Consider the following 130,773-nt stretch of genomic DNA (forward strand, 5'->3'; position numbering starts at 1 on the left):
AACGGCAACACGAATGTCTTTACGTAGCTGAAAATGAATTATTTTACGATTTTCACTTTACGGACATTATTCGCAGGGTTTTAACACCTAAACTGATTCCGGCTCTTCAAAGTTTTCTCAGTCTGCACGGCTTCCAGCCTCTGGACACTGAGATTCTGTTCACCATGGCTGTGACGCAGCTGCACGGATTCAGGGCTGTGATGCCCATTCACAAAGACATTTTTCCGGTGTACGATCGCCTGTCCAAAGCTGACCTGGACGCGCTGTCCGGGGTGGTGATGGAGTGAGCGAGCTGCGGAGGGTCTCTTCTACAACTTTATTATTATATTTGACGACAGTATGATTAGATTTTAGTTCTGACTAGTGTTTAGATTAGACTGTGTGATTTTATTCATTATATTTGATGACTGCTGTTTTTACAGTATGTTTAGACTGTGTGATTATATTTGATGACTGCTGTTTTTTACAGTATGATTAGATTGTGTGATTAGATTGTGTGTACAATTTATGAAATAAAAAGAACTAATGAAAACAAATGTGCATCATTTTTGCCAACCATTCATCAGAGATGGAGGAGGTAATGAAAAAGGTTTATTTTACACCAGAACATCAGGGTAATTACGGTGGTGTGGAAAGGTTTAGAACCGGTTTACAACAAGATATTGGGGAGAAAGTTTCATCGGATAAGGCTCGCGATTTTCTCTCAGAACAAGACGCCTATACACTTCACAAACCTGCAAGAGTTCATTTTCCGAGAAATAAGGTTTTTGTCTCAGGGCCGCTAAAACAGTTTCAAGCTGACTTATGCGACATGCAGGCCTTGTCAAAATCAAACGACGGCTTTAATTACCTATTAACCGTCATAGATGTATTTTCAAAGAAAGCCTATGTACGAGCCCTGAAAAACAAATCGGGGAAAGATGTTACAGAAGCTTTTGCTTCAGTTTTGAAAGACAGCGGTGTCCCTAAAAAATTGCAAACGGATTCCGGTAAAGAATTTTTTAATAAGAAATTTGAAGCCCTCATGAAGAAACACGAAATTGTGCATTTTGCCACAGCCAGCAGCGTAAAGGCCAGCGTTGTGGAGAGATTTAACAGGACTCTAAAAGGTAGAATGTGGAGATATTTCACAGCCAAAAACACCCATCGCTACATAGATGTGATTCAAGATTTGGTGAAAGGTTATAATCATAGCTACCACACTTCTATCAAAATGGCCCCCTTTGAAGTTAACACGGAAAATCAATGGCAAGTGTTTTGCAACCTTTACGGGACCACCGCACCGAAGCCTGCAAAGAAAATGAAGTTTAACAGGGGTGACGTTGTGAGAATTTCCAAACTCAGAGGTGTTTTTGATAAAAAATATGAGCAGAGTTTCACGCACGAGCTGTTCACAGTGGACCAGTGTCTTCATCGAGCACCGCCGGTTTATAAACTCAAAGATTTTGATGGGGAAAAAATTGAAGGGTCATTTTATGAACCCGAATTGCAGAAAGTAAACTTATCGACCGAACGATCCTTCCACGTTGAAAAAATTTTAAAGCGCAGAACTTACAGAGGCCAGAAGCAAGTTTTTGTTAAATGGCTTGGCTGGCCTCAAAAATTTTCCAGTTGGATTAAAGCCTCAGACCTGCACGACGTTTAAAAAAACAGATACAATAAAAAAATGGATCTGAGACAAGAGGAGGGTTTTTATATCACATTGCCCTCTAACGCCAGTAACGAAGTGTTTAAAAATAACACGATTGCCAGTTACAGAACCGATCTAGCCCGTCACATCAATCTCAATGGCAGGTGGCAAGTGGGACTGTCTGAAATCACTTACGTGCACTCGTGGTTTAATTTACCGAACGATCGTGCGTTTGTTGAATGGCGACGAGTGAAAGAACCTAAGAAAATCAACAGAGCTCCGATTACTCCCGGATATTATAAAGCTATCCAAACACTTAGAATGGAATGTGAGACTGCTATGAGAAAGATTGATCCTGATTTCTATCTCATTCACAGATTCCCCGACCCCATTCTCAAATATCAGATCGGTGATGAAATAGAATTTAGATTTTTAGCGCCTCTGGCCTATCTGTTAGGTTTCAACGCGGGTGAGTGGTTGACGCCTGAAGGTACTTCAGGCCTCGATGAACCGATCAAATCGGCGCCTCACCCACCCGATTTAACAGGCGGTCTATATCAGTTTTACTGCTACACGGATGTCGTGACCGAGCAGTTGGTCGGGGACGTCTTTGCGCCTTTATTACGTACGGTGAAAGTTGAAGGGACCTTCGGTCACACGGTCACTCATGTGTTTAATCCTGTGGATTACATCAGCGTTTCTACGAATCATATAGAAAGCATTCATATCGAAATAAAATCTGATCAGAATGAGCCGATTCACTTCTTATACGGAAAAACAACGGTGAGGCTTCATTTCAGGCCCGCACATCAGAGAAATACAATAATATAACGCTCGTGAAACAGGGTGAGAGAGTCAGTTACGCTCGTACGTCTTGCAGACATGATTTATCACCTGCAGAGAAACGATCCCAACCGTTTTATCAATTATTACGTCACTCAGGCCGGTCATGGTTTACCAGGTTTTAGCGGTGTTCCTTATATGTACGGACGTGGCTTTGGATCGATATTTTCAAGACTGTTTCGATTCATATCACCTTTTGTTAAAAAAGGATTTGCTCTGGCTAAACCGCATCTCAAAAAGGCCGCTACAGGAATCGTGTCAGATGTGTTGACGAGAGCCGTCGGTAAAATCAATGACCCTAATGCCCAAGAGGGGTCAGGCCTCATGGTTCTGTCGAGGCGTGTTCGCAAAAGACCCCCCGGCAGGCGTTTAAAGACATCTACATCACGAAGCGACCGACGCATCAAAGCTCCAGTTACAAAACGCAAGCAAAAGAGGAAGAAGTCTCGTCAGACAGGCTCTGATATTTTTTAATCATGTCACTGCTCCACAGCAAATCGTCAGAATGTACGCTGAGTGAACTGAATCTCTTCACCGTACCCATGACGCAGTTGTCTATCGAAGATAAGATCTACAGCGAAATTTTACCCATAGCGGCCCTGACGGACGGCGGGCCTGTAGAATTTTTTGTCCCCGGAGATGGAGAAAAATATTTGGATTTAAACGACACTCTTCTATTTTTGCGGGTGAAAATTACAAACGATGACAGCAGCCCGCTAAATGATGGTGCTGCCACCGGTCTGATTAATTACCCGATAAACACGATTTTCTCACAATGTGACGTGGTTCTCGGCGATCGTCTGATTTCACAATCCAGCGCCACGCACCCCTACAGAGCGATCATCGAAACCCTGCTGAACTTTTCTGAAGCGAGTTTGAATTCTCAATTCAGCGCGGGATTGTTCTTCAAAGACACCGCAGGCGCGCACGATTCCACCGTTGTAATTAACGGACGCAATTTAGGCCTTAATCAACGAGCGACTTTTACAGAAAACTCCAGAGAAGTGGATCTGATAGGACCCCTGCATTCTGATATATTTTTCTGTGAAAGACTTCTTTTAAATTCCGTCGATCTCAGAATTAAACTGACACGCGCGTGTGATGCTTTTTGCCTGATGGGGGCGCGTGATTCCACCTACAAGCTGAAACTGCTAGGTGCATCGCTTTTTGTGAAGAAAGTTAATATTTCACCCGCCGTACGTTTGGGTCACGAGTCTGCTTTACTAAAAGCAAACGCCATGTACCCGCTCTCACGCGTGACCGTCAAAACTTATTCCATTCCACAAAATTCGAGGATATGTAATCTGGAGAACCTCTTTCTCGGCGCCATTCCTAAATATATCGTCTTAGGATTAGTGGATCACGAAGCTTACACAGGACGTCGAGATCTTTCGCCTTTTAATTTTCGCCACATGAATGTGGAATATCTGGCGTTGTCCAGAGACGGAAAACAGATTCCATCGAAAGCCTTCCAACCTACTTTTTACCAGGGAACATCGGTCAGAGAATTTTATAATCTGTTTACAGCCACTTCAAGACAATTGAAAGATTTGCCTCTATCGATTAATAGGTTGGAATATCAACAGGGGTATACACTCTTTGCCTTTAATCTGAACACAGCGGATGACTCGGAGGCGCTTTCAACCGTTTCCACCGGCAACCTGAGGATGGAGATGCGCTTTGGAGAACCTCTGAGAGCCACGGCTACACTCATTGTGTATGCGTGTTACGACTCCATTCTGGAGATAAACTCAAAGAGAGAGGTATTGGTGGATTATTATTAATGGATAATCACGAATTGGACGGCATATTATCGAACCTGCTGGGAGATTATTTTGGTGGCGTGTACGCGTCTGATCAGCTGTCTACCGTCCCAAAAAACATTCGACTACCGGCCTACTTTGTGGTAAACACTCATCCTGTCCATTTACCCGGTGAACACTGGTTGGCGCTAGCTGTGGAACAAAATGGCCTCGGAACATTTTTTGACTCTTACGGTCTATCGCCTGAATTTAAATATTACCCTGAAAACATCCTGAATTTTCTAACAGAACGTTGTTCAAGAATACAATATCAGGATCGTCAGCTACAGAGTTTTGCATCCGACCGTTGTGGCCAGCATTGTGTTTTTTTCCTGTGTCATAAGGCTTGTGGACTTTCTCTGAAACAAATTCTGTCTAAATATCATAAAAATGTAGATAAAAATGATGCTATGGTTTATCATTTTGTTAAAAAATTTTCAAATTGCATCAAACGTCATGATGTATACTTCACACAGGTGAATTGTACTCTTGAAATGTTTAAAGAATGTCACGGACTGTGAAATTTGTTTTGAATAAAGTTTTATTGAACAAACAAGAGAGTTAAGGTGTAAAGCTGATCCATTTCTTCAAAGTGGGGACATCGCTCCAGCTTGGTGATAAAATGATATTTCTCCTCGGTTTTTTCTTTTTCTTCTTCAAAACACCGTCTTCAGAATCCGGAAGCACAATCCCTCCGTTCCTGAGTTGCGTAATCTGACGTTTCGCTAGCGGATTGGACACGATAGATAAGGGCACATTTTTTTCTACTAGAGTTTTTAGGAAAGGAGTCCAACCCGTCGGTTCTGATTGCGGATGTTTTTTTAACGGGTTGCTGATGCTTTTAATCAAGTCAAGGATGTGCGATCCTTTCTGCACATCGCCTTTATATTTAAATTCCCCCGTCGGAGTCCAGTTTAATCGTGTCATTTTCAGCAGGTACTCGGCGTTTTTTCTTCCGCGTACAGGAAGATTCTGTAGCGTTTCATTAATGAGTGTGTCAGCCGCTGTTTCTACAGCTGACGTAGGCTCAGCCGTCACAGTGGGCGGTTCAGTGGGAGGTGCGCTTTCGTGTAATCCGCTTCTCATCAACTTTAAATAACGCTGAAGCAGCGCATTGTATTTTTTAATTTTCTCATACGGCGTTAATCCCGTCTCCTGCATAATTAATTTCATTTCAGAGTCAAGATTCTCTTCAGCCACGTCCCGTATCGTAGGTTTAACAAGCTGACGTAATTGTTGGGGGGTCACCATAAACATTTTTTGAGAAGCCATCGTTTATTTCCTTATTAAGCCACCTATCAGTTCGCCGATCAGAGGCGCAGCGGCTGCTAAGAGTATGGGTAGAAATCCGCCTTTCTGGCCGACTAAAAGCTTCTTTTTTTTAAAAAGGCTAGTTTTGTTATGAGTCAACTGTCTGAGCACCGTTCTGCTTTTAGACAACTTTTGAAATTGACGCGGCGACAGACGTATATTTCCTTTGATCACGTTTAAAGCTATCTCGCACAAAGCCTTCAGAACGTCCTCGGAGCACCCTTTTAAAAACTCCCGACGTTGGCGAGGCTTCATACGTGACAAAGCACGTAGAATCTTGGCGTTGCGTTTTATCCGGGCTGACATGGCTCTGTTTTAGACAAATACACAGCAGTGAGCTGATCCGGAAGTAAACCCGTACGGAGACGGAAAGATTCTGGCGTTTCCACTTTTAAATCCACAATTAAATAACCGTACGGTTCTGACGTAGCGTCTTGAAAACTCTCCATGAAATATCTTTTTTGGGTAGGATATATTTGATTTGCTAAAACATTGATTTGCAATTTGTCTCGAGGGTTTTTAAACAAAATCAAATAATTGGTGTTTAAGCTGATGGAACGACTATGTTTTCCTTGATGAAAAACATTTTGAGTGATTAAAATGACGCTCATATTTCTGTGATGTCTCAGCTGCGTAAATAATTTTAGCACTCCAGGATGGCTGGACGTTTGAGACATCATGTCATCCAAGATCACCAAGTGATTATGACCCGATGGAAATAAATCATCATCCTCGAATGAAAGCGGGAGACCTTGAACGAATCGAATACTTTTATTACAAAGATCATCATACATAGGTTGATAAGATGTAAAAAACCACACGATGTTTTCAGGCATTTCAGTTAAACATTGCATACAATTTTCCAAAATACTTTTTACAAAAAAGGTTTTTCCACAGCCTGACGGACCAGCAATTTGTACACTGAATGGAAATTTTAGTCTAGCGTCAAAATCAGTTTCCATTTTTAATACCCAAATGGTTCTGTACTGCCGTCAGCAAATAACCTCCGCTTATCAAAAATCACACGAAACCTTTTCACAAATGAAACATTTGAGAGAGTGAGACCTTTTTTATCCCTCTTGACGATCTCCTGCCGAGTTTGCAAAAATCTTCCCCTTTCTCCAGACACGTACCCCTCAACCAGCAGCGCTAAGCTGTCAAAATTGATGTGATCAGATGAAATGAATGACTGTGTGATACCCTTAGCCTTTAGCACCACCTGCTGGCGGTCCCGGGTTTTGTAAGCATACGTTTTTGGACCGGCTGATGCAAATTCCGTGATGGAATCGCCGTGCAGTTCATCGGTTAAATCCCCCAGCAGCGGTCCTGTTGGTAAAACACACTCATTCTCTTTGACAGAATAAATTATAGAATCTGTATCGTAATAAATGACGCGATTTCCCAGTTTGTTCAACGCATTTAATAATTTCAATCTGGCATAAGTTGTGGTGAATGCGGCGATAAAAATGTTGTTGCTTCTGCCAGGAGTCGTTAGGCATTTTTCTGCCAAACTGTGTTGCACCAGAACGGCTCCTGAAGTGAGAAAACTGAAGAATTTAACATTGTATCTCCCTGAAAACAGAATGTCAAAAAATTCATCAGGTTTTTGAACAAATGTGGTTTGTACAAGATCATCTCTTTGACCAAACTTTCCCCAGAGTGAATTGAGACATAATTTTGAAATGGCACGCTTAGCAGGATTGTGCTGAATCTTAGACGCATCTAATAGTATTCCCTGACGAAGTTGGTAGTCCTGAATGTATTTTCTTTTCGACTCATCGTCAATCAATCCTTCAGGAAAACCAGACGCTTGTTGTTTCTGCTTCAAAAACGTGTTAATGTAACCTGCGAACACATCTTTACTGCTTTTCTCAAAATCCCAGACTTCAATCATTTTCACCAGACTGTAACCTGAATCCAAAGCGTAATTGAACTCTACACTCACCCAAACGCCCGTCAAAGCACGTTGAGACGCGCTGTGTGAACAAGAATCAGATTGATTATTCATTTCAGCGCATGTGCGACACAGTGTAAAAACGAGTTTACCTTTGGATGTTTTAAAAGGCAGAACAGGGAAAAACAGTTTTCTGGGTGGCAAAACGACAGCTTTAATCAAACCAAAATAGTGACTCGGATCTCTGAAATTTTTAACATGAATTTTGGGATGGCCTATGGGGTAAGTCTGTGTGGCGTTTACATAAGGGTACAGGCTCGTAAAATCCACATAGTGGATTTTTTCACTGCTCTGAGCAGAATGCCTCAGCCGAACCGGACAAGTTCTGCCTCCATACAGGGCTTCATGAGGTAAAAGAGGAGCCGGCGGTGGATCAAATCTTGAGACAAACTGTTTCACGTCCGGATCAGTTTTTACCATCTCCTGCCAATCATGTTCCCAAATGACATTCATTTTTAATCGATGCACAGTTTCCAACGACTGAAGCTTTTCGACGGTTTTGTCATAAATTTCACCAAAAGTGATTTTTCTCAGAGGACATATGGATGACTGTAAGAAACATTTTGGACAGCCGTGGAAAAAACAACCCATATACTCAAACCCTTGCTCGACGCCTGAAATCACAGCATATCCGTCGAGATAAAAATCTCCCACTTTATACTCCCCCAAAGGCGTTAAAGCGTGTTGAATGTCTACATTTTGACTGCGTGAAACCCATTCCAACCACACGATGCTTGAACTTGAAAATGGTTTTTGTTGCGGTCGATAGCCGAGCGGACAAGGAATGGCCAATGTGTCTGGTTTTAGGAATTTTGATCTAAACACACGCATGCAAGCTGAAGCGATCATGACAGATTTCAGCGGGTCGATACCTGTTTCATTAAAAAACTCCTCTCTGAAAATACCGCATGCTTTACGCAGAATTTCCACATCGTTTCTACAATAAAACACGGCCTCCTTTCTGAAATCAAACAGCTGCTGTTTAGACACATCGGTGTACCATTCTAAAAATATTTTTTTATGCTCCGGAGACATTTGTTCAAACCCATAATGGCTGACATCTGGGTAAGGTCCTTTATAATTCAGATGTTCAAGCGATGAAAATCTGTGAGGAAAATAACCTTTAGTTTTATCTGTAAAGCCCAAAGCAGCTGGAAGGTTGGCTAATTTCATCATGAGGAAACTTAAGGAATCAATGAATCTCAGCCCAAAGTCTGGATCGTGAAAACTCAGTATTTTACAGCCTTGCATGAGTATATTTTTGGGAACAATTTTTAATTGACACATAGCGCTCAAAATTATATAAGCATCAAATCCACGCGCATTGTGTGCAACAAATGTATAATTGCTGAATTTAGGACGACGCATCTGCATAATAAAATCTTTAATGCAATCTAAACCAAATTTCTCCCAAACGTCGCCTGAATCGGATTTTGCACAGATTAAAAAAGGTGTATGCACACCATTCTGATCCGTAAACGTTTCAGTGTCGTAATAAATAACCTTTTCCGTTAAACCGTCATCTTTTTTTTCAAGCTGAATAAAACAGCGATGATCATCCGTGACCACCGACTGTTTGCAAACGATGCATTTGGTCGCTGAGCAAACGTGCTGTGAACCATTTCCACCCATGGCGATGTAATAAGTTTGTTTACAAATGGTGCATTTTTTAAACATTTCGCAAGGAGAAACTAACCTGTTTGCTTGAGGCCTTAAAACAGGTGTTTTGTGAGTTTGAAAACATATTACATTTTGGCATATTCGATTACAATCAGAACATGTGATGAGAGACGTTTCTGTTCGTTTGCATAAATCGGTATTACATACGCGACAGAACCATTTACAATGATGTCCGTTCATGTTATTATAAGCGGAAAAGCACCATGAACAAAAATATTTGGCTCCTAAGAAACCTTTAATATTTTTTATGCCGTAATAATGTTGATTCAGTAGCAAAATGAACAACGGATTTGACCGATCGCTAAAATCTGTTTCAAATTTAGAAATGATTCTGTCGGATCTGTAAAAAATGATTATTTTTCTTTGAACAATATTTTCAAATCGAATCACGTCGCTAAATGAAACGGTTGATTGCTCCTGAAGCCCTGCCTGTTGATGAATATTTTTAGCCACATTCAATAATTCTATATCTCTCGCTGAGGGATTTAACAGTCCGGCTATGCTTAGCGCAAAACACAACGGCTGATTGGCCTCTGGAGGGCAAATGAGATGGTTTCGTTTTTTATTGACTAATTCGTGATCCAGAATGGTTTCGATTTTTCGTTTTCCACCGCCGGACGGATTATTTATCACTTGCAGTCTGAAATTAAATTCGTTGTCGGCCTCTAATGCTTCATTTGATTGGACTAACAGATCCAGTAAATACTGAAGCTGATTTAACATATTTGATCCGTCATAATTAAAATTAACGTGGTGCGTCGTGTGCAAAGTATTAATTTCAAACTGGACTCTATCGTTGGGACGCGCGATCTGGCTTCCTCTTTCAGCAAACCTGTTTAATATTTCCATCAGATTAATATAAAACTCGGCTGGGTCGTTGATTGCTTGAAAAGACACTCTCTCTCTAATTTCACGCTGGTTAAAAGCTGCGTTTACGCTCCCTCCGATCTGTCGGTGTTCTATTTGTCTCAAAATTTCATCTACAGCTTGTGGAGATGGGTCATCTGAATTTGCTAGTATTTGATCGATCTCGTTTACGCGCTGCTGGTGTTCTATTTGTCTCAAAATTTCGTTTATTGCTTCTGATGAAGGCTCATCTGAATTTGCTAGTATTTGATCGACCTCGTTTGAAACGGCTTGGGATGCTAAAATATCGTCTAAGATCTCACTATCTGAAGCTAATTCATCTACTTCACTCAGTCCGCTTAAATCAAACCAGTCAGTTAACACCAAATTATCGGCCTCCTCCACTGAGGGATTTTGGCTGGCTAAAATTCTATCTAACATTTCATCATCAACTACGTTTAATTCATCATCAACTACGTTTAATTCATCATCTACTTCAAACAAATCTGAAAGGTCATCAAACCAATTTTCACTCATGATACAAAAGACATTAAAAACCTACTAAAAATGAAGAAAAAAATCTGCGTCGTCCTTTTACAGAGCCAGAACTTGTTGCATCACATCGACCAGGCCAGAATTGACTTGCAGGAGCAAGTACCCAAGCTTCATCCTGTTTAATCTCTGCAATGGCGTAAATCTGCCCCGCTTCTTCTTCTTCAACCGTTTTTCTGATGAAAAAATAAATAAAAATAAATAAAATGAACGAGCTTTTAATAAATTATATATATAAATTTAACTTACCCCCAAATTCCACTAACTCCGCTCCGCTGCGCTCCGCTCCGACACGAACGCCGGAGCAAAATCGGTCCCGTTCTAGTCAATCAGAGCAATTCCACTACTGCGGCCGTGCTCCGGCAGTGCGGCGCCGTGCGGCGCCCTCTGTTCCGGCGTCCGGCAAAAATAGAATCGATCCTATTTTTGCCGGACGCCGGAGCACCTCCGCAGTAAATGGACAGAAATCACAACGGCCCAACAGGAAAAGGAGCAAGCACATCTTCCGTTTTTCACAATAAATCGCTAAACAAAAGGCGTTTTTTGTTTCATATGCACAGGTTTAACAACTTTTAACAACTATCAATGGCGGCTGAAGTTTAAATGCACAAAAATAAGCCATAAATACAGTTGCCACTATCAAAGTAGTCACACTTTGTTGATCCAAACACTGCTGATCTCTCAACACAATGATGGGCAGATTAAACAGCTCATTTCCGATGCTTCTCCCACACAACCGGTGTTTGGATCTAACTTCCGCGTTTATTGCTCGGACTGTATCGCAAGATCTCGAAAATCCCGCGCATGCTTGTTTGCCCCCCTCAGGTCTCCGCACCGGAGCGGAGCCGTTGTAGAGCGGGTACCAGTAAATTGAGTTCGGAAGCGAGCGGCTGCGGAAGGCGGGGGCGGACCGGAGCGGAGCGGAGCGGAGGTAGTGGAATTTGGGGGTTACTCTGTACAGGTGCAGGAGGTGGGGCGTTCTCTTCGTCGGTCGTGGGTTGTTCTGAAAGGATAAAAAACATCATCTTTTTTACTTCAAAAATTAAATATACTATGCAGAGCGGTTTTGTGAAACAGCTTACCGGCTGGCTGCTCAGGAGCACGTTCAGCGGTTTCAGAGTTGCTGTCGGATTGTTCTGAAAGAATAAAAACAAGGAAAAATATGAACGAATCATCTTTGAAGTAAATAACCACCTTTTTATAAATCTCTTACCCTGTGCTGGAGAAGGGGGAGGAGGAGGAGGTGTGGGCGGATATATTGAAGCGGCTGTCGGATGTTGTTCTGAAAGGATAAAAAACAACGGTAAATGTGAACGAGTCATCTTTGACTTATTAATCAGTTGTTTTTTTATCGTTACCATCCGTCTGCGCATGAGAAGGGGTTGGAGGTGGTGGGGGCTGAGATATTGGGGGTGCGTAGGCCGTCGGCCGTTGCTCTGGAGAATAAAAACGATAAATATGAACGACACATCTCTGACTTATTAATCGCTATTTTGTAATCACTTACCAGCTTCGAGGATCGTCTGTGGCGTGATGGTCCTGTAACGAACAGCTTTCATGTTCGCATTCGTGTGTGATCTGACGGTATGGCTGGGCTGATACGGATGTAAGACGGTTCGGCTGGTGGATGGAGGCGTGGTTGGGTAAAAGTTATCACTTCCGGGGTAAGGTTGAACCCCCTCCTTTTCTGTAAAATGAGATATTTCTCAGCTGAAGAAAAGAACGTTACGTATATATTTATAAAATCCACTCACTCAGATTCTCGACCGCACGATTAATTTTAGACAAATCATCGAGAGGGATCGGTGTTTTACAAGTTAATTCCTCAATAGGAATTTCTTCCCACTCGCCGTCCGATATGACAATAGCGTCTGAAAATAAAGATGTTAAACCAGAAAGAGAAAAAAAGATTTGCGTCTTAAGTTAAAAACTTACCCGTCATCTTAGCTCGTTACACCTCAAATCACGACTCCGAAAATGCGGTTTTACATTTTATACAGCTGTTTAAAAAAATCTTGAATAGAAAACGGTTGCGATTGGTCGAAAAAAAAATGTTTATAAACAATACATAGTCATTTAGATGACAAAACTTTCTGTGTGTTGAATTTAGGTGAGGAACATATCTGAGAGGTAAGACATTCCTCTTCCTCGTGGCTTGGTGCTTCATTCAGCTCCTCGTGGTTCATCATTTTTTCTTAGAGCTCGGCTTTTCACCATTCGGACAGATCTGAGCTTTTAAAGAGTTATACACAATAGGATTACACTCAGAAGGGAGGGGGCTGTGGGAACCGATGGGCTATCACAAAAAGAAACTTCACACGCCATTACACACATTAGCCTATGACGTGGGGATCATGGACATCTGGACACGTTCAACAATACGCCATTGATGATGCGGCGTGGGGGGTCTAGGCCATCTGGACGATCAACAATACACATGTCCATTTGATTAATGATACGGAAGGGGGGGCAAAGATTGAACAATACACCTGTCCATTTGATTAATGATAGGAAAGGGGGGCAAGGTCAAGGGTCAAATGAACAATAGGACTGAAAGGTCAAAAAGGTCAAAGAACAATAGACCTGTCAAAAAGTTTGACGAAAGGTGTCTTATAATTCTCTCTCGCCTCCATCAGAGCACCCCAGGGCAGCTGTGGCTACATTGTAGCTCATCCCCATCAGTGTGTGAATGTATGTGTGAATGGGTGAATGACTGATTGTGTTGTGATGCACCTTGGAGGGTTGTAGAACCCAAAGAAGGCACTGTACAAATGCAGACCATTCGCCATTCTTATTAGTGAATTGTCAAAGTTATACACTCCAACCTGAGCCCTCTGGTCCACTAATCAATATCTGCCAGACCAGACTCTTTCTAGTCTGTTGCACCTCAGTTGTGGAATGAACTTCCTTTGCTTTTTAATGTGTTACTGACTTTCTAGACCAGCATCTAAAGACTCCCCGATTTAAACTTAATTTTACTTTATTTAAATATTGTTGTGAATTGTCTTTTATTTCCTTTGTTTTTGGTGTTTTGGCTTTTGTGTCATATCAGTGATGCAGTTTTTGTTGCTGTTTTTAAGAAGCATTTTGTGATTTTATCTTACATAAAGTTTACATAAACGTCATTCATTTTTAACAGGAGAGAACAGCTAACGTTGCAACAAAACTGCTTTGAATATAGGTTAATGGATCAATTTGCACAAGTCCTGAGCAGGAAGCCCAACAACAGCTTAATGTTTGAGAGCCTGTGTGATAAAGGCTTCAGGACTTATCTCTGAATGCTGGTGCATGCCAGCACCTTTTGATCTGAATTATGTTATTAGCTGTGCAGCAATAAAAGCCAAGAACCTCCTTCTCCTTGAGGATGTCATTCCTGCTGTGCAGAGATGGATGCAGCACCACATGTGGAGATATTTTTATTGTTTTTGCATAGCACACCTACCAATCTGAATGGTTTTTTAATCATTGAGGAGCACAGACTGTACCACGCAGCGAAGTCCAACTGAGAAATGTTAACTGTTTTTGTTAAGAAAACTGATGGCGCTGGACGATGATTTTCTTCACCAGATACTGTGTTGAAACTCCAGATTTTTAAACCTGCTACCCACCGTGTTCTCCACACTCAACTATTGCTCATACAGAACTCTAATGTGAGGAAACATTTCAATCTGTGTGAACAGAATTGGGTTTGTGAAAGTGTGAATGAATGTGCAAAGACATCTCTACATGTGTTTTCTCAGCCCCTATGTGTGTGATGAGATTGTTGATTGTGCAAAGGTAAACGCTGCTGTGTTCAGATTCACAAGTGTGTTGACATCTGGGAATGTGCCACTCTGTAGCACATACGTACATTAATGTTATCATGCTAAAAATACATAACTGTCATCAGGCTCAACTTCACTGTTATTTCACTTTTTTCTTCTCCTCCAAGGCACATGTGCAAATGTGTGTGTGTGGATTTGCAAATGTGTGAGGAGAGAATTTGTCTGTAACTAAAGGGTGGTGCCCACCCAGAGCCTGGCTCACAGGCAGTACGCTGTCAGGTTGTACATTACTCTACCTGTTCTGCCTCTCAGCAGCCTCCAGCCAACATTTCCCTCTGTGGTAGCCTCCACTGATTTTCAGCATGACATTGCCAGGGTGGGAAGTGGTTATGGATGCAGCTGTGCAAAAGAAAGGCAAATTATGCTGGAAGGTTGTGGTGGAATCTTGCCTTCTGGGCTTTTTGGTTGAAAACCCTGGTTTGCAAAGGTTTAGTGCTCAATGTTGGAGAAGATGGGATGAAACATGGGACTTTCACAGGTGAGGCTGAGTTTCACCTTTTGTACAAATTCCAGATAAAGTTTTATTTTTGTGATTACAATATTGCTTTATATTGTTGTCCTTCAGTTTTCTCGCCCATGTGGTGTCATCGGGTGAAGTAATGGTCAGATTGAGCAGATATATTTATTGTTATGTACAAAACTTTCTTTCAGGTACTTTCTTGTTTTTTTTCCTCAAAACTTTTGTGTATTGTCGTCAACAATGTGATACAACTGGAAGTGTTTGATAACGACTTTGTACCAAAATCCAACATAAAGATCTAGTCTAACTATTTTCTACTGATATAAATAAATACCAATACAACCACCTCCACTTCTTCTCCCATGATGGAAATTTTTAGAAGGATTAATTAACCCAACTGCTTTTTAAATGCCTCTAGTACTTTTGTTTTAAATCACTGTGTCCTGCTGGATGTGCTTTTTAACTTATCAGGCTTTAACTCCCAGTTTGAATTCATAATTTCTTTTCATGTTGTGAAGAAAAGGATGCTCGGCCCAAATGAGGAAGCTCTGATCTAGTCCTTTCTCTACCTGTTGCATTGACTTCTTGTTCTTCTCATGTCCCAGTCCTCTCAGCCCTTTTAAATGGAATCTACATCACTTCTGAGTGAGAAGAGTATCAGCGACATGTCTGAACTCGTCTCTCCTGATGAGAGCATCTAAACTCGGCACAGCAGGGAGCTTAATGAATGCGGTCAGTAACAAGATGGTGCCTGTGCTTGGCTTAGCCGCAGTCACTGGCCACTTTTTCAAACTTTTCTCCACTAACCTCCTCTTTTCCACCTTGCTCCTGCCTGCGATCCTCTTCAGTAGTGTCCCTCCTATGATCGCCAGACTCTTTTGTCTTTACGTTTATTCACGATAGCCCAAGATGCACCGAGGACGTACCTCCCTGTTTGTTTATCTGAGTGGCGCACTGGCCTGGAGCCAAACGACTATTCCAACCAGGGCGCCCCCAGCGATCTTTATCCGGTCCCGGGAAAACATCGTAGGAAAAGAGGTAAACGAGCAGGAATCCAGGTGAGAATAAGACTTCTCTTAAAGCGTGGTTTTATCTAGTAAACATCGGCGTGATATTCTAGTTTCTGTTCCTTTGTTTGGCAACTTGAGCGCCTCTTCTGCGTTTCCACCGGGCCGCATTGCGGCGCGGTTTCTCCGTCCAAGTTTTTTTAAGGTCGGTTTATCCTCATTCCTCAGTGGTTTCTCCTCCTGTTCCCTCCATAAGTGGTTTTTATAAACACCGTGGATCTAATCCTGCTAATTTACGTCCACTAACTACCGCTGTTTCTGTAGTTTCTGATTCCTCCACCTCACTCAGCATGGCTCTATTAAATACCCACTCTGTTAACAATAAGTCCTTCCTACTCAATGATTTAATTCTCTCTAAAAACCTGGATTTTCTGTTTCTGACTGAAGTTTGGCAGCAAACATCTGATTATTCTGCTCTGATTGAACTTTGCCCGAGTGGTTATTCTTTTCTTAGCCAGCCCCGGGTTTCTGGTCATGGTGGAGGCCTAGCTGTTGTTTTCAGAGACCATCATCCATGTAGCTCTACAACCTCTGGTCACTTTGCTTCCTTTGAACTGCAGCTGATTAAAGTCGGGCGTAAGAACCCGTTCTGCTGTGCTGTGGTCTGTCGTCCACCTGGTCCAAACAGTTCTTTCCTTCAGGAGTTTAGTGACTTTCTATCCTCCACTGTGAAGCTGTCCAGACTGGTGATCGTTGGTGACTTTAACATCCACGTTGATGATCCCTCTGATCTCTTTGCCATGAATTTCTCCAGCCTTATGGACACCTTCGGCTTTACCCATTATGTTTCTGGCCCCACACACACCAGGGGGCACACTCTAGACCTTTTTTTTTACCCTGAGTCTAAATGCTGACAGTGTTTGTCCTGAGGACATTTATATTCAGGATCACCATTGCATTTTCTTTAACTTGTCAGTTTCTGCATCCCCACCTCCTGCTCGCCGTATGGTTAGTTCTCGTTTTCTTAATGAGAGCACAGCTAGCAATTTTTCTGCTGCTTTTGATCCACCCTGTTCTTCTGATAACGATCCAGATTCATTAACTCCTCAGTTCAACAAGCACTGCCTCTCCATTCTGGACAACATCTGTCCTGTCAGAACCAGATCAGTTCCTGCAGTGAACCCTACTCCCTGGTTTAATGACAACCTTTGCAGCCTAAAGCGCCAATGCAGAAAAATTGAGCGCTTGTGGAAGAAAACCCATCTCCACGTCCATCTGCTGCACCTGAAGGATCTTCTGACATCCTTTAACTCTGCAGTCAGAGATGCTAGGGTTTCCTATTTCTCCAACCTGGTGTCCCAGGGCAAAGGGAACCCCAAGGTGCTGTTTAACACCATCAGCAGCATTGTGTCTCCTGCCTCTCCTACAGCCTCCATCCACTCTGTTGCAGACTGTGAGAACTTTCTGTCTTTCTTTGTGGACAAAGTCAATAAGGTTAGATCTAGCATCTCTTCTTCAGCCTATCGCCGCCTCTCCCGACTCCAACCAGGCCCATCATCCTAGATAGCTTTGCTCCTGTTTCTTTGCCTGAGTTAACCAAACTAGTTAACTCTATGAAGACCTCTGCATGCCCCCTCGACATCTTACCCTCATCTTTGTTTAAAAGTGCTTTTCAGTCCATCGGTCCCAGCGTGCTCTCCATAATTAATGCTTCTCTAGTTTCTGGTCAGGTCCCTGCTTACTTTAAGAACGTTGTAATCCACCCGCTTCTTAAATAACCGAGTCTTGACCCCTCTCTCCATAGCAGCTTCAGACCCATCTCTAAACTTCCGTTCACCTCCAAGATCTTGGAAAAGGCTGTGGCTAAACAACTCACAGCTGCTCTCGATGAACATAACATCTATGATAGCTTCCAGTCAGGTTTTCGTAGAGCTCATTCTACTGAAACAGCTCTTCTTAGGGTCTCTAATGTAACGTGAGGAAATATGGGTTTTCTATCACAAAGGTGGTGTTGGACTCAGCTGTGTCAAAGCTGGGTCGCTGAGAACTTTCACCCACAGATTAAGACCTGAACGCCAGCGAGTCTGGGAGGAAACCATAACATCTGCCACCTGCAGTCTACCAGAAGATGTGTTTACATGAGTTGTACCCAGACCAAGTCAAAACATAAAGTTTAAACTTCTTTTTCTTGATTTTAATGTTAAAATAACCATTATCATTTTGCTCATTATAAATGTGTTTAATCAAATGAATGGTTCTTATGCTTTGGGGTAATTATAATGGATTAATGAATCCACACTTAAGTAGATAATGTTGAATGTGTGGTACTGACCTTCACACTCAAGCACACAAACATTCACACACACCCACACACATCTTGCCCACAGTAAACTCCAGACACATTTGATGACGCACGTTTGCTTTGAGAAGAGAAAGGTTTTGGTAAGTTTCAGTCTTTTGTAGTCAGTTCGTGTTGGACAACGAGAGAGAACAGACCTGAAAACCAAAGGGGGGGCAGAGCCTGTTGGCTCGTTCTTCCCCCCTTCTCTCACGCTGTTTCTGCCACGCCAGGCAGAATAGCTGAACCGCAACTTCTAACGCAGACTCATTACCGAGTCTTTTGATTTCTGAGTGAATTAACTTAAGAAAGCGCGTCGACAAAACGCTTTACCATCAACGTGTACCGAGGGGCAACTCTGGACCTGGTCGCAGCGCATCTTTGTCTTCTTTGCCAGCCAAGGTGACCTGGATGAAACATCCTAAGGTGACGTCCCGGGTCCAACAGAGGGTCCGATTTTCGGTGAGGCAAAACACGACAGATAGCGTTTTGATGCATCTTTTCCACTAAACCTAAGTTTATTCAAACCATCACTTCACTCAGACACCTGTTTCTTCCTGAAGCAACATCAGATGCACACATGCATTCATCTCATCTCATGTTCAATTCTCACTACACTTGGCACCCACACGCATCCATAATCACATCATATCACTCTCAATCTTCATTCACCTACAGAAGGTCTATTTGAGCATTAACAGCATATCAACTGTTAAAAAGATTGTCCCACAAAGTTATCAATGTTGATTGTATTTCCTGTTTGTCAATTTCAAAATCATTAGTTTAATTTGAAGAATTAAAACTTTTAAACGTCAAACTGGTTTCCTCATTGAACTGAAACACAGACACTCAGATATTATCGGCAGTTTATGGATGAAAACAACCTTTGAGTCTTCTGAACAATATAACATTTGGTTATTGATTTATTAAAATTAATATTCCGAATTAATACGTAGCATGGTTTCTCTTCAATAAAAGAGCATAAATCCATAACGCTACACTAATGACCTTCTGACTCACAGTGATGCAGGGGACTGTTCTGTTCTGGTCCTGCTGGACCTGACTGCAGCCTTTGACACTGTTGACCATCACCTGCTACTGGAGAGGCTCAGAGACTGGGTAGGCCTATCAGGATCTGCTCTGGAGTGGTTCTCCTCTTATCTCTCTGAGCATTCCTTTTCTGTGGCCGTCTCCAAGTTTAGGTCCTCCACCACCTCTCTTACCCATGGTGTCCCACAAGGTTCTGTGCTGGGTTCCTCTGCTCTTCCTCCTCCATCTGCTTCCTCTTCAGCACATCCTGAGCTCCTTCAAAGGAATCTCCTACCATCTTTATGCAGATGACATCCAACTGTACATCTCCTTTAGGCCCCATGAGATGTCTAAGCTGCAGCTGTTACACACCTGCTTAGACTCTATCAAAACCTGGATGGCTGGGAGCTTTCTTCAGCTGAATGAAGATAAGACTGAGATCCTCATCTGTGCCCCAGACAAGCTGGTTCCCAAAGTCAGAGACTCTCTTGGTCAGCTTGCTTCTCACACCAAACCTTCCGTCAGGAATCTTGGCGTGACCTTTGACCCAGCTCTCACCCTGGATTCTCATGTCAGTTCTCTTGTTCGCTCTTCCTTCTTCCATCTCAGGAACATTGCTAAGCTGAGTCCCATTCTGTCTCGCTCTGAACTTGAGACAGTTATCCACACCTTCATCTCCTCACACTTAGACTACTTTAACTCTCCTTTCACGTGTCTGAGCAGAGCCTCCCTGAACCGTCTACAGGTGGTTCAGAATTCCTGTGCTCAGCTTCTGACCAAGTCCTCCAAATACACCCACATCACCCCGCTTCTCCTCCAGCTTCACTGGCTGCCAGTCAACTTCAGGGTTCATTTCAAGATCCTGGTTCTGGTCTATAGGGCCTTACATGGACAAGCACCATCTTACATTGGTGATCTTCTTAGTCCCTACACCCCCAGTAGGTCCCTGAGGTCCAGTGATCAAAGCCTACTGGTTGTGCAGCGCACCAGGCTAAAGACCAAAGGTGACAGATCATTTGCTGCTGTGGCCCCCAGACTCTGGAACTCTCTCCCCCTGAGCCTGAGATCAGTGGACTCCTTCAAAAAGCAGTTGAAGACTCACTTGTTCAAGCTGGCTTTTGTATGACCTTGTTCACCACTCTCTCTTTATTCTGCTCTCCCCACCTAATCCACCTTCCTCAGGATCCACTGATTTCCCTCTTTCCTATTCACTCTCTCTTTCTTAACATTTTTCTTTTAAATCTCAATTGCTTATTCTTGCTCATTTTGAATATATTTTTAAACATTTTCTAAGTGCTTTTTTATATTTTTACAATTTTTTATATTTTTTGTTTTTGTGAAGCGCCTCGTGATTTTTATCTTGAGAGGCGCTATAGAAATGATATTTTCTTCTTCTTCTTCTTCTTCTTCTTCTTCTTCTTCTTCTTCTTCTTCTGCAGTGATCAAAGCCTACTGGTTGTGCAGCGCACCAGCCTTAAGACCAAAGGTGATAGATCATTTGCTGCTGTGGCCCCCAGACTCTAGAACTCTCTCCCCCTGAGACTGAGTTCAGTGGACTCAGTGGACTCCTTTAAAAAACAGCTGAAGACTCACTTGCTCAAAGTGGCTTTTGTATGACCTTCTTCACCACTCTCTCTTTATTCTGCTCTCCCCACCTATTCCACCTTCCTCCGGGTCCACTGATTTCCCTCTTTCCTATTCAGTCTCTCTCTTTCTTAACATTTTTTAATCACAATTCTCTATTTTTTTTGCTCATTTTAGATATATTTTTAACTATATTCTAAATTCTTTTTTATATTTTTACATTTTTTGTTTTTGTGAAGTGTCTCGTGATTTTTATCTTGAGAGGTGCTATAGAAATGATATTTTCTTCTTCTTAAATACGTGGAGGAAAAAACTGAGGATTCTAGGATTGTTATGGAGCCTTTTCCATATTAAGGAATAACAGCAGCAGTTGGGAGAAGACAACGGCTGTGTGCAGTAGAGCTGAGGTGAACAAGCCAGTGTTGAGCTGAACATTTGAGAAATTGACTAAAAGCAGTCCTACAGCTTAAAGAATGTTTACAAGTGTGGAGTCGTAGTTTTTAGATGTGAGCGCACAAACTGAACTCTATCATCTATCATTCTAAGACTTTTTCTAGCAGCAGTTTGATAGTTTGACCTCTTCTTTTGTCTACGAAGGCTGTCGTGCAGAATCTGGTCAGGTCAGGCTCAATCTGTCTGAGTGGATTTAGATTTTTTTCCTGTCTGTTTGACTGCACATATCTGTCTCACTGTGTCTCGTTTTGTGCTCGTTCACGTCTGCATTCACTGATTTCTGTCTCTGCTTATGAAGGTCAAAGATAACGCACGTCTATAGGAGGGCTCTAGCAAGAGAAAAAATTACATGCATATCCTCATTTTCTGTTTTCTAGCACCTCAACTGAATATATATCCAAACGTTGAATTGAAATCATGTAGTTACAGAACAGTGTTTCCTGAACACTCGTTAAAATCAATTTACTGTTTTATTGCTTATATTTGAAAAGCAGCTTTAAGTTATTTAACCTATGTGCAGATGAGTTCCTTTGCAACAAGGTGTGAATAGATTGGAAGCATCAGAATAAACATAATCTGAATCTTAAACAGTTTGCTCATTTCTCGGAGTGTCATTTGATGTGAAGCCGGCAGAGCTGCAAGATTGCTGCAATTGTCAAAACCCAGAAAATCTTGACACAGCCTGAAGTTTTACTGGCTGAAGATCAATAGAAAGACTTCTCTCTTATTTTCTGCTTTTAAATTAGCTCCATCTTCGTTAGTTTAAGCAATTTCACTACATTTTTTGTGTGTGTGTCATGCCAGTGCTGATATTGTTGAAACACACCTTCACATTTTAAGGCAGGCATCACCTTGTCAAGTATTTTCATCCTTATGATCAAAAGATGAGTGGTTTCCTGGAGAAGGGGAAATGCCATTGTTCAAAAAGAGTTTGTTGTAGCAGTGGGATAATAACGCAGTAGCAAAGTAGGTTATTTAACCTGCGAACATTGCCTGTGTAACAGGCTAATTGGGTTCCAAATCTAATTTCAATGAAGGATATTTTGATTTGCACCAATGCATTTATGTGATGCTGGTTGATGTTTGGATCTGCAATGAAAAAACAATTATAGCATTTCAAAGTCTGAAAAAATAAAGTGCAGTAGATTTTTTTGCCCATAGATATTCATTAAGGAGAAGGGTGTACAGTGGAGCAATTGGTTGCACCTAGGCTAGTCTTGGATTCAGTTCGTGTTTCCTTTTTAAAGCCACAGTCTAATACCTATTTACTCTCAAATTCTGTGTTTACAAACTTGTGCTTTTTCATTAATTTTCTCACCAAGATTAATTCTAAAAATTCCTCTCAGCTTGAAATTTTACATTTTTAATACATAAACTGTGGTCGACGCTCCATGGTCATGCACCATTATGAAGTACAGTAGCTATTTAGGGACATACAAGTTCTGTGTTTTGCATTTGCACTTTGACTAAATGTAACCTGAAAGAAACAGCGGAGGGCAGCAGTATGCTCTGGAAGCATGTAGTCTTCCAATTCGATTAAGAAGAATATAGATACAGCATTGCTGTACTCGGTTAGGTTGAATAACAAACAATGAAATGGAAAGACACGTCAAATCTGTCATGTCGTCATCATGACCAACACTCTGCAGACGCATATGATGAGATCACTGCCCACCAATAGCTGGACACCTTCCTGCAAGCGTGTCCCTTACTGCATAACTCACCTCAGGTGGCTCATTCATCTTTTCTTCATACCAGGGCTCCCAAACCGGTCCCAGCATACCCGTTCTACAGTCCTTATTGAAGATGCCTCACGAAGCTCCTTCTATTCAAGACTCTTCTCCTCCCACAGCCTGTCGTTTCTCTCCCAAAATACTCTATTACTCATCTGCTAGCTGGTGGCTAAGTTAGTATCATTTACTTCATCTCCACAACGAATCCCTGGCTCACGCCAGCTTTTCGTCGCTAACCGGCGGCTAACATGCAGCCATTGTAGTCGTCTCTTTCTCCACAGTATTTACCCAGCTCATGGCAGAGTTCATCCATTAGCTGGCTGCAGGGTTTCCAACTTTGGAAGAACTTTTCCATGAATTTCCTGAGTCCCCTCATCCTCCTGAGTTTCCTGAGTACCCTCATTCATCAGAGTTTCCTGAGTCCCCTCATTCACCAGAGTTTCCTGTGTCCCTGTCTCCAGAGTTCCCTGTGTTCCCACCTTCAGAGTCCCTTTCTCGTCCTCCTCCTCCAGAGTCTCTTCCTCGTCCTCCTCCTCCTCCAGAGTCCCTTCCTTGTCCTCCTCCTCTAGAGTCCCTTCCTCGTCCTCCTCCTCCAGAGTCCCCTCTTCGTCCTCCTCCTCCAGAGTCCCCAATCCCTAGGCTTCCCTGCTCCCGGCTCCTGACTCCCCGTCGCCGGCTCCCCAGACTTGCCTGCTCCCGGCTCCTTACTCCCCGTCGCCGGCCCCCCAGGCTCCCCTGTTCCCTGGTCCCCTTATCTGTTTGTCCTCTGTCTTGTGGGCGTCTGGTATCCGCCCCTCGGGGGGGTGGTGGTGGTGGTGGGGGTGGTGGTGGGGGGGGGTGTCATGGTCTGCGTCTCCCTCATGTGTCTCCTTGTGTGCTCCATCCCCCTCTAATGATACCCTTATGTCTCGTGGCACCTCCGATGGGCCAAGCTTCCACACCCTCACCTGTTTCTGACTGCGCTGCCTCATCCTCTCCAGTGGGCCGTCACTCCTCCTCTGTTTTTACCGGCGCCATCCCGCTCCTTCGATGAACCTTCCTCGTTGCTGGCGTCACAACCGTCGTCAGGTCCAGCCTGTTCAAGAGGCTCCGGTCCAGCCTGTCCAAGAGGCTCCGGTCCAGCCCGTCCACGAGGCTCCAGTCCAGCCCGTCCACGAGGCTCCGGTCCAGCCCGTACAAGAGGCTCCGGTCCAGCCTGTCCACAAGACTTTGTCCCCTTCGTCTGCAGAGACTTTGTCCCCTCCGCCTGCAGAGACTTTGTCCCCTTTGCCTGCAGAGACTTTGTCTCCTTTGCCTGCCGAGACTTTCTCCCCTTCGCCTGTAGCGACTTTGTCCCCTTCGCCTGCAGAGACCTCATCCCCTCATCATCCTGCAGAGACTTTGTCTCCTCATCATCCTGCAGAGACGTTGTCCCCTCATCATCCTGCAGAGACTTCGTCCCCTCATCATCCTGCAGAGACTTCGTCCCCTTCGACTGCAGAGACTTCATCCCCTTCGACTGCAGAGACTTTGTCCCCTTCGACTGCATAGACTTCGTCCCATCGTCATCCTGCAGAGACTTTGTCCCCTCGTCATCCTGCAGAAACTTTGTCCCCTCGTCATCCCGCAGAGACTTCATCCCCTCGTCATCCTGCAGAGTCTTCGTCCCCTCATCTCCCTGCAGAGACTTCGTCCTCTCGTCATCCTGCAGAGACTTTGTCCCCTCGTCATCCTGCAGAGACTTATTCCCCTCATCCTCCTGAGTTTCCTGAGTCCCCTCATCCTCCTGATTTTCCTGAGTCCCCATCACCATAGTTTCCTGAGTCCCCGTCACCAGAGTTTCCTGAGTCCCCGTCTCCAGAGTTCCCTGTGTTCCCGCCTTCAGAGTCCCTTCCTCGTCCTTCTCCTCCAGAGTCCCTTCCTCGTCCTCCTCCTCCAGAGTCCCCTCTTCGTCCTCCTCCTCCAGAGTCCCCAATCCCTAGGCTTCCTTGCTCCCGGCTCCTGACTCCCCGTCGTCGACCCCCCAGACTCCCCTGTTCCCGGCTCCTGGTTCCTCATCACCAGCCCCCTAGGCTCCCCTGGTCCCTGGTCCCCTTATCTGTTTGTCCTCTGTCATGTGGGCGTCTGGTATCCGCCCCACAATACTAGCATCAGCAGCTACCTTGTTGTACATGCTGGAGTGATGTATGCAAAACACAGTTCTTCACTGTCTGGAGGAGAGGATTTGGATTTGATGTAATGATTCATGACAAAAGTCCTTAACAAAATAAAAAACTGAACCCAGTACATGTCCCCTAGATGGTAAAATGAAGTTATTTTGCATTTCTACAATTTTAATGCCAAGCCAATACCTTTAACCCTTCACTACTGAAATCAGTTTAAATTTCCCACGTGTGGGACTAATAAAGGTATTATCTATCTATCTATCTTTTAGAGGTGGAAAGAGTACTAATCTGACTAGTAGAGACTCTGGAGGAGGAGGTACAAGTACTTGCCTAAATTTTTACTCAAGTAAAAAGTATCATAAATAAAATGTACTCAAAGTAAAAGTTACTTAGTTACATTTTTGTCAGCATAAAGATGGTTACATCAGTGCAAAACCACAACACCAGTTCACAAGACGCTCGTGTGTGCACGCACACACATGGACACACACAGTTTGATGGAAGGATTTCTATCCAATCAGTGAGAACAGGACGTGCACATTGATTGGACGAGTTTTTTCTAGGATTGTACGTTTCAATTATGAATAAAATTATTCTTTATTTTGAAAAAAACGTTAATTTTTAGATGCCATCAGCATGTGAGGCATCTCAATGTTCTCGACAAAACTTTAACATGAGACTGTGCTCTAATCTGTCACATAACAAGCTAACTGAAAGTCAAACATTTCAAATGGACCGTATGACAGCTGTTAATGTTGGCCCTGCCCTACTTTACCTCTACATTACAGTTCCTTTATCCATGTCCATCCTAGAGCTCCTCTCTGATCTTCATACTCATTAGAGCAGCTGATTTTTAAAGTTAGCAGAGGTGTGTGAGCATGCGCTGACGGCCGATCACCGGATACACGGCAGCGTTTGAAGCTGATGGCAGCTTGTTAACAAACATTCACAAACAATTAAGACACATTTTCGCCTAATTTATTTACTGACAACGCAAAAAATAATCTGGTAAGTATAACTCACTCAATCTGGAGGTAAGTGAAGAAAATTCAGAAAGTTTACTAAATTATATTGACGAAGTTTTTGAGTTATTCGTCATGGGTCCGAAGAAATCAGCAGCTGAGGCTGAAACACCTGCTGGGACCAAGAGGAGCCGTCCTCAGGACTCGCCTGAGGCCTCATCTCCCCGTAAGGACATATTAGAATTATTAGATTCTATTGATAAACGGCTTCTGGGATTTGAGGGGCGACTTCATCTGCTCGAGGTTCTTCACCAGGAGTTTCAGAACCTCCGAACATCTCTGGAGTTCAGTCAGGAGCAGGTTGAACGGCTCGCTGCTGAGAACGCGTCTCTGCGGGGGTCCGTTTCTTCCCTGGAAGAGGGAATGACGCGGATCACCCAGGACAACAAGACTCTGAAGGAGACGGTTTTGGACCTTCAGGCCCGCAGCATGAGGGATAATCTGGTGTTCGCAGATCTGCCGGAGCAGATGGGAGGGGCGGAGAACTACGAACATACAATCAAGAACTTTCTCCAGACAGAAATGAAGATTCCAGAAGAAACGATAAAAAACATCACATTTCACCGGGTACATCGCCTTGGAGCTAGACGAGTGGACAGCAGAAGACCTCGTCCCATCGTGGCTAAATTTGAACATTTTAAGCAGAAGGATCTTGTAAAAAGTCACGGAAGAGAGCTCAAAGGAAAAGATTTCAGCGTGAATGATCAGTTCCCGAAGGAGATTCTGGATCGACGCCGGGTTCTCTTTCCGCTGCGTAAAAAGTATATCCAGGATGGGAAGAGAGCTGTCATCGCGGTGGATAAGCTTTATGTGGACAATAAACTTTACAAGGAGCGAGGAGTGACTGACTGGCTGTATTAGCCCAACATCAGGTCAGACATTTATTATTCTTATCAGGATTCACTTGGTTTGATCACGTCAGGATTAAACAGCTGCTAAATCCGTTTTCTAGATGATAAGATCACCTGTTCTTCACCACTTCACACCCCATCACCCATTCTTTTTAGTTCTTTCTTCTTTTCTAACCTGTGTCTATACTTTCCCTTCCTCTTTACTTGGTTCTGTTCCTGTACACCTGTATGGCACAACCACACAACTTTCCAACACTGCGTCAGACTCGACACACACACACACACACACACACACACACACACACACACACACACACACACACACACACACACGCACACACACAGCACACACACACACATGCACACACGCACACACGCACACACACACACACGCACACACACACACAGATATATTAAATTCATAGCACAATATCATAATTTATGCGTCAAATAATACAACCACAAACACTGTTGGATCTTTATTATTATTATTATTATTATTATTATTATTATTATTATTTACTTTTTTGTTATTTATTAACATACTATTTATACATTTATATACTTATTCCATCCTATTCACATGAAGGCACTAAGGTTTGTCTCATGGAACGTACATGGGACTGGCTCTAGAGAGAAGAGATTAAAAATTTTTGATCAGTTAAAGAGAGTGCAAGCAGACGTAATATTGTTACAAGAGACTCATAGATCTGCCACATCCGCAGATGAACTTAAGACACCTGAGTTTCCCAGCATGTTCTGTGCCTGCTATAACTCTAGGCAAAGAGGTGTAGCTATTTTAATACACAAAAACATCAATTTCACAGTATTGGACACAGTTTCTGATCCAGAGGGTAGATTTATAATGTTAAAATTATCTGTACAGAACCAACGCTTATGTATCGTCAGCATATACTGTCCAAATATTGATGACCCTCCATTCTTTCATAATTTTTTCTCTGTACTCTCCGAACACTTGGACTGTCCACTTATACTTGGAGGTGATTTTAATTTTTGGATGAATTCCTTAACAGACAGGCTCAGTACAGCTGGGACTCAGCGCAATTGGCAATCCACTAACATAGTTAAACAGTACATGAGTGATTATGGGCTTTGTGATGCATGGCGATCTCTTCATCCTAACCGTAGAGAGTATACTTTTTTTTCGCACGTCCATCACTCTCACTCACGTTTGGATTATTTTCTAGTCAGTAGCTCATTGTTGGCTGACATTTCAGACACTGAGATACACCCCATAGTTGTCAGCGACCATGCTCCAGTTTCTTTAACTCTGGTAAATAAAAAGACAATCCCACCAAGCAAAAACTGGAGGTTTAATACATCACTGCTTAAAGACGAAGGTTTTATAGATTTTTTTAAAAAGGAGTGGGCTTTATATTTAGAACATAATGACCTGCCTGGAACATCAGCACCTATTCTTTGGGAGGCAGGAAAGGCAGTGATGAGAGGTAAAATAATCTCTTTCTCATCACATAGGAAAAAAACAGAAAACAAACGTATTCAGGAGTTAGAGGAAATCATCAAGTCTTTAGAGACATCCACAGAAGAAGAGTCAATGAGCAAATTACGTAAAGCTAAATTAGAACTTCATGGAATTATTGACAAAAAGACACAATTTTTAGCACAAAGACTACAAATAGAAAAATTTGAACATAGTAATAAATCAGGTAAATTCTTAGCTAGCCAATTAAAAATAAATAAAGAGAAAACTACCATATCTGCTGTTAAAGACTCAACCGGGAATATAGTTAATGACCCTGAAAGAATAAACAACACCTTCAGAGACTTTTACCAAACTTTGTACTCACCACAGATAAACCCATCAGATAATGAGATCAATGAGTTCCTTGACAGGATAACACTTCCTAAATTATCAGACAGCCAAGTTACAGTCCTGTACTCGCCACTAACATCAGCGGAGCTCCAGGAAGCCCTTAAATCCATGACTAATAGGAAAGCTCCAGGTCCAGACGGGTTCCCAGTAGAATTCTACAAAGAATTCTGGATCATTCTGGCTCCAACATTTTTCAGAATGGTGAGGGAAATCGAAGAGAGCGGCAGATTACAGCCAAACATGAATTCAGCCAATATTAGTCTCTTGTTAAAACCAGGCAAAGACCCAGCATTTCCAACCAGCTATCGCCCAATTTCTCTTATTAATGTTGATCTCAAAATAATTTGTAAAGCCTGGCCAAAAGATTAGAGAAGGTAACCCCCTTCATAATACACCCTGACCAAACTGGTTTCATTAAAGGTAGACAGTCATCCACAAACTCACGTAGATTACTTAATTTGATAGATTTCTCTTACAGTAGAAACATAGAAACTAGTATATTATCTCTAGATGCAGAAAAAGCTTTTGATAGAGTTAACTGGAAGTTCTTATTTGCAACTTTACATAAATGTGGCTTTGGGAACTTCTTCATAAACTGAATAGAAACATTATACAGTTCACCAACAGCACGTGTCAGGACGAACGACCAAATATCAGCTAGCTTCTGTCTTCAGAGGGGGACCAGGCAGGGATGCCCACTCTCCCCCTCACTTTTTGCTATCTTTATCGAACCACTAGCAGCAGCAATTAGGCAAACAACAGATATTAAAGGGATAAAGTGTAAGAAAATAGAACATAAGATCAGTCTTTATGCAGATGATGTTTTACTCTTTCTCCAGAATTCTCAATCCTCTCTCTCCCAAGCAATAGAACTGATAAACTCTTTTTCAAGAGTTTCAGATTACTCTATAAACTGGTTAAAATCCACAGTTCTACCAATTAATTTCTCATTTGTCAATTTGCTTAATACACAATTGGAGTCAGGGAATATCACATACCTGGGAATTAATATCTCTCCCAAGGTAGCAGATCTAACCAAACTAAACTACATCCCACTTTTAAGGAAAGTGGAAGATGATCTTGCAAGATGGAAATCCTTACCAATATCACTCACGGGGAGAGTGGCTACAATTAAAATGATGGTCTTACCCAGAATAAATTACTTATTCTAGATGATCCCAAACAAACCACCAGCTGACTGGTTTAAATCTCTGGACTCCTCAATTACTAAGTTCCTTTGGCAGGATAAACCTCCACGAATTAGCTTAAAAACGCTTCAGAAGACCAAAGACAGAGGAGGACTGGATTTACCCAACTTTTATTATTATTTCTTAGCCAACAGGCTGCAATATATACCAAGATGGTTGCAAGATAACCCATTAGACGAGTCCTGGTTAGATATAGAACAGACACTTTGCAATACGATAGAGCTTTCAGACTTACCATTTATTAGCTCAAGCATAAGAAAACATGAAAGCTTCAAAAGTATTAGTATCAGCACCTCTCTGACAGCATGGTGGGAGTATCTTAAAATGACAGAGTCTTCACTAGTACCATGCAGACGCACACCTATCTGGAACAATCCTGACATTTTGCAAAACAACAAAATGATGAACCTTCCGGACTGGAAAAATAAAGGAATCCTATACCTGGAACACATATATGAAGGATTGGACTTTATCCCATTTAATCAAATAGTCTCCCAATTTGGAATGGATAAGAATAGCTTTTTAGAATATCACCAAATTAAATGTGTAGTCAAACAAAAATTTAAGCTCAATAAAATAGAATTACAAACACCACCAAGGGTATTAGACTTTTATAATCTCAGACCCCCCAAACTACTGTCTAAAGTATATAAGACACTGTCCAAAATAGACGATAAAATTGCAATCCCTATTGAAAAATGGGAGGTGGATATATCAGTTAGCTTTGACCAGGACTTCTGGTCCCAAACTTGTTTAAAAACTTTTAAAATGATCAGACACCCCAATTTACAATTAATTCAGTACAAAATTCTACACAGAGTACACTATACAGGTCATCGGATGTTCAAGATGGGGTTTGTGTCGTCTGACACCTGTACACACTGCACAAACAACATTCCTGACAATTACATTCATGCACTGTCGTCCTGCCCACCTGTCCAGGAATTTTGGGGTAGAGTATGTGAGGATCTGTCAAAATGTCTGAAATGTCATATCCCAACTTCCCCCTCTCTTTGTTTACTGGGGAAGCTGGACGATGTCCCGATTGCAACATCTTTGGTTCACGTGGTTCTGACTGCCATATGCATCGCTACGAAAACTATCCTCTTGAATTGGAAAAATAGAGAAAGTCTCTGCATTAACCAGTATGGAAATCTTTTGTTAGATCATATTGCACTTGATATAGCCTCTGCTTCCACTTCAGATGAATCTCTCTGGGCTCCTTTGATCGGTTCCATCACATAGCGAGGGTGGGGGGCCGTTGATGTTGTCCTGCAGGATGGTGTGGGTGGGGGGTTGTGGGGTCTGAGTATGGAGTATCCGGATGTTCCCTGGAGGTGGGTTCACTGAGGGTGTCTGGGACTGGGGGGCCGTTGCCCCCCTCTGGAGGTGCTTGGGTTGCCTCGGGGGGTGGACTGCTGGCGGTTGTGAGTAGGGCCTCTTGGGGATCTTGGCGGCGGCCATGGGTCACTGCCTGGCGGCTGCAATGCCCCTGGGCGGGTCTGTGGGGGGGCCTGGGGGCTCGGGGTTTGGGGGTGGTCGGCCCCGTGTGGGGATCTGGGCGGGGCCTTGGGGGTCGGGTCCTGACATGTATGCTGCCGGGAAGAAGGCAGGGACACCCAGCAGTGTCTGGCCCGGGTTCGGGGGCCTCAGGTAGGCCTTGGCTCCTCTGCCGTTCCATCACAAGGGAGGGGGAGGTCCAGGAGGGGAAGGACCCAACCTTACCTGGATGTCCCATGTCTTATATATTCTGGAAGTTGTGCAAATGCAGGGGTGGGCATAGATATTCTGCTGGGGTGGGGCTGGGTTGGTGCCCTCGGACTCCGTGAGGCTCTGTAATGCTGCTGCTTTGGGCCCTGGCAGGATGGGCTGGGGTCTCCATGCCCTGGGTGGCAGTTTGACAATAGAGGTGCCTATTGGTGCCAGTAGGGGAGCTGGCTCCCTGCAGGGCTAAGCCCAACCAGCCATTCCTCCCCTTCCCCGCATATTTCTCTCCTCCTGCTCCCTCACATCATCACACAAACATACACATAGGACCTTGGGGGGTGGGCAAGTCAGGGAGTGCGGGTATGGACCCCATTTCCGCATTCCTGTGGAAACCTGCCCCCCAATTTTATTTGCACCTTATACACTTCCACTGACGACATTCCACACAAACACACACTTAGGGCCTTGGGAGTGAGCACATTCAACGGCATTTGGCAGGGGGATATTTCAGCCTTCTCCCGAGTGCCGGTGCCCACTTCCAATTTTAAACCGCACTTAGACACTGATGGCTGAGGGTGTAAGTGGGGTGGTGCGGTGGCATCAGCTGGCATATGCTGGATGATGCCCGCACTGCCCACTCACCACAGCCATGGAATACACCTCATGATCACACAACACTATATTGGAGCAGGCGGAGGGAGACTAGGGGTCTTAGCCACCTCTGTTGTTGCTAGGCTTCCTGGGGCTGGAGGCTAGGAGGGAGATCTGGCCGTCTGGTTGGGGTCTGGGGTGGTGGGTTGCTGTGCTCAGCGTTGGGCGGGGGAGCCTGCTCATCAGCACCCCAGCAGAAAGGGTCAAACTCTGGTTACCGGTGATGGTTGTACCCAATGTGCAGCAGTACCGGGACCAGAGTGAATAGGGTGTGTATGGGGAGCATGAGTGGGTGTCCAGCATGCATTTTTGTAAGTCTTGGGTTGTATGTGCATGTGTGAGCATGAGGGAGGGAGCGTGTGACTGTGTTTGTGTATGACTGTATATGTCAGGTGGGGCCTTTGGGTCCTCCCCTTTCCTGGAACTTCTCTTGATGATATAGATCTCTGTCCCCCCTCCCCCTGCCACACCTGGTGTGGGGGCTTGTGCCTTGGTCTGCCTGAGTGTTCGGGGCAACCGGGTCTGGGGGTTTAAGATTTTGGCATCTGCCTGTTAGATCCCGGTGGCTGCCTGGTGGGGTCTGGGTCCCTGGGCTCTGCTGGGTCCCCGGCGGGGGTGGTCGCCCCTGGGTCCCGGGTCGCTGGGTCCCGGGCTCGGCCGGCTTGGGGGTGGGAGGCTGCGGGCGGGCCTGTGGGCTCTCCGCTGATATCTCCGGGGACTCTGCCGGCTGCTGGTTGTGGCCCCCCGGGGCGATCCTCTGTGCCTCTCGAGGGGGGCGGGGGCCTTCCTGGTTGCAGTCTCCTTGGGGTTCCTGCGTTCTGGGGCAGCGCCTGGATCTCTGGGACTTGGAGCTCCCCCCCGTCTCCTGCGCATCTTTGGGGGGCAGATCTGTGGTCCCTCACACTCTCTGTTGGGCGCTCCTATAGAAAAACCTTAAATAAACAAGCGCGTGTACACACACAGGTGCTCACATGGTGCTCTCAAAAGTATGGGCTTGGGCACGTTAAACACAGGTCTTAAGACTATGGTGGGCACTTAATGCACTGTGATTTATTATCGTGATTCTTCAGTTAAGCAATGTTGATTATATATATATATATTTTTTTTTTCATCAAGTTGACGCAGTGATAGGTAGATCTTGTTGTATTGTTGTTGTGTCCCTTTTTTTGTGTCCCTTTGGTTTTTTTTTTTTGTCTTTTTACTGCAGGTCTGGAAGCAGACTCTTGTTCATTATTGTTTGTTTTTGTGGAACCCCCCCCCCCCCTCTCTCTCTCTCTCTCTCTCTCTCTCTCCCCACCTTTTCTTTTCCTCTCTCTTTCACCTCTGTCTCCGTGTCTGGTCGGAATTACAAAGCATTCAACAACAATAACAATAAAGTTTTAAGTATCAGGCGTGACATTAAAAGCAAATGCTTTGATGCTCCACCTGAGAATAAATCTGTAAGGCTTGTCACCAGCATTCAGACATCAATTCTGCTTGCTTCACAGCCAGACAGGACACGGTAAAAAAAAATAAAAAATAAAAAGTTAGCAGAGTTCATCCTTGGTAGTGGGTTCACTCACTCATTTAAAGATATCGGCCAGAGGCAAATTTCGTTTGAACAGCATGTGTAAATGTGTATTAAAACCTTAGATGAAAAAGGTTTTTGGATTTTGACGGCTGGAATTGTAAGAAAATCTGATGTTTGTGACTGGCGCGGTGTTACACAGTGAAGTGTATTGAGGACAAAAGAAGCATGATGACTTGGTTGATAAACAAGGAAAACCAATTTAATTTCCTCTGGTCCAAACAAAAATCAGAAAATCCCAGCACTATTCAAAATGGCCACCCATCCAACTCTCCTCCAGTCTCTGTCACTTTCAGAGAGAAAAGAATCCCTTGCCACACCCAGCAGTCCACCTATATACTCTCTGACCCCCCCTCCAAATCAGGTCGGCCAATCACCTTAGTCCACTCAGGCATTTCACTATATAAAGGCAGCATTAGAGGCGGGCTTCCTCTTTAGCTGCTTCAAAATGGCTGCCACACAGGACACCTCCTGAGAGTAACAAACAAATTCATGTTTAACACAGATTACATTAGTCCTGCATGAACACTCTTTAGTTAAAGAAAACATGTTGCTTCTCAACAGCCCTGGGCAGCTGGTGACGTTTCACATGGAGCTCTGCTGAAACAGCTGCAGTAAACAACGCCTGACTCCAGTGTTTTTTAGATTATATCTCGGTGTGTGTGTGTGTGTGTGTGTGTGTGTGTGTGTGTGCGTGCGTGCGTGCGTGTGTGTGTGTGTGTGTGTGTGTGTGTGTGTCGTAGCTTTCCCAAATGACTTGTTCTTTCCTTACGGGAGCTAACACGGTGCTGCAGTCATGCTAACGGGACTCGTCTAGAGTCCAGAAGTAACGGTGCAGTTCTAGATGGATTTATAGATGTAGGTTATTATTTTAGATCAGACCTGTTATGTAAAAATGCATGTAGGACACAGAGACACATGGCTCAGACCTATTGCTGCAGCTGTAAACACAATATACGTAATAATTAGGAGCATGAAAGTAAACAAATAACAGTGATTCACAATATTAGCATCAGCAGCTACCTTGTTGTACGTGCTGGAGTGATGTATGCAAAACACAGTTCTTCACTGTCTGGAGGAGAAGATTTGGATTTTCTGTAATGATTCATGACAAAAGTCCTTAACAAAATAAAAAATTAAACCCAGTACATGCTTATATAGATGGTAAAGTGTAGTTATTTTGCATTTCTACAATTTTAATGCCAAGCCAATACCTTTAACCCTTCACCACTGAAATCAGTTTGTTCATTCCAATCCTCCTAAATAATCCTCCAATCATCCAACTGGAATCCTTAAAGGTCCTGTAACATCCATCCTGTTAGAATAGGCCTTGGGAGCCCAGGTGTTACTAGAACTAATGGTGTCTCTTCACCAGCGTGAGCCTCCAAACTGTGAAGGTCGGTCTCCAAACATGAACTTTAAATTCATGCATTTATCTCCTCTTGTAACACTTTAACATGTTTTAAAAAGCTTGTATCATGGTTAGTTACACCTCCCAGACCAAAGACAGGTCCAATATAAGATAAAATATTATCATAAACACTGTAGAGACGTCATTATTTATGAAACATAAGTTATTTTCCTGAGCCATTACTTCAGCCAAGAAATAAGATGCATGGATTTGATTAAACCATGCTGTCTCATGCAGTCCTATATGTGTAACACACACACACACACACACACACACACACACACACACACACACACACACACACACACACACACACACACACACACATGCATACACACACACACTGCAGCATGTTATAATCTTTTGAATGACTAATTTAACTACACTGAACTGCTTTTGTAATAATTTAATCTCTTATTCTGGAGTAAAATAAAGAAACAAGCTAAATCACCACATATCTGTGGCATCAAGAAGCATCTTCTGAGTACAAGCACAGGGATGGAGCACAATGTTTACAATTGGACAGTATCAGGATATTTTAACTCACAGAGGCCTGCAGGTCTTCTGTTCTATGAGCAAAGCGCTGATAATCCGCTTGTTATGAGTGCTAAACGTTATTTTGCTGCTTCTGTGTGGAGCAGGAAACACATTTCAAACACGAAGTCCAGCTCCCGAACCGAGCAGAATTCTGATGACGTAACACTGGTGCGCGAAGGTGCGGGTTCCAACCCATGAGAGGAGGGAGAGGAGGTAAACAGCGGGTGGATCACAGGAACTGAACTGATGTTTTTGAGCAAAACTGAGGTAAAAATGGCTGTTTGTCCTCATTATCAAAAGTATAACCCCACCCCCCGGTTTAGATGCAGTGTTCATGCAGGTGTCTCTCTGTTCCAATGCTGCTACATGTAATATTTTTAATTTAGTAAGCCTACAATTTATTTTTACTCAGTAACGGATATGATTTAAAATGTAGCGAATTACAATTCTTTTTTAAAAATGTACTCAAGTAAAAGTAAAAGTACAGATTTTAAAAGCGACTTAAAAATATAAATAAACAAAAAAGCTACTCAATTACAGTAATGTGAGTAAATGCAATTTGTTACTTTCCGCCTCTGCTATCTATATCTGTCTGTCTGTCTGTCTGTCTGTCTGTCTGTCTGTCTGTCTGTCTGTCTGTCTGTCTGTCTGTCTGTCTGTCTATCTATCTATCTATCTATCTATCTATCTATCTATCTATCTATCTATCTATCTATCTATCTATCTATCTATCTATCTATCTATCTATCTATCTATCTATCTATCTATCTATCTATCTATCTATCTATCTATCTATCTATCATCTATCTATCTATCTAGTTCATTCCATAGCCTTGCAGCCAACACCGAGAATGCACAATCCTCCATGACTCATACTTTGAATGTGAAACTACCAACAGTTCCCTGTCAGCCGAGCAGAGGGCTCTTGATGGAACATGACTGTTCAAAAGGCTAGCCAAGTAAGAAGGAGCATTTCCCTGAAAGGTCTTATACACTAAAGTTTACACCTTGATTTTCAACCTGAAGTGCACAGGGAGCCAATGCAGAATCCCAGCACAGGAGTAATATGCTCCCTACGTGTCGTGCCTGTCAAGAAGCTAGCAGCCGAATTTTGGACTTATTGTAGTTGTGCCACCGCAGCTGACTTAGGCCGACATACAGCATGTCCATTCTGGATAGGACCAAAGCATAAGTGACAGACTTCAGGTGAACTATAGATAGCAGGTGTTTAACTCTAGCAGAGTGATGTAGGTTAAAGAAGCATGACCGCACAACATAATTAATATGCATGTTAAAATTGTAACAACACTCTTCGCATTAGTAGCCACAGGTCCTAGATCAACATCAGTGCTGACATTAACTGAGATACCCGGAGAGAAACTATGACACCAGTTTTGTCCTCATTCAGACACAGAAAGTCAGATGCCAGCAATCTAATGAGTTTGAGACAGATCTGCCAGCCCTCCTCTGAATGGGAGGGTAAATGTGGCAATCATCTGCATACAGATGAAATTTTACTCCATTCTGCCGAAGGAGATGCCCCTCTTCTTTAGTTTGGTTCCTTCATACCGAAATTCATAACTCTCATCGTCATCTAAAGAAGCGTGGCCAGATAATTGGTCAAATATATTGAGGTCAGTAATGTCAGTATTCTGCAAAACATAAACACATGGCATTTGGAAAATAACTCAATGATTTACGGTAAGCCAAGCAGTTCTTTGCTATATTGACCCTGTACACACCATGTTATTATAATAACACAATATCAGTGTGCCTTGATGAAGGCCAAATGCCTAAATGCTCTGGTCACTAAAGCTGCTTTGTTCAGTTAGGCACATTTTCTCCTCCTAGTGCTACAAGTTTGATGGAAACGGGTTTACACATGGATTGTATCCAAGCTCATTGGAAGAAAAAACCTGACGAATACGATGAAAGCTTTTCATAAAATATTTTAAAGCCAGTGACATAATAATAATAATAATAATAATAATTATTATTATTATTATTATTATTATTATTATTATTATTATTATTATTATCACACTGATTTCATGAGCCTGAGCTGCTGCAGCTGCTGTACTGCATCACTGTGTCACAACTTGTCCTGTCTCCCCTCTCTGTTCGGTCCTGTGTCTCTCCTGATTGCTCCCGCCTGCCTCTCGTCTCCCAATCACTTTAGATCCCAGCTCCTTGTGTATTTAAACCCTCCCAGTTCTGTGTTCCTTGTCTGTCCATTGTTTCCTTGTCCTGCGTAATTATCATTAAAACCCTCTAACCGTCCCTGTCTGCCTTCTTCCTGGCATTCGGATCATCACCTCCGCTCAACTCATCTGTGCACCCGTGGCACACTGCAGCAGCTGACAGGAGTTCCACCATTAAAGATGTAACAGATGATGACAGATTTTCCCACATTTTACCAGCAGCTTCACTTAAAGCATTTCTAAATGAACATATTGCTGAGTAGATTTTGCAAACTAAGCAAGAAAGACCTGCTACTTTGCAGCTTCCTCGGGAAAAGATATCTCTAAAGCTCTGGAGAGACACTAACCAGTAAAAGGCTGTCCAGGCAGCTCTGTGCATTAAAGACTGAAACTGGATTATGGGCGATAAAGACAAGTAGACCATATTTGTTTGAATCTTTGATTCAGGCTTCAACATGCCACTGAAAAATGGCCTGTGAGAGAAAAAAGACTCTGATTGACCTCTGGCTGTCTCAGAAGACCCAATCTTTGCTTTTGATGTAAAGGGGCAACTTGCATGTTCAGTGTGCTGGAAAACAGAAGATCTCACATTTTCATTGAGCTCCATACCCCATTTGTCTCTCCAGGAAACACTGGCACTTTTCTAGGCTGTCATGGAACATACAGCGTGGATATATTAATGTTATAAATCCCCACTCTCAGCTCATTGCATATTCATGCTCATAGATTCAGACTACTGACTGGAAAAGAAAAGCGACAGCTTAGAAATAGGAAAAAGGCTTGCTCATGTTCATCAAAAATTTCACGCCTTTTTTAGTGCAGGCAAGCTAGATGTATGATTTGTTACAATTTACCAGCAATGATGCATTTTCTTGTTTGAATCAGAGACATTTTCTTCACTGAAAAGTCAAGAAAAGATTCATTCATTCATTCATTCATTCATTCATACAAGCGCATTCCTGTCACAAGTCAAGCCTATACCCACAATAACGGTGAAAGTAAAAGTAAACCCTGCTGCAATACAAAAGTCATTCAAACCTTAAAGTGACAACATGTAGTTTTTACCATTGATCTCTGGAGACATCCATCAAAATGGTGTTGAAAAATAATTTAATGATTTTCAGTTGTTGAAAGAAATTGATGGCTTTGTAATATATAACCATAAAATTGGGTCTTAAATACATGGAACTGTGTCTCAGTCTCTGGGCGATACCATATTAGATGCCATGTTTCCTGTGTGAAAAAATATGTTTACTGATTTGTAACAACGGTTACAAAAAAATTCACCATAAACGTTTTTCACGTTAACCTCTTCACTTGTTTCCAGTGATGAAAGAGAATCTGATGTGCTTGTCATTTTGCTGGAGGTTTCGCTCCCAGAGATTTTTGACCCTAATGGCCCTCCGTTGGTAAGGTCTTACCCAAACAAAAAAAAGCACCGCTTGCAACGATTTAGGTATGTCCTGCTCCCTATCACCAGGGGAAATACACACCGTCAGTTTAAAAAATAACTTGCGTGTGTGTGTGTGTGTGTTGTTGTTGTTGTTGTGCGTGTGTGTGTGTGTGTGTGTGTGTGTGTGTGTGTGTGTGTGTGTGTGTGTGTGTGTGTGTGTGTGTGTGTGTGTGTGTGTGTGTGTGTGTGTGTGTGTGTGTGTGTGTGGCACAGAATGGTCCAAATCAGGCCGGTTTGGAGTGACGTTTTAGCTTAGTTGAGTAAACATGAGGTTTACATAATTGGCAAATTATTGGAATTTGGTTCCAAAACATTTTTCATGGCATTGTCACTTTTAAGAGGAAACTACGCTGTGCACAAAATGTGACAAATTGAACTGTTGGAATTCAGGCAGATATGCTTTTGAATGCAAATAGCTTTAAAATGAATGAAACGTTCCATCCAAACAGAACAGGTGCAGCAAAAGCATTCTGCTTCCTGGCAGTTGTGTTTCTGAAATTTTAATTATCATTATTTAAATATCATTCCAACACTTTGAAGTAGCTTAACATCCTCTATAGATAAGAGAGACTTTTTTATTTAGCATCACATCCTCAGTTTGATAGAAATGTGGATGCAAATCGGCACCTTTTAACACATTATATCTCGTGCACTGCAGTTTAAAACAAGTGTCAACTGCTGAACTGGCAGTATCTATCGCCTATCATGTATCAGCCTTTTGATTAATGTTTCCACTACACTGCTGCACCGTGGTTCTTATCTTTCATCAAAAGCATATCACTGACTTCCAACCTGCTGAGTTCAAATAATCTCAAGATACTCATCGAAATATTTTTGCAGAGATCACAGCCCCTCGCTTGTACACGTACATCACCCTACCTGTAACTACCAAGTATCACTTTGCTGCATACCATTCTAGAGACGTTTGTTTCAGTGGGGTCAAAACAAAAGCAAAAAGAATGACTCAGTCATGTGTTCTTTAGATGATGTGTGTGAGGTGACACATTTAAACTCTGAGCAGAATGACACTGAATGGTGGATTGGAATTTAAACATAATTGTTGAAAGAAAAGCATCTAATAATGGGAAAGTCTAGGAAGTGCATTGAGAGATGAGTTTTAATTTGGGATTTTATAAAGTTTTATTAAGTAGCTTCAAAGGACACTTGAACAGCACAAACTCTCAGTAATGAGGATTTAGGCATCATTTAAATAAGAAAATAATTAGGTGTCTTGTGCAAAATATAAAAATGAACTAATATGTTTGTCTTTCCTGTAAATCATCATGAAAGCTTTGCGAATCATTTCTATGACCAATAATTAAGACCAGATTATGAAGTCTGTATGACGATTTTGGATCATTGTGAAAAATGTCTGAAGGCAGAGCACCCTCTTTACAATTCTGTAGGGTCAACAGCTGCCTCTTGCTGCAAACAAGAAAGTGAGATATTATCAGTTTCTCATGGCCAAAACCAAAAGAGCTCTGGGAAGATGGATGTAGCTGAAGCTGGCTCATACGCTTGACTTGTTTCATCTCAGCTTCTTCCTCTTTAGCAAATAAAGATCTTCTCCAGTGCTTGCCAGTCATCTTGATGAGCCATCTATCGTGATGAAGTGTCTTGCCCGAGGCGTAACTCACTGCTCTCTGAAAAGCCAGTTTGGGAATATCCATAAGCAACATGCAAGACAAGCAAACCTTCAGTTTAGCCCCAGACTGCTCAGCTCACGCTGTGCGTCTCTTTTTAATCCAGCATCATCTGATTGATTTTACATTAGACTGAAAATAATGTTTGCATTTTCACCAGTTTAATTTCATCAATATGATTTCAGTGTTAAAACCAACTCTTGAGTAACTGTAAAATTAACCGAACGGCAATTTTCACAGCAATTTTCTGCAAGCTGTCAATGAGAGGATAAAAGGGAAGAAAGGGAAGAGCCATTAGAGCAGAGGGACTGTGCTTCTGCCTGTTAGATGCAAATGATGGATGTCACTGGAGATGCATTAATTGCTCTGTAATTATAGAGTTTTATACATACAGCATGAAAGTAGCATGCCTATGATGTGTGCACCGTAGGGTTACAGTATAAAATGCAAAAGATGCTTACACAGCGGGCAGATTTTGAAAAGTGTAAAAGCATAAGCAGGAATACATTATCATACTATGAATAGAAGGTCTTTGGAAGTTCTCAGTAGTACAGGATGAATACAGAGCAGTCATGTTGTCTTTGAAGAGGTCATCAAGAGGTGAAATCGTATTTAAAAAGATGTTAAAAGAATAATGAATAATGAATGATGAATGGCTTTGGATAAATAAAAAAAATACTGCAATCAGTTATTGACTAAAAAACACAATTCCACCAGGCCTGGCCCCTGGCATAGCAATTTTGGCCTCCATCACAACAATATAGCACATGTGTGATAAGGATGGAGCCCAAAGCTATTCAATTCTGGCCCTGGAGTACCACTGCCCTGCAAGTTTTTGTTGTTCTCCTGCTCCAGCACACCTGATTTAGAGCCTGTTAGTAATCTCAGAAACCAGGTGTGTTGGTGCAGGGAAAGATGAATAACATGATGCTTTTGCCCTTAAGGTCCAAGATGGTATAGCCGTGCCATAACACATAGGCACCACGTCATTGTATCCAGTCATGTCAAATTCCTGATAGCCAACCTATCCAACAGTCCATGCATTGAGTCCAGTTCAGAGCTCTTGTCATTAGAGCGATGTCACCACACACCAACAAGGACCAAAATATGCTACAAAATGCACCAATGTATACCTCATCACAATGCAGATCATCAACGTCACACTCCTCTCCTTAATCTGTGTTACCAGCCTCACCTTCTGCTACACTGACCTCCTTTATGAGATCTCTCTAAGTTGGGTAGGCTAGTCTCCCAGCAAAATCATCTCTGTAGGGAGACTTTTTTCTTGCTGGGCCTGTTTATATTAACCATTATAAATAGTAGCCTGTCCTCATGTAAAGTTCCAACATCTATGAAAGCAGAGGTGGTCCAGCCAATATTGAAGAAGTTAGGTTTTGACATGTCTGTCCTGGCAAATTACAGGTCTATCTCCAAACTGCCTTTTATTTCAAAATTATTGGTCTCGTTTTTAGATAATTTTGGTATGTTTTAGATATTTCAGTATGGATTTACGGCTGGACACAGAACTGAGTCTGTACTGTTGATAGATGATATTTTTGTAGCTATGGATCAGGGTGCAGCTGTGGTTCTGCTTTTATTAGACTTAACTGCAGCCTTTGACACAGTTGACCATGACATTCTATTGGATCGCTTGGAATGATGGGTGGGAATTACGGGGTCTGCTCTTAAATAGCTGTGGTTATACCTGCAGGGAAGGAGGTTTTGTGTAATGGTGGGCAACTCTGTGTCCTCTTGGGAAGACCTGCGGTGGGGGGTACCACAGATTTCAGTCCTGGGCCTACTTCTTTTTGCTCTAACTTTTTTGCCAACCAAGATGGTGCTGAGGAAGGACGCCCTGGTGCTAACGTGCGTCATGTTTTGTTTGTTTTCGTCTGCAAATTGTGTGTCAGCGTGCTCTTACACCCGTGCTTCTAAACGTCAGAAAATCAACGCCAACGGACCTACTTCCAGTTTTTTTAGTGGGTGTGGCGGATTTGGTCCACTTTTTAATCAAGAAAGTGAGATGCCGTAGGAGAGGGAAACGTGCGGGAGTGCTCGTGCGTCTACGAAGACGCGGCTCACGTACGCCCTTACCTGGGATCTTCCTCTCCAATGTCCGCTCACTTAGCAACAAGACGGATGAACTGGCGTTGCTGATGAGACGAAACAGAGACTTTTCTTCCTCTTCTGTCTTATGCTTCACGGACACGTGGCTCAACGAGCAGACCCCGGATTGCATGCTCCATTTGGAGGGATTCCAGCTCCTCCGCGCAGACAGACAGCGGGTCTTATCCGGAGGAAAGACAAAAGGTGGAGGTGTCTGCTTCTACATCAACAATGCCTGGTGTTCGGATGTGACTGTGATCTCCCAGTACTGCTCTCCTGCCCTGGAATTCCTCTTCATAAACTGTAAGCCATTCTACTCCCCACGTGAGTTCGCTTCATTCATTCTGGCCGTTGTTTACATCCCGCCTGGCGTGGACGTGCACGAGGCTCAACGTGCGCTCGCGGAGCAGATCCTAAGTGTGGAACAGACCTTTCTGGACTCTCTAGTTATTATCCTCGGTGACTTTAACAAGGGAAATCTGAGCCAGGAATTGCCTAAGTACAGACAATTTTTTAAATGCCCGACAAGAGAGCAGAACACGCTGGACCACTGCTACACCACAATCAGTGGAGCTTATCGAGCCGTGCAGCAAGCTGCTCTCGGCTTCTCAGACCACCCCATGATTCACCTCATCATGCAGGCAGATGCTGAAGCTCTCCAAACCTGCAGTGAGAACTTCTAAGAAGTGGACGTGCAAGGCTGTGGAGGAGCTTCGCATGTGTCTGGACACAACAGACTGGAACATGTTTGGATCTGCCACAGACAACTTGGATGAATATACAGACACTGTGACGTCATGCATACAATTCTGTGAGGACAGCATTATTCCAATGTAAACCAGGGTCACTTTTAACAACAATAAGCCCTGGTTCACACCCAAACTGAGACAGCTGAAGAGGGAGAAAGAAGCAGCCCACAGAGCCAAGGACAGAGAAAGCTACAAGGGTGCTAAGTACCAGTTCTCAAAAGAGTTGAAAAAGGCGATATCCTGGTACAATATGCGTCTAAAGGAGCAGTTCTCTGACAATGACACCGCCTCTGTCTGGAGAGGGCTCAGGCCAATCACTAACTACAAGCCTAGGGCCCAACATGTTGCTGACGATCTACAACTGGCTGAACAACTTAACTCCTTTTATGCAAGGTTTGAAATGAAACACCCATCCCCCACACCCCCTACTGCACAGGTTTCTTCAGCCACTCTGGTGTCACATGCCTCCCCCACCACCTTCACCACTGTGAATAGTACAGTCCCCGCTGACCACCCCTCCCCCTCCACTGCCTTCTCAGTGACAGAAGAGGATGTGTTTAGGCTTTTCCGTAAGCAAAACCCACGGAAATCCCCGGACCCGGACGGTGTCTCCCCCGCTACCCTGAGACACTGCACAGAGGTATTGTGTCCAATCTTCACGGACATCTTTAACATCTCCTTGGAGTCCTGCCATGTTCCAGCCTGCTTTAAGCTGTCCACCATTGTCCCTGTCCCTAAGAAACCCCGTATCACTGGACTGAATGATTACAGGCCTGTGGCGCTGACGTCTGTAGTCATGAAGTCTTTTGAGCGCCAGGTCCTCCCTCATCTCAAGTCCTTCACCTCCCCCCTCCTGGACCCTCTGCAGTTCACATACAGACTTAATAGGTCTGTAGACAACGCCATCAACCTGGCCCTCCACTTCATCCTGCAGCACCTGGACTCCCCGGGAACCTACGCTAGGATCCTGTTTGTGGACTTCAGCTCTGCGTTCAACACCATCCTCCCTGCTCTGCTCCAGGACAAGCTCTCCATGCTCAACGTACCCAACTCCACCTGCAGGTGGATCACTGACTTCCTGACAGACCGTAGGCAGTGCGTGCGGCTGGGGAAGAATGTTTCCACCGCTAAGACTATTAGCACAGGATCTCCACAGGGCTGTGTACTTTCTCCTCTGCTCTTCCCCCTGTACACAAACTGCTGCACCTCAAGCCATGACTCGGTTAAACTGATCAAGTTTGCGGACGACACCACCCTCATCGGGCTCATCTCTGACGGTGATGAGTCCGCCTACAGGAGGGAGGTGGAGCGGCTGGTGTAATGGTGCAGCAGCAACAACCTGGAGCTCAATGCTCAGAAGACAGTGGAGATGACTGTGGACTTCAGGAAATTCACAGCCCCATCTCTCCCCCTCGTCCTGACGGACACCCCCGTCACCACTGTGGACTCCTTCCACTTCCTCGGAACCACCATCACACATGACCTTAGGTGGGAGCCATCCATCAGCTCCCTGATCAAAAAGGCCCAGCAGAGGATGTACTTTCTGCGGCAGTTGAAAAAGGCCAAGCTGCCGGCCCAGATGATGGTGCAGTTTTACACGGCCATCATTGAGTCCATCCTCACCTCCTCCATTGCTGTGTGGTACGCTGGAGCCACAGTGAGGGACAAACATAGACTGCAGCGCATTGTGTGCTCTGCTGAGAAGGTGATTGGCTGCAGCCTTCCATCTCTCCAGGACCTGTACGTCTCCAGAACTTGGGGGCGTGCAGGTCGGATAGCAGCTGACCCTTCGCACCCGGGTCACAGACTTTTTGAGCCGCTTCCCTCAGGCAGGAGGTTACGGTCCATCCGGACCAGAACCTCCCGCCATAAGAACAGCTTCTTTCCATCTGCTGTTAGACTTGTGAATAGATTATAAACACACAACCATGCTGGTCTTCTGTACTCGACACAACGTCACGTTATCGGCCATGTTACCATTACCTGCCATTTTTTATCGCTGAAAGTTTTATTCTAGTTTTTTTTTTATTATATTTTATTCTATTTTTAATCTTATTATTCATGTTATATGTAGCACATTAGTACCGAAGCAAGTTCCTAGTTTGTGAATTGTTTGTTCACTGACAATGGCAATAAACCTATTCTGATTCTGATTCTGATTCTGATGTGCTCCCATTGGGAGCAATCCTATGCAAACATGTCATTAAATTTCATCTGTACACAGATGACTGCCAAATTTATTCTCCCCTCTGTCCTGAGGCGGGAGGTTCTATTGCCAAGCTCCTGACTCATCTGAATTTTAGTCTTTTATCATCTTTCTTTTAACATTTTAGTCATTTTTGTATGCTGCTTTTATGTGTTTTATTGATCTCTGCTCTTTTATTACTTTTGCGTTGTGTTCAGCACATCGGGCTTCACTAAAGGTAGTGGAACACGCTATACAAATAAAATATGATTGATTTATGAATGATGTTGTTTTTCTTTATTTCTGACAGAGCCCTCTCCTCTGTCCTGACCATGTTTACAACCTCTGTAAATTGCTTGTTTCTCCTCTACTTTGGTAGCCAGTGCCACCATCTCACAGTTTTTCTTTTTTTTTTTTTGTCCTGAAGAATGCAGGGATTACCCTCATGAGCTGAAGATGTGGTGTGACCAAATATGGTTAATTGAGGGTGTTTCTATATGTAAATGACTGTGAACATACATGAATGTGTATGCATGTATACATGTGTATATGTGTACATGTACCTTTGTTATTATTTTTCTTCAAAATATTCTCTTAAGTGTATGTGCTGCTGTAACATGTGAAATTCCCCACTGTGGGATCAATTAAGTCTATTCTATTCTATGAGCATCTGGTTACACACAAGTGAGATTCATCACCAGATGATTGTGGAGGAACATGCATACAAGTGGCCACTGCATGTTTCATAAATCAAAATTTGTATTGTTCATACACACATTCTAAATTTCATTAGTAGGAAGGAATATAGGGCCGTGTCTATGAATGTTTGATAAATGAGGGCCCAGGAGTACAGGTCAGCCATCATGGTCATTGTGGACTGGTGTGAGCGTAAACACCTTCGTTGAAACACTGGCAGGAAATGTTGATTGACTTAAAAAGAAACATTCCTCCCCACTCAATGGTAAACATCCAGGGAACGGACATTGAGGTGGTGGGTACCTTTAAGTCCCTGGGTGTTCACCTCAACAGCAAACAACTGGTCCAACTACACAAATTGTTACAGCCGCCGCCGTTTTGGAGCCCAGTGGTGTGTTGCACTCCGTTTTCATGTTCAGCAGTTCAGCAGCGCAGCACCTTGGACAGCTGCTCCTTGGGAAGCTGTCTTTACGTCAGGACCATGGACAGCACCAGAGCAGCAGTCACGCCCAGCTGGGACTTTTCAACTCATCAGCTGGCCCTTCAAAAGCGGCCAGCTGAAGCTCGTCAGGGGAGAGAAATGTTTGTAGGTTGCAACAGCAACGTGTGTTCTCTCCCCTTGGTGGTTATCTTGGTCTTGTGGTTAAAACCAGGTTGTTTGGCTTACTTTTGAGAAAAGTAATCTTAGGAATGTTGATGTTTTGGGATATTCTTAGTTAACCGGTAATTTTTGGTTTGGTGAGTCTCTTAGACTACCTTTGGTAAATTCCCAGGTGGGGGTTTTCCCCTTTTGGAGTCTCGGTTTCATTTCCTGTTTTAATTAGAAGAGCTATTTGGGATTTCTGCCGTTTTGACAAATTAAGTTACTTTAGTACCTTTTGTTTGGGTTGTCTTTTAGACAAACCTTGTTTAAACATTCGGTGGGAGTTTTCCCCATTATCTTAAGTTCCAGTCCGTTTAACTAAAGGAGATTCATTTTAGGATTCTTAGTGTGGTTGGTCCTTTGGACATTTTCAGTTAAGTAATTAAATTTAGAGTGGTTAATTTCTTGGTAAGGGTTTTGGCCCCTTCTTTTGGTTTTTCTTTTCTTTTTAATAAAACCTTTGTAAAGACAAGGACACGTTGAGTTTGGTTTTGCTTTGTCAAGCCTTTTTCTCCCCATTAGGGTTACTTTGCGTTAAACTTGTCCTTCTCATGTTCACTCCCCTCTCCTTCCTAGCTGAGCCCACAGAGGGGTGTAACACAAATGCTCTGTGTAAGAAGGTCCAAAGCCGCCTCCACCTCCTGAGGAGGCTGAGGTCCTTCAGAGTTGATTCCCATCTGCTAAAATCCTTGTGTCAGTTTGTTCTTGGCACTGTTTTCACTCTACTGTGGTTTGTTGGGGTGCAAGCAGCTGTGACTGAGACAGGAAGAGACTAACAAAAAAGCTAGCCACCTGGATTCTGTTGAGGACGTGTGTGAAAGGAGGAGGATTTTGAAGATGACCTCCTTCTTGGACTGTAATCCACTCTGGAGACCATGGACAGCTCCTTCAGTGGCAGACTGAGACATTCAAGATGTAAAACAGAATGCTACCATAGGTTATACTCTGCAGTGAGAGTCTATAACTCCTCAGTTTAACTGGTACTGGCATTATTCTGTTACACAATAACCCCAATGCAATATTCAGTACATGTTCAAAACTTGTGCAACACCTGCTATACATTAAAGATGGACAATATTTTGGCATCAGTATCAGCATCGGCCAATGTTAGTAATTTTTTTAACACATCAGTATCGGTCCGATAAATTAAATTGGGCCAATATTAACAACTAATATTTTTTCCATCTTGTCTCCATTTGTTTGTCTGTCTCAGAAGGTGAGCGGGTGATGTGTATATGTTTAGTCATGTGACAGTGACTGTAATCATCTCAGAAACAAAAATGTGTGTTGTGTTACATAATAATGTAAAATTCAGCTTTAATAATTTTCATTCTATACAAAATCTGCTGATTTTTGAAGCATTAATGTCAATATGTCAGTATCGCAAATATCAGTTATCGGCCATAACAGTGATCTTAATATCGGATATCGATGTCGACCCAGAAATGTTATATTGGTGCATCACTAGTATACATTAGTATGTCTGTGGGTAAACATCTTGATCCTTGTCTGTGGAAGGAGGGGGCCTGCTTCACAGGTAGAGGAAGCAGTATACACACCCTGCCTTTAGGAGCAAAACGTCTGCAAACTGACAAACTATATCAAAGCCAGTGTAAAACAGAACAACTTATGTATGGCTGTTGTAAAACCTCTACCTCTCTGACACCACAAATGGTCTTCAGTGTCAAATTGTAATGAACTAATGTACATAGAACTAATAGGAGAAAAGCACTCATCAAATGCATCCGTTACAGGGGTTCACCCTGGACAGGTAGCCGGCCCATTACAGGGCTAGCAGCAAACCTCTGTCATAATTTCAACAAGGGACTGTCAGCTCTACTACAGCATTACATGCAAATTGCATTCACAACAGGCTGCACAATTACTTCTTTAGCCTTCACTGTGGCAATGGAGCTCAACGTTGGACATTCAGAAAGGTGAGGTGACAAGAGGATGGGACTTCAATGCAATACAGTAAATAAAATCAACATCATGAGAATAATAATTATTTTAATCCAAAAGCAAACAAAAACATTATTCTGCTTCCATGTCAGGTTTTATTTTCTGCTGTCATCGACTAATTAAGCAGGGGGGTTTCCAGGTAATAAGTGAGGTTTGTGATTCATATAAAGATAGAATAAGCAGTGCTGCATTCATTTGTGACAAAAATAAATAAATACTGCCCTTCCAAATACTACTGTAGTCATTTTTATCATTATTTCACTACTAATGGTTACAAAAACAGACCACTACTAACATACTATTCATTTGTAATCTAGAAGGATAGTTCAGTAAAGGGTGAAAAGGCCATGCTTTGATCTGGCGCAGCCTCTAAAGCAGGGGTGGGGAATCCTGGTCCATCGAGGGCCGCTATCCAGCATATTTTAGTTTCAACCCGGCATCATCACACCTGATTTCAATCAGCAGGTGATTAACAAGCTTCTGCATAGCTTGATGAGCTGCTGAACAGGTGAATCAACCACTGAGTCAGAAGTGTTGGAGCAAAGACTTGCAGGATGCCGGCCCTCGAGGGCCAGGGTTCCCCACGCCTGCTCTAAAGGCTCTACTTACCTTCTGAAGTCCTGAATCAGAATCAGAATCAGAAAAACTTTATTTATCTCTGAGGGGCAATTAAAAGACACAGTTTGCAGCTGTGATGAATGTTGTGTGCGCTGTTCCTTTAATTAATTATGTTCTTTGGCCGAGAACCATCCACAAGAGGCATTCATTTCATAGCGGGGTGAACTTATATGAGAGCCCAACGAAAATCCAGGTTGTGGTGCAATGTAAGCACATAAGTAATGCCTAAAAAAGCACCAAGAATGTCAGTTATGACAGTTTCCTTTTTTATTTCCCCAAATTTGATCTTGTCCCAAGCATTTGAAGCAACACACACAATTAAATGGAGGAGCTCCATGCAAAAGTACAATCAAAAGTAACAGTAAAACCCAAAATCTCAAGAGAAAAACAGCTTATAACTGAACATTTTCTGATAAGAAAACAACTTGTATCTCAATTTGAGTAGTGCTGTACAAACGATAGAGACCCTGAGGAGAGAATGAATGAAGCTTTTACCAGAGTGTGAATACGGAGCAGAACAGCTGATGCAGTAGTACAAGCAACACAGGGGAACCACAAAAACAGGGACAAACATCTCATGCCATCATGGATCTGGGCATTCCAGAAAACACAGGATCAGATGGTATTTCCTTGTGCAAGAACATACGAGTGCTTGGCCTACTTAATGGTGGATGGTAGAACTGCAGGAAAAAGTTCCTGGGACGCATCCTCAGTAGTGTTCCTCTGGATCGTGGGGTGTTTCAGCCTTTAACACTACAGGTGCTGGCCAGTAAATTAGAATATCATCAAAAGGTTGAAAATATTTCAGTAATTCCATTCAAAACGTGAAACTTGTACATTATATTCATGCAATGCACACAGACCAATGTATTTCGTCTCGTCTCGTCTCGTCTTCCTCCGCTTATCCGGGTCCGGGTCGCGGGGGCAGCATCCCAACTAGGGAGCTCCAGGCCGTCCTCTCCCCGGCCTTGTCCACCAGCTCCTCCGGCAGGACCCCAAGGCGTTCCCGGACCAGATTGGAGATGTAACTTCTCCAACGTGTCCTGGGTCGACCCGGGGGCCTTCTGCCGGCAGGACATGCCCGAAACACCTCCCCAGGGAGGCGTCCAGGAGGCATCCTGACCAGATGCCCAAACCACCTCAACTGGCTCCTTTCGATCCGGAGGAGCAGCGGTTCTACTCCGAGTCCCTCCCGAATGTCCGAGCTCCTCACCCTATCTCTAAGGCTGAGCCCGGCCACCCTACGGAGGAAACTCATTTCGGCCGCTTGTATCCGCGATCTCGTTCTTTCGGTCATTACCCAAAGCTCATGACCATAGGTGAGGATTGGGACGTAGATCGACCGGTAAATCGAGAGCCTGGCTTTCTGGCTCAGCTCCCTCTTCCCCACGACAGATCGGCTCAGCGTCCGCATCACTGCAGACGCCGAACCAATCCGCCTGTCGATCTCCCGATCCCTCCTACCCTCACTCGTGAACAAGACCCCGAGATACTTAAACTCCTCCACTTGAGGTAGGACCTCTCCCCCGACCCGGAGGTGGCAAGCCACCCTTTTCCGGTCGAGAACCATGTTCTCAGATTTGGAGGTGCTGATCCTCATCCCAGCCGCTTCACATTCGGCCGCGAACCTACCCAGCAAGAGCTGAAGGTCAGAGCTGGATGAAGCTAGGAGGACCACATCATCCGCAAAAAGCAGAGACGAGATTCTCCTGCCACCAAACTCGACACACTCCACACCACGGCTGCGTCTAGAAATTCTGAATTTCAGAATTTCCAATGTATTTCCGATGTTTATTACGTTTAATTTTGATATTTATAGGTGACAACCAATGAAAACATCAAATCTGGTATCTCAGAAAATTAGAATATTCTAAAGGCCAATGAAAAAATGTTTGTTTCTCTAATGTTGGCCAACTGAAAAGAATGAACATGAAAAGAATGTGCATGTATAGCACTCAATACTTAGTCGGGGCTCCTTTTGCCTCAATAACTGCAGTAATGCGGCGTGGCATGGACTCGATCAGTCTGTGGCACTGCTCAGGTGTTATGAGAGCCCAGGTTGCTCTGATAGTCGTCTTCAGCTCCTCTGCATTGTTGGGTCTAGTGTATTGCATCCTCCGCTTCACAATACCCCATAGATTTTCTATGGGGTTAAGGTCAGGCGAGTTTGCTGGCCAATCAAGGACAGGGATACCATGGTCCTTGAACCAGGTGCTGGTGGTTTTGGCACTGTGTGCAGGTGCCAAGTCCTGTTGAAAGGTGAAGTCTGCATCCCCATAAAGTTGGTCAGCAGCAGGAAGCATGAAGTGCTCTAAAACTTCCTGGTAGACGGCTGCATTGACCCTGGACCTCAGGAAACAGAGTGGGCCAACACCGGCAGATGACATGGCACCCCACACCATCACTGACGGTGGAAACTTTACACTGGACCTCATGCAACGTGGATTCTGTGCTTCCGCTCTTCCTCCAGACTCTGGGTCCTTGATTTCCAAAGGAAATGCAGAACTTGCTTTCATCAGAAAACATAACTTTGGACCACTCAGCATCAGTCCAGTCCTTTTTGTCCTTGGCCCAGGCGAGACGCTTCTTGCGCTGTTTCTTGTTCAAGAGTGGCTTGACACACGGAATGCGACACCTGAATCCCATGTCTTTCATGAGTCTCCTCGTGGTGGTTCTTGAAGCGCTGACTCCAGCTGCAGTCCACTCTTTGTGGATCTCCCCCACATTTTTGAATGGGTTTGTCGTCACAATTCTCTGCAGGGTGCGGTTATCCCTAGAGCTTGTACACTTTTTTCTACCACATTTTTTCCGTCCCTTCGCCTGTCTGTTAATGTGCTTGGACACAGAGCTCTGCGAACAGCCAGCTTCTTTAGCAATCACCTTTTGTGTCTTGCCCTCCTTGTGCAAGGTGTCAATGATTGTCTTTTGGACAGCTGTTAAGTCAGAAGTCTTCCCCATGATTGTGGTGCCTTCAAAACAAGACTGAGGGACCTTTTAAAGGCCTTTGCAGGTGTTTTGAGTAAATCAGCTGATTAGAGTGGCAGCAGGTGTCTTCTATATTCAGCCTTTTCAGAATATTCTAATTTTTTGAGATACCAAATTTGGAGTTTTCATTAGTTGTCACTTATGAATATCAAATTTAAATGTAATGAACATTGGAAATACATTGGTCTGTGTGCATTGCATGAATATAATGTACAAGTTTCACGTTTTGAATGGAATTACTGAAATATTTTCAACCTTTTGATGATATTCTAATTTACTGGCCAGCACCTGTATACAACCTCCTCAGAGGCGGCCAGCTGTAGGTTGATCAGACCTCAGCTTGCGTCCCAAGTCCAATTATCCATTAAAGTGTGCAACCTGGCACACTACTTGGGGGCCCAAATGGGGTCATTCCACTTCATCCAGAGCCACTGGCTGCTTCTTTCTGCTGCCTCTGATGTAGCTTTGATGGCTCTGCACTGTTTCTGGCCCGTGATTCCCAGGTCCCTTAATAGTTTTGTGGTAAATGTTCCCACAAAGCCTCTGCACCCAACCTCCACTGGGTGGACCTCTGCATTCCAGCCACGATGTTGTGCTTCGGCGGCTAGGTCAGCATACCGCAGATGCTTCCGCTCAGAGGCCTCCTCCATGGAATCCTCCCAGGGTACGGTGAGTTCGATTATGTAAACCTTCTTTATGGAGGAGGACCATAGCACCAGGTCAGATCTAACTGTGGTGGTAACTGTTTCTGAGGGAAACACCAACTGTTTGCCAGTGTCTGCCAGCAGACGTTTTACCGTCATGTAGGTGACGTTTGGGTACATAAGTCAAAGCTGTTCACCAAAATAAAATGAGGGCAATCATCTAACATTTTCATGTGACTGTGAGAGCTGTAGCTCCCCTTGCGGTGGCTAAAGTAACTACAGGTGAAATTCTAAAAATGAGGAGTTGGAGCAAAAGTCCATTTATTTCAGTAAACCAACTTCGACTGAGAGTCCATCTAAAGGCTCAGAAACCCTTTGCAGGTGTTCTGGATTCATTAGCTGATTAGAGTCTGACACTTTGAGTCTAGAATATTGAACCTTTCCACAATATTCTTATTATCTGAGATTTTGAATGTGAGGTTTTCATAAACTGTAAGCCATGATCATCACAGTTATAATAAATAAATGCTTGGATTATCTGGCTGTGCATGGAATGAGTCTATCTCGTATATTAGTTTTGCCTTTAAAGTTGAATTACTGACATAAATTAACTTATGCACAATATCCTGATTTTTTTGTTTCACCTTTAACTTTAAACAAGCAGCAGTAAGTATATATATATATATATATATATATATATATATATATATATATATATATATGTATATATATATATATATATATACATGTATATATATATATATATATATATATATATATATATATATACATGTATATGGAAATATGTTAAAGGTATTGAAGTGGCGAGCATCCTACAGTGTCTGGAGGAGGTCATACTCTGGATGGCTGCAAATTTTCTCAGCATAAATGAGAGCAAAACTGAAATGATCTATTTTTCTATCTCCCCTGGACTTGTTGGCAGCTATTCCTAATGATGTCATCTCTTATTTGGGGGTTAAGTTAGACTCAGAGCTGAAGTTCAACAAGCAGATTAACAGTGTGGTGAAATCCTGCTTCTTCCAATTGGGAAAGATGTCCCAAGTCAAGTCTGTGTTGGTGAAGAGCGACTTGGAAAGACTCATTCATGCTTTACAAGAACTGACTATTGCAATGGTCCTTACATCAGAGTGAGTCAGGGTTGTCTTTCTAGACTACAGTTGATCCAGAACACTGTGGCACATAAGCTAACGGGCACCCACAGCTATGAGCATGTCACCCCGCTGCTGGATTCACTGCACTGGATCCTAGTTGTTTTTAGAATTTGTTTTAAGATCCATAAATCTTTAAATGGGTTGGCATCTTCTTACCTCATGAACATGCTTTTGCCATATGAGCTGGCACACCAGCTGAGGTTGGCTGACCAGCAGCAGTTGGTGGTTCCAAAGGCAATGTTGAAGCTGAGGGCTGATAGGTCCTTTGCTGTTGCTGCACCTCATATGGAACCAGCTAACTGTCAGCATTAGACAGGCCTCCTCGCTTGTGGTTTTTAAATATCTTCTCATGAAACACTTTCATCTGCTGGCGTTTAACACTGCCTGATTGTTGTTATCCCCTCTTGTTTGTTTTAAGTTGTGTTGTGTTTTATTTATTTAGTATGTTGTCAGTGGTTCATGTTTGTTTTTAATGTTTTGCCTTTGCTGGTTTGTTTTTATCTGTACAGCGCTTTGGTCAACAGAGTTGTGATTAAAATTCTATATAACTAAAGGAAGGATAGAGATGTTTTTAACATAAACAAAATCAAATAACACCAAATCTGCTTTTGTTCTTCCATCTTACCTATAAGTTAGCATTAGCATTCTAGTGCAGCTAGCCACTGAAGGACACTAAAATATTTAAAACTGACTACGAGTCTTTTCTACCAAAACCAGAAATATACAGATAACATGCAAACTCATAACTGTGCTTTGTAACTCAAGCTAAACTTGAAGCATAAATGAATAATGACTGTTTCCAATTCACATAGCAGTTCTTATCTGGGAAAGAAAACATACCAGTTCATGCAAACATTATTTCATTAAGCTTTATATCACCATCTGTTTTAAAAGAATCCCTGAGTTATTTGCAGCACAAGACGTGGCAGTTGTTTCCAGTGCAACCTGGGGCACATCATATAGGAATAGTGTAATATTTCTACCTGATTACCTGTGCGATGTGAAATTAAGCGGTTTAAAGGTTTATGAAATCATGCTCACATGAATCGCTGAGAATATTTCACAGTGGAAAAGTTTTAAGATGTATGCAATCCAAATATCTGTCATCTTGTCATTCAGAATTATACCGTTTCACAGACAGACAGACAGATAATCATTTAGTGCTAAAGAACAGTAAAATGAAATGTTTTTGACACAGTGTTATAATAAATGGAACTAAATACATTTTTGATTAAATAGTAAATAATTAATAATTTTATGTATTCACAGTGTAATCTTTCACGTGATAAATGGTATTTGGTCTTTCATACTACTATCAGCACTCTGCACACACTCACCCACACAGTCACACACCCAGTCCCAGGGGGTCATGGAGTAGAGACACAAAATGTGGAGAGGAAGCTGAGATTGAACCACCAACATATTGAAGAGCGATGACTCCAATAGAGAGTGTGAGGGGCCACAGATCTGCCCCCCAAAAGATGTGTAGGAGATGGAAGGAGCTCCAAGTCTCAGAGATCCAGGAGCTGCCCCAGAGTGCAGGGACCCCAGGGAGACTGCAAACAGAAAAGCCCCTGCCCCTAGGCGCAGAGGATTGCCACAACCAGCAGCTGGCAGAGTCCTGGGGGATATCAGCGGCAAGCCCACAGGCTTGCCTGCAGCCTCTCACCCCCAAGCCGGCCGAGCCCAGAACCCAGCGACCCGGGACCCAGGGGTGGCCACCCCCGCCGGGGACCCAGCAGAGCCTAGGGACTCAGATCCCACCAGGCAGCCACCGGGATTGATCAGGCAGACACCAAAAATCTTAAACCCCCTGAACCGGGAGCTCCGAACACTCAGGCAGACCAAGGCACCACACTCCACACCAAGTGTGACGGGGGAGGGGAGATGAAGATCTATATCATCAAAAGAAGTCCCAGGACAGCGGAAGAGTCAAAGGCCCCACCTGACATATACAGTCATACACAAACACAGTCACACACTCCCTCCCTCATGCTCACACATACACATACAACCAAAGACTTACAAAAATGCACGCCAGACACCCACTCATGCTCCCCATACACACCCTATTCACTCTGGTCCCGGTACTGCTGCACAAAGGGTGCAACCATCACCGGTTACCAGAGTTCGACCCTTTCTGCTGGGGTGCTGATGAGTAGGCTCCCCCACCCAACGCCGGGCAAAGCGACCCACCACCCCACACCCCAACCAGACGGCCTGATCCCCCTCCTAGCTCCCACCTGTTGTCTGTTTCCAGTGAACAAATGCTGAAGTACCATCGACCCTTGGGATTAGCATCCACATCCGTTTTGTTTTGCTGAATGTCATCCCAATCCCCCTCTGGTTTCACTAAACCTCATATAAATACGCCACACTCATCCGTTGCTCCATTCAACAATATTTTCTTTGCTGTTTTCACCAAGGGTTATTTTATTATTGATGACCAGTTTATTATTTCAGAGCCTTAGGTTCCCTTCATCCTAATCACAATTGTACCTAAAAAAATAACATATTCCAGACTGCATCATTTTAACAGTAATAATTACATCCAAAGCATCCAAAACAAACATCAAGCAACTTCTGAAAATAATGTTGTGAAACCTTTACAGAGAGGCAAGAACATGGGCAGATTACATGTACAAAAAGCATCACCTTGAGAATTACATGTGTACATTACACTATGAGGTGTAAGGAAGAGTCAGTGCTCCTGTTTTCACACTCCCTGTGGAAACAGCCTCCACAAACACGCCTCAAACAACCAACATGATCTCTCTGCTGCTAGCTTCATTCATTCATTAGATTGTTGCCACAATTTCAGCTTAGTGTTGATCACAATGAGCTCCTGATTGGTAACATTTCCTAGAAGGCATGGTACTATTTACAATATGAGAATGAAAATGCATTTTAAACATCATCATTTATTAGAAAAGGAATGTGATAATGGATTACTTGTGAGGTGTAAATTGTGCCATTGTTGGGATTGCTAAACCTTATGCATCTAAAACTTTGTGTTAACGAGCTGCAGCCTGGAGCCATGATCATGTCTCCCTAATTACCATTTTCTCCCTCTCAGTGGAAACGTCTTTAAAATTAAAATAAATAAAAAACTAAAAATAACAAGTTGCCTAGTTAAGAAAACACTTCTGGCTTACAGTTGGTTTCTTTTTATAGCTGCTGAAGCTGCACTGTTGAAAACACAACATAAGCATATAAGTATAGGGAGTCCTTTCAGCTCAGTTGGTAGAAGCCACACAGAATTATAATCCATTTGGGTTCAAGGCTCATTGCTACAATTTGTTAATAAATAAAACATCACATTAGAGAATATTAAGAGTGATAAGAACATTAAGCTAAAGGTAAATACATCAGAGTATTGTTCATTCTCAGAATAAGAAGATCAAACTTACTGTGCACCTCTTATTCAATTCCAAACCATGTATTAGGATTAGATTTTGCACTTCCCAAAACCCGCTTCGTGCATGTCGGTGCTCGGGATACAAGACTTCACTACATTAGGTATCTGGGTTCTTCAAAACGACTAGAACCGGTTCACCTTCAGATTAAAGACTAACACATTTACATGCATTTAAAAAAACACGTCATTATGTTTACGGCAACAGTTTGTTTTCTGATGCACATGTAAATGCACTATGTGCCTTCATGTCAGATTCTCCAAAGCCTCCAATAACAAGTTGCTAGAGTCACTGGAGGGTTTGAAGACCCACTAAATTATGCACAAATGTTGCTAACATGACAAAGTCGTTTGAGGTTATCACCACCTACCACCTGGCCTGAGTTTTTCATCTTTTTTGAAAACTAATTTGAAAGTTGAAGCTGAACCAAAAGAAGTGTCATCTAGTGACTTGCTGCAAAGTAGCAGTCTACTCTCTTCGTCCCAATAAATGAAAATGCCCTGACTAAATATAAAAATACTCCTCAGGTGATCTTTTTTGCTTTTGGGTTACATCTGTTGAATCACATTGTTTTTGTCTTGTTGTTGCATGTTCAAGTACCATTTTTAAAATAATTACAATTTGCTCTGATGCCTTGATACACTAAACTGTGGGTGTGTGAGTGAGTAGGTTTTGTTCTGAGGAGTTTTTTTTTTTGGGGGGGGGGGGGCTTAAGAAAAAAAACTTGCCCAAATTACAGCATTAAAATAAAACTTAAGATCTAACAGTTTGAATATTTTATAAAAACCGTGTTGAACCAGTATGATCAGAGTGCTACTAACAACCGTATCGATACTACTCTGATACAACTCATCAATACTGATATTTATCAATACGAATCAGTATAATTGAGATCAAAATAAAGACATGGCATGTAAATAGGTGACAGTTTTAACTAGACTGAACACTGTTGCTCTGTAAACACCATAAACCAGCTAGACCTGCTATGAAAGCATACATACTCAGTCTCAGATACAAACTCTGCTATCTGTGAGTTCATTGTGTCTTCATTTCTTTAGTTTTTACTGACCTCTGTCACTGCACTTTACATTTTGTCCATAAGAGCATTATTCGAGCTGCTCTACCACTATTGCAAACCTCACAATGCTCAGCCAGTTGTCTCCTCTAATAGCTTCAGCCAATATTGATTCAAGAGTACAGACAGGCAGTGTATTCCTGTAATGTAGGCCCACAGAAGAACAGACCTGAGATCAGTGAACCAACATAAACATGAAAATACATATTTTATAAAAATGCTTTTTCTACAGTTGGAAATAATGCAGGTGAGTTAAACAAAAACACTTGGGTGAGACCTGGTTGTCTTCTTTTTATTTATGACAGGCTGTTATACTCTTTTTAAGGCAAAGCTATAAAATAACTGTACAATAGCTGCAGAAAAATTTTAAACAAACTCTCTCATAAAAGTGGCAGACCCACATGTTTACATCAATAATGCCACCATTAGAAAAAGGCATCTAGACAATTTTTAAATTCCCTTTCCTAATGGCAAATTATCATCAACTCAGTCAGCATCTCCACTAAACTTCTATTTTCTCATTATTATTTTTTCATTCTTCAGCAGCAGACACTGAACAACACTTAACTGATTTTTGAACGTTACTTGAAAGGTCAGCTTCGATTTGTCTCCTACAATCAAAGGCAGGAAAAATCTGATGCTGAAGGGTTCAAACCAACATACCCACTATAAAGTGGTGTCTTTTTATAATTGGACAACCTGTTATCAGTCATCAATCAATGTCCAGAGGGTCAAAAAATATGTTGTTTTTGGCAATTATTTGATGTTGCTTGTTTGACGGTTTGCAAAAAAGACACATTACAGTGAGCCGAGGAAAAGAGCAGAGTCTACATAACCAACAGAAAACATTATTTAGGAAAACAAAACTGCAACTTTTGTCAGAACATAATTTACCAGAACCTCAAGAAAATAAGTCAACCAAAACAAGAATCATGCCTTATTAAAACTAAAGGCAGTGAGTACTACTCCTCATTTTTGATTGCCTAATTTAATGTAAAAAGTGCAATAGTACTTTTTCACGCGGCATAGCATATACTTTAAAAATGCATGTTATGTGAAAATGACATGTATAGATTTTGGAAATTTGTGCACATCATGTTTTGTTTTGTTTTCCTTGGGCTAAAATCGCCAGCCAACCTCTGTTAGCTTCGGTTAGCTCAGTTAGCACATAGCTAGTCTCAGATAGAGGTGTGAATCTTCATTAGTCTCATGATTCCATTCAGTTATAATTATTGTGTCAACAATTGATGTGATTTGATATCTTGATGCATCACGATTATTTAATTTGGATTTGTTTTCATTGATGAATAGAAGATGCTTTTTTAAAATCAAAAACGTGTCAGACACAACATGCATTCCCCAAAAGCTCTTTAATCACAACAGTCCTTAGAACAATGCAAAACATTTTAAACATTTAAGTCAGGAAGATTAATAAGGTAAAACAAATCTGTTTCCTCGTTCAGCAGTCACATCTCAGGCTGTGGGACAACTATGCTCTGCAGATCCTAACAAAGTCTTAAAAAATACTGGAAACCTATAGGACACGTCCAATTCGTGCCTTTAATTTAGGTTATAAAATCCATAATGGGTCCATAATTAGCTTTTAATGTCTTTGATCAGCTTCAGAGTCTAATATTTATGCCACAGTTCAAGAGCGTAAGAAATAAATAATAGCAAATGACACCCCCTCCCCACCCCAACACCAGCTGTACTCGGTCTGAACCCAACTGAACCAGAGTTTAAGAGCTTCTTAAAACACCAAGCAGGAATAATAACACGCATCTAGAGGTGCGCATTTTTCTCCTCTATTGTGTAATGTGTGAGCAAAAACTCTCTCTCTCTCTCTCTCTCTCTCTCTCTCTCTCTCTCTCTCTCTCTCTCTCTCTCTCTCTCTCTCTCTCTCCTCTCTCTCTCTCTCTCTCTCTCTCTCTCTCTCTCTCTCTCTCTCTCTTCCTCTTGCTGTCAGAGCGTGACTCAACCAGCATGAACTCCAGCCCTCAGTCCTGCAACTCCACTTAAAGACGTACCAATATTTCCTACGCTTGTAAATGCGGGAATGGACATTGTGACGCTTGTACAAAAACTGCATTCCGCCATAATCAATTGTAGTGTGCATTTTCAACGACTCGTAATCATTTCTGTCTGCAATGTGATCCATCGATTATTAGATTGTTACATTGGTTGGGTGTCAATCATCTGCCCCCACACTCACAGCCTTGTTCTCAGCTTCGTTTTTGTATTTTCCGAGAGTGACGAGATGCGTGATGCAGCCAAGATGGTGGTGGTGGGAACCACCCATGTTAATTCAGCTCTTCAAAAACCTATGGGTGACGGCATGGAGGGTTTGTCCATATTTTTGTACATTCATTGAGGGTGACACACTGACACGCCTCAGTCAGCATATAACACCAACCTAGCTTGATTGCTAACAAGACCTGTAAACTTGTAAATTATATAAGATCTGTAAACGTCAAGCTAACTGTGGAGGGAGGGGAGCAAAAAGGAGATTATCTTAACTATTGTTTTAACCTGTTGTAGCGTTAGCAACGATCACTAGCGCTGGATTCAGGGAAAGACCGGCCATCTGGCATATCTAGAATTCTCCGTTTACCTGATGGGCCATTTACCCAATGTGGGCCGGTACACCTCGCCCTCACAGCCGGTGGGACAGAGAAACATCGGCGAACACACACCCAACCCCCTCACACTCACTTCCACCCCATCCTCCGCCCTTACGTCCTGCAGGACAGCCTGAAGTTTGATGATTCCAGTCACTCTATTAATACCCAACAGTGCTGTCTGAAACAGTTTCCACTGAGGAATAAACTGAATAAATGCATTTCCAGTATTGTTTATTATTTTAAAAATGCTAATATTTGTGAATTATGGTCCACTGGGGTCTGACATGTTCTCTGCCCATGTGCAGGAGGGAGGAGGACTTGGCCCTAGGGAGATGTGTTCCTTGTCAGAGTACTCATTTACCCTTGTGTGTTACATTATAGCTGTTATCATGTCAACGATGATTGGAAGTGTGGGACAGAATACCAAACACGGATACCGAAGACAAAATGGTTGTAAAAGAAAACAAAGAAAGCCAGCAATGATACTGAAGTTGCCTGGACGGCAGAAACACAACGCATGATGACAATTTGACGTGCAAGAGAATCCAAAAACAAAATTAAGTAAGATCAATTCAAGTTTTATTTGGAGATTTAAATAAACACAAAAAGAGGAAACAAGTGCCACCAATGAACGTCCAAAGAGATACACAGGCATGCTGGCTCACTAATGGCATGTGTAATTAATGCTGGGAGGAAGAGCTGCGAGGGACTGTTTTCTTAATCCTGCTCCCTTGGGTTTTCTGACCATTACCGCCCACCCCCACACACTCTTAGTACTCACAATACTTTCATTGATTTTGTGCCTTATTCTATCTTCAAGCTAAATTGATATTTTGGTTTCTTTGAATTGGGTGTTCATGAAATACTCCTATAGATTTTATTTTCTCACATGCTGCTGACAGAGGTTAAAGGTCGTGTACAAGGGAGGAGCATTTATTTACATACAAACAAAAACAAATTCAAAAGAGGGCTGCTGTTTTTTTCTAACTGTAAATTCTTCTCATCTCATTTAGAGGATTTTATCATGTTTTTTAATGTGGTTCAGGGAGCAAGAGACATCATTTTCACACATGGATCGGCCACCTCAGAGTCCAGACCTTTACCCCATTGAGAATCTTTGGGATGATCTGGAGGTCTTTGTGCTGCGGTCAGACTCTACCATCATCAATGCAAGATCTTGGTGAAATATTAATGCAACACTGGATGGAAATAAATAAATGTGTGCTGTGATCAAAGGTAAAGGCAGTCCAACAAAATATTAGTGTGTGACCCTTTATTTTTGGTGGTGACATTTTCCCACCTGTATTTCAGTCTAATTACACTGGTTTTAATGTCAAATTATAGACTTTTTAAACTTTAAATGTTTCTAGCAATAACAGATTTGACGAAAAAGATGTAGGTGTAATGTCATGTTATAAAAATAACTTATTTCTATTTAGACCAAATTCTGTGCAACAGATTAAATGTGAAGCAAAGACATAAATGGATCATACAGGACCTGGGGATGAGGCAGAGATAAACAGCAAAACTGATAAAGGTAATTGAAGCAGCAATGCTGATGAAAGATTACACACACACACACTCAGATGACCAAAATGTGTTATGAGTGTGTTAACCGTTGGGGCACACGTTCAAGAAGAATTGACAGGAAGAGATTTTGGAAACAAGATTGTGGCTATCGCTAAAGCAACAAAAAGTTCCATAATGGACACAACCATTGGGAAAACTCTTTTTAACAAAGCTCACTTTGCAAAATAAGTTCATTTATGCTGGAAACCAACGAGACAGTAAACATTAGTTTGTTCCCCAATAAAATATCTAGTTGATGTATCAAAATCTGTTTCTAGCAATGGCAACATCCTGGTGGCAGATTATTCTTGTGTTCTGTAGGAAGATAATATAACAATCGTAAAACACAAAAAAGAACGTGTCCTGGGATATTCGTCTTTCATTGCCAAAAGCATGGGGAACGCACCTTGGTGGCTGAAAATGTTGGCATCTAAGGTGGGAAATGGTTTTTGATAATGAACCACATCTAAATGCAACACTGAACGTAACTAATAGAACACAAGCAGCCAAACCAACCAATAGAAAAAACACACATTGACTGTGACATGATAATTATCTATACAATATAACCTATAACTTTTTCAAATGTAAATGAGGTTATGTGGACACAAAGGTGTAAGAAAGGTGTTGGTTTGGCTGCTTGTGTTACGATCAAGTGAATGTGTGTTTCTAGTCTCGTCGTCGTGATCAACATCTAGCAACTGGGATGCTTTGTAACCATAACAACCATGTCAACACCACATTGTTGGAGGTGCAAACACACTAGTCAAAGTCAACAGATCTGAACATTGACAACGTCAGCAGAATCCTAAATCTAGCCTTCTAGCTGATGCTTTAGGGTGGTTGTCAAGGAAAATTAGCTCACTGTGGTCTTGCAGGTTTGTTGTTTTTATAATGTTTTTGATCCATTTTTGCAAATTTAAAGAGATTTCTTCAGTTGTTCAAACAAGTCTGTCTAAAAGAGCCAAAGTTCTAATTTTGTTTAGGATTAATATGACATAAATATATATGATATTTGTCTTATAACAACAATTATGGATAAATGTCTTAATTAACCCTGTTTGACCAATTCATCAAATATTCATCTTAAAAAGTACTTTTTGACACAAATACTATGTTTTATTTGCATCTCTAACAGAAGATATTCATGCAATGAATTATGTATCATGGGATATAACAATTTAAAAAAAACTGAGAAGTCTAAAACTTACTGTTTTTATCACTTAGCTTTGTACTGAGCCAACAGAGTCTTTTAGCCTTTCTGTGCTGAAGTTAGCCATATATACACAGATTTCTGTTCAATTATTGCTCCATCCTTCTGAAAACGCCATATGATCTAAACACTTTGGAAGCTTACCAAATGGGAGCAACAGCAGCTTGTTATAATTACTCTACAACAACACAACAAGCCTAAATATGTCTGCCTCTATTAAAACCAACAGGATGCCAGAACATCCCAGACATCCGAAAGTGAGCTGAATGAAGGGCCCCGCCCAAAGCCGTTTACTGGATCCAACTTCTCCCCCCACCAGTGGAACGTTGCAGAGGAAAGCAACGGCACCGAGATCTGGAATCAGAACATCTAAAAAATGACATGTAGAGTGTGATAAAACTGTGGAATAAAGTAGCTGTGTTTTATCATCATACAGCAAGCTGGCCGTGTTGCTTGAGGATGGCTTTTCTGCCCACTCACAGTCTGCCTGTACATGTGTGGAGTTAAAAGGAGCCTATAAATACCGAGCTTATGTGGGGAAAAGAAGAATTAACTGTTCCACATGACTGACTCTGTCACCTCAGCTGTCGGTTTTGTTCAGTGTAACCAGAGTGAAGGTGGGGGATGGTCTCGTAGCACAAATCCTAATATCTCCCCGAGCATTTGGAGTGATCAGACAATGGCGGTGCAACACTCAGCACTATTTGTAAGATAATCTCCACTGTGGTGTTATGAAATGATGAGGAGCCATCTTCACTTTAGGGCTACATTGTCCAATGGGTGTACCAACACTGCCCCCTGCTGTTTCATTCATGCACAACAAACAGTATAATGTTCATAAATGCTCTTGTTCTCCCATTTCAAAGTAGCAAATGTATGTTGCTGAATGCTGACACCAGAAAAATTATCTAGTGAACCAAGTCATAACATGAATCAGTTCACTCACCTGAAATGCATCTGGCTTCATGGATGCTTTTAGATGTGTTCCCACAATGCTTCAGTACATCACCAACGACCTACTGGGACTAAAAAAACAGCCCTGGACTTTGACTAGGCCTGGCCCAAAGTACTCGGCGCGCGGAAATTCGGCAGCAAATATATGTGGTCAAACTATCAAAATTATAGCAACAGCGCTAATGTTGACTATATGGTGTATTAAAAGCTGTATTACTGATAAGCTTAATAATTTATTAGTAATTAATCTTCTTACTGCACAAATAATACCACATCTAAATGAAAATGCAACATTACAAATGTAACTTCTGTAAGATTTTCAAAGTTTGTGAGCATTAACTGTAACACTACTACCAACCTTTGTACATAAAACCACAACATATTTCTGTGTGCATGTGGCCTTTAAGAGCTGAAATGTTGAAATTTGGCTGTTATCTTAAAATAAAACTGCAACCTAAACATGAATTCCTGACATCAATCTTTGCAAATGTGTCTCCTCTCACATTCCATACTTACTTCCCCTGGAACTGCCTGTGGAACCAGCACATCTTTCTATCCCTCATTATTGCTGGCATGTTGCTGTGTAGCTATCTGCCTGACTTCTTCGCTACTGTGAACCTGCTGCGAGGTGCTGCTGCTGGCTGTGCTGCTAAATATGTCGGTTAATTTGTGACATTTAGAGGCTTCAGCATCTAATGCCCGTAATTTTTTTTCTCTTGCCTTCTCAGCCCCACCTTTTTCTTTCCTTTTATTTTTACTAGCGGTCGGGTTTTGCATCGTTTTTTTTCTACTGCCTTTGCCTCCTCTCCGTTTCAGCTTCTTCTTCTCCTTGCCTGGCAGCCACATTAGGCTGGCATCCAACTTAGAGGTGCAGTGCTGCCACCTAGAATGCTGGAGCGTGAAAGAGCTTTGAGGGGGGAAAAAACTGGTGTTGAAAGCGTGCGTGGAGAGTGGTGGGCCGGCCCACCGGCCGTCCTGGAGTACCGGCCGTTCTGTGATTCTCCAGAATCCACAGATGGCCAGTCCGCCCCTGTACATCATTAATAATAGTAAATCACTTCACACATGAAAAATAGCTAAAACTGCCTCCATAAATTACATTTGAAAAATGACAGAGTTATGGTCATGTGGGTCAAATCTTAAAAGACAATGTTGTACAATATGAAAATGTCTCATTTGATCTGTTGGCATTTGAATTAATGTAGTAATTTAAAGTATATTTTAGACACCCGTTATTCCAGTTTGTAATGCCCACCAGCATGCAGTGCACACAGGCAGGTACAGCACATTTCATGTTCTATCAGATCTGTGGTGGGTAGAGTAGCCAAAGATTGGACTCCCATAAGAGTAGCTTTACCTTGATGTATTTAGAATGAATTAGAAGTCAAAGTAGTTATTGTAAGGGCATTTTCTCCATAAAGTCAAATAAGGTGATGAGAAACAAACCTTCAAACAATGATCAGTTTGTTACTACTGTTAAATAAGAGGAGGGACTGCTGTTTCACCATGTGGAGCGTCAGAATGTTTGTAAACAAAGGAAATGATGCATTATGTGTTCCAAAAGCATCCTTGAAACTTGCATCTCACACAGTGCAGAACCTTGTACAGCAAGGCGGCTTTATTTATACAGCACATTTCATACACAGAGGCAATTCAATGTGCGAGTACAAAATAAAAACAAGTACAAATAAATAACTAAATTCAGATGTTGGAGAAGTATGTGACTTTTTTTGCTTAAGTAAAAGTACAGATAAATGGGTAAAAATACTAAAGTATGCATGTACTCAGAAGTAAATATGCATTGTATGAAGTATGCAGTGTGTAGAAGTGTGTTGTCACACCTGTGCGGGGGAGGCAAAACTCAAATGAATGTTCCATTACTATTGGAACTGCAGTTTGGCGAGGATAAGGGAGTGTGCTTTATACTGTGGACCATGATATTCTGTTGGATTATCTACAGAATTGGGTAGAGATTACAGGGGTGGAACTCCAATAGCTGAAATCCTACCTTGAAGACAGGAGTTTCTGTGTGTGTGTTTGTGTGTGTGTGTGTGTGTGTGTGTGTGTGTGTGTGTGTGTGTGTGTGTGTGTGTGTGTGTGTGTGTGTGTGTTTATTTGTGTGTTTGTGTGTGTTTATTTGTGTGTTTGTGTCTGTGTGTGTGTGTGTGTGTGTGGATAAGTGGAGCTTCATCCCCTTGGGAACAAACCTGATTGGGGGGGGGGGGGGCACTGTGGGCTTATTCCTTGCCCCCCTTATGTTCTGTACCTCTTGGGGGCCCTCCTTCAGCAGCATGGTGTTAAGTTCCATTTCTATGCATTACTGCCAGATCATTTTCCTTTCTTTTTGTGGGCAGTTGGCTCTGTAGTCCTGGATGGCCTCTGATTTCCTGTTCCTAAATGAGTCCAAAACTGAGGTCGCAATACTCAGTCAACCCTGATGAAAGACCTGGAGCAAGTGGAGAAATTGACCTTCTCTCCTTCACTAATTTGGGTGTGAAAATTGATGCAGCCCTTTAATTGGATGCACAAATAAACATGGTTGTGATGTCTTGTTTTTTTATTTATGACGGATATCCAAGTTTAAGCCCCTAGAGTTAGGAGCCCATTTGAAAACATTGTTTCATGCTTTTATCATACCCTGCCCTGCCTCAAATATTATTAGTGACGGTGGCACAGTAGTTAAGTGCTCGCCCCGTAATTGGAAGGTTGCAGTTTCGAGCCTCGCTAAGTTTGTCTCTATCATTGTGTCCTTGGGCAGGACACCTGACCCCCCTTGCCTGCTGGTGGTGGTTGGTGGGATTGTTGACGCCAGTGCTCGGCAGCCTCACCTCTGTCAGTGCACCCCAGGACAGCTGTGGCTACGTATCCCATCCTTACCAGTGTATGAATGTGTGTGTGAATGGGTGAATGACTGTGTTGTAAAGGGCCTTGGGGGTTTCCAGGACTCTAGAAGGTGCTACATCAAATACAGGCCATTTTACCATTTATTGCAACACATTATATGCTGGACTGAGTCAGTTCCAAAATTGCACAGCTCCAACTTGTACAGAACTCTACTGCCAGATTCCTGACTGGGACTAGAAGGAGGAATCTCATTACTCCTGTGCTAACTTCTCTGCATTGGCTCCCAGTGCATTATCGCGTGATGTACGTATAGGGCTCTGCACGGCAATGCTCCACCATATCTGGCAGCATTACTACATGTGTCCCCTCTCAGGCTCTTTGCTCTGCTGGGCTAGAGTTGCTGGAAGTCCCATGCTCTAAACTGAGATCAAGGGTGGACCAGGCCTTCTCATTAATGCCTCCAACTCTTTGCAATAAGCTCCCTCTGGCAGTAAAGCAGGCTTCATCTCTTCAGGTGTTTAAGTCTTGCTTGAAACCCCATTTTTACTTGTTAGCTTTAACCCAATGTGATCTTTAACTATTTATTTTATTGGTTTCATTTTGCATTGATGTTAATGCTCTTATTTGTGTTTATCTATTTATTGTTCCTTATGCCAATTTTATCCCTCCTTTTAATTCTTAGGATGTCTATCTATGGTTTTATATTTTGTTCAGCAGTTTGGGCTGCCATTAAAGTTATATGGAAGTTGCTATACAAATAAAATTTGGTTGATTTAATTGAAAATGACATGGAGTAGAAAGTATAGATAATTGCTTTGTAATGTACCTGAAAATAAGTAAAAAGTAGGCTTGAAAATTAAAGTACACATAAATAAATATTGGACTTAAGTAGACTAATGAAGTACTTGTACTTTGTTACATTCCTTCACTGGCAAAATTATAAAATAAATAGACAAACACAATTCCAAATGGATCTTATTCTCAACTAAATTTTAGAAGCCAGTCCACCTGATAGGTAATGTATATACAGTATAATACAGTTAAGGTTTCACTGACTATTTAAACTGTTTACTGTAGGTTTACCTTCAGTAGATTTAAATCAGACTGTAAATGTGTGTCTGATATGCTGCATTTCTAGTGAAAACATGATTAATCTTCATTAAGTCAAGTAACTAGAGCCGGTAGAGTAACTAGAGACTCTACTCGAGTACAGGAACTTCATAATATTACTCAAGTTAAAGGAAAAATTACAATGCAGTGTTATGGTCAGACCTAGTGACGATCAACTGGACACAACAACAGCCAAACACAGAGAAAGATTTAAAGTGTTTATTAAAGGACTTGTTAGAGCGATCGAGACCAGCTGGAGTCGGTTCCGGGTGTCGTGGCCTTCTGAAAACAGCAGCGATACAACCTGGACGAAACAACGGGCTTCAGATTAGAGACATGGAAGGAAGGGTGTACCTTCAAAGCCGAGGGCAGACGGAGCCGGACAGCCACTGGATTGATGATCTTGGTGATAGGAAACAGACCGATGAACCTGGGAGCCAGCTTCTCATTGACCACCTTGAGGGGCAGGTCCTTGGCAGCCAGCCAAACATTTTGCCCCACCAGGTATCCGGGACCCTGGGTACATCGGCGGTTGGCATTACGGATGTAGGTGGCCGAGGTTTTACAGAGAGCCGCCCTAGCCTGTCGCCAAACTCTCAGGCAGCGTTATGCTGAGACGTGAGCCGCTGGGACCTGGGCCTCCCTCTGATGAAATGAGAAGACAGGAGATTGAAAGCCATAGACCACATGGAAAGGGGACATACCTGTGGCACTGGATGGCAACCCGTTGATGGCAAGTTCCACCCAGGGTAAGTTCTGTGGCCATCTGTGAGGATCGTCCATGCAGAGGATCTGTAGCTTGGTCTCCACCTCCTGGTTCATACGTTCTGTCTGACCATCTGTATGGGGATGAAATCCTGCGGACAAGCTGACATTGATGCCCAATAGCTCACAATACTCCCTCCAGAACCTGGAGACAAACTGTGGCCTCCTGTCTGACACATTATTGCTGGGCAAGCCGTGTAGTCTGAAAACCTCTCGTGACATAACCTCTGCCAACCTGGAAGCGGTGGGTAGTCTGGCAAGTGGAACCAAATGAACCATCTTGGAAAATCGATCAACTGTGGTAAGTAAGACGGTGCTACCTTGAGATTCTGGTAGCCCCGTGACGAAATCAATCAAGATATGAGACCAAGGTCTTCGGGGAATAGGGAGTGGATGGAGCAGCCCTGCCGGACATCTGCGAGAGACCTTGACTCGGGCACAGATGGGGCAAGCAGAGACGATATCTTTGGTGTCTTTATGAAGAGTGGGCCACCAGAAAGCTGACCTTACCACTGCCAGAGTCTTCAAGGTTCCTGGATGACAGAACAGCTTGGACCCATGACAAAACTGTAACACTTTAGAAACCAGGTTAGCGGGAATGAAGGAACGGTTAGCAGGACACTGAGCTGGTGGAGGGTGACTGCGGTGAGCTTGAATAAGTAACCGTTCAAGGGAGGTGAGGGCTAACCTAGTCTTGGAGGGCAGGATGTACTCTGGTTCTTCCTGGCCAGTGGATAGGCTTCCCGTCTGGTGTTGCCTCGAGAGGGTGTCTGGCTTCAGATTCTTGCTCCCAGGATGATAGGACACTGTGAAATCAAACCTGCCAAAAAACAGAGCCCACCGAGCTTGTCGAGGGTTTAGTCTCTTAGCCCCCTTAAGGTACTCCAGGTTCTTGTGGTCAGTCCATACCACAAATGGTTGAGGCAACCTCTCCAACCAATGTCTCCACTGTTAAAGTGCTGCCTTAATAGCGAGCAGTTCAATAGTGAGCAGTTCTCCGTCTCTCACATCATAATTCTTTTCAGACGCAGAGTCATTGAGAAAAGAAGGTGCAGGGATGCAAGAGGTCATTTCTTATCCCCTCTGGGATAAATAAAGTTTTTCTGATTCTGATTCTGATTCTGATCTTCAAACCTTTTCAACAGGATGGCCCCCACACCGGTGTTGGAAGCGTCCACCTCTACTACCAAGGCATTGTTGGGGTTGGGGATGCGAAGAACGGGGGCAGACGTAAACAATGCCTTTCGCCTGCAGAAGACCTCTTTGGCCTCAGTTGTCTAAATGAATTGATTTCTGCCTGAGGTCAACCAGTGGGGGGGGGGGGGGGGGCTGCAACGGAGCTTTATTTCCTGATAAGACGGCAAAAGTTTGCGAACCCCAGGAAACGTTGGAAGTCCTTGGCATTGGTAGGGTCGGGCCAATTCAGGACAGCACTGACATAAGCGGGGTCCATTCCGATCTTTCCAGGGGGAATACTGCCCCCAGGAAGGTCACTGTAGTCTGGTGGAATACACATTTCTCTGCCTTGACGTATAGTTGATTCTGGAGTAAACGGATGAGTACCTCCCTGACATGCTTGATATGGCTCGACAAATCCTTAGAAAAAATCAAATTGTCATCCAGGTAGACGAAGACTGACCTGTTGAGGAAGTCCCGAAGGACCTCGTTGGCCAAGGCTTGAAAAACCGCTGGAGCATTGCAGAGCCCAAACGGCATGACGAGGTACGTATAATGGCCAGATGGGGTGTTAAAAGCCGTCTTCCACTCATCCCCTTCCTTTATCTGAACGAGGTGGCAGGCATTACGAAGGTCTAGTTTAGTGAACACAGAGCTCCCCTGTAGAAGGTCAAACACAGTACTCATAAGAGGTACGGGGTAATGGTTGTTAATCGTGATGTCATTTAACCCTCGGTAGTCGATACATGGTCTCAATGACCCATCTTTCATCCCCACGAAGAAAAACCCTGCCCCTGCAGGAGATGACGACTCATGAATGAGGCCTGTCCCTAGAGCGGCTGCCAGGTGTCCATCCATTGCCTCCCGCTCCGGTTTGGAGAGGGCAAACAGGCTCCCCCACGGGGGGAGGTGCCCGGGCAAAGTTTGAATGAACAATCAAAACTGCGGGGGGGGGGGGGGGGGGCAGCAAGATGGCCTTGGCCTTGCTGAACACCTCAGCCAGGTCGTGATAAACCTCTGGCACTCGGGACAGATCAGTATACATAGTCTCATTCAGGGGGCTCACCTTGGTCTCTGATAGTTCTGCCAAACAAGTCCTCAGACAAGCCGCCCCCCAGGACAGGACTTCACCAATAGTCCATTTGATGAAAGCTGATGCTTGATGAGCCACGGCCGACCCAGAATGAGTGGAACCTCTGAGGATCGATCCACCAGAAACTGGTTCTGTTCTCTATGAATGTCTGCAATGACAACAGATGTAGACTGTCTTGTGAGTAATAGTCTCTATGGCATGGCCATCAATGCCACGATCTTATGTGGTTTAGGAAGGGTCTCCAGCCTCAAGTTTAACTTCTTGGCTAGACAGATGTCCATGAAATCAGCGTCTTCCCCAGAGTCTATGAAAGCTCTAATCTCCGGGGTCTCGGGGGAGTCACTAAAACGTATCAGACAGCCTCCTGGTGGGGGTTTATCAGAACATGATATAGGACTCAGTAAGGCCCCACCTCCATTTCTGAGTCTGACCTTTTAACGGGCACCCAGCTGCACAATGACCAACCTCCCCACAATGGAAACACAGGCCCTTACTGAGACGCCATTGTCGCTCCTGAACCGACAGTCTGGTCCGCCCAATCTGCATGGGCTCCTCCCTCCGTGTGAGTGGTTCGGTTCCTACCGGGGAACCCGTGGTCTTGGGGGTGGTTTCACAGAGGGGAACACAACTCAGTCTCTCTCTCCTCCATTCCCTGAGACGTAGGTCAATGTGAGTAGCCAGTTGTTCCAGAGCTTGGAGCGACCTAGGCGGATCTCTGGCCGCCAACTCATCCTTGATTCATTCAGACAGTCTTTGATAAAATGCATCAAATAAAGCATCATCATTCCAGCGACTACTGGACATTAGAGCATGAAAGTCTAATACAGGTGCTGGCCAGTAAATTAGAATATCATCAAAAGGTTGAAAATATTTCAGTAATTCCATTCAAAACGTGAAACTTGTACATTATATTCATGCAATGCACACAGACCAATGTATTTCCAATGTTCATTACATTTAAATTTGATATTCATAAGTGACAACTAATGAAAACTCCAAATTTGGTATCTCAAAAAATTAGAATATTCTAAAGGCCAATGAAAAAATGTTTGTTTCTCTAATGTTGGCCAACTGAAAAGAATGAACATGAAAAGAATGTGCATGTATAGCACTCAATACTTAGTCGGGGCTCCTTTTGCCTCAATAACTGCAGTAATGCGGCGTGGCATGGACTCGATCAGTCTGTGGCACTGCTCAGGTGTTATGAGAGCCCAGGTTGCTCTGATAGTCGTCTTCAGCTCCTCTGCATTGTTGGGTCTAGCGTATTGCATCCTCCGCTTCACAATACCCCATAGATTTTCTATGGGGTTAAGGTCAGGCGAGTTTGCTGGCCAATCAAGGACAGGGATACCATGGTCCTTGAACCAGGTGCTGGTGGTTTTGGCACTGTGTGCAGGTGCCAAGTCCTGTTGAAAGGTGAAGTCTGCATCCCCATAAAGTTGGTCAGCAGCAGGAAGCATGAAGTGCTCTAAAACTTCCTGGTAGACGGCTGCATTGACCCTGGACCTCAGGAAACAGAGTGGGCCAACACCGGCAGATGACATGGCACCCCACACCATCACTGACCGTGGAAACTTTACACTGGACCTCATGCAACGTGGATTCTGTGCTTCTCCGCTCTTCCTCCAGACTCTGGGTCCTTGATTTCCAAAGGAAATGCAGAACTTGCTTTCATCAGAAAACATAACTTTGGACCACTCAGCATCAGTCCAGTCCTTTTTGTCCTTGGCCCAGGCGAGACGCTTCTTGCGCTGTTTCTTGTTCAAGAGTGGCTTGACACACGGAATGCGACACCTGAATCCCATGTCTTTCATGAGTCTCCTCGTGGTGGTTCTTGAAGCGCTGACTCCAGCTGCAGTCCACTCTTTGTGGATCTCCCCCACATTTTTGAATGGGTTTGTCGTCACAATTCTCTGCAGGGTGCGGTTATCCCTAGAGCTTGTACACTTTTTTCTACCACATTTTTTCCGTCCCTTCGCCTGTCTGTTAATGTGCTTGGACACAGAGCTCTGCGAACAGCCAGCTTCTTTAGCAATCACCTTTTGTGTCTTGCCCTCCTTGTGCAAGGTGTCAATGATTGTCTTTTGGACAGCTGTTAAGTCAGAAGTCTTCCCCATGATTGTGGTGCCTTCAAAACAAGACTGAGGGACCTTTTAAAGGCCTTTGCAGGTGTTTTGAGTAAATCAGCTGATTAGAGTGGCAGCAGGTGTCTTCTATATTCAGCCTTTTCAGAATATTCTAATTTTTTGAGATACCAAATTTGGAGTTTTCATTAGTTGTCACTTATGAATATCAAATTTAAATGTAATGAACATTGGAAATACATTGGTCTGTGTGCATTGCATGAATATAATGTACAAGTTTCACGTTTTGAATGGAATTACTGAAATATTTTCAACCTTTTGATGATATTCTAATTTACTGGCCAGCACCTGTATATCCAGTTACTGGTCTCACCCCCTGTTTGAGGGAGAACAAACGCCGAGCTGCCTCACGTTCAGGGCGAACTGGGTCAAAGACTCTTTAATTCTTCTGAGAAGTCTTGAAATGACCCGCAGATGGCAGCATCGCTCTCCCAGGCAGCTGTTCCCCACTGCCTGGCTCGACCTGACAGGAGAGAGATAGTGTAGGCTACTTTGGCCCGCTCAGAGGGGAAGGACGATGGCTGCAGCTCAAATGTAAGGGAGCACTGAGTCAAAAAGAGTCTGCATTGTTCCGAGTCTCCGGCAAACCACTCAGGAGGAGGCAACTTGGGCTCTCTGATGGGGTCAACCGGAAGTCCTCTGGGAGAAGATGCAGTGGCGCTGCTGGGGAAGTGAATGGATTTAAGTTTAGCCATTCCAGAGCCGTGATAGAACCCTCTACCTTAGTACGCCATTCGGTGCTTGGCTGTGGATCCATGTTAAATGGCGATATCGAACTGTCACGGTCAGACCTAGTGACAATCAGCCGGATCCAACAACAGCCAAGCACAGAGAAAGATATAAAGTGTTTATCAAAGGACTTGTTAAAGCGATCGACACCAGCTAGAGTCAGTTCCGGGTGGCGTGGCCTTCTGAAAACAGCAGCTGTGCTCAGTGGTGAGGAATGCCGATGAAGGTGAATGCTCAGATTCAGGCTGGAGCTGAGGCAATAGATGGGTTCCATGGTCAGACAGACTGAGGTCAGGCAACAGGCAGATGGGCTCCGTGGTTAGGCAGGCAGAGGTCAGTAACGAACAGGCAGGCAGGCAGGTTCCATGGTCAGGCAGGCAGAGGTCAATAATAGGCAGGCAGGCAGGCAGGTTCCGTGGTCAGGCACGCAGGGGTCAATGATAAACAGGCAGGCAGGCAGGTTCCGTGGTCAGGCAGCCAGAGGTCAATAATAAACAGGCAGGCAGGTTCCATGGTCAGGCACGCAGGGGTCAATGATAAACAGGCAGGCAGACAGGTTCAAATGCTCAAAGGACTGTGACAGGGCAGCAGATGATCTCGCACTGAGCAGCAGGAGCCAGGTGCTTAAATAGGGAGCAGCAGCTAGATGACTGCTGCTGCAGGGAGACAGGAAAACAGAGGTCAGGGCATGATCATGACATGCAGTAATGCAGCTCATAAAAGCACACCATTTCAATGTTATTTAAGTAAATGTAGCTGAGTAAATGTTAATAATTACAAGCAGTTATTATCCATCTTTGTCTGCAGCTAAGTAGATGAAAGTAACTATGTTGAGATAAGAGAGCTAAATTTGGTACACATTAATGTAAAACTGTTATTTTCTCCCATTTGCATGGGTGGTGGCACTTCCCCTGCAATCATATTTTACCTTCCATGACAAAGACAAGCTCTTTCCACAGCCTCCATTAACACCACATCAGAAACATGGCAGCCGAAGCATTACGTTTCTGGGTTTTGGAGCTGTAGGGTTCATGTTTCAGCATGTTCTGTTCAGAGAGACATGTTCATCAACTTCTTCTTGTCTATTGTTCCTTTTTTATGTTAGATCAAAGTAACTTTTCCCTGATGTGAATCAAACTGATCTTGTTCTTGTCTCAGTAACACTGTGAGGTACACATGAGGATTCTGAGCTGCTAGAATGATCTCTTTTCTCCCTCCTATGTACAACTCAGGGATGCAAATGAATTCAGCCAAATTCTGCCAAAATCTAAGCAGATCAGATCTAATCAGGAGGGAACTAAAGGTGCATTTCTTTTGTTCATTTAATGTGGCAAAATTCTAAAATATGTCAGAAGCACAGACCTGTGACATGAAAACTCAAAGCTGCCTTTGTGTCTCTAATAAATCTATTTTTAAAAACAAGCAGAAGCTGTACGCTTGTTTTGGTTGTGATACAGGATGTTATATGTGCTTGAAATCCTCAACAGTTGGTATTATTTAGGTTAGTTAAAAGTATTTAATTATTTGGGGGATTCAAAGGTGTTTTGAACTGTAACTGAATGTGGTTATAACACTGTAACATTTAGTTTTAGGAGAGGAGGAAGTGAAATTATAATTAAAGCATTTATAGTTACTATTCATAGGTGCAGATCATCACCAGTTTAAGGCTGGGAATGTTGAAAACTCACATTTAAAGGGCTTGATTTTGATTTTGGCAATGGTGTAAGAATAAAACTTGCACACAATTGTGCTTTCCACTAGATGGTACTGTATTTCCTCCTAATTTCAGTAGTGTCTTAAAAGTACACTCCTTCCATATAGTACACATCTGCTTCACAGAAGGCTTTTATGAGTAGTTTTAATAGGTCCATCTATGACAAAAGCTTATTTTAAAGGAAATGTACAGGTTTTATGGATTTGTAGACGTAGTAAAGTCATACCATAAACATCACATCATTAAAATGATCTGTAAATCTGGTGGAGCATACCTTATAGATGTTTGAAAAAAAAGTTAAACCTATTGGTCGCTGATTTAGATCTTTAATTTGTCCCAAATTATGAATTAGATGAAGTGAAGCAAATTTTCCACAATTTCTTCTTTTGGTGTAGAAATTAAATATTCAAGCTGATTGTAAATAATCATATTAACTATGTCCAGTCTTCAGAAGGTCATATTTGTATGTATTAATAAGCTTAGAGCATACAATATTTAGAAAACAAAGTGTGGAGGAATAAACATGCAGCTAAACTTGCAGCAACCTGAATGCACATCTAATTGGTGGAGGGGGTGAAAAGTTTATGCAACTTTAACTTAATGAAATTCAAATTATATTGAACTCAAATGTGATCTGACTAGATAAAATCTTTTTACATAAATGTTTAGAATATTGCAACATGGTTAAAGCCACAGTGTAATATTTTTACCTGTTTACCATCAAATTCTGAGTATCCAGTTCACAAACTTGTCCTTTTTCATTAATATTTCTGACCAACATCAATTCTAAATATTCCTCACAGGTTGAAATTCAACATTTTTAGATATATAAACTGTGGTTGATATTCTATGGCCATGTGCCAACTTGAAGATCTAGCCAAATGGAGTCGAAACGTTGTCAATTAGCTATGGGGCAGCTGAACAAAGCAATCCTAACACTAAGTAAAGGAAAATAAGGGAACTGAGAGCCAAACAACTGGAAACTGAAAGAGAAAATGCTCAAGCAGTTAATTGGAGAGCACTAAAATGATTGGGTTGTGGACGCTGACACCTGAGGAGGGACAGGCTGAACTGTTGGGAGGCCCAGATTGGACTGACCTGATGGCTGGAGTGAAAGCTGGATGACATTTTTAGTCTTTTAGATGTGTGGGCTACTGTAGCTGCAACCGTTACTCTGAACTGTATGATAAAGGATCTAACATTTTTACCATGATGTCTGGATTTCACACACAAGGCATTTAAAGTCCAATTCAGATCTTTAAATCAATTTGTTTGCATTTTAATCGAAAATTAACTAAATGGTTTTAATGTCATGTTTGCAAAACTGTGCAGAACATTGTTTGAAATTCACTTTCTATAAGTCAGTATTCGATCAGGAGGTAGAGCGGGTTGTCCAGTAATCAGAAGTTTGCCAGCTAGAACCCAGCTCCCAGCAGAGAATTCTGCCGTTGTGCCCTCGGGCAAGACACTTAACCCTCCCTTTCTGCTGCCGGTGGTCAGAGTGACCATGGAGCCAGTGCTCTGCAGCCTCGCCTCTGTCAGTGTGCCCCAGGGCAGCTGTGGCTACATTATAGCTCATCATCATCTGTGTGTGTGTGTGTGTGTGTGTGTGTGTGTGTGTGTGTGTGTGTGTGTGTGTGTGTGTGTGTGTGTGTGTGTGTGTGTGTGTGTGTGTGTGTGTGTGTGTGAGAGAGAGAGAGAGAGAGAGAGAGATACACTGTAATGTAAAGCGCTTTGGAGTCCTCTGGCTCTGAAAGGTGCTACACGTGTGCGGGTCATTTATCAGAATTGCAGAGGATGATAATTTCACTAGAAAAGACTTTCTTTTCTTTCTTTCTTTAGGTTGCTGATCATTCATTCATTCATAATTCGTTCATTCTTTCATTCATTCATCTTAACAGCTTTGTCCTGAAAAATGAACAATAATGAAATCAGCAGCAGTAATAAGAATATATATATATATTTATTTATTTATTTATTTATTTATTTATTTATAGGAACATCCATCAAAGAAACTAAACAGAACCCACTGACTAAAATCATATTCACTTACTTTTATACCAGTTCAACACTCACTCATTAGTTGTTTCTGGAACTGGTTTTGGTCAAAAATGTGACAACCAAACTTTCTTCTTTCCCACGTATAGACAAACTAAAAAGTTCATATTGAAATTCACAGTTATGTACAGCTGACAAGAATATCAGCAGCTCCTTTTAAACTTCTACTGAGGACAGAGATTGTATGTTGTATGGGTCTATAAAAGGAGAAACATCCACTTTAATACTCTCTATGATTATCAGTGATTTCTGACTGGACCATTAACATGACCAGAGTTGTATGTGATTTGATTTACAGCTTCGTGTTGAAGTGCACCAACTGGCTTTGGAGTTTAGTAATTGGTTAGAGTTGATCTTGAGATACAAACATAACAATAATATTGATTGCTAAATAAATCCCAACCTGCAAATGGTAATTGTGCAGGAAAGGCTTCTGTGCTCACGTGGGACACATCAAATGAACGATGATGGAAAACGCTAAAAGGGAACTTTAGCAAAGTGATGAACAAACCTTCAATGGGTGATCAAATGACCTGAGAGCTTCAGCTCCTTCCTGTCGCTGATTTAGATCTTTTATTTGTTTAGGAATGATGGATCGCATTCAGGAAGTAACACGAGAGCCAAAAAGCATGATACGGTTATTTAAATCTGTATTACACGTCTTTTAACTGCGAAACAATCCAAACAATAAGATTCAGAAAATCAATTATGCTACACTGTCTTTAATAAGCACAGAAAATCAGAACCGTTTCAGTTTATTAGTCTGTTGGTGACTTATTCATTGTGTTATCGTAAGCACGACGCAGCAGATCCTTCTGTTCTATAGCGTCATAAATAAACAAATCAATTTTTTTGTCTGCCTTTTACTCAAGCAGGAAATGTGCCATGATTTACGTCTGATGAGATGGACCCAGTGGGCTCTCCCAACTGATTAATTACAGGAGCTTCAATTGATTTACTCCCATTGGTTTGCTGTTCTGTATATTAAAATACTAGAGAAGACATTAAAGTCATCTCAGATCGGAAGGGAGAAAACCACTAATCAATAACACCAGATTGTTTTTTATACACGCTCATTTTCTTTCTCACTGCTAAAGAAGTGATCTGAGACATCAGATGAATTTCACAAACTGTATGGAAAGCGAATTAAGTATTAAATATAAGGTTACAAAAGTTCAGTTGAGCTTCCTTAAGCTAAATAATAACAATGGACTTGGTCGTGTTTTGGATGGATAATGTGTTTGTTTTTACCCATTGAAAGCATGTTTGGGCTGACAATGTTTACTTCTTTCACAATCTGACGTATGATTTTATTTCATTTTAACTTCCTGTATTTTACTATCACCACACAACTAAATGATATAACTGGTCAGATGTATGAAAAAGAAAAAGTAATGCAACGGGCTTTGTTTTGGATTAATGACTAGACAGACTAGAATGGAATAGAATAACACTTAACAATAAGTGTCCCTTTCAAAAGTTAATTATTGCATTATTAAGCATTAATAAACTATTAAATAAAGTGTTTCCATGAAAAGTTTGTGCTGTTTGAAAATAACCTACTTAACATTTTTGACACAATGTTGTAATTTTCTGTACCCAGAAGGTAGTAACGATGCAACATTAGTACAAACAAAGAAAATAAAAATGGATTTAATATATTTCAATACTTCTCATTATCCCAAGAGAATTCATTCACTCACTTATTTGCACTCTGGTAGTGATGGTGAACCACATGATTACCACAGCAGCCATGGGGCCGCCTGACAGATGCAAGGCTACCATTTGGCACCATCAACCCTTCTGAACACTACCAACATAGGCTAGGTAGGTGAAGTGTCTTGCCCAAGGACACAAACCGGTAACCTTCTGACTACTCGCTCTGCCTCCTGAGTCACATGAGCCACTGCTGCTCAGGATGCTTAAGCTTGGTTTATGCTTGACGCATTCACTTTCCTCTTAGTGATGCGGCTCGCGGATGGAACGCGCTTCACAACTCGCAGCGTTTATGGTTCATGCGGCTTGTCTCTATACGGTGAGCCAATATTCTCCCAAACTGAACGGGGCAGCATGGAGCTCTACATCCTTCATCCACCACTACACCATAGTAGAAGTAGAAATTACTGTTGTTTACAACATGGCATTTCAGCATTTTTAACAGCGTCCTCGTCTTTTCCGACAGTGCGAGCTATTTCTCTCCAAGAATTATTAACAACATGTTGATCACGGTGATCTCTGAGAGCTGAATCATACAAATGTCTGTATTTACGAACCTCTGTCATACTAGTTCTTGCCGGTCCGCCATGTTTTTCCCCGTCCGACCGTCCGCGTGGTTAGAAATTTTCCTAGGTGCACATTGCAGAAATTTTGGGCCGTGCGGAGGCGCGGTGGAGGGGCGTGGTTGTTAAAATGACGCAATTTCGCCGCACGGAGCCGTGCGAACCTCGCGGACGCGTCAAGCACAAACCAACCTTTAGGATGCACGTAGCAACTTAGCAGAAGATGAAATGGTGACTATCTCCAGCTGTCTTCGGGCAAGCAGGCGGGTGCACCTTGGACAGGTTGCCAGTCCATCGCAGGACAACACAGATACACACAGGACAAATAACCATGCACACACACACCTAAGGATCCTTTTAGACCAATCAACCTGACAGTCATACTTTTGGACTGTGGGAGGAAACTGGAGTACCCACCATAATCTAATCTAATTAAAATATTCAAGGAAATTTATGGTTTTTGTTTATCACTTTTATGGTTTGTTCAGAAAAAAGTGCTTTACACTGCAATCCTAACCCAGCCACTCACACTTCATGCCCCTGATTTAGACATCGAATGCCTATAGGGAGGAAGTCAGAGCTGAACAACTGACCTGCTAGTCCCTGCTCTCTACAGCTGACCCTAAGTGTAAAATAGTCTTACAATTACTAAACTTTACATGCAAAGTTCCTCATTTATTTATTTGTTTGTTTGTTTGTTTGTATGTTTAATAACCCCTTCATATCAATTAGCACCCACCAAAAATCTGATTTGTTTCCTGTTTGTTTTTGGCATTAACACAAACTGATAGTAAAGTTATTTTAAACCATCCCAACTTCTGTGTTGAAGCAATTTTAGATAAAGAAGAGGCAAACGTGATTTTATTCTGCGCCAGATTTCAATTATATTTTGTGCTATTTGGTGAGCGACTGGAGTGCTTTGAAATTTTTTTCTTTTCTTTTTTTTTTTTTTTTGGGGGGGGGGGGGGGGTTGAAACAAACAAATCCGATCGTCCTTCAGTCTGAGACATGAACTGGTTTTGTAACTTATCTCAGTGGCTTGGATCATGTTGTCATTTAGATTTTCCTTGATGCAGATTGAATCTATTGAGGAGATTAAGATAATTGTGCGCACGCCCGCTTGACGTCACGCACCCAATGCACGCGCTGTACCATGAGCTTAGTTTAGCGTCAGAGTGGAGGATAGTCCGGATCAGACGGAGTGGTTTTCTCTGCACCTGCACGGATGTTTTCAGCTTTTGGGATACAAATGAACGTTTTCTCTCCAGGATGTTGGTAGAAAGTTTCAAACTGAATCACTATATTTAGTTAGAGTCCCCGCAACTGACTCGTTTGCTGTTTATTTTGATTTAATTTTATTTTATTTTTTAAGTTTTTCTTCTCATCGTCGGTGTGTGGGTTAGGGCTCACACCGGCGCAGACGGAATGAGGAGGAGGAGGACCGTCTGCGCTGATCCATGTGCTTATTTTGTTTTGGTCTGATTTCACACAGTGTGGGCTTTTTTGAATCTGCTGGACTCTCAGGTGGAAGAGGTGTGCGTCTCCTCTGTTGGATCTACAGGATGCATCATCAGCTCAGCCCTCATTGTGCGCAACCAGACAAGTGGATCGCTCTGAAAAGTTTTCTACATCTTGTATTCTAAGTGCACAACAGTTTGGAGCTCCAGAACCAACAAAATGATTTTAACTTTTGTCCTTACACTGTCCACCCTGGGTAAGTGGAACTTTCCTTTGCTGAAATGGTCATTTTTATATTCACTGTTTTTCCGTTTTTATTTTAATAAAATCACCCATGCGGCAATTCTGATCAATTGCACTCGCACAAGACAATAAAGTTGAGTTGATCAAATTTCTAAGAAAAAAAACAGTTCGTTTAAATGAAAATTTAGGACGTTCTCCAGCGTGTGCCAAATCCTTCTGTAGGCTACGTAAGAGTCACCAAATCCGTGTCACCATGTTTCCGTTACGCACAGATTTGGTGTTCACCTTGAAGGCTAGCGTCCCGGACCGTCCCGTCCGGCTGGACTGCGTGAAGGCCAGCGAGCAGTGTCTGAAGGGGTTCTCCTGCAGCACCAAGTACCGGACCATGAGACAGTGCGTGGCGGGGAGGGAAAGCAACTTCAGCGCGGTCACGGGTCCCGAGGCGCAGGGCGAGTGCCGCAGCGCAATAGACGCCGTGAAGCAGAGCTCCCTTTACAACTGCAGGTGCAGAAGGGGCATGAAGAAGGAAAAGAACTGTCTCCGGATCTTTTGGAGTATATTTCAAAGTTTGCAAGGTGATCTGAGAATAATGTCACACTCAAAACTAATAAAATGCACTTTTGTTTTGAGTTAGACATCTACCTGACAGACTGAAGATGTATATCTGTGTAATTTGCTATAAATTGCAAAAACATATCTTTGGAAGTATTAGGGGCAGCTTTAATGGCTGTGAGGGTTGAGGTTCAGCAGCCCCTGCAAAATGTGAAAGTGATAAGTAAGAAACAATTTGTAAATCAACTGCAGAAGCAAGACGAGGTTAACAAGGTACAGCTGTAAGTCTGGGCTGTTTATCATGATTGAAAACATCTTCATAAGTTCAGGACTAAACTGTGTTTCTGTGGCAAGTTGGTTCATTTCTAAATTAAGGAGATATTTTCTGAGTAAATGTAATAAGTCCTTTGTTATGTATCTGCTAAAACCCTGTAATGCTGCAGATTTATTTAACTGATGCACATTATGACCTGTTCTTATAGGCTCAGTCATAAAAGCAGTCATGTGAAACTGGACACATCTTCAATAGAAAGTGCAACATTACCTGGACTTAATTTTATTCTTTTCTTATTAAATATATAACTTTAAAAAATGTGTCTAAAGAGGAATGAAATGAGAAAGTCTAATGTATGTGATTTTGTCATTGAACATCAGAAGTAACACCCTGCACAAAACACTGTTGTTTTTAAGCCCCTTTCAGGGCACTGTTTAAATGACTCCTTCACTTTTACATGTAGGTAGGTAACCTGACTCCTTGTGGAAATCAGACCATGACCAACTTCTGGTATAAAACGACATAAATAGCCTAAAAAACTTGTTTTATGCCCATAGGACCCAATTTAGTCTAAATAATAATAATAATGCATTGAACTTATGTAGCACTTTTCAGGACACACAGACGCATTTAACCCACTCTCACATTCACACACTGCCAGTGATGGTAAGCTACTTTGTAGCCACAGCCACCCTGGGGTGGTCTGACAGAGGCGAGGCTGCCATTTGGCGCCGTTGGCTCCTCTGACCACCACCAACACATGCAAGTTGGGTGAAGTGTCTTGCCCAAGGACACAACAGCAGAATAACCCTGGAATTGAACCCATGACGCTCCGATCATGGGACAACCCTCTCTACATGGACGTAATTTTCACTTTAGAAGTGGGGGGGACACGGTGGTGGGGGTGGGGGGTGGGGGGTATCTTTACAGTATGCTCTAATGGGAAACAGGCTTCAACACAAACAGTTGTTTTCCACTTGATCCTAGAGCTCAACCAGTGTCAATTTAATATAGCGTAATATTGTTTTTGGATGGTAAAAAGTGCAGGGGTCAAAACTTGACTTTGGAAAAATTGGAAAAATGGAAAAATTACGTCCATGCCGCTCTACCACCTGAGCTACTGCTCCAAGAAGTTCCCAGAACCCAATCATGTCATAAAAGCAAGTGTGTACACACATTGAAAAAAATAATTGTTGACCATCTGTTTTGCCCCACAGGTAATGATTTACTGGAATACTCTCCATACGAGCCGGTCAATAGCCGGCTCTCAGACATCTTCCGCTTGGCTCCCATCATTGCTGGTAAGACATGTGTCCAAAGGTTTCAATTTGCGCAGTGTTAAGTCACCGTACATATCACTGACATTTCTCAGTTGCACTCCGTTTAAGTCGCCACATCGCTGCAACAAACCTGTCACTATATTTGACAACCATGTTTTATATTGCTGTCTGGTTTCAGCCTGTAGCTTTTAGCACCCATTATCTATCACAAAGCTTTTATCTGCCACTGTGACCCTCAGTACACAAAGCAGAATAATTTAGTAGATTTCAGCCCTCAAAGCAACGATGGGAGCTCTGTATGTTTTTCCTCTGTCACAGTGCTAATGCTGAGCCCGGCTTTTATGTGCTGGTTTTGAATTAATCACCCATTTAGAGCAGCGGTTCTTTTGTTTGAGCACCAGAAGCCAGTTGGAGCTGAATGTCGAGATTTTTTTAAGGGTAAAAAAACTAGTTTTCCATTGTAAATTTAAATGTCATACATGCCCACAAACGTCAGAGGTGGACCTGGGAGCACACACTCAGACAGGCATATATTTAGTTTCACAGAAGAGCAATTAACCATCTGTCTGCTTTCAATGGCTCAGCAGAAGTGGAGCTTCTGGAGCTCTCTGGCACCCCTCGGTGTTGGACTTTCTGAATGGAGGAGAGCATCTGCTGAACTGGCCAGCTACCATTTCAAAATTTGTATTTGTTTCTCTCTCTCCTACCCAGCCTTCCTGTTTGGCTCTTACTGTGATTGAGTCCACTTGGCATAGTACAGTGGCTCTGCTCCACAATGACATAATGCTTCATCGTGTTCCAAATCAAGAGTAAAGAAAACATTGTTGGAATACACAAATTTCTTCTGTACTGGAATATGACAGAACCAAGCAAACAAGTAATATTCAAGTGTTTCATTTACTGCAACTAAAGAAATTAATCTGAAGAAATTAGAAGGGCAACAGTTTGGCTTGAGACATGATCAGAAATCGGATTTCCTTATGCTCTTCTATCAAAATCAGTGGCTGAGAATATAAAAACCTGGCAGGAGAACTTACCAGTGTTTGATGCTATCTTTAAAACAAATAACCTCAATTTTCTTGATTACGAGATAAACTGGAATATGTAGCTGAAGCTGAGTATCATATAGGAGTGTGTTAAGGGGAGGGCGGGTATGTAACATCTAATGGGTTAGATATCACAAATCCATTTACTGTAAGTGACCTCATTCCTGTGTGAAACTAAGCCAAGCCTGGGGAAATCTGCATTGTGAAATAATGTGCAAGTGAATCAGGGTGAAATGGTCCTGAGTCATGTGATTCCTATCATTATGGTTGCGTTCAACACAATCTGAGCTTTGGAAGCAGAAACACATCGTTTAAAGTTCTCTTTACGATAAGAAACCTAAACACTTCATTTCAGGTGTCATTTAGTGATTCAAATCTTTTGAACGACTCTACAAAGTAAATGGTGAGAGCTGAGTCTTTGCAAAGAACTGCTCACCTTGTCCTTTAGTAATGTTTTACTAAAAGATAAAGGTAATATTGTCATTTAAAGTGATTAGAAAACTACCAGGCTGAATTAAATGTTTCTCGCCTACTTTCTGATAGCACAAAAATATCAACAATTGAGGATTTAGTGACATAATTGTTCAGATAAAAGCAGGAAGTGCTGCATTTAGAAAATACCAAACATCAATTGAAGTTACTATGGGTACCAAATTTTGTTTTATGAGTCTAGGCTTTGGATGTAAATCTATCATGATTTGTCAATTTTTTGGACACTAAGAGAAGTTGTTTATTATGAAAATATTATAGAAAATTTTGTATTTTATGTTCCATGAGGAAAATTACGTATGTTTCTTTTTTTTATTATCTTTATGTAAGTGTTTTGGTGACAAGGCAATTCCGGGCAAATACCTAGTAGACATTGACGGTGATTTACGTCCAAGTCACATCAAATAGTAACTGATCAAATGGTTTTATACCATGTGTAAAAGAAGGATATGTGTTAATGGTGTGGTTCACTGAAAAAACATTTCTTAATTATTATTTCAGATTTTAATCATTCACTCTGAGTTTTTCATGCAGGCTGAACATGAAAATTGTCTCCTACACCTATCTCCTGCTTTAGCTTCTGATGGAAAATAGACAGTGAAACTCTAGGATTTGAAAAGCCTCACACTGTCACTTAACATTCATGGACTCACCCATCTTGACTCACGACGGGGAAGGTTGTTGTTGGTTTAGCATCCAGGAAACAGCAGAGAATGTGTCGGCCAGTAGAAGTTAACTGTTAGCATTTGCAACTTCACGACACGGCAGAATTCCTCCAGGCTTGTGTTATTTGTGGAGATAAAACATCAATGTTGCAAAGCAAACAAAGACAGTGGTAGAGTCAAGTTACTGTTAGCCAATCAGAGGTCAGATGTCCAAATATCAGGAAATAAGACTCCAAATCCTGATGGCTAAAACCAGGGTTTCCCCAGAAAATAAGTAAAGCTTGGCACATTCAGCTGTGTGTGTGTGTGTGTGTGTGGGGGGGGGGGGGGGGGGGTGCACGCTCCATCCTGCAGCGCTCCTCCATGACAGCGGGGGTAGGGGGGTTGCACACATTCCACTGCTGTTTCTCACCAGTATCAGCTGATGGAGAGCTCTAGTTTCGTTGTGCCGTTCGTAGGTAGGCTTAGCCTGGCAGGTGGCCAAGCAAAGCCTGGTGAGCCGCCAGGCTTATAAAGAGCTGGGGGAAACCCCGGCTGAAACTCAGATCTGATGTGGCTAAGTTCCTGAGACAGGCACACCAGGAACATGCAGAGGCCTACTAGAGACTACTGCATATGCATTGATTAAATGAGTGAGCCACATCTTTAAGGGTCAGGTTAAATCTGCTGTTACTATATATATATATATATATATATATATATATACATATATATATATATACATATATATATATATATATATATATATATATATATATATATATATATATATATATATATATATATATATGTATATATAGTAATGGTGAAATGTATTATTCAAACCAAAATCTTTGACATCTAACCCCTCCAAACCACTAACTAAGATGGTGGTTTCCAGGAACAGCTGAAATGAAACTTCATCATGCATGAATCAATAAAACTGATCACTTCCTGACACTGAATTCCAAAGACGTAACATAATACAACTGCGCAGGGTGATGGAAAATAAAAAATCCTGATTGACACATAACTAATTCTGCACTGTGGCTTTAACAATTAAAGCATACATTAATTCATCTGCAAAGCATATGAAGAGTTCAGGAAAGTAAGACTGTAGCATTTGTGATTTATGGTAATCCTCAAGACACTCCAAAATAAAGAAAAGCTCTTAGAAGAAATGCTATCACATGTGGCCCAACCACTAATACCAGCATCACTCCAGTCCTCTCAGTTTTTCCTCCTATCTCATTAGTAGTCTCTCAAAGGATGCAGCCACTGAACAAGAAATGAAGCTTGACATGATTATTTTCCACTACAAGGATCCCAAGGATAATTCAGTTGGTCTTGATGCCTGAAGCAACAAATTAAGCAGCATGGGTTGTCTACGGCCGGTCCAGTCTGCCTGTGAACTGTTCCCAGTGTGAAGACTCTGACTATCACACGTTAAAATCTGCTGAACATTTCTGCACCAGAGTGACTTTAATCAGCTGCAGGCTTTTCATTTATAAGCTTCCCTTTTATTTTTCTTCTGCGCTTCTTTGACCACAGAATAGCTCCATTTATTCTAGCATGAGTTGTGAGACGTAAGTTTGACATGTTTATGTTTTCACCTAGTGAAATTGTACAAGTACTACTAAGAAGTCAAATCAATTAAAAGTTTTTCATGTGGTCATTTTACCAAGTTGAATTTTTTCTTATGCATAACTATGTGATCACATTTGGGCTTTAGTTGCTACATGTGATTGATTGATTGATTGATTGATTGATTGATTGATTGATTGATTGATTGATTGATTGATTGATAAATACAAATTAAACTAACAATCTGTAGTTTTGTTTTGTTTTGTTTGGTGCTTAAAAAGTTTGGGATCAATTAATGTGAAGACTTTTTTAAATTGACGTGATTTATAGTTGTTTTCTTTTTGCTTGTTTTGTTTGATTTTTTTAGGGTTAAGGGTAGGGTCTAGTCTAATTTATACTTCTCCGTCAGCTTTGTGAGGGAGTGACACACATGTAGTTAACAGCCTCTGCGAGCCCATCAGAGACCCCTTGAGCCGATGCATAATGGCGTTGCGTGTCTCCGTACAGACGCAAACAGAAGTATGAATTTAGGCTTCAGGGGTAGGGGAAGAGTGACCACCATTTTTCACTATGTAACTTTCCTTTAAAATAATCCTAAATGCACTTTGTATGCTTAACAGTACACATTTATGAGCAATAATTGTCAAAAACCTAAAGCTTACTGACTCTTCTGGGCAATAATCCACCTTCTTTAGGGTCAAAGGAATGTATTTGAATTTATAGGACCAATATCATGCTATTTTACACCTTTCAGAGCAAAGATAGACAAAATATATGATAAAATATTACCGTTGGAACTATTGAGATGGCTTTTTTTATGAAATAGATACATGAAATATGACATTTTTGTGAACTATTCCTGTTCTGAAAATCTAAGAAAGAAAAAAAATAAAAAATAAAAAAGTCAAGAGGTGTTTCACAAGAATTAAAACAAAATATATATAAAAGATTAAATAAAAACAAGCAGATTGAAAAATATGGTTTAAATGAGATAAAAATAATTGTGATTAAAGAATATAAGGAGAAGGAAAGAGAAAATTAATAGGAAAGAGAAAAATCGGTGGATCCCAGGAAAAGCGGAATAGGTAGAAAGAGCAGAATAAGGTAGTAAGAAGGAAGTGATGAAGGTCACACCAAAGCCAGCCTGAACAGGTGAGTTTCAGCTGCTTTTAAAGGAGACCACTGAGTCCACTGATCTCAGGGAGAGAGTTCCAGAGTTTTGGGGCCAAAGCAGCAAATGATCTATCACCTTTGGTCTTAAAGTTAAAGTCCCATTAGTCATCATCACACACTGGTGAAATTCATCTCCACATTTGACTCATCCCCGCGGGGAGCAGGGGAGCTGCAGCTGGGGCTGCGCTTGGAAACTATTTGGTGGATTAACCCCCCAATCCAACTCCTTGAAGCTGAGTGTCAAGCAGGGAGGCATTGCGTCCCATTTTTAAAGTCTTTGGTATGACCTGACTGGGATTTGAATCCAATCTCCCAGAAGGTTTAGAGACAGTAAGAAGAGCTGTGTCAGTAGGATGAGCTCTACTGAAACCCAACTGGTAACTACCATAGATGTGCAGTAGTGAGTTGTTTAGCAGTAGCAGAGGATGCAAGCGCCCAGCCCATAACCAGAGGTTGCAGATTCAAGTCTCACTCATTCTGTTGCAGTTGTGTCCTTGAGGAGGACACTCCACCCGCCTCCTAATGGTGGTGGAAGGGACCGGTGGCGCCTGAGTACGGTAGCCTCACCCCCGTCAGAGCACCTCAGGGAAACTGTGGCTACATCGTAGCTCATCATCACCAGTATGTGAATGTGTGTGAATGGGATGCGCCAATCTGATCATGTGATCCGAAATCTGGCCCGATCATTTGATTTTCAAACGACTGTAATCCTATGAAAAGATCGGATTTTAACTTATAAAACAACATGACTTTTTTAAATTCATCTTGGGTTAGAGATTTTCAAACAGAATCAAAATGGCTTAGTCTTCATTTGAAAAACTTCCTCTACATAAAAATGTTTTGTTTCTTGCATGAAAACAACATAACGTCCCATGGCAGGCAAGTATTCAGACACCACGTAGCCATTAGCTAGCAAGCTAAGGCAGAGCTAACACAGCTTCTCAGGAGAGAGAAAGATCTGCAGTTTGGTGGTATTTTAAACCAGATAGTGGAGGCAGTGCAACAGACATTTGCAATGTTTGCATGTTGGGTATTTAACATGGTGTAAAAGAAGGAGCTGCATGATACACAGCCTTAAAAAACTACTTCCTCTTTCGGCATTTCCCTTCAGACACAAAAGTCAGTCACCTATATCCATGATGTCCCAATTTGCCACTAACAACCCCAGTTCAGAGCGGCAACTCTCTCAACAAAAACACAGAGCCAGTCGACAGAAAAAGATATGCCAATAGCAAAAAGAAATTGCTGAATGACTGCAAAATATCAGGGTTTCTATGTCACCAGTAGCAGCAGAGCCACCCGCATTAGCAACGGTGTTGAAAGGTACAGGTGCAGTGAAAAATCGGCCTGCTGGCTGTGGTGCCACATGTCTGCCCCATCGCAGGAGCGTGCAATGCTCAATAGAGCCGCATAATGAGGACAGTTTGAAATATGAGCAACATTTTATCAATGTACTTCCTGAACAAGTGATATTTGTGGCAGATTAACTAAAGAAAGAACCTAAATAATAATAAAAATAAACTTAAAGGACAACTTGGATGCGTTCTTTTTTCTTGTTATTTTAATATTTTGCTGAAGGATCACATCCGACTTGGTTTCGGCAGATACTCAAAATCAAATTAATCAGATCAGGAGCAAAACATGTGATTGGAACATCCCTGTCAGTGCACCCCAGGGCAGCTGTGGCTACATTGTAGCTCATCACCATCAGTGAGTGAAGGATGAATGATATGCTGTAGTGTTAAGCTTTGGAGTCCTCTGACTCTGAAAGGAGCTATACAAGTGCAGGTCATTTATCATTCATAATATTTACTGTAGTCTTTCTAGATAATGCTACTGTTCCTAATGGCAATAAACCCAGTTTTGTGACATTAGTTGAAAAAACTGATTTAAAATTTTTTAAACAGAGAGACAAGGAGACCAGTGACACAGAACTGATGAGGGCAATCTAGAAGAGGGGCTTTTCTGTTGCTCGAATGCTGAAACTAGAGTGTAATGTGTATTCTAGCTGATATATTTTCTTACAATAATAATCAACTAAGGTTTTAGTTCTGTTTTTTTTTTTGTTGTTGTTTTATTTTTTGCTGAGAACCATTTTCTTGACATTTATTTCATGCTTGAAAAAAAAGCATGTCACTGAAATAGATGGCAGGTGGCTGCAGGGTGGCTCAAGTCAAGACTGAGATACGTTGACGTGCATCTCGTGTGGATGCTCCAATCTTTTAACATGAGGTGGAAATTATTTTGCTCTGCAGATCCCGCTCTCATGCTATGCTGCTTCTGTGATGCTGGTCTTATTCACTGGAAAAGATGGCTTAGAAGTGAGCTCAGTCTATGAGATTCAAATATGACCAAAAGTTTTCAATAGCTGACATGTTATATTAGGGTACTCCTGCTAATTTATGCAAAATTGAATATTTTATACAAATCCTGCTAAGAATGTAATTGTCTACTGGCTGTTTTCAAACCACATACGCATGCTCACAAACAGAAAGCCATTTAAATCCAGACTCTCACTTCCAGCTTACTCTGCCACTCTGACACATATGACTGTTGGTGGAAGATGAAGGCTCAGTTAAATGGCTTGAAAAACAGAAATTTGTCACCTAGATGAATGTACCTGATGTCTGAGCCATGACAGGCTGAGTGCAGGGAGCCAAGTGGGTATGCAAGTGTAAGTGAAGCAGGCGGTGGCTAATCATAGCTTTGAGATAAGGAAATAAAGTGCTGTGGAGGGGGGGACATAGGATGATGTTTACAGACAGGCATAACATTATTTTATATCAGCTAACATCTCCCTTTATTTGTTAATGCAAACATGTACACAGACCCGTTATTAGTAGTAGTCAATGCACAATACTGGTAAACACCCCTTTTTCGCACATATTCTTTAAATTTAAAATCACAGCCTGCCTCTGGATGATGTCCAGCACAGTGGAGATTGTGCTTTCCTTTCACTGATCGTTTGGTTAACTACCATAAAATGATGATACTTTTTAATACAATGTTCTTTGAAAAGTGGAGTTATTCTTCAGAATAGTTTTTATAAAAACATCTAAATAATTTTGCAAATAGAAGGTATTGTCATAAAGTCTGTAATGTTTCTTTATTTTTCTTCTGTTTTCAAGCTTAATAACTATTTGCTGAAACCAAAAATTTTAAAGGCCAATTTCCCTGAGAAACCATTTTTTTACTTGTTATTTTTGAAGTATCACTCAGAGTTTAACATACAGGCTTACTGTGAAAATTATCTTACTCCTATTTCCTGCCTCAGCAGCTGATAGAAAATTGATGGGAAAATGCTCATATTGGAAAAATCTGTGAAATTTGCACGTCATATTGTCAAATTAGCATTCATGGTTTCACCCATCTTGGCTCGCGACATGGAAGGCTGTTACATGCTACATGTAGCTAGGCAGCTAACAAACAACCAAAACAAACAGAAGAATCTTCACCCAAGACTTGCTTTTCTTGTCTGAAGATGCTTATTAATGTTTTATCACTGCAAAATGCAGAAAAAAGAAACACTTAGCAGTTAGCCCAGCTTAGCATGTGCACACAGGACATTTTATCAAATAAGTACCTTTAACACACAGCCAAACATTTCCTAAACTCATCGATAGTCACACATTTAAATGTTCTCCAAGGCACGAACATATAAAGCTCTTTCAGCATGTTTGTGAGCCTCTCTTGTATCTGCCTAAATGCAAACAGCGTAATAGACACAACACGTCAGTGATAGGTCTGAGGTGAGAGCACTCACTCTGTCGCATTTCTGCACAGAGAATAACAATCACAAAGATTGTTTGAGACAGAGATGTCTTACTTTGATTAGTTTTCAACACCCATACCGTATACCAATTTATTTATAAAACACATTGAAAAACAACATGGCAGCTGACCAAGGTGCTGTACAAATACAAGGACTAGAACACAATAAATGAAACAGGTAGCACAATCAACAATAAAGCAATAAAAGAGAACGTTAATGATGAGAAAACCCCAGGTCGTATAAGTAAGTCTTGACTGACTAAAACCAGGGGAGAGGCAGTGCCTGTCTAACAGAGAGGGGGGAGTGTATTCCAGACAGTGGGCACAGCAAACATTAAAGTCCACTCCCCTCCGCCATTTGTATTTCATAGAGGGGGCACTGAGCTAAAGATGATCAGAGGATCCCCGTGCCCAATTCGGCATGTACGGAGTAATCAAGTCAGATATATGCTGGGTCAAGGTCACTCAACAAAGGTCAGGATCTTGAACTTGACTCGAAAGTTTACAGGTAGCCAATGAAGATGTGTCAGGACAGGAGTAATGTGATTGTGCCTGTTGGTATTAGTCAGGAACCTAGCTGCAGCGATCTGGACCGCCTGCAGCCTGTTTAAGACCGAGGCAGAGACACCAAACCTACCTAACCCTAACCCTTATTCAGCTTTTCCCATCATTAACTTAATAATCTTTGGCCTAAAGGCATCACAGAGTGGTAATCAGGATTATATCAGGGAGAATGTGATTCGGCTACTGTTTGAGACATGACACTTTCTTCTAATACTATCCTAAAATAGTTGTAATTTTGCACAGATAATGTTTACAATGTAAGCATTCATTTTAGAAGATATGTGATGATACCTTCTAAAATCATTTAGTTATTTTTTTTATTAAGGCAGGTCCCTGCATATATCTATATCTACAGTTAAGACAATATTAGTCTATCAGACATCAATTTTAAAAAGCCAAAATCGAGCATCCATAAGTATAAGTGAGTCTAGAGACCTTTATTATCCTACTGAAATAAAATGAGTCCAATCAATCAAGAAAAACATGACAAGAAAGAACACACAATAGCCTGTACAACTGCAACTGATCACTTTAACTAGTGCCATCAATAAATATTTTTTATTATAAATATTGAGACACTCATTTTTTATACTGAATGCAAGTCTGAAAGTAGCAGAAATGCCATGAAGATTTCAGCTAACATTTTCGCCGTTGGTAATCCAGACTTTTTTAGTAGCTTTATTTAGATTTCCAGCTGTGCTGCTGCTATTTGAGGCGAGGTCTGATTGTGACGCTAAAACCCTGCATTACTATAATCTGTGTTTATTGGGAAAATGAGGATTGTCATGTCAAAAAGATAAAAGGGCAAGTGCAGGGTCACAGATTGTTATTGTTCCTGGATTAACCACGAAGAGGAAAAAAGAAACTGTGGGAGAGATTCTTTCTTACTTTTTTGACAGAAGAGTTCTAGTCACTGTTGATACTCTGAAGTTAAACCCAGAAGGAAGCTTCTTTCATCAGTTGCTCCACTGTGTCAGAGATGGTAGCACCATTACAGTAAACTGTGCGCAGTGAGATGATACTGAGTTTGGCTGAACCCACAAAGGTTAGGAAAGAACAAAAATAAAAGCTTTGTGGATGTCTTCTTGGTTTTCTGAAAGTTTGGAATCATACTTTGTTACATTTTCTTACTTCAAACTCTGTATTGTTAATATTGATTTTATTCATATAAAAGTGATTTTTTTACTCTGATTACTTAAAGCAAGACTTTTCATATTTTTAGAGACAAACTGATGAAGAGTAACATATTTTATTGAAAGCTTAGTGGGCAGTTTATCATTCCTATCAAATATTAGCCTAGTTAACTAGTTTGCAAAGTTTGGTCTAGATTGCTCCATTGGAACCTCTGAAGCCCCAGCAGCATTCTGGCTGGCCAATCACAGCTCTCTATTGGGTCTTCAAACTGATAAAGCGCTGTGATTGTTCCACAATGGTGGGCCACAGCAGTCCATTGGCTCTGTGGGCCATTCACAGCGCTCTATTGGTTTCGTGGGCGGGATGTTGTATTTAAGTCCTTTATTTAGAAAAAAGGATGTATTTCTGCCTTCTTCAACAGCGGACTGCCTCGTTTACAACATCCGTTGTGTTGAGTACATCATGTTGTTTTTTGTCCAGTAGCATGTGGAGATCGTTTGAAAGACAATGGTAGAACCCATCAATGGAGCGTTGCCAGACTAAACAATATGTTTATTTAGTCTTGCTTGCTAGGCTAATCAAATATATGAACACTAAACGACTACACTTCAGTTTATTAGAGTCCATACAGGACACAGAAAACAAGACCTGGACATTGTCACTGACTTTTATTTCTCACATTTTGTTGTCAGTGAGCCCCACGTCCCTCCAGGACTCAGTAATCACCCACTACTCTGGAGTTGTATTATACCCTACCTGACTGACTGCAGGTCAAAGATCAGCTGCTCAAACTACTAAAAGCCACAGGGTGACATTTCTGAGGTTTTCTGCTGTGGTGGCCTTGCCCAAAGGGAGAAACATAAGAACAAGTATTGGTTTTCCTAGACCTGTTAACCTCTACGACCCAACTTTAGAATAGAGATGGAGGGATGGGCTTTTTATAGTTATGGGTAATATTTTATAAAGTATTTTCATGCAATCATATATATCACAAAAAAGCTACCATATGCTGCTTACACAATTAAGACCCTGTCCATCACAGAGAATGTAGAACAATAGAAATGGAAAAATAGTCAGTTATGAAAAATCTTCAGCAACTTGGATGAAGCATCAAAACCATTTTTCCCAAAGAAAAATAAGATTAAATAAACTCACCAAGTGACTTCAGCTCCTTTAAGTCTGCCTTTGCTAAGCGTGTTTGAGTGTAGATCCTCTATCTTTTTGCAAAGATTGTATCTGATAAAACTTAGGTGCAAATTTAGCCCAGGGCTTTATGTAATTGAGATAAAACTGTCACACCTTTGGCCCGAGAGCTACAAACAGGAACTCAAGGATCACAGCCCACATCTCTGGGCACTTGTCAGCCATAAGTAATGGATTTTGTAATATGTGATTAACCCAAGGTTCAAGATTGCATTCCGATTTAATCATGGCTCATTCTGCGGTGCATGAAACAGTGCAGTGAGCTTCAATTCTGCCTAAAAAGGTAAAAATTACAGAATTCATTCTTCCATGTCAAGGCTGAGGATACAGTTTGTGTTACTGTGCAGAAGTCAGTGGAGCAGAAAGGACTTCAACTACGACAAATGAGAAATAATGAGAAGTGAGAGGCACTGTGTTGACCGTATACTCCATTGTAATGGGATGAAAGTGGAGGTGCACAGGAGTGAAAGCAGACATTACTGACTTAATTCATAAAAAACAAATGTATTTGATTTTTTTTGTTTGTTTTTTACTATTTGGGATTATTTGCAGAAGACAAGACAAGAATGATGTAGTAAAAAGTTAAGCTTTTGGTTGAAGTAAAGTGGTGAGAGGTTAAAGTACTCCAGTTGGGCGTTTGTGTGATGGAATGTTAGAACCAATCATCATAGGAAAAATTAGGAGAAAGGGCATTTTTCCCAGTTTTGAGATTATTTTGAGGTTTAAAATGAACCAAACCAACAATAGTAATAAAACATTCAATGCCCATAGTGTGTTAACTTATTATGGTGCCTTTACTAAGGAACAGGTTTGTCAACATCGGTGTGAATGTGTGTGTACATGGGTGAATGAGTTAGTATAGTAAAGCACTTGGGAGGTTCTAGGACTCTAGAAACCATTTACCATTAAAACATAAAATTTTTATATAAATAGACAATAACAGGGATTTGTACACTACCTGTGAATCACTTTCTTGGATCCTTCGTGAAATATTGAGGATTTTTCTGTAAATGTTCGGTTTTATTCAAAACTTTATTTGACTTTTTACTCACAAAAGTTACATTTTATTCTCTCCTAAACATTTTTACTTTATAAAAGTAAAAAATCCCTTTAATTTACATTTTTTTTGTTCTCAACAACATACATTAATATTAAAACTGGCAAAAAAAAAATTCTTCTAGCTCACCGCAACCCTTAGGCTGTTTCTCAATACGCATACTACACATTTTATCCAAGAACAGATTACAAGTATGATCGGAGTCTGATTCCAGATCAAGCTGCACTTTCCTCTGACACAGTGTCCCTGTAACAATCCTAATGTGGTTGAGTTATACTGATATTCCTGACCAGATGTGTGAGTATTTATCTCACTGTCTACATTCAGAGATCTCTGGCGCGGTCATGTTTCACTTCCCTGAAAAAAGATTTGTGCAACAATTTATTTTAAGATTACAGGGAGTGCAGAATTATTAGGCAAGTTGTATTTTTGAGGAATAATTTTATTATTGAACAACAACCATGTTCTCAATGAACCCAAAAAAAAACTCAACATCAAAGTTGAATGTTTTTGGAAGTAGTTTTTAGTTTTAGCTATTTTAGGGGGATATCTGTGTGTGCAGGTTATTACTGTGCATAATTATTAGGCAACTTAAAAACAAATATATACCCATTTCAATTATTTATTTTTACCAGTGAAACCAGTATAACATCTCCACATTCCCAAATATACATTTCTGACATTCAAAAACAATACAAAAACAAATCAGCGACCAATACAGCAACCTTTCTTTGCAAGGACACTCAAAAGCCTGCCATCCATGGATTCTGTCAGTGTTTTCTGTTCACCATCAACATTGCGTGCAGCAGCAACCACAGCCTCCCAGACACTGTTCAGAGAGGTGTACCGTCTTCCCTCCTTGTAAATCTCACATTTGTTGATGGACCACAGGTTCTCAATGGGGTTCAGATCAGGTGAACAAGGAGGCCATGTCATTAGTTTTTCTTCTTTTATACCCTTTCTTGCCAGCCACGCTGTGGAGTACTTGGACACGTGTGATGGAGCATTGCCCTGCATGAAAATCATGTTTTTCTTGAAGGATGCAGACTTCTTCCTGTACCACTGCTTGAAGAAGGTGTCTTCCAGAAACTGGCAGTAGGACTGGGAGTTGAGCTTGACTCCATCCTCAACCCGAAAAGGCCCCACAAGCTCATCTTTGATGATACCAGCCCAAACCAGTACTCCACCTCCACCTTGCTGGCGTCTGAGTCGGACTGGAGCTCTCTGCCCTTTACCAATCCAGCCACGGGCCCATCCATCTGGCCCATCAAGACTCACTCTCATTTCATCAGTCCATAAAACCTTAGAAAAATCAGTCTTGAGATATTTCTTGGCCCAGACTTGACGTTTCAGCTTGTGTGTGTTGTTCAGTGGTGGTCGTCTTTCAGCCTTTCTTACCTTGGCCATGTCTCGGAGTATTGCACACCTTGTGCTTTTGGGCACTCCAGTGATGTTGCAGCTCTGAAATATGGCCAAACTGGTGGCAAGTGGCATCTTGGCAGCTGCACGCTTGACTTTTCTCAGTTCATGGGCAGTTATTTTGCGCCTTGGTTTGTCCACATGCTTCTTGCGACCCTGTTGACTATTTTGAATGAAACGCTTGATTGTTCGATGATCACGCTTCAGAAGCTTTGCAATTTTAAGACTGCTGCATCCCTCTGCAAGATATCTCACTATTTTTGACTTTTCTGAGCCCGTCAAGTCCTTCTTTTGACCCATTTTGCCAAAGGAAAAGAAGTTGCCTAATAATTATGCACACCTGATATAGGGTGTTGATGTCCCTAAACCACACCCCTTCTCGTTACAGAGATGCACATCACCTAATTTGCTTAACCCCCAGAAACCCAAATTTAGAAAACAACTGCAAAATCTTTTTTTAACCTTTCACATGTTGTTCTAGGAGGCCAGATAAACAGGCCTATTTACACATTTTAACAGCCAATAGTGTTGCAGAACTGAACAGTAGGCCCTATTAGCAATGTAAATGTGGTTTTAAAAAGAAAAAAATATGGGGAAGGTTTATTTTTGTAGACTTAAATCTGATGTTGTAATATTACAACCGTGGGTCTCTGGGGGTTAATTGGTAGTAGGCTTTCGAGCCTATACAGCTTGGAGTAAGACAACATGCATGAAGAGGGTGATGTGGACAAAGTACTGATTTGCCTGATAATTCTGCACTCCCTGTACATTTTCTTTTAAAAAATGCTATCTGGGTCTTCCTGTCTCTCCTATACTTTTTCCATAATGTATAACTTTTTTTATTTTCTTTAAGCTATTCCTACTAAAACTATACAAATTAATAAAAGCATTGTGAATGTGACTGTCCCAAGTTTAATAATTCTTCTCTATAACACCCTATATTGGCTCAAATTCACCATTTTCTCCTTTCTTGTAGCTCTACAAACTAAAAAAAAGCAAAAAATTCCACACAGAATAATTTCTCTCCCCTTTTGCAGCTGAACCTGCTTCTACAAAGGAGAACAACTGTCTGAATGCAGCCAAGGCCTGTAACCTGAATGACACATGTAAAAAATATCGCTCTGCTTACATCAACCCCTGCACTAGCAGGGTGTCCACATCTGAGGTCTGCAACAAGCGTAAATGCCACAAGGCTCTACGACAGTTCTTTGACAAGGTAATTAGGTGTGCCGAGCTAGAGAGCTTTTATTACCTTTGACTTTGATGTTGACCCTCAAACTAATGTGTCTACCAGGAGACAAATCGTCAGGAAAAACTTTTATCGTGAATTTAAATTGAGCTCACTTCTAATCCAATCTCTTTGTAGAGTTCTCAGTGGTGATAATATGCAACGCCGTATGTTGTAATCCTTCACTGAAAGTGGCTCTTGATGTTGAATGTGAGCCACGCTAGAATCTAGACGCTTCCCTGAGGAGGTTTTTTTTTTTTCTTTGTTGGATTTGCAAGAAAGATGAAAGTTTTACATCAGTGTGTTTTGTGTCATTTCCAAAAATCAAGGTTCCAACTAAATACAGCTATGGGATGCTGTTCTGCCCCTGTCCAGCGGGAGATAAGACGGCCTGTGCAGAACGAAGGCGGCAAACCATTGTCCCCATCTGCTCCTATGAGGATAAAGAAAAACCCAACTGTCTTTCACTTCAGAACACATGCAAAACCAACTATATCTGCAGGTAAAACAGTTCATGAAGATCACTAAGAAGATTATTTTTGAGTTAATCTACTTTTATGACTTTCATGTGATGTGTGCCTCATTTGGAATATCAAATGAAGTTAAAGGAATGAGCTATTCTCACATTTTAAAAAGGCTAATGTAACAGGACTATTCTCTTGTCTTGTGCACTAAAACAAGCTTTAAAGGTGAAATAAGTAGAAATTTTACAGGGAAATAATCACATTTGAATCTAATCTCATGTTAGAAGGAGGGTTGACCGATTTCTTTCTCAGCCAGCTAGGTGGTTGTCATGTTTTCTCCTTTTAAAAAAACAAAGAGGATGTAGTCATTCAGTGTGATTGCATGCACATCAAAGTTGAACTACAACAATAATCAAGTTAATACCTTAACCAGAATGTAAGCCTTTATCCTAGTATACATGTCCGTTAGAAAACTGAAATATTGAATGATGTGCATTTGACTCCACGACAGTAGGTGGCGGCATGCACCCTTTCTGCATTTTTCCAGTTAGCTTGCAGTAACTCATACATTTTAAACAAACGCTGGCAGGAGGGAAGCAGATGGAGCAAATGCAGGATATGCAAAATGTCCAAAGGAATGGACAACAGCAACAATGCTATATGATACATTTGGTACATAATGTTCTATTTGATGGTGTTACATGAGTAACTTTATGGCGGTAACATTATAAGAGGACCGCTTTGGTCTTGTCACTTCCTGCAGGATGATGCCCAGGCTAGTCATAGCTCGGATAAGCTGGAATGTTGATGACATGCAGAGAAATCTGATTGTCTAACCACATTATCTGGGTACCTTTAACTTGATTAGGAGTAGTCCAGTTGGTTCTTCTTCAGCTGGACTAAGGTGTTTACATGCATTTTAAAAGTCTGAATTTAGACAGACTAAGGCAGTCATTCAGTTTTCTGACACCTCATTTAAACGAACAGATTACAACATTTCCCACCTCTGTACTTCCTGGTTCCAGAGACAAACATATGTGAGCCCCAAAGTTGCCAAGTTTTTAAACACTGCGCCGGCATTTCTAATTTGACACCGGCCAGCAAAGAGCAGCAGCGTTGTAGAAAAAATGGAAGCCAGCATGGAGCGACCATTTCTTGTACCCATAAGAAGTTATGGCATCTTTTTGTTTTACTCTAATATTGGGTCAATAGGTTAGAGACTAACACTGAGAAAAACAATGAAATAAAAAAAAGAATCAGCTCTAAAACTATCTCAAGCTACTTTTTCAAGTACATACAACTCCATATTACAGTGAAATGTACAGTTTGTATCTATTTCTCAACTTATTGTGAGTGACCCATCTTTGCTTGTCATCTAGAATCTTGGTGCTAATCCATAACTGGCAACCATGAAACACAAAGGGGTGAAGGGGTGGTTGTTTTGATGTCTGAACTACAGTACCCAAATCCGACCACAAGATGCCATTTTTGCGATGTGCACCTTTAAAGATTATACTTTATTTTAAAAGACACTTTCTGCCTCTGTGAGATTTTTTTAGGTCCTAATCGAATGTCTTTTACATAATTTGGTCAAAGTGCAACTGGCTGTTTATATTATGAGGAGCTTAGAGAAACCAGGAAGAATATGAGCTGAGAAGGAAGATCGGAGGGTACAGACAGTGACTTTATAACAGATATATGTAGAGTAGGCAGTGAAATGAGAAACTGCATCAAAAATAACTGATGGCCTTTGTTCAAGAACAGAACAAACACCAATACAATCCCTCTGCCTACTGTCATAGACCAGTGGAGGATGATATGAAAATCTGGCCAACACTAACATACAGTAGCATTTTAGCTACTTTTATACAGTTGTGCCAGCAGGTTTACACACCGCTGGTGGATTTTGAGATGTTTTTTTTTCCATTTCTCAAAGAATATTTATGAAAACACAGCAACATTTTATAACTCATGGACAATGATGTTGTGAGGCCATTTGTTGTGGAAAAAATGTGTCAACTCATTTCATATCACCATATCAAGATGACCCTGTCAAAAAGTTTACACACCTCAGCAGTTTGGCATAAAACATGGGTTTGAATGGCTGCTAAAGGTAACCATCCTCACCTGTGATCTATTTTCTTGCAATCAGTGTGTGATTATAAAAGGTGTGTGAGTTTTGGGGCTCTAGACAAACCCTAGCATCTTCCATCTTGAGCTGTACTGATGTTTTCTGTTTCTGAGTCACAGGGAAAGCAAAAGAACTGTCACAGGATCTATGAGAAAAGGTGATTGAACTCTATAAAACTGGAAATGGATATAAAAAGATTAGAGTAAAACGGGCTGCAAGGCCAAGTAACCAGAAAAAAAAACATTACTGCAGAAATGCAACAAAGCTTCTTTGTATAATACGCCAAACAGCACCAAAACAAGTCTCAAAATTTCTGGAACAGAATCATTTGAAATAAGGCCAAAATTTTACTTTTTGGCCACAACCATAAACATTACATTTGGAGAGGAGTCGACAAGGCCTATGATGAAAAGTGAACCACTCCTACTGTGAAATATGGAGGTGGTTCACTGATGTTTTGAGGGTGTAAGTTACCAAGGCACTGGAAACCTGATCAAATTTGATAGAAAGATGAACTTGGCAGCTTATCAAAAAATACTGGTGGAGATTTTTTTCCACTCATCACCCAAAAGCAGCACGTGTCCGACAAGACAATAGGCATGTTTCCATTACCAAAACTCCAGGGTAGTTCCTGATGGGGAACTTGACCAGGAGATAGGATGTCCCAGTCTTCCCAGCTGTTGTGTCTCCATTCAAATCCAGCCCTTTTAGAACTTGCACAGACATCGTCATATCACAACTGCTTTGGCAGTGAGTGATGTCACTCATCAGCCCCAAAAAGTGCCCAAAGTAACATTAATAATATTAAAAGCATTTATTTTCTAGAAGTGTGTATATATATTAATTTAATCCATTCAGAGGACAATAGCAGCTAGAGCCCTGCACGGGCCTAAAATCTGAGCCCATGTCAGGCCCGGCCCGGGGGGTGGAGCCCCAGCCCGACCCGGTCCGAAAAGGTTTTCAGGATTCTCTGGCCCGACTCGAGCCCGAGACCGACTTTTTTTTTTAACCAACTAAATGAAAACAAAGTGTGTCAATACTGACCAACGTGTAAAAAGACGTGCAGGAGCCGAACAATTTGTTTTTCCCTCGTTTACCGTCATGGAGATAACGGCGCACTGGCTCTGGTGGTAATCAAGTTAAATTTTATCTTTTTCCAACAATTTTCACAAGAAAACAAAACAGTCAAAAGCAGGGCTTGTGTTGACCGGATAGTTCCCGTATTTGATGGTTTATTTTGACGGAGAAAGAATAGAAAGAATTACCCCGACGCATGCAGACGAACTGACATTTTATTCGTTACGCACAGCGCAGGGATCGGGATGAGTATTATGGAGTCGGCAACTGATGTTGAAAAGAAGCTGAAACAAGGCCTTTATGACACAAAAACCAAAGCAAGGCAAGTCAGACATTTGGAGGAGTTTCTCCGATCAGGTCTCTCTTAGAAAATTGGCTTGATGCAATTTGCTGGTTTCCTTATATAGGAAACATTATTTCTGATTGGCTTAATGAACTGTGAATTGGAATGTTTATTATGTGAAGTGCCTTGAGACGACTCTTGTCGTGATTTGGCGCTATATAAATAAACTTGATTTGAATTGAATAGAAAAGCGACCTCGATCACTGCCTGATTACAGAGGAGAATAGAATATGAAATGGCCTTGATTTCAATGCCCCTTTAAGCACCACACATTAGCTCCTTTATGTATTTTTTAAGAATTTTATAGTTTAAGTAGCGAGGAGTTATTTGAAATCACATGCGCCGTTGCGTCACCGGTGATCCTGGTGACGCATCGGCGTTAAAGGGTAAAAAACTAAATGAAAACAAAGTGCGTCAATCCTGACCAATGTGTTAAAAGACATGCAGGATCCGATCAATTTGTTTTTCCCTCATTTACAGTCACGGAAAAACAGTCAAAAGCAGGGCTTGTGTTGACCGGATAGTTCCCGTATTTGACTGTTTATTTTGACAGAGAAAGAATAGAAAGAATTACCCCGACGCATGATATTTTATTCGTTACACACATCGCAGATGTAGCTAAATCACCCAAGAAAAGATTCCCATCTGAACATCTGAGCTGCTCAGCGCAGCTCGCTGTCAGCGCATATGTGCACAGCGAGCTGAAGTTGTGGAGATTGGCTTGGAGAACCAGAGCGCATGCGGGAAGATTCCTCCCACTGAAGCGAGTGTTTTCCAAACCTTGTTGCTCAGAGAGACTTGTCACTTAGAAAATGTTCCCTGATTATGAAACTTTGGCTGAATAGTGCTTGTTCCTGTCTCCAATGTGGCAACGCATCCAGGAGCCTGTCTGAGGAGAATCCCAGAATCTCTTCAGCTCCGAATGCGCCTATGATTACGCACAAACGTGACGCGTCAACCCGGTCTCACAGTAAGACTGGGTTGGACCTGTTCAGGTTTACGCAGACAATCTTTACATAGAATTGACTTACAGATAGAAAATTAATGCAGTAAAATATAAAGCATTTTATTTAAATATCCATTCATTATTTTACAAGCACAGAGAGCCGCATCAGATGGATGGAAGAGCCACGGGTTGTGACATGTTTTCTCCAGGACCAAAGAGTACGCAAACTCAATACATCTCTTTTATTGTGAGGTAATAATTTCTCCGAGTTTTGCGGTTGCAGGTGGGAGTAGACATGCACGCTACGGGTGCGGGCGGGAGTGTAACACACACGTTGCAGTTGCAGGCGGTAATGGTCAGAAATTCAGCGGGAGTGGGCAGGAGCGGGATGAAGAAAACAGTCCTGCGCAGGGCTCTACTGCTGCATTTGTGTTTGAATTTTTTTTATGAATTCGATTAAAAATAAAGGCGCCCGGCCCGTGTCCGAGGTAATTACACAGTCGTTGGCCCGAAGCCCGGCCCGACGGCCCTCGGGCCGGGCCAACCCGAGGGCCTAGGGCTTCAGTGAAGGGCTCTAATAGCAGCTCTTAGTTTTGTGAGACAACCCCAGTTAATTAAGTCTGTAGGGCAATTTCTCCATTTTTTCCAACAGCTGTAGGGGAATTCCACTGAGTTTTCTGGTGTTGGGAGTTGGATTTTAAGTGCAATCTGTTTTTTTTTTTTTTTTTTTTTTGTGCTTCCATTGTGCTGCACCAGCTACTCTTCTAATTTTACTGCTGCCGGTTGTTTTGGATGTCTGCGGATGTCATTTCCTACTCAGTTAAAACCAATCAGTGTGAGTTATCTGGAGGTTCCACTCAGCTACTCCACCGGGCTGTTCGGAGTAACTACTCCAGAGCAGGTACTCAGAAGGTTCCTGCAAACAGCCTGAAAAATGACAGTTTGGACAGCCTGGTCAGGTGGACATGCACGCATGTCGGGAGATTCCTGTAAATGTACCCTGAAACACACCTAACGATCCAAAAACACAAGGACACGTGGACCTGCCACTGGCTCCAGCAGAATAAAGTGAAGGTTCTGGTGTGGCTGTCAGTCTCCTGACCTCAGTATCATTGAACCACTGTGGGGAGATCCCAGAAATGCTGTTTGTGACAAACAGGAACTGGAGGCTTGTTGCCAAGAAGGATGGGCTGCTTTATCACTGGATTATACAGAACCTTCCACAACTACCACAAAGTACTCCAAATTGTCATTGACGCTAAAGAGGGTGATGCATGGTATGAGGGCCTGGGCTGGGTGTATGTTTCAACAAGTCGTTGTGGTATTTTATTTTGTTATGGTGGTTTGAAATTAGTTCACAGATTTTTCCCCAGAATAAATGGCTTCACAACATCACTGACATGACTGAAAACAGTAGGTGTGTTTTAATTCACATTTTTTGAGAAAAGGTAAAAAAAAAATCCACCAGGGTGTGAGAACTTATTGGCTCTGTCGATTCAGACAGCGGGGCCATAAAAAATCTTAAAAGCTTCGAGGCTTATCATTACCTACATAGTAACGAGGCTGGTTGCGTTTTGTTGAAAGAGGCAAAACACAATCTTATTTACTTAAAAGCAGATGTACAGCTGGGCAAGAGCCTTAAAATCCCTCATCACCAAGCCTGGATCTTGGTTTCTACATGTATTGCAGGTCAAGGCAGGTCTTGCATGGAAGGTATATGCTGGTGCATGTTCTCAGTCATCCAGGTCATGATAATCCAAAGGGGTTCGAAATAAGCCAACTAGACTTCATTGGCTTTTTGAAGACATTCCACTTCTCACTTGAGGACCTTTTTTCAGTTCTGACCAGAATATGGGAGGGTCTTTTCCATATTCTGGTCAGAATTGGCAAACTATAATATTTACTGTAATACAGTTAAGTCTGTAATCTGTAAATTAGGTGTACTTCTTGAGAAGGCATCACTTTCAAAACTGTGATTTACAGAAAACTTGCCAAGTATTTAATTAGTTCTTAAAGTATTGTATATTGCATTTCCCACTGATAGGTCAAGGCTGGCAGACTTCTTCAGTAACTGTCAGCCAGAGATTCGCTCCAAATCAGGCTGCCTTAGAGAGAACTACGCTGACTGTCTGCTGGCTTACACTGGTCTTATTGGTAAGTCATTCCAAAGATGGATTCATCACTGATTTTTTTAAAGATATATAGAAATGTTTGGCTGTGTGGCTCTATGACTGCCTGAAGCTAGAAACTCCTTACAGCCATGTACAGTATCCGTATAACTCCATAAGCAAGTAGGGCTGGGCAATAAATCGAAAATTTATCGTTATCGAAATTTCTGACTCTATCGAGATAATTTTCCCATGTCAATAAATTTGTTAAATAAAATATGAAAAGATGTGTGTAGGTTGAAAACGTTCATGTCCCTCTAAGAAGCTGTACCTCCTTGAGTCACATAAAAATGTGACTCAATGTAATACATGTGACAGCCCCATCTAGTGGACAACTTTTGTTTCTGCGCAAACCTGTAGTTATCGTCCATTTATTGTTATCGAGATGAAATCCTCAATATATCATGATATTGATATTAGGCCATGTCGCCCAGCCCTATAAGCAATCAATGGATTTAGCAGGCATTCAGTCATCTCTCGTCTCTCGTCTTCCTCCGCTTATCCGGGTCCGGGTCGCGGGGGCAGCATCCCAACTAGGGAGCTCCAGGCCGTCCTCTCCCCGGCCTTGTCCACCAGCTCCTCCGGCAGGACCCCAAGGCGTTCCCGGACCAGATTGGAGATGTAACTTCTCCAACGTGTCCTGGGTCGACCCGGGGGCCTTCTGCCGGCAGGACATGCCCGAAACACCTCCCCAGGGAGGCGTCCAGGAGGCATCCTGACCAGATGCCCAAACCACCTCAACTGGCTCCTTTCGATCCGGAGGAGCAGCGGTTCTACTCCGAGTCCCTCCCGAATGTCCGAGCTCCTCACCCTATCTCTAAGGCTGAGCCCGGCCACCCTACGGAGGAAACTCATTTCGGCCGCTTGTATCCGCGATCTCGTTCTTTCGGTCATTACCCAAAGCTCATGACCATAGGTGAGGATTGGGACGTAGATCGACCGGTAAATCGAGAACCTGGCTTTCTGGCTCAGCTCCCTCTTCCCCACGACAGATCGGCTCAGCGTCCGCATCACTGCAGACGCCGAACCAATCCGCCTGTCGATCTCCCGATCCCTCCTACCCTCACTCGTGAACAAGACCCCGAGATACTTAAACTCCTCCACTTGAGGTAGGACCTCTCCCCCGACCCGGAGGTGGCAAGCCACCCTTTTCCGGTCGAGAACCATGGTCTCAGATTTGGAGGTGCTGATCCTCATCCCAGCCGCTTCACATTCGGCCGCGAACCTACCCAGCAAGAGCTGAAGGTCAGAGCTGGATGAAGCTAGGAGGACCACATCATCCGCAAAAAGCAGAGACGAGATTCTCCTGCCACCAAACTCGACACACTCCACACCACGGCTGCGTCTAGAAATTCTGTCCATAAATGTGATGAACAGAACCGGTGACAAAGGGCAGCCCTGGCGGAGTCCAACCCTCACTGGGAACAGGTCCGACTTACTACCGGCTATGCGGACCAAACTCACGCTCCTCTGGTAAAGGGACTGAATGGCCCTTAACAGAAAGCCACCCACCCCATACTCCTGGAGCGTCCCCCACAGGGTGCCCCTGGGGACACGGTCATAAGCCTTCTCCAAATCCACAAAGCACATGTGGATTGGTTGGGCAAACTCCCATGCCCCCTCCATCACCCTTGCAAGGGTATAGAGCTGGTCCACAGTTCCACGGCCAGGACGAAAACCACATTGCTCCTCCTCTATCTGAGATTCAACTATCGATCGGACCCTCCTCTCCAGTACCTTGGAGTAGACCTTTCCAGGGAGGCTGAGGAGTGTGATCCCCCTATAGTTGGAACACACCCTCAGGTCACCCTTCTTAAAGATGGGGACCACCACCCCGGTCTGCCACTCCCTAGGAACTGCCCCCGATGACCACGCAATGTTGTAGAGACGTGTCAACCATGACAGCCCTACAACATCCATAGCCTTGAGATACCCAGGACGAACCTCATCCGCCCCCGGGGCTCCGCCGCTGTGTAGTTGTTTGACTACCTCAGCAACTTCTGCCCCCGAGATCGGACAGTCCATCCCCAGGCCTCCCAGCTCTGGTTCCTCCTCGGAATGCGCATTGGTGGGATTGAGGAGCTCCTCAAAGTATTCCTTCCACCGTCCGACTATAGCCTCAGTTGACGTCAGCAGCTCCCCATCCCCACTGTAAACAGTGTGAGCGAGTTGCTGCCTTCCTCTCCTGAGGCGCCGGACAGTTTGCCAGAACCTCTTTGGAGCCGATCGATAGTCTTTCTCCATGGCCTCACCAAACTCCTCCCACGCCCGAGATTTTGCCTCGGCAACTGCCACTGCTGCACCCCGCTTGGCTATCCGGTACCTGTCTGCTGCCTCCGGAGACCCACAGACCAGCCACGCCCTGTAGGCCTCCTTCTTCAGCCTGACGGCTCCCCGAACCTCTGGTGTCCACCAGCGGGTACGGGGGTTGCCACCACGACTGGCACCGGCCACCTTACGACCACAGCTAGCAACAGCCGCCTCGACAATCGCAGAGTGGAACAAGGCCCACTCGGACTCAATGTCCCCCACTGCTCTCGGGACGTGGTCAAAGCTCTGCCGGAGGTGGGAGTTGAAGACCGTCTTGACAGGTTCTTCTGCCAGGCGTTCCCAGCAGACCCTCACTATGCGTTTGAGTCTGCCAGGTCTACGCGGCATGTTCCCTTGCCATCTGATCCAACTCACCACCAGGTGGTGATCAGTTGACAGCTCCGCCCCTCTCTTCACTCGGGTGTCCAAAACATACGGTCGCAGGTCAGATGATACGACTACAAAATCTATCATCGACCTGTGACCTAGGCTGCCCTGGTACCAAGTGTACCGGTGGGCATCCTTATGTTCGAACATGGTGTTCGTTATGGCCAAACTGCGGCTTGCACAGAAGTCCAATAACAAAACACCGCTCGAGTTCTGATCAGGTGGGCCGTTCCTCCCAATCACACCCCTCCAGGTCAAGCTGTCATTGCCCACGTGAGCATTGAAGTCCCCCAGCAGGACAATGGAGTCCCCTGATGGAGCACTATCTAGCACTCGTCCCAGGGACTCCAAAAAGGGTGGGTACTCTGAACTGATATTTGGCCCATACGCACAAACAACAGTCAGGACCCGTTCCCCGACCCGAAGGCGCAAGGAAGCTACCCTCTTGTCCCCCGGGGTAAACCCCAACACACAGGCAGAGAGTCTCGGGGCTAACAAAAAGCCAACCCCAGCCCTCCGCCTCTCACCTGGAGCAACTCCAGCAAAGTAGAGTGTCCAACCCCTCTCCAGGTCTCGGGTTCCAGAGCCAATGCAATGTGTCGAGGTGAGTCCGACTATATCTAGCCGGTACCGCTCAACCTCTGCCACAAGCTCCGGCTCCTTCCCCGCCAGCGAGGTGACGTTCCATGTCCCAAAAACTAGTTTCCTTGTCCGGGGATTGGACCGCCAAGGCTCCCGCCTTGGTCTGCCACCCGATTCACATTGCACCGGACCCTTCATGTTCCTCCTGCGGGTGGTGGGTCCACAGTTGGACGAGCCCATGTATCCGGTTCGGGCTGGGCCCGGCCGGGCCCCATGGGCGAAAGCCCGGCCACCAGGCGCTCGCTCACGGGCCCCAACCCCAGGCCTGGCTCCAGGGTGGGACCCCGGTAACCCTCCGGGCCGGGTACTCCGACTCTTCGTTTTCACCGCCATGAAAGATCCTTCGAACCGTTCTTTGTCTCACCCTTCACCTAAGACCAATTTGTCATGGGAGACCCTACCAGGGGCACTAAGTGCCCCAGGCAACATAGCTCCTAGGATCATTAGGGCACTCAAACTCCTCCACCACGATAAGGTGACGGTTCAAGGAGGAGGCATTCAGTCATAGTCTGGGTATTCCCAGTACATACTGGAACATGAGTGGTGCTCCGACATTCTTCTTTCAAGTCTTCATCTTGTCTAACAAGCAAGTTACCAGCTCAGGCTAACGTTAGTAACTCACGTTGTTCTGAGTTTAGCATTACATTAAAGGCGGATTATGGAACATTTAAATAAAAAGCTATATTTCAAAACAATAATACCCTCACAGGGCATTTAGAGGTGTGCAGAATGAATGTACAATTTTCTCCTATAAAAGCTATATTTAAAATAAATAAGCAATCAGAATTTTATTTTGACGGGTGCAACACTGGGTTCATGTTTACATCTAGCAGCCACTAGGTGGCACCATTGTGGTAAAAAGTCTGCTTAGCAATGCAAGTTGGGACTGTGTAAAATGGCAGACTGTTAAGTAGCTGATTCTGAGCCCAGAAGATGTTCTAATGGTAAATACCGTTGTAAAATAAATGTATTAGTAGAAATGAGTCCTTCCCCCATATGATTCATTACTGGACGTGGTGCTGTCTGGTCACTTCACGTATCAGCAGCGAACCAACACCCCTACGGCTGGAAAATTTATTCTGTTGATGCACTACCACCTCTAAACACTAGATGTCGCTATATAAGGTTACATATTCAACCTGTAATAGGTTAATGTTAACATATTGCTTACATTGAGGTAGGTTGGGAAATGCAAATGTGAAGTGGTGTGTCTAAGCTTATGACATGTAAAACCAGCTTTTCTCAGCAGGGACCTTTTCTCTGTGGCCTTTACAACTTTACTAATTTACATAGGAAAGCAGGTCACACACACACACACACACACACACACACACACACACACACACACACACAAACAGAAATAAAAAATTAAATAAAGAATATTTTACTCAAATACCTTCTTTTTTAAGGTTGGCAGCCCTACGAGGTAAATGTGGTAATGAATTCCAACAAGAGCACACTCCTCTACCTCTTTGGACACATGTACATTGAGCCAGAAGTGGCCCGCTAGATTTCTCTAGATTTCAAACCATAAATCTTTGTCTATTTTACTATTTGATGAAGCTGAACGAAACTCTTCCATGAGGCAGAATTGTAATGCAACAGCCCAAGCAGACTTCATTGTGAACTTTTCATCACAGGTGATGTAGCGCTACATCTTTCACTGACAGATCTTGTTTCAATCTTCCTTCCATTATGTTAAAGGAGAAAACAAATGTCCCATGGAGTCTTTCAAATGAGATTTGAACACAAAGCAATGAAAATCGATTGCCCACTCAACAGGCAGAAAAACTTTAACTATATCACTCATCATGCTTCAAACACTATCCCACCTCACAAGCTTCTGTTTCTCCTCAAAATCTTTCAGAAATAATCATAGATCTATTAAATTGTTAAAAAATCATTATTTTAGTTACAGAACAACCATAGTTTCCTTTCCTGTTAACCACAATGTTAAGTACGTACCAGTTTCTTACTCATTTTTGACTATAAAAAGGAGTTTGTCTGAAGGGCATGGATCTACAAAGACCACCAATAGAGCCAGTTAAACCTGTCCAGTTGTAGAGCTTCATCATTAACATAACAATTATTCTCTTTGATGCTGCAGGTACAGTGATGACGCCCAACTACATACGTTCATCTGGTATCAGCCTGTCCCCATGGTGCAACTGCAGCAGCAGTGGCAACAGCAAGGCAGACTGTGATAAATTTTCAGAGTTTTTCATCAACAATCGATGTTTGCGTAAGTTTATAATTTCTGTATTTCTTTGGAAATGTAATCTCCTTTACTCAGTGATTCTTCTTCTCTACTCCACATAAATTCAGATACTATTTTATGACCCACTCTTGGACATTGCAAGCTGTCTGTTCACTTGGTTGTTTTCCACTCCTGAGACCAAGAAAGGCTTTTATATTTTTTCAGTAAATGGCTCAAAGAGAATGTTGGTGAATGCTTTAATCAGAGAAGCAGAATTGGAGTCCTGGAATCTGACTAAATGCCTGATTCAAGTCATGTTTAAGGGACTTGTTACTTGACTCAAATGGCACACTAATGACTTGTACTTGGAGTCATACTTGTTAAGTTAAAGCTTAAACTTAGATAAAATATAAATAACTAATCAACATGTCACCTGTACACTTAAAAGGCTTTAGGAAGCTGTGGTTATAAAATGTGTTCGTTAATCTGACCTAATACAACAAGCTAGCATTAGCATCGGCTACATGCTAATTACAACAATAACAGTTTCACTTTCTTTTCCGTGTGCAAACACCACAGGCATATATATGTAGAGGCACCATGAACAGGTGCTGCTGTAGTGGCCATTCGCCATCTTAGATAGGTCCCCATTCGCTCTCAGTGCGTTCATTTTTACTAAGGAAGGTGCTTACCCAACACATTTTATCAAGTTTTTTCACAAAATCAGACACATGGAATGGCATGATAATTAAAATATTAAATAATTCAACTAAATCTATAAAAGTAAATGAAAACATAAAATCCCTTCAGGTTTAATAGAAAGGTTAAAAGTAATCCCACGTGATCTGTTTTCAATAGTACGACATTTGTTGCAACCGTAGGATGCACAAAAACAGGCATAGTTGCTCACTCTGCATTGACTTCGGAGAGTAAGGAGACCCATCCAATATGGCGGAAATGCTTTTACGCTCTCCAGTGGTATTCACGTCTTTGGCAAACCTAACAAGGGGTGGTAGAAATTGGATGCTCAACTCGGACTTGGCCTGTAGGACTTAGTGACTTGTGCTAATCAGTGACTTGACTTGGACTACTCCTACACAGGCGCGCAGATAGGGTAGGGGACAGGGGGGGATCTGTCCCCCCCAGATTCAGATCGACCCCGATCAGTCCCCCCCCCCCCCCCCCCCCCCAACTAAGGCCAGAAAGAAAACAAAATCAGAGGTTAAGCGCATGAAGCTCCTTTTTCCAATTACATTGAATGCAGCATGACGTAAACAAACACCAACACCAGAGGCGCCAAAGTGGTTGCTGCCAGGATGCAGGATGAAACGAACAGTGATTACTACATATTTTAAAAAGACCATCAGTGTAAGTAGGCGGGACCGATCTGTCTGTTTATGCATGTTGGTTCTAGTTTCAGTACATTGTTGTCGGTGTTGGGACTTACTCGTTAAAAGCGCCAAAGCCTCATTGCTGACTTTAAAAAGTCTCATCTACAAATATGATCCCTATGAAGTTACTACTTTACATAAGAACATAGTGGAGATGTGTAATCTTCAGGCTGAGCAAAGTTTGGGAGTCTTTAGAGCTTGAAAAACGCCTCCCGCCGAGAGGCTCCCAGTTGGGGAGAGGAGGAGATGCGCGCAGAATGAAGAATGCAAATATTAGATAAAACGTATAATTGCTGGCAGGTCTGGTCTTTGTTGACCGATCACTTTGTCTGGTAATGACTGACTCTGATTATGAAGCAGAATATTGACGAATTCTTCTTGATGAAGGAATTCACTCATCCAACCGGAAAGATTGATGCTGCTGCAGCATCAGACAGCTGGTGCTGCACGAGAGGTGTGTGGCGTTTACAAGCTCCATACGATGGGTTTGATGTTTTTTTAACCTTCTCTGGGACGTGATGGATGTAGAAATGATGGTAAAACACCGCAAACCTGACAGACGTAGCGACAATGTAAAAAAAAAGCCGTAAAGAGGCAGATGCCGATGCGTTACATATGGAAGTCAAAGTGTGCCACATAATCATAAAAAAAGTAAAATATAAAATTTTAAAAGAGATTTATTTATTTATTATAAAAAGAAAAACTTTCCAAATATAATGAAAATTTCTAAATAACGTAAAAATACAAAGGAACATCTGTTGGTCAGGCTGGAAAGTTTGGGAACCACTGCTCTAAGTGATAAGTGAATATTGTCTCTTATTATATTTTATGTGCAGTTTTTTAGGGCTTTTACGTTTTCTGTAAAGATTGGTATGCTGAAAATCATTTAATGTTTTGCTTAAAGCATGAGGTTTTAGTTAGTAATTGATTGGGAGAATAACAAATGACTGAATTAAATAGTGGGGTGCCTCTGTCAGTGCGCCCCAGGGCAGCTGTGGCTACATCGTAGCTTATCACCATCAGTGTGTGAATGTGTGTGAATGGATGAATGATACACTGTAGTGTAAAGCGCTTTGGAGTCCTTACTCTGAGAGGCGCTATACAAGTACGCATCATACATTATTCATAGTGTTGATCAGGCAGAGCTTTGTTGCCAGCGTTCCACTGCACAATGGCTTCAAACACGTATATATGTGTTAGTTTGTATGTAAACCATTGGATGAAATTACACAAACTGACTGAGCTCTAGTTAAGGTGCTTGCAATAGTTTGTGTATGTACGTGCATGTGTATGTGTGTGTGTGTGTGTGTGTGTGTTTGTGTATGTACGTGCATGTGTATAAGTGTGTGTATAAGTGTGTATGTGTGTGTGTGTGTGTGTGTGTGTGTGTGTGTGTGTGTGTTTGGGGGTGGGTAGATTAGAACTTTGTCTCCCCCGGTTTGAAAATCCTATCTGCACCCCTGCTCCTACAGTATGTACCTTGGACTTGACACGGACTGAAACATTAAGACTCAGGTGTAACTGGAGTCAAGAGCTAGTGACTTGACTACAACACTGGCTTGAACAGGGATCAGAAAGTCTGAATGAATTATGTAATTCAATGTATAAATCCAGTATTTCTGCTGATTCCAATCATCTGTTTAGACTACAACACTATTTAACACACAGGGACTTTATGTTTTTGTCTCTTGTAGGAAATGCCATTCAGGCATTTGGTAACGGTACAGATGTGGGTGTATGGCAACCCCAACCCCCGGTCCCCCCAACCGTGGAGCAGAGCAGTACTCGAAGAGAGAAAGGCAGATCGAACAACGTAGTGGACATTTTGGCAGAACTGGATCTCAACAGCGACACACATCACATCTGTGGGACCCTGCAGGTGAAGTTTGTGAAAACACTGTCAATTTGTTTTAAACTTTAATCTAATGCAGTGACAATTGTAAGTCAGGCTTTTAAAGGATCACACAGGAGACTACAGATGAGCCCTGCCACATGTTACTAGACATGGGAACAGTTTTAACGACATCGGTACAAAGACCTTCAGAGGATGTTCCTGTTCAGACAAACTGGATTTGTGGCATTACAAGATGACTAGCTTTACTTTCTTGCTTTAATCATGTGTCTAAATCAATCAAATGTATAAAAGCTAGACATAGGATCATGACTTGGAGCCCAAATGAACAGAAGCAGTACAAGCCCACGCTGCTCTCTTTTAATTCGTGTTTTGGAAACCTCCCTGAGAACCTTCAAAAGAGAAGGCGAGAAACCAACCTGAGCTCTAAATGTCAATAAGGGATCTGGTGCCGGAGTGTCAGACGTCTGACCTGGCTCCGTCACCTTGATAGGTCAGGGACGGTTTTATGATGGTGTGCACCGAATCCCCCCTCCTGGGCAGAAAGATGATCCATCAGAGAGGAGTCACCGTTTCTGAAGCTGTCATGTCAAAGCTAATTGGTTGCTCGTGTAACCTCAGAAATGGCCCAAAGGGCTCCGTGAGACTGTGAGCAAAAAAAGCAAAATATCAAAGCTCTACTAAATGTTTTTCCTCAAAACCTTTTTTCAAAGGTGGAAGAGAACTGGGGATGTGGATTCTCACGTTAAAGCACCAGTAAATGTCAATAAACTACAAAAGAAACATTCCGTTTTTATTTTTGTGCCCTTCCAGTTCCCTTTGGTGCAAATTTGGCGTGACCAACACTCTCCAGATGTGTGCTACTCCCCACTGATAAATACTTTGGGGCTTTATTTATAAATGAGATGATATCACATAGCCTCCTCTAACCGAAACAATCTATCATATTGGCTTTTAAGAGCGATAATATGATTTATCACCAGTAAAACATCCTTTAGGAGGAAGACCTCCGATAGAGCAATTAATCACTCTTCTCCAGAAGCCTGCTTCATAGAAATCTCCCCACTTAGGAACCAAAACATGGAGTGTTTATTCTGTTTCCAGTCACTTTATCATTTTTTATTCTCCAACTCTGTATCTGTGTTTGTTTATCTGTTTGTATGTGCAAATGCAGGTTTTAAGTGTGGCTGAAAAAAAGTTAGAACCGAGAAAAGTTTAATGTTTTTAAGAAGTTCTAACCTTGAGTTAGCACAGAGATTTTAACATTTGAATCTAACTAAATATTCTCCAGAGGTCCATGAGCTCTATGGGTGTTTTAAAAAAAAAGAGTCGGCCATGAATTTTGTTATCTGCTTCCGTATCAGCGTTTCATCATCCTCTGTCCTCAGAACCCAATAAAGGAAGAAATCAAATTTAATGTCTCCCTGCCTTCTGTCTTCGTGTTGTCCCTCCAGGTCCAGAATCTGGTTTCAAATCAAACGGCGGGCACAGCTTTTTGTCCGGTGAGTTTTATTTTCTAAATTGTGTTCCCAATGGACCAAATTGCGAAAGATGTCGTCATACACCAACATCTGACTAGATTTAGTAGGATTTTAGGTTATCCTGAAATCAGTTTTCCCTCTTTTTAAGCGTGAATAATTAATCTGATTTCTCTCTCTCTCTCTCTGTCTGTCTCTGTCTCTTGGTCTTTATATCTCTCCCCTCTCTTTGTCTCTCTCTCTTTGTCTCTCTCTCTCTCCCTCCCCAGAACCACCATTTGGATGAGTCTGGTACTTCCAACGCCGTTCCCAGAAGCTCACCAGCTGACTCCAGCTGCCTTCACCCCTCCACTATGCTCTTTGGGCTGGCGTCTGTGTTCACATCCACATTTTTACAGCTTAGAGGTTTCCAGATTTTCTAGGAACCAAGGACTTAAACATCTACCTTCTTCTTTCAAGAAGTTGTTTTGTTTTAAACATTCGTCCAAGTGGAACAGGAACTAGAGAATCACAGTGAAATCGTAGGCATTGGTGGATCTTATGTTGACTGCTGCAGAGATTTCACCTCATTTGCCTTCAGTGCTGTGGGGGCAATTTGCTAAAACCTGGGAAAATATACAAATAAAATAAATTAACCTGGGGGCCATCATATTTGGTTGATAAAATCTGATCGGTGTGCCATCACTGCCTGTGTGACTGATGCCCGGACCATTCTACAAGCAAATCATTCTTCAAGAGATTAGCTTTGGAAGTGAAATGGAAGAAAGTGTAAATACTGAGGACATTTCATAGGAGTTTTGATTCATAAATGTCTCATTCAAAAGTCAGATTTGTCAGAGAATCAACCAGGGACCGTTCTGCAAAACTCTACATGTCTGGTATTAGAAATAGGTCCGTTTTGTAGATTTGCTCGTCAAGGTGGTTTGTGGCTTTGTCACATCACCTTATTTTGTATATAAAATCATACTCTGTAGTACGCTGCTGTTAGATTAACAGATGTTGTGTGTAATATTTTGAGAGTTGATATTAGTACAGCTGACTGTGGTCCATCTGAATCATCCAGCCTTGTCCTTACTAACAAATCATGGTTCTCTTATGCGGTTCCGATACGATTTTACTGTGTGATTTCTTATATTTAAAAGTGCATTCTAGTAACTTATCAAAGCTTCTGTAACAGCGAAGGATTCTAAAAGTCTCTTTGAAGGCGAAAAATGTCAAAAATATTATTCTGGTTCTAATTTTTCCACATCAGAATGTTTTTGTAAGGGCAACAAACAACATGAAAAAGCACCCAAGCAGAGCAAAAGACAAATGCTAACAGACGTTAAGTAATTACAGCTGCTGGGAACAAAGGAAAAGATTAAACACATAGTTAAGAGCCCAAATGATCAAAAACATTGAAGGAATGTACAACATAATAAAAGCTTCTTTTTGAATCTCTTTGCAGTTTCTAAAAATGTGGCTTCTGTGTTTCTGTAATGAGGAATTTGCTAAATGTACACAAAAACATTACATTTTTATCAGATTCACCATGCTATTACAGAATGGATCTCCTTTATGCCTTCAGGACTGCCTTAATACTTCTAGTCATAGATTAAACACAGTGTTAGAAACATTCCTCAAAAGTTCTGGTCTATGGCACAGAAATAGGGCCAAAATTAAGACAGTTGCAGGAAGCTATATATTCTGAAGCAAGCTGCTGATCTGATTAACAACAGGTCGGTGCTGGTAACAGAAATTCTGGCGCTGGCTACTGAGAAACGGACCACTCCTGTGCAATAGCAATGGAGACGCTAGTGACAAGTATTCCTTAACTAGTTATCCTCCGGATCGACTGTATTCTATCTGATGTCCACTAACAAGGACAGGCTAGCGTTTGCCTGGATAGGTTGGCGTTAGCATTAGAGACGTACCACGACATTATGGTCCACATTGAGATGACATCATCACACAGTTACACCCATAACTAAAGGTTCTGGGCTGGACTGAGATCTGGTCACTGTGGATGTTGTTGGAGTCTAGTGAACTCTTGGCAATGTTCCAGAAACCAGTTAGAGATGATCTGAGCTTTGTGACATGGTGCTTTATCCTGCTGGAAGCAGCTACAGTATCAGAAGATGGATCCATGTGGTCATAAAGGGGTGGACATGGTCAGCAGCAGTACTCAGGTGGGCTGTGGTGTTTAAACCAGGCAAAGGCAGTACTGAAGGGTCCGTTCTCAATAACCCTGAAGATGGTTGTGGGTGAAAGTCCCAGAAGATCCGCTTTGTAACAGCTATGCCACGTTAAAAGTCCAATCCTCTTTCTTCTTCGATCTGATGCTCAGTTTGAACTTCTGTGTTCACTACATTTAGCTGCCTGAATGGATAGAGTTGCTGTCATGTGATTGGATGATTTGCTGTTTCTTTTAAACAGTGAAACAAGTGAACCTGATAAACTGGAGTAAAGTGGAACAAACCAGTAAACATAAATCGATGGTGTTTAAATTTCTGTTGTTTGTTCAGCTAAATATAAATATCCTGAACCCTTGTTGCAGTCTGTAGCTGGTTATTCATTCTGGATCCTATCATCTGCTCCCTCCCAAATGTTAGTCTATCTTGCCTTTCTGTACAGGAGAAACTCCTGTAAAGCAGGATTATGGGATGGCACCTGGCAAACAGATTGCTTTTGTCAGTCAGATCATATCAGTCCCAGTGCAGCCTGACATAGGTGGGACAAGGACACTACCTATGGAGGACAACTTGTCAGTGGACAGTTGGAGGGTGTGTGTGTGTGTGTGTGTGGGGGGGGGGGGGTGTTGCAGCACTGTAAAGTATGAAGCCCACCTGTTTTGGCACAGTGATGGAATACATGATCTGCAGGGAGAGCCAAAGATTTATTAGACGTGTCAAAATCTGCAAGACCAAAATGTCACATCGTGTTTTGCATGAGACTGAAAAGACAAGTGTTATTTTTAACTGAAGAAGGAAAGCAATCATGCAACGCTCAAAAGCTAATTCAGATATTATTATTATTGATTATACACATAAATGTACCATGATCATTATCTTTGGGGTCACAAACTACTTTATATCAGTTTGACATAATTATTAAAGTCGTTGAACTAAAAATTGATTGTGGTTTTAAAATGCTCTAAATACAAAAATAAATGTTAAATCAATATGGTGTATGTTTCAAATGTTAATCTAAATACAAAGTTATATTAGGGTTTAGTCATTATAATTGTGATGGTGAAGGTCACGTTTATTTCTGTAGTGTATTTTTACCGGTTTGCACTGACCCAAAGTGCTGCACAACAACCACAAAAACAGCTATCATTATAGCAAAACATTTCATTAGGATAAAAACAAGAATAAAAGAAGTAAAAAGTTGAAAACCCATCTAAACAGAATCACTAAGATGCACAAGTCAACTCACGTTGAAAGCCAGATCAAAGAGATGTTTCTTAAAGCAACATCAAACTATTGCTTTTGAATAGTTTTCAGTAATTCTATAAACGTAAGAAACTTTACATTGAACAGCACTGTAGCCCTCTGCTGACCAGTTCTGCACTTAACTGCTTTGTGGTTTGGGTAAAAGCACTTGTGGGAGGTCTCGTTTATTGTGTCAGGGTTAGGGTTAGGGTTAGGTTAGCTCATCGTAAGACTACAGTTAACTTTTTCAGTTTGTCATTGACATGTTGGCATCATGGCTGAGCCTGGAAGTAAAAGTAAGAGGGTAATGTCTTTAGAGGTGAAGTGAACATCAGCACTGGCCTACACTTGCTTAAGGGAGATAAAGGTGGCTATGAAATCAGACTGATAGTGACCTGGCTTTGTTGCTACTGGACTTTTAAGTAATATTTTTTTTCCAACAGTGTGGATCTTTTTACTTCATGGCTTATTTAGGATCAGTTGGCTTGTGTTAGCATTAGCTCATTGTTAGTGCTAGCTACAGGAGTCATTCACTCATTCACACACATGGGGGTGAGCGATGTAGCCAAAGCTACAGGCGAGCACTGGCACCATCAGTCCCTCTGACCATCACCAGCAGGCAAGGTAGGTTAAGTTTCTTGCTCAAGGACACAACAACAGAAGTCTCTGGTCGGAGCCGGGATCAAACCGGCAACCTTCCAGTTACTGGACAACCTGCTCTCCCTCCTGAGCTACTGCTGTCAAATGACTTGACAACTGCATTAATCTGTCTGCAAGTGGGACTGGTCAGGACGCAGCTTCCTTTAAATTGGTCAATAACACCGCCATCACCCTCTCAAAAATAAAAAGATGTTTAGCAGAACAGATTAAAAAACAAGAAAAAGTCAGAAAATATGGACGTGTATTCACCAGTGACTGAAGACTGAAAATACTTAGCCAGCATTTTAATAGTGGATGGAAATGATGGGAAACGTGGGTTTAGAGGTGGCGACTGCATGAAGAAGTGAAGAAGAACAAAGGATATATCCTTCTGTGTTATAAAGTCTCTGAAATATATAAACACGTTAGCACTACACTATCTTGGGCACGGTACATGAGTGTAACGATGGCCTGATACCCCAGAAAAGCACTACGCCATCTGTTGTCCTGGAGGAAAATTGCTTTGCAACACTCCCCAGGTGAAGGAGAAGTCTGAAGTTATTTTGTCTTGGTCTCTATCATGCCTTGAAACGGTCCTGAGCGTGGAACTGCATTTTGAATGTAATCTGAATTGAATCAAGTACTTAAATATTACATGCTTATAAAATATTGCTTCATAAAGTTAAAAACGTGTAATAGGATAAATGTTCCTACATTTTCATTTCCAAGCTCTTTGTTTTGTCTTCATGTTTTGTATTTTCCTGTCCTGTCTGTCTCTGATCTTCCTGCATCTCCAAATAAAAGACAGAACGTACCAGAGAATATAAGCTGACATGAACATGTGGTAATTTTATTATTTTGATGCCTGAAGCACTCTCCATCTGCTCTGCTCAAAAGAATCCCTGGTACAGAGTCCCTAAAGAATGTAACACAGGTAGAAACCTTTTTCAGGCTCCCCATGGGTGTGTAAGTTAAGGGCTTCCAGGGGAGCCTGCAACCCATCCAGAGGAGCTGGGCTCCCCTTAGCTCCCCTGTAATTTGAACCCTGTCAGCATCTTCACTGTTGTGTCTCCAGTCCAGTCTGCTGTCCAGGTGGACAATGAGGTATATTCCTCCATTACTTACACTTCTGCCATTACAGAACAGGTATTTGACATTAAGTTTTCTTCTAAAATCCACCATCATCACCTATGTTTTGTTTACATTGAAGATTAGATTATTATTGTCACACTGTCCCACAAACTGATCAACTAGTCTCTGGTTCATCTCTGATATACTAGACACATTGTAATGGCAAGTGGTCTGTATTTATATAGCACTTTTCTAGTTCTAGAAGCCCCCAAAGGTACTTTACAACATAACAGTCCTCTGCCACTGTTGCCCATATTGTGCACATGCAGTTATCTAAATAGTTCTGCACACCGAGTAATAAAATTAATGGTGAGAGTATACAGTAGTGCCCTGTGGAGCTCCTGTGTTGCTGACTACCTCGCCAGACACACAATCCTCCAGTCTCATAAACTGGCCGTCGGTTTGTCAATCCATGAGATTGTGATGTTTCCACCCGTGTCTTCTTGATCCTCACAGTGCTTCCCGCTTAGTCCAGATGTCTGTGGCTTTGATGAAGCAGGTATGTAACCCCTTCCACTCCAACCCCATGGGGCACTGCAGTATATTTGATCGAGCGGAAAGATAGAACATTTAAAATAGTTTAGGTCTGTTTGAGAGCAGGAGAAGAAGATGCTCAACTTATTCCTCAACTGAACCTATTAAAATACTTTTTAAGCTAACTGGCTTAGTTCAGATGTATGATTAGTGTACTGCTGGGATCCAGTCATATTTTCTCATCTAATACATTGTTTTGCTTGAGATTGATTTTTTTGTTTTATTTTGGTTGTGTGTGGTTTTATGACATCCCTTTGTTATTTCTCACTTTGACTTTAGGTTTTGTATACTTCTCACGAACCCCATGTCTACTTCCATGAAGGCTCTGTGTTCTTGTTAGGAGGGTCTTTCAGGTCTCTGGTGATTTAGGATTAGGTAGCACCTCAGCCCTGGTGGGGAGGATGCTGCCCACACAAGTTTAAAAAGCCAGTCACTCACTCAGTCACGGCACTGATGTCATCTCTATCTGGCACACATTGCAACCTCAACACATCCCCTCAGAGGTTTTTGTGCTTCCTCTGACCACCTTATGGTCACAGGTTGCCTCTTAAAAAGAATTTCCTATACCGAGCAGAGGGAGACGATCCTGATCCACGTTGTGGAGAGCAGGTCTTGCAGATGAGCTGTAAGCATCCTCGATGTTGGAGTAAAACATTTCCAGTGTTTTATGTTCTGTGGTGGTACAGTTAAAAAAATATTGAAACATTGGAAGTGCAGAACAGAGAGAGGCACAGTTAAAATATCCAGACAATGACGCAAATGCACTGGGTATTGTGGCTGTAACTTAGCAACTACCGTGCTGATGACGTCACACGCAGAATCAGCTGTAGCTAATATGTTCAGTTAGGAATGGTGACTTGATGCTGAATGAGCCTCCATCATTTTGTTTGCAGGTTGGCCGGTGGAACTGTCATCTCTACATTCTGACTATAGTGTCTGGCTCCACTAATACGACACGACTGTGGTCCTGAAAGTTAAGACACACTGGCCATCTCAGTCTTTGGGCGTAAGAAGCTGCAGCATTTCAAAGTTGCTGGTCCGGTGATGAAGCTTGGAAACAAAATAATGTTAAATTTTCATATGAATGCAAGAAATATTATAACAAATGTTCTGCTGTTATAAAGGATGACAGCATTGGGCCTAAAACCAGAAGTGAAGAAGACTTTATTTAGAAAGACTTAATTATAGTATTTTAAATATGTTCCAGAGCATGCTATATAGTGTCCAATTAGCTATTTTTAACATCTAAACATCTTTGTTTTTAACTATGAACTTTCTGGCTAAAATCCTGTTCCAGTATCCAGAATTCTTTTTATTACCAGAAAAACGCATTCCTTCAGACTGGTTCCTACTTGTAGACCTAATAGTAGTAACATTACACCCAGAGATATCAGTAACACTGCAGTTTGAACTAAAAGTTTTGCAGCATTAGGAATGAAACACTCTGTAGACAACTTCAGCCTCAGGACAAAACACTGTCATCAAACCTATTATAAATATTATTACTCTGCAGGTTTACTGTTCTCCTGCAACAGACCCTGAAGCTCTGCAGGGTGGGGGTGTGACCAGACCTATGAAACCACAAACGCCCCACTCTATCAAAGTGCTCACCTTCATCATGGATTAAATCTGATCCTGATACAGTTTGTATTTAATTACTTTGACCTCTTCAACCCCATCTTTTTTCTGCGTGTCACAACTTCTCTGTGGATTTCACTTTTTCCATTAACCAGGAGAGCAGAAACAATTTCATGTCATTACATTTTGGTGTTTGTTGTTGAGTCTAAATGTCCCTGTGTGTCTGACTTTTCCCAGTAAACACTCCACCGTGTGAGTTATTCTGAGTTGCTTTGCCTCACATCTGTTGAGCCTTACAGAGGCAAAGATGAGAGATAATAAACAATTGCTGATCACAAACTGAACCCCAGTTCCACGTATAGGTTTAACCTGAGTCCCAAGCTTTTGTTTGGTATGAGAGCTTCATTTTAGTAGCTGGTTAAGATTAGCAAGACCTCAAAAAGGCACAAAAAACAACAACAACAACAATAATAATAATAATAATAATAATAATAAATAAATAGCAATTAGTTTGTAAAGCACAATACATTGGTATTTATTTGTTAAACTTACAAGGAAAAGGAAGACATTTCAAAATGGAAAAACAGGTCAGGTCGGAAGCTGAACAGGATACAATCTTACTCATGGGGGAACAGGGTTTTTAAAGCTGAAAGTATTTGTAATTTTCAGGTTGATGAAGAAAATAGACTTAAATATGTCTGAACACAACATCGGGAACTATATAACCAGGAAATAAAATGTACCCCAAATCAACATGGCAGCTTCAAAATTCCAAGCACAGCTTATTTTGGAAAAAAAACTAAAAACTTTATAAATCTTTATGGCCCTTATTTGTTGAAAAATGTTTAAAACTCAAAGCTTTAACTTGGTTAAATATAATACGTATATAATAAAAATACATTCATAATGAGACTTGCAGATTCAATCATATCAAAGCTATTAGTGCTGCATCTGTAATTTTTATCATTTTCATTTGGTTTAAAACTAAAAAAGTTGTTGTTGTTCAAATAACCATGAACCACCTGCTGGGTGATTTAAGGTGAATAATCAGATGTGACAAAGAAAGAAATGGACTTGTGGTGTTGGACTCCTGCCATCACACTGTTGGAGAGGTCATAGAGCTTGTGGAAACAACTGAGTTATTGACCCTGAACGGCCATTTTCAGGAACCTTCTAAGTACCTGCTCAAGGGTACGGCCCATTTTAGAATGTTTAATAATGACTTTAGGTTATTTTTCATTTAGACATTTCATTATATAATGCCTCTACCATGCTGTTGAATGATCATCAGCAGCAGCAGCATGGCTCCTGCAAGAGGTTGGGTGTCGCCCTGCTACGGTGTGTTAAGCCTACCAGGTGAACCAGTTGTTTCCATTGCCAGCAGTCTTGTGCCAGCTGTTCTGCATTCACCACAGCAACTCCGAAATGTTGAGTGTTGGCCGCTACAACGTCAAGTCATCGAGTGCGAGGTTCACTTCATGGTTGTCTCCAGCCGTCGGACCGTGGGTCAGACTGTAGAAATGGCTCTGGTTGGATGGTCAAAGGGAAGGCGGACAACATGGTCAAGCCAGCAGGTGTGGCATAGTGCTGCCAGGCCTGATGCTCTTGGCTGGCGTGTGTGTTCTCTTAGCACACGGTTGGAGATCCGCTGGAGCCACCTGATAATCTTGATGGTTCTCAAAGCCCTGTTATCAAAGCCATCAATTCTTGCAGCCAGAGTCTTATTTAAGGGCCAGGTATCCGAGCCATAGAGCAGGATAGAGATTATGGCACAGTTGTAAATACGGAGCTTTGTCTTGCGAGAGATGGTCTGATGCCGCCAGAGTGGTTTCCGGAGAGAATGCAGAGCAGATGCAGCCAGAGCTCTTCTGTGATTGATCGCTAGTGTCAGGTCGCCGTTGACTGTCACTAAGGAGCCCTGATACACAAAGTTCTTGACAGGCTACATGATGTCATTACCAAGGTATATTGGGTGTGGATCTGATCCGTCTCCAACATGCATGAACTTGGTTTTGGGCCAGCTCACTAGGAAGCCAAGCTTCTCAGCCTCTTCCCTGTTGATAACCAGAGCATCACTTAGTTCGCTGTGAGATGTGCTGAGCAAGATGGTGTCATCGGCATACTTCAGGTCAGTCAGGTGGTAGCTGCCTAAGGTCACTCCAGAGATCCATTCGCAGACCTTGTACATCAGATGGTCGATGAGGCAATTGAAAAGGTTGGGGCCAGCCACGCAGCCCTGATGGACGTCACTTGAGATGGAAAACCAGATAGGCTCAAACCTGCAACCCTCTGCTTGACTCCTACCACTATTGGCTTCATCAGAAAAAAAAGACTTTCAAACATTCTTTTTTAAGAAGAAATGACATCAAAGATTTAAAACATGAACTCACAATTTCAGCACCATGGAGAGCTCTGACTTCACAAAACTTAGCTGAGACGGATCTGGGGAGAGTCTTTATGATGGTCACGTGAAAATTTGCTGTTGCTTTACAGTTTTTCCCACTCAGCTTTCATTAAGGACTCAAAATGTGAAAATTCTCTTTTTTGGTGTAAGCGTTTAAAAAAAACCTTGCTGTAGAAGCAAATGAGCTGCATTTAAACAAGCAACACAACAATAATGTTATAATCAAGCTTGGGGTAATTTTACTCACCTCATTTTTTTTAAAACTTAAATTGATTTTAGAGATGTTCCCTAACTTTATTGCGTATACACATTTTAAACTAAAAACTTTTATTTTGAAGCCCATGTTGTTGACATGCGGATGCTGCAGGGACCTTGTCAAGCTGTCTTTGTCCTTCAGGGAAAAAGCAGGGTTCAGAGCAGCCAGCTGGCAGCAAATCATTACTGAAACATGAAACTGAAACTTGACTCAAAATGAGTAAATGTCCTATCAGACTTGTCTCTAACAGAGGTCCAGATCAAACCACATCTTCACATGCAACTGATTATCTAATCTAGATTATATATGGATTAAGGCTGGGACTTGATTAACAAAATTAATCTAACTAATTAGAGGCTTTGTAATTAATTAATCTTAATTAATTGCATTTTAATAATTTGGGAAAATGTGCCCTCAAAGCAATTTTTTAAATAAAAAATAATGAGGCAGAGAATCAGACATTAGACATGGATATTTTTACTATAAACTCCTGCTCATTTAAATTCTGAAAAAAATGCATTTTAATTATTCAAATGTCACTGTGTGATATGAAACAAGACTCAAATAAACTAAAATGTATAATTATAAATAGAAAACACCTGCAAAGGGTTCCTGAGCCTTTATATTGTCTCCCTGTCTAGTTTAATTACTGAAATAAAAGGACTTATCACCAAATTCAAATTTTCCAGTTTCACTTGTTTGTATAATTGGGTGTTTTTATTAGCATGTCTATTAATCATAATAAAACATATAAATAAAAATCCTTTAAAATGACAGTAGAAAAGACACAAATGCGATCTAGCACTTAAATTTACTAACTTTTGACACCAGAGCAGGTGTGACATATTCTGGATATGGGAGCCTGGAGGATGATGGGGAAAAAAAAAAATCATGATGATCTGATGCCTGAGCGTGGTGAACAGGTGAGCAGACCTTCATCACATGGGAAGTCCCGTTGTCACGCCAAGAAGGGGATGGCTGCAGACCCGCAGATTCACGTCTGCTGCAGCAAATCTGGTGTGATCTCCAGCACGATCACAATTTTCTCATTCCTTTGCTGCCTCTAATGCACTTAAACATCTGCCCATTTTACTCCCTGTCAGCTGATGAACACTTCAACACACCTCGCTGCATGGTGGCGCAGTGGTTAGCACTGTTGCCTCGCAGCACGAAGGTTGCAGGTTCGAAACTCGACTGCGGCCTTTCTGCGTGGAGTTGCGTATTCTCCCCATGCATGCGTGGGTTTCCTCCGGGTACTCCGGTTTCCCCCACAGATCATAACATGCCCTATAGGTTATAAATTGTAAGTCGCTTTGGATAAAAGCGTCTGCTAAATGAATAAACATAAACATAAACATAGTAACACATACGATGTTTAGACAGTCACTCATCTCAGAAACATAATAAACTGATAGAATTTTTTAGAAAATGATGTTACAACAGTTTCCTTCCGTTTTAGCAGCCATTAAAAGAGCACTGTGCATCAGTGATATTTGGTCATTTTTGCTTGAAATCCAAGTTGTGATTAAATGTGTGAACCTTTTTAACGCATCATTTTTTTTCTAATTAATCATAATTAACCCATTAAAGTCCCACCCCTATTTAAGACACTTGAGAATATTTAAGAAATCTGTACACTTATTTTCTACAGTAGGGCACAGTAAGTAGCACCAAGCTGCAAATGAACAATACTATAGCAGAAAAACTAAGAATATAGTTTAGACTTAAACTCACTGAGATAAAAGCACATCGTTAACTGTGAGAGTCACACTCATCTCTCCTGTGCTTCTTCCATATGCCTTACCCTGGAACTAAAATAGTTAATTTAGTTTCAGTTCATATTTATTGGGCTTTTCATCTAAAGTGCCTGCAGCTAATAGGAAACACCTTCAAGAACAAGTGAAGATTAGTCAGAGCAGCACGTTGGCAGGCTACCTCAGTTTTCTGTATCCTTCTTCAAATGTACATCATTGACTTTGACCAGAGCAGCTGGAAGGTGTTGGTACACTAAAGGACAAATCTCTTTAATCAGGCTGAACCTGAAAAAGGCAAGCAACTATGTTCTTTTTAGTTAAATACTTTTACTGAGAGGGGGAAATTCATTCTCTTTCCCCTTTGGCATTGTGCTAACACGCACCTGTATGCTCCAGAACAGCAAACAGCCATGTCTTGAATATGAAGTTGAAATAGCTTTGAGGAGATTCTGGTCCACCATCCGGCACCTCACGAGGGGAAAGCAGTGCGCTACCCACACCTTTTACAGCAGTGGTGTGCTGCTGACCTCGACTGGGGACAATGTGGCTCGGTGGGCGGAATACTTCAAAAACCTCATCAATCCCACCGAGGAAGTCCAGTGAGGAAGCAGTCTGGGGACATTGGGTATGTACACATAGACAGTTATCTAGTATTGTAACCTTTGACCACTAAAAACCACGAATATAAAAGAAAAAACTTGGGTTCTAACACTATGCAGCATACTGCAAGAGACAAGGACATA

The 130,773-nt window shown here is 42.2% G+C and overlaps 2 protein-coding genes across 3 annotated transcripts; one reads left to right on the top strand and one right to left on the bottom strand.

The window, feature by feature from the left end:
* The first annotated feature begins 18,356 nt into the window (after positions 1-18,356).
* On the top strand, positions 18,357-119,761 carry gfra1b (gdnf family receptor alpha 1b). Of its 2 annotated transcripts, XM_070545630.1 has the most exons (11): positions 18,357-18,709; positions 83,309-83,530; positions 83,790-84,092; positions 85,561-85,644; positions 100,745-100,923; positions 101,265-101,437; positions 107,941-108,050; positions 113,511-113,645; positions 116,686-116,870; positions 118,298-118,345; positions 118,591-119,761. In XM_070545630.1, the coding sequence occupies exons 2-11, from the start codon at positions 83,494-83,496 to the stop codon at positions 118,741-118,743; spliced, it is 1,407 nt and encodes a 468-aa protein (XP_070401731.1). In that variant the 5' UTR covers positions 18,357-18,709; positions 83,309-83,493; the 3' UTR covers positions 118,744-119,761. The 2 variants fall into 2 exon arrangements, with proteins under 2 accessions (XP_070401731.1, XP_015818629.1); XM_015963143.3 differs by lacking the exon at positions 18,357-18,709 and having other exon boundaries at positions 82,862-83,530.
* On the bottom strand, positions 24,014-25,198 carry LOC139063452 (S-antigen protein-like). Its single transcript, XM_070545313.1, has 2 exons — positions 25,187-25,198; positions 24,014-24,985 (listed from the first exon to the last, which is right to left on the bottom strand). The coding sequence occupies exons 1-2, from the start codon at positions 25,196-25,198 to the stop codon at positions 24,014-24,016; spliced, it is 984 nt and encodes a 327-aa protein (XP_070401414.1).
* Positions 119,762-130,773: the final 11,012 nt, after the last annotated feature.

The sequence above is a fragment of the Nothobranchius furzeri genome, chromosome 16 (assembly GCF_043380555.1).
Source record: "Nothobranchius furzeri strain GRZ-AD chromosome 16, NfurGRZ-RIMD1, whole genome shotgun sequence".
Classification (NCBI taxonomy): Eukaryota; Metazoa; Chordata; class Actinopteri; order Cyprinodontiformes; family Nothobranchiidae; genus Nothobranchius; species Nothobranchius furzeri.

Bases quoted from the DNA above. Each gene is read 5' to 3' on its own strand.
- gfra1b (XM_070545630.1), top strand. From the start codon at position 83,494: ATGATTTTAACTTTTGTCCTTACACTGTCCACCCTGG. The intron at 100,924-101,264 runs GTAATTAGGTGT...CCAAAAATCAAG, and splicing joins TACGACAGTTCTTTGACAAG to GTTCCAACTAAATACAGCTA. The intron at 108,051-113,510 runs GTAAGTCATTCC...TTGATGCTGCAG, and splicing joins GGCTTACACTGGTCTTATTG to GTACAGTGATGACGCCCAAC.